The 127,050-nt window shown below is 49.5% G+C and overlaps 1 protein-coding gene across 6 annotated transcripts; it reads left to right on the forward strand.

Annotated features, from left to right (window-relative positions):
- Nucleotides 1–18,077: 18,077 nt before the first annotated feature.
- Nucleotides 18,078–116,011, forward strand: Scn5a (sodium voltage-gated channel alpha subunit 5). Of its 6 annotated transcripts, none has more exons than XM_015489476.2 (28): nucleotides 18,078–18,196; nucleotides 35,099–35,423; nucleotides 37,895–38,013; nucleotides 44,365–44,454; nucleotides 45,859–45,987; nucleotides 52,015–52,106; nucleotides 55,620–55,850; nucleotides 57,321–57,384; nucleotides 58,709–58,850; nucleotides 59,349–59,546; nucleotides 60,620–60,799; nucleotides 61,371–61,742; nucleotides 66,937–67,069; nucleotides 67,470–67,708; nucleotides 77,658–77,831; nucleotides 79,107–79,463; nucleotides 83,870–84,310; nucleotides 85,685–85,846; nucleotides 88,683–88,803; nucleotides 89,702–89,856; nucleotides 98,270–98,443; nucleotides 102,171–102,293; nucleotides 103,884–104,165; nucleotides 106,628–106,681; nucleotides 107,281–107,418; nucleotides 108,077–108,181; nucleotides 109,404–109,674; nucleotides 112,446–116,011. In XM_015489476.2, the coding sequence occupies exons 2-28, from the start codon at nucleotides 35,151–35,153 to the stop codon at nucleotides 113,684–113,686; spliced, it is 6,060 nt and encodes a 2,019-aa protein (XP_015344962.1). In that variant the 5' UTR covers nucleotides 18,078–18,196; nucleotides 35,099–35,150; the 3' UTR covers nucleotides 113,687–116,011. The 6 variants fall into 6 exon arrangements, with proteins under 6 accessions (XP_015344962.1, XP_048650888.1, XP_015344961.1 ...); XM_048794931.1 differs by having other exon boundaries at nucleotides 85,688–85,846; XM_015489475.2 differs by lacking the exon at nucleotides 52,015–52,106 and adding an exon at nucleotides 52,246–52,337.
- The last annotated feature ends 11,039 nt before the right edge of the window (nucleotides 116,012–127,050 follow it).

Below are 127,050 nucleotides of genomic sequence, written 5' to 3' on the forward strand. Positions count from 1 at the left end.
AAAGTTCACATCTACCGTTGACCTTTTAAAGCACCAGTTCTGACAATAGAACTCACAACAACAACAAAACTCAGTCGCTACAATTTACTGTACAGAGATGAAAAATTTGAAGGGTTATACATAAAAAAGACTCTTTTTTTTTCCCCTGACCAGAACTGGGTTCTTTGGTTATTAGAAACGGGGCCACTCCTGCTTCCTGCTTTCAGATTTAATTGCATTATCAGCTATATAAAGGCATGTGTGTGCCTGTTTAGTAATGATGCATCCTGTGGTTGGAACAGGGAGCCCCAGAACCACTGGGAGGCTGAAGATGTCTGCAAACCATCCACACAGAAACACTCAACTCATCCACTAAGCAACGTGGTACTCTGAACCAAGCTCTGGATGAGAGGAAGGAATGACCCAGTTTGATTCCAGGGCTTCTGTTGCTTGTGTCACAACTTCTCTGAGCAACTATCCTTGACTATACAATGGAATCAAGACTCCTGCCCTAATGAAGCCCACCAAGAGGTTTAAAGAGAATATGCCGCAGTCTGGCTGGGCACAATCAGGAGCCACTTGTCAAAAGAAACTAACTTTATTTTTAGAACCACACACGCCAAACAAAACAGCCTCTCAGGAAAAACCCTCAGAGCCTCAACTGCCACCACCGGCTTTCCACAAGCCTCTCTCTCCCACACCAGCTTCTCTCCACCTCCCACAATCCTCCTGCTCTTGAGGCCGATTGGCTGGGTCACATGGGCGGAGCCAAAAAAGTCCCCCAATGAGCAGCTCCGTGGTCTGAAAGGGCAGGGAAACAGCCCAATGAGCATCACCGCAGAGGAGCCAATCAGCTAGATGTTGCTGGGGCCGAGGAGCCAATCAGCTAGATGTTGCTGGGGCCGCTGTGAGCCAATCATCAGCCGGCAGCTGGAAGTTTGCTGGCAGCTGGAAGTTTGCTGGGGCCCCTTCAGCTGTGGCTCTCAACAATTTTAAGATGCTATTACTTACCCTCATACCAAAACCAGACAAAGAAAATACAAAAAAAATAAAAAGAGAGAGAGAGACTACTATCTCTCAGGAGCTTAGACAGAAAAAAGCTTCAACAAAATATTGATAAATGAATCCAGTAATGCTTAAAAATTATTGTATACCATAACTAAACGGGGTTTATTCAAATGGCTTGAAAATGATCGCAACTTTTGAAAATCAACTAATGTGTTATGATATGGATATGAGGTGTCCCCCAAAAAAAAAACATCTCCTGTGTTAATGCAAGAATATTCAGATTAAAATGACTGGATTGTAAGAGCCATAACGTAATCAGCCCTTCTAGTTTGAATGGACTAACTGGGTGGTGACTGTAGGTAGATAGGGTGTGGCTGGAGGAGGTGGGTCACTTTGGGTGGCCTTCCTCTTTCTTTCTCTACTGCCATGGGGTAAGCAGTGCTCTGCCACTGGTCAACCTCACCTTGGGCTCAAAGTGGTAGAACTGGTTGACCACATATTGAACCTCTGAAATCACAAGCCAAAATAATACCTTTCTTCCTGTAAGTTGTTCTCGTGCCGTATTTTGGTCTCAGCAACACGAAGCTGACTAACACAATATCAACTTATTTAGAAAAAGTATTTGTAAAAGTCCAACACCGCTTCATGATAAAACCTCTCAAGAATTTAGGAGGCATAGAAGAGAATTTCTTCAACTTAATTAAGAGTATCTACAAAAACCTACCACTAGCATCATATTTAATGGTGAAGATTGAATACTTTCCCCCTAAAATTGGGAACAAGGGAAGAATGTCTAATCTCAAAACTCTTACTCAACATACTACTGAAAGTCCTAGGTGGTAATGATATGATTGTCTAGTAGAAAATGACAAGGAATCCACAAAATAAACAAACTCCTAGAAGTAATAAATGAGTTAAGCAAGTTTGACACAAAATTCAAATATACTTTTATATTATTATCAACAAGTCTTTGGAAATCAAAATTAAAAATAATACTATTATTGAATTATATATCAAAGAAAAAGAAATATATAAATTTAACAATATATATGATCTATATCCTGAAATTATAAAATATGAATGAATAAAAACAAATATGGATTGGATGATTCATGGATTAAATCTTGGTTTGGAAGTTTCAATAATTAGTTTTCCCTAAATTAACCCAGAGATGTAATGAAATTTCTGCCAAAAACTCACCAACACTTTTTGTAGATATTGGCAAGCCTATTCTAAACATTATGTGGGAAGGCCCAGGATCCAGAATAGATTAAATAATTTTGAAAAAGAAAAAAAAATGGAAAGAATCACTATTCAATATTAAGATTTTACTGCATAGCTGTAATTGAGATAGTGCAGCATTCGTGGAGAAATAAACACATAGGTTGAAAGAATGAAATTAAAAAAAAACAGAAATAGGCCCACACTAATATGTCCACATGATTTTTTTTTCCAATAGTCTTTATTGGTGCATTATAGTTGTATATAATGGTGAGATTTATTGTTACGTACTCGTTCAGGCACACAATATAACAATATAATTTGGCCAAAATCATTCCCCAGTATTTTCCCTTTTACCTCTCTCCTCATGCACCCATCCCTTTCCTCTACTCTAACTGACAATCTGATTTTCATGTGACATACCACACACTTCCCTTCATCCTCTCCATTTTTCACATATGAGAGAAAACATGAAACCTTTGACCTTCGGAGTTTGCCTTATTCTGCGTAACATAGTGGTCTCAAATTCCATCCATTTTCTTGCAAATGATGTAATTTGAGATAGAAGTTGTGGATTAGAATGATGGATTGGCAAGGCAGATGGATCCCCAATGATTATAGAGCCACCAAGCGTGGACTGGACTGCCTATCTTCAAAATTAACTTATGCGAAGGAGAGATCAGCTTCTCTTTCTTAATCTCCTGTTTTGTTGAGTTTCTGTTCAGTCACTGACCTGTGTGCTAGCAGAGTCACGGGTTGAGGAACTTCTGCTCTATTAATAATGTGCTGAGCCACAGGGCCTTCCCCAATCCTTAGGCCAATCTATTGACATCTGCTAACACTTCAATAACCACCTTCACATGCTTTACCCCCAGAAACACCTGCAGTAAACAGCCATAATCCCCTCCTTGAAGTCCAAACTGCAGCTTTTCAGAATCCCTTCTCCAGACTCTTAGCTCTGTACCTCCAGCTCTATCTAGTTACACCAGCCTCCTGCAATTGCTCTAACTATGATACCCTAATGTTCTTTTTTTTTTAACCTCTTTCATTACCTAATTCACAGCTTAATACCTGGCTAACAATTCTTTACATTAAATTATCTCTGTTAAAATAAGTAGTGGAGATTTCCAGCTTCAGCTTAGAAACATAGAGAGGTGGGAAAGCATTGTTCCCACTATATGAGAAATTAATGACTTGTCTTAAATCCCTGAGAGGTCTGAAATCACCGAACAAAGAACTGCCCCAATATCTGAGCAAGACAGGCACCTATGGGGAAAAACAAGTCCAGAGTATTTGCTTACCTGGGTTAGATGCCACTGAATGTCATGCAAGCCAGTGAGGAGATTCAACTAGATATTTTTAATGAATTATAAAGGACACAGTTGGGGTAGCCTGAAAGAGAAAAGCTCCTGGTTAGTGGGAAAGCATATGAATTGGGGAGTCCACAGCCTCCCTTCAGACTATCCTGGCTCTCACAGGGAAGAATCTTGATAAATCTCCCTCCCCAATGCTGGCTGGGGAAGGGGAACAGCAGCCACTGCCCAAACTCAACCAGACCCTGTCCCCACCTTAAAGGAGGCTACATTAATACACAAAGAATCTTTGTATCCCTGCTCTCTACCTCCATGCTTATAAGCATCATGTAAAAATAATTGAAATGCAACTGAGAGAAGAGTAAGAAATCCATTCCCTCAAAAGAGCAGCAAAAAAGGGAAGACCCAAAACCAGGCAGGAAGTGAGCTTCAAACACCATCCAACTGCTGACTATGTTAACCCACACTATAGACCTAGCAGAAGGAAAAATATACTCATTTCCAAGCATAAAAATACTTACCCCTGTCTACTGACCTATACAACACCTCCAACTTTCAACAACAACAACAAAAAAAATCACAAGCCACATAAAATGTCAAGATAAAACAATCTGAAGAGATAAAGCAATATAAAAGCTGAAATCTTATGTGGAACAGAAATTGGAACTATCAGTATTTCAGTCTGTTTTGTATTGCTATAACAAAATACTTGATGCTGGGTAAGGTATAAAGAAAAAGGATTCATTGGGCTCATGATTCTGGTGGCTGGAAAGTATCAACAGCATGGAATCTGTTAGGGTCCTCCGATTGTGTCACAACATGATAGATGGTATCATTTGGCAATAGTGTGTTAGTTCTCACAGTAGTGGATTGATTTAGTGGATTGATATGGTACAACATGAGACAGAAACAGGTTACATGGCGACAGAGGAAGTAAGAGAGCAGGGAGGAGCCTGGCTTGCTCTTTTATAACAACCCAAGATCTCTCAACCCACTACTGTGAGACCCAAAACAATCTCTGAGACCATCATGTATCCCTTCTGAGGACAGTCATGACCCAATTGCCTCCCACTAGGCCCAACTTCTTAAAAGTCCCACCATCTTTAAATACCATTACATTGGGAACCAAGCTTCAGCACATAAACTTTGGGTGGATGAATCATATCCAAACAGACACTCAAGATCCAAACTGTGGCATGGCTGTCCTCTCTTACCAGATATAGTGAGAGCATATTCTATCATTGACCTGGGCTCTCCAACTTCAGTGGGATGATGGAATTTAAAATAAGTATAATATGTTGAATATTGAGACAATCCCTAGATGAAATCTTGGACTGAACTTATGTGTGACCTGCTCATCAGCCTTTTCCAATATATCCCTTAAGACAGTCAAAGGATACTCTCTTCTCTAAGACATTGACAAATATACCAATGAGGAGAGAATCAGCATCTTTGAAAACCTTTCTGTCACTGTAAAGAAACGCCTGAGATAATTAACTAATAAAGAGAAAAAGGGTTATTTTGGCTCACAGTTTTGGAGGTAAGAGTCCGTGATAGATTGGCCCCATTGTTTGAGGCCTGTGGGTAGGCAGCCCGGCACAGAATGGTCAAAGTGTGTGGCAGAGCCCTGCAAGCGAAGAGAGAAAAGGGAAGAGACCAGGGATCCACAATCCACTCTGAGAGGACCTATAAGACCTCCCACAGACCCACCTCCCAAGGGTTCCTCAACCTCCCAAAAGTGCCATTGCAGGAACCAAGCCTTTAACACAGGGCCTTTGGGATGCTCAAGAGCTAAACTACAGCATGGCTGTTTCCTTTTATCCAGGTATAGTGAGGGCATATGCTGTCATTGACCTGGGCTTTCTAACTTCAGTGGGATGATGGAATTCCGGAATAGTCGAGGCCATAAGGCAGGAATAACTACCTTAATTAAAAGAGGAGGTGGGTGCATTTTTAAGATAATGGGAAGTAGGGGAGAAAAGTTAATCACAGTATTTTGAAACATAGGAACATTTGATCAAAAGGCCTTAGGGATGAAATAGATGGGAACCTACTAAAATTCAGTTGATCTATTTAACCAGAAAACTCCAGATCTGGTAGCCAGAAACATAACTTGAGTCACTGCAGTGAGGAGTCACAGCCTCTCACCCATTTCCCACATATAAGCCGGTTCATGGGCAGAGATCTTTTTGACTGAAGGAGAGACAAGTTCCCCTGGGTAAGAGATCCTGCAGAACTTCCTTAAGAACAAACTGTAAATCTTTCACCCAGCTTTTCCCAAAGGGACTTCTCACCATTTACTATAGCAACTGTACACTGGAGAAAAGGAAATGCCTTTCAGGGATTAAAAAACACTGACACTAATTCCTAGGATTCCAAATGCCACTGTGGTCTAAGTGAAAAGTGGAGCTTAATGGAGCTGTGGCCTAAGGTCAAATGTAGTGAAATTAGGAGGTCCCCTGACACACTCCATGGTCATTGGACCTAGAGCTACATTGTTCAATATAGTCACCACTAGCCACTTACAGCTATTTAAATTTTCATTATCTCGTTATCACTCCAAGTTTTATTATATAATATAACACTTGTCTCTATCAAGATTTGGCAAACTATGGCCTAGGTGAATATGGCCTGTAGCCCTTTTTCCTCCCCTTGGCATAACCTGTGTACTAAAGGTGGTTGCTACCTTCTGGAAAGATTGAGAAAAGGCCAGATGTGTTTATGTATTCCAGCTACTCAGGAGACAGAGGCAGAAGGATCATAAGTTCAAGGCCAGCCTCAGAAACATATTGAGACCCTGTTTCAAAATAAAAAATAAAAGAGCTGGGGATGTAACTTAGTGGTAAAATGCCCCTGAGTTCAATCAAACCCCAGTATTTAAAAAAAAAAAAGATTGAGAATGAGGAGGAGAGAGTAGGGTGAGGTAAACAACAACAATGTGGCTCACAAAGCCTAAAACATTTACTATCTGGTCCTATACAAATAAGGTTTGCTAAGGGGGCTGGGGTTGTGGCTCAGTGGTAGAGCGCTCACCTAGCACGTGCAAGACGCTGGGTTTGAGCCTCAGTACCACATAAAAATAAATAGATAGATAGATAGATAAAGGTTTACAAAATATTATTTTAAAAAAAAAAGTTTTGCTGAGCCCTGACAGTTGGAATAGGCCCATTTGGTAACAGACACAATCCCCACATTGGCTTTGTAATACATGGTGCAAGGGCCACCATTGTAGAAAAGGCCAAGTGGAAGTCCCTTGAACTTGCTTCTTTAACAGGAGTGTAAATAAAAAACAATATCACACTCTTAGGAGAATTTAAAAGATTTAAAAGATTAGTAACACCAACAAAGAAGTTAAAGTTGCAAAGGGAGGGATACAAATGATATCCTAAGTAATTTACTAGTCTAGCCCAGGCAGGAAGCAGATGGATCTTAGAGAATGTGGATTATTATACACCCAGTAATGATTATAATTGCTATTTCAGATGTACGTAATTTTTTTGTTGTTGTTGTTTGTTTGCTTGTTTTGATACTGGGGACTGAAACCAGGTACTGAAATGTAGCTCTCCCACTGAGCTACATTTCCAGTTCTTTTTATATTTCATTTCAAGACAGGGTTTGACTAAGTTGCTAAGGCTGACCTTGAACTTGCAATTCTCCTGCCTCAGCCTCCTGAGTCACTGGAATTACAAAAGGGTGCCACCTGTTGCCCACCAGATGTAGTAACTTTCCTAGGACCTATCAATACATCCTCTGGCACTCAGATGTGACCATTAATGGTAAAAATGCTTCTTCCTTCATATCAGTTTACAAAGATCACCAGAAGCATCTTGCTTTTACCTGGTGTGACTAACAATACTCCTGCACAGTTTTGCCTTAGGACTATTTCAACTTGCATATTCTCTGCAATTGTATAGTCTGAAGTAGTCTTCAACATACTGACATTTACATAACAGCTCACTGATCCATGTCATTCTTGATAGTATGATGATTAAGTCTGATGTACAGGAAGTAGCAGAGGTTTTAGATACCTTCAGTAAGAGATATGAATCAGAAAATTAGAGAGGAATCCTATTAAAATAGAAGGGCACATAGCCTCAGCAAAGCTTCTAATGAAGATTCAGTAATTTGGAGCATTTTTATATGTTCATATTTATATCAAGTATTTCAACTTGTATTTTACCCTCCAAGGTGAAATACAAGTTGAAATACTTGATATAAATATAAACATATAATGCCCTACTTGGTATAAATCTCATGAAATGTATACAAGAGATATATGTCAAACCATGTATATTAAACACAGATGTAAGAAATCAAATCAGATCTAAATAGTAATCAATATTTATGAGTTATAAGGCTCAACACTACTAAGCTGTCAATTCTCCCCCAAACTCATCTATAGATTCAATACAGTCTTAGTCAAAATCCCATCAGGATTATTTACAGAAATTGACAACGTGATTCCAAAATTTATATGAAAGGCAGAAAAACTTAAAAAGCCAAAACAGTTTTTTTTTTTAAATTGGGAAATTCTCATTAACTCATTTATTTACTATACATCTTTTTTTTTTCTTTTTACTACTATACATCTTTAGTAATCCAGGTAGCACAAGCATTGGTAAAAGAAGAAACAGAGAGATTAATGGAATGTCATTGATCTTTGACAAAGTCACAAAGGCAATTTAATGGAGAAAGGATGATCTTCTCAAGAAATCGTTCTGGGGCAATTGGACATATACAGCAAAGAAAAAGAATTTCAATTCCTACTTCACAACCCATACAAAAATTAGTTCAAAATGTACCACATGCCTATATAAAACCTAAAATTATAAAACTTCTGGGAGAAGATAGTTATTGATCTTTGATTAGGCAAGTTTTCCTTAGCTACAATACAAAAAGCAATACCCACAAAAAAATGAGAAATTATAGTTCATTGAGTTTTTAAACTGTTCTGCAAAAGGCATCATTAAGAAAATAAAATGACAAGCCACAGACTGGAGGAAAAATATATTTGCAAAACACAGATCTGATAAAAGACTAAGGTCCAGAATATACAAAGAACTCTCAAAACTCAATAATAAGAAAATCACAACCTAATATAAAAAGGGCCAAAAGATTTGAATGAATGCTTCACACACAAAACAAAATGTAAAGATAGCGAACGAGCATGTACAAAAACAACATTCAATGTCATTGGTCATTAGGAAATGCAATTTAAACCACAGTGACACGCTATTACACATATAGCTCAAACTTTAAATGAATGATCAGACCAAGGGTTGGGAAGGATGTGGATCAAGTGGAATTTCCCACTTTGGTAATTTCCTAAAAAGCTAAGCAAAACCTCTACCACATGATTCCACCATTTCACTCCTAGACGTTTACCTAAGAGAAAAGAAAGAATGTGTTCACACCAAGACTTGCAGGTGAATGCTCACAGAAGGCATTCCTACTGTGTGTCATCTGCCTGGGAGGGGCAGCTCCTGGGGCACCTAGGGTTTGCATGAAGGGACTACAGCCCATGTCTGGACCCTGGGGGATGGGTAAGAACTATTCAGTAGTGTCCTCTGCAAGAACAAAAGACCAGCCCAGTGTTCACCTGAACTTCCTCTGGAAAGGTCCGTTGATTAGGGCATGGCCCTGGTGACGGCCCAGGCAGAAGCCAAGCTCCCAGGGAGTGTGACTAACATGACCTGCAGCACTCCCTTCCCAGAAGGGAGCCACGGGGATTCTGTTCTCTGCAGCTGTCAGAAATGATAAGGCTCCTTCCATTCCACACAGCAGTCCAGAGCAGCTCCATACTCCCACAGTGCACAGCTAGGATGCCAGCTCCCCGGGCCCTCCCCCAGGGAGCCCAGCAACAGCTACTGCCACTTCCAGGCCCTGGGCAGGTCACCGCCCATCAGTGGGCCTGTCTCCCATCTCGGAGCAGGGAGGGGGCTGAAGTGATGGCGTCTCCCGCTCTGGCACTGGATGCTCTGTGCCGTGAGAGTGGGAGGCAGCTCCTCTGTTCTCCTGTCAGCGTTCACTTGAGAAGCCTGCACTCCAGCCCCTGCCTCTCATCTCTCACAGGCTGATACACTTGCCGACAAGAGGCAGCTTTTGTCAGTCGCTGCCAGTTCTGAGCATTTTCTGGCCCGAAGCATTGACTTCCAGTGGGGGGGGGGGAAAGTTTTCTGAATTCTCCTGTCAGGTCTGGCACCTTCTTTCACTCACCTCTCTTGGGAGTGTGCAGATGGCATGGGGTAGGCAGGGAAACCCAGGACTTCTTGACAGAGCTTGGATGCAGAGATGAGGCAGATGGCCCTCAGCAGGGGACAAGCTATGGCAGAGGCTGAGTCCTCCTTATGAGATTCCTTCGCTTGTTAAGGTGACATTCTCATTCAATATTAGAAGTGGAGTGGAGTTGCACTGGCACACACCTGTAAATCTCAGTTACTCTGGAGGCTGAGGCAGGAGGATTGCAAGTTGGAGGACAGCCTTAGGAACTTAGCGAGACCCTGTCTCAAAAAACAAAGTAGGCCTGGGGGTGTAGAAAAATAGGAGAGCACCCCTGGGTTCAATCTCAAGTACTGCAAAAAAATAAATACATAAATATTCAAGGTGGAATACCCAACTGGAGGATTTCAGGAAATCAGGGCTTTTCTCTTAGAGATGGAGAGACACTGAGGCCCATAGCAGCCTCTTAGCTCATCTGTAAGCAAGGAACTAAAGTCGGTGACTCTCCTGGCCCACATTCAGTCCAGTTTACATGATGTTTCTGTGTTGAGGAAGCTGTGGATCCTGGGAAGGAAAGAAACTGTAGTGAGGCTTCTAGTGTGGACCGGGCTCCCTCCCTTGTCCCTGCCAGGAAGCATGAGGAGGAGAGGTCTGAGGAAGATAAATAAACAACAACAACAAAGTCTCTTGTGTCAAAGCCCAGTACTCCTGTTTCCAGTCCTGGCACTGAGTCCCTGAGGGTCAGGCCTGCCCCATCCCACTACCCCTCCTGGAGACCCACAGCACCTCCTGGTTCTCATCACCCACATGCCCACACATTCCTGATGGAAGTACCACTTCCATTCAAAAAGGTAAAAAAAAAAAAAAAAAAAAAGCCTTCTTAGATTTTAATTATTTATTTGTATTCTAACTCACACTTGGGCAAATTCCTTTTGGTGTCCAATTCTGTGGGCTTTGACAAATGCAAAGTCATGCAACCACCATCAGAGTCAAGCTGCAGAACAGATCCACCACCCTAGAACATTCCCTCCCTCTCACTGGGCTTCTGTGGACTCATACCTTCCCCAACCCCAAACTCCAACAACCACCAATCTGTTTCCTGTTCCTTTAATGCTTCCTTCTCCAGAATGCCATATAAATGAAATCATATAAATACAAGTAATCTTTTCAGGCTGGCTTCTTTCACCTCGCATAACGCATTTAAGATTCATCCGTGTTGTGTGTATCCAGAAAAATGCTTCTTAAAGATAGAAAAATAAAACTCTGGTGGAAATTCCAACCAGAATTCCTTTCTTTTGAGAAATTCCAGCTCTTCCAGAATTCCAGAATTCCAGCTCTTCCATGATCACCCTCCACTACCTACTCAACACCATTATTGTCCCAGATCTGCTGCTCATAGCAACACACAGCTAGTCCAGAGCCCCAAATTCCCAGCCTTTCTCTGGACACATACCTACTTCTGAACCTAGTTCATGTGGCCCCACTGAGTGCTCAAAGAATCCTCTTGAACATCTTAACCCTAATCCAAGAGAGAAAACCTCAAATGCCTGCAGGGCAGGGTAAGTATTGTTAATATACGTAATACAACCCGGACAATATATGTCCCAGCTGAAGGCAAAGGATGAACAGACTTAAGATGCCTTGACTGTCAAATTCAATCTAGAGCTGGGCGCAGATGCACATTTCTGTAATCCCAGTGGCTCAGGAGGCTGAGGCAGGAGGATCGAGAGTTCAAAGCCAATCTCAGCAAAAGCGAGGTGCTAAGCAACCCAGTGAGACGCTTGTTTCTAAATAAAATACAAAATAGGGCTGGAGATGTGGCTCAGTGGCCAGTGCCCCCGAGTTCAATCCCCAGGACCCACCCCCCAAAAATATCAATCTCCATATGACTACAATTTGACACATTGTACCTGCTCCTCAGCACATAGGGATACATCTGTGAAAAGAATTCAAGCACCAGGACTCAGTCTGCAGTCTCTGACTCTCAACTTGACCCTCTTGCTCAATATACTACTGCACTGATGTGAAATATGTCAGAATACAAGGTGACCAGGCTGTATCATCTTTATAAAGGTGGCCGAATTCAGGGCGACCATATGTTCGCAATGGCTGCCCTAGGTGGGCTTTTGTAAAATGTGCTTCTAGCAAATACAGTTATCAGAGACCAGCTGGGCTGAAGGGAGAGTGCTGGGGAGACGCCCCCACCCCAGCCACCATAGTCTGGTGTTTCTTACCGACAAAGCTCAAACCCAGGAGGAGTCTATAATGTTCTTTTTCTTATACCTTCCCGATGGGATCTACCAAAAACAACACATTCACCTACAAATACAACAGAAGGCAGAGGGCATGCCTTGGGGAGCTGTCCTGAGCCCTCTCAGAACCCAGGTCTGGCATTCTTCCAGCTGCTGGAGGAGGGACTGCTATTGGCTCACAGCTGTGCCCCTTTCTGAGCACTGCTCTGGCCTCATGGGAGCTGCCTTACCCAAGGCAATGACCCCTCCCTAGGAGCAGCCGACTGCCAATGAAGATAGCCCCTCTCCTGCCTAAAAGCAGGACAACACCCAGGGGTCATCCCAGCTTCAGCGCATCCCAAGGCCTTAGCTGAGGCCGTTGCTATAAATGCATCCAACTTCTCCCTTGCTTGGCCCTGCATCCCACCCACCCTTTTGGATGTTGGTCCTCTTCACTCCATAGAAACCTCCTAGGGGTAAATCTCCATCTCTGGAGTCTGGTTTTAGGGAACCCAATTGAAGGCAAACGGTGAACGGTCTTTAGATATTGTGACTGTCAAATTCAATCTGCAAAACATTTGTTCCACTTAAAAAACACTTTCCTGTGTTATTTCATTTGTGCCTGTCAGTAACTCAGTGAAGTGGGTAATTATCCCATTATATATATATGAGTAAAAGAAGGTCCAGAAAGGACCAAGTTCATATGGACTCTAAGTGAGGAATCTAATCTAGGCTTCCGACACTCCACGCCCCGCTCTCTAATTACTACAATGGCCAGAGTTGATGAGTAAGAGACAGCATTTTATAAGGAGGAGATGGGATAAGCAAAGGCAGGAGCAGGCTGCCTTGAACAATTGCACATCACAACTTTGGGTTACCTTGGACTTTCCTGGTCATCTGAGATTATATCTATTTTTCTCTCAAATATCCAGCAGATGGCAGTCAAGTGTCTTGAGGAGGTGGGGGCTCTTCCTCATTTGCAGACTGGGCAGGAGGCGGTTGGCATCTGACTTGGGCTAAGTGTGCTTGTCGGAGACAGGAGATGCTCTCTGACTAGCAGTGGTCCTTCAGATAAGAGCACTAACCTGTCCGTCAACTAGGAGACCAAAGTGCCATCCCCCTTTGGCAGCAGGTCACCTCCTTGCCCTTGACCCTTCTCTTTTTCTCTGCCTTTCCTGAGATAGAGGGTCTCAGTTGCTCAGAAACTGAAAATAAAACAAGAATGCTGACAACCCATGAGGGTAGCCTCTGATTACTACCTAATATTATCTGGAAGAGAAACTGACATGGAGGGTCATTGTTCAAGAGATAGCAGAGTAACTGTACCTCTTGAAACTTCACTGAAATGATAGCGAGCTCTTTTTAATAGATATAAACCCCATGAGACCAAAATGAATGGAAGAGGAGCCATCCACAGATAAAACAACAACTTTTTTGGAAGTTTGAGCAGTAACTTAGCAGAGTAGAAAAGGCTAGATTCCAAGCGCCTGCAGAGGGAGAGATCCCCATTTTCCTGGAAAAAGAAGCATAGGGCACTCATCTCCTGAAATCCTGAAAGTGGGGAGGAGGAGAGAAGCTAAAAAACACAATTGGCAACACAGTCTGTATCCAGAGCAACTGGGCTCCCAGGTATTTCCCCACCCAACACCAGCAGGCTGCAAATGAAAGAAGCCTACAGTTCTCTGCTGAAACAAAGAGTGAAACGAAGCTCTCTGTCATCCCGGCCAAAGCCTCAAAATCTCCCAGCCTCACATTTATGATGCTCTGAGCACCTTGCCATTGCTCAAAGAGGGAAGGAGCCGGGAGAGGGAAGCCAGGAGATCCCGTGGCTCCTGTCCTCTTGTATCAGGAAAGCCAATGTTTTCCCAGAACCACTCTCTTTCTTCCCTGGCTGAGGTGTGCTTATGCCTCTTGGCCATCCTCAAGTTCCATGCCACGCTGGATACAGAGTAACTGAAGAGAGACACCATGCATTACATACAGCCTTCTCAGGAGAGGCAGGCAGGAAAAAGAAGGATGGGGGTGTGGCTTCTTGACAGGTAGCAGCAATGATTGTGGGTGGAGGAGGTATTGGGAGGGGGGGTGTCTCTTTTTCTTGGGCTGGTTGGATTCTCAATGGGAACTTCTCCAACCCCCTGCCTAACAGGAATGTGCTCATGACAGCCAGAGTTCCAACACCCAACAGAAGTAGGGAGCTAGCAGCCTCCTTACTCTTGCCTCTGATGTGTCAGATGCCCCCTCCCAAAGTCAAGAGACTGAACAGGGGAGGACCCCCTGGCTGGGAGACTGGAGAAGACATCTCTTTGTCTGCTGGTCCTTGTGTGGCTTTCCCCCAGCCCACCCTGCATCTCCCTCTGCCTTCTAAGATGCCTCATGGTCCAGTATTTCTGGGTTCTAAGACCCTAATACACTTGCTTATTTGCCCACCTCCACCTCAGGAATTAGCAGAGTGACAAAAATAGAAACAAAACAATTACTACTCTTTTCATCCACCTATCAGCTTCAGTCCCTCACCTCTATGGAGAAGGGATAAATAAAGGGTGGTAGATGCATAACATGGAACATTCTGCAGCTATCAGAAGCAAAGAACTGGCTGCCCACACCACACCATGGATTGAGCTCAAAAGCACAGCATTCAGGGGGAAACATAAGAAAAGAATGAAATCTAGAACAATACCCATTTATATAAATGGAAAGTGCATGCACACAAATGGCCAATAAACCATGCAAAAGTGTTCAATTTCATTAGTCATCAGGGAAATGCCAATTAAAACCACAATGTAAAACCTCTGCACACCCACTCAAGTGACTACAATGAAAATGACAAAAATACCAAGTGCTGGAGAATGTAGATGAACCAGAATTAGTACACATTCACATAACGCATTTTCACTGCTAGTGGAAGGCACAGTGGTAGAACCACTTTGGAAAACTAGCCACGTCCACTACAAGTGAACACTTGCTCTCCAATGACTCAGCAACTGAACACTTGCTCTCTGATGACTCAGCAATTGCACTCCCAGGTATGTACCTGGCAGAAGTGCATATAAATATTCACCCAAATTCATGCGCTAAAATATGCATAGTGCACTGTTCATAGTGAACCCAGGCTAGAAACTACCCAAACAAACCCTCATCATCAGCAAAGTGGACAAATGTCGATAGATTCCCATGATGACATTCTATACAGCAATGAGAACAAATACGCTACAACAAACAGCAATCTTGGGTGAATCTCACAAACACAAATCTGATCCAAAGAATCCAAGCTTAAAAGAGTTGGTGCTTTATGATTCCATTTATTTACTTATTTGGTACCAGAGATTGAAATCTGGGGCACTCAACTACTGAACCACATCCCCACTCCTATTTTGTATTTTATTTAGAGACAGAGTTTCACTGAGTTGCCTAGTGCCTCACCATTGCTGAGGCTGGCTTTGAACTTATGATCCTCCTGCCTCAGCCTCCCGAGCCACTGGGATTACAGGAGTGTGCCACCGCGCCCGACTCACAATTCCATTTTAAATAAACATCAAAACAAGGAAAAACTAGCAGAGAGAATTTGATGATATCACAGTAGTTAATCCTGGGGAAGGGGAATAACAAAAGTGCAGGAAGAGAGAATGAGAGAGAGATGTAGATTGGCTTCCTTGTGCTGATTTTACAGATGGGTTCTACTGGGGGGAAGCCCTACAGCTGAATATTGAGGATGTACACATTTCCAACTGTAGGTTCAACAGAAGCAAAACATATATAGAAAAGCTGAGGACAGGGCAAAAAAAAGTGCATAAACAACACGTATTTTACAAGGGTATGTATTTGCTTAAAGACCTACTTTCATCTATCAGAGAGGATGCCTTGTGTGGGGAGGTAATTAGCAGTCGGGTAACAGTAATGGGAAAGAAATACAGTAATACAAGAGAAGAATCTTGCACAGATCCACGCAACAATACGCTTAATCCAACTCCAGGTCTGAGGTGAGGGGAAGGGTGAAAAATAGGGAATACAGGTTTTAAAAACCCTCTGACCAACTACTAACTGCGTATTCTTCTCACTGCCTTAATTAAATAGGATCTGACACAAAGAGGGGAGCTGTCTAGATCTTGGCATGGGTTACTTGTTTGAGGCACGGACTCCAGGTGCCTTGCCCTTTCCTGCACTCTGCAGCTTCTGTCCGCCCACCAGATGTGTTTTTATGGCTGACTCTTCATGGGGTCACGGCTTTGATTACTTCCCTTCCATGGACTTCTCCCCACCTCCTTTAAATCCTTGGTGAATGCCGATCACTGGTTTAGTCCAACTCTCCTGCAGGCTACATCGAATCCCCAGCCCTAAGGAGGAATGTGGAAAGCCCACCTGTGCCGGCTCTCAGCACTGTCCCCCACCCCCCAGTACTTCTGTTCCAGCCCTCTCATCTCCTTGGTCCAATGCCCATTTGCAAGTTTGAATCTTTATTCTGGGTTCAGACATCGGTGGTGGTGGAAGATCTCGGAAAAGGTGGGAGTTTCCTTCTACTGCACTCTCCTCCCTCCTAGTAGGTCTGAGCTCGGGAAGGCGTGTCCCATGCTCGAAACTGAAAGGTTGACAAGGACCCAGTTTCTCACTCTCACCGCTAGTGGGAGCTGCTGGCTAACCTGAGGCCAGGCAGGGGCTACAGGCAGGCAGGAGATCTGTGGTCCGTCTGTCTGACCGCCAGACATCCCGTCCAACTCAGAGCCAAAGGCCTGTGTCCTGAACTTTCCTGCAGACCGACTTTCTTACTGATCCCTTCTGCAAGCATGCGCAGCCCTTCTGTATACACATAAGGCATCCAGTGACACCGAGAGCCCCGCACCCAGGTCCCAAAGGGATGCTGACACTCTCCCACCCCCACTTCTTCAAAATCCTAATAATAGAAGATCAGGTTCCAGCCTTTGGGCTTCCAAACCCAGCACCTGTTTTGCTCAACAAAACAGAAGCTTCTAGGAGCCTTGAAGATGTCCAGAAAAGTAAAAAAGCTACTAGAAAAATAATAAAGGCTGTGTGTGTGTGCATGTATGTGTACATGGGTGTGTTCCTGTGACGGCACTGGGCAGTGGCCCAGTCCCAGGAAGACATGCACTGTCTCCCTGGGAGACAAAACCTGGTGGCCTATCATTTTAAACAGAAGAGTGCTCCAGCGTATTCTGAGTGTTACCCTGTTGATCTGCCTGGGTGTGTAAATTAATGTTTCTCTGTATGTAAATCTGTGCCCACATGTGAATGACTGTATCTCACATGCCTGTGATAGAGTCCTTGAGTGAGCGACTACACATGTCAGTAAGTGACTCTTTATCTCTGTATGAGCCAAGGAGAAGGCTGTACCTAGCTCAAGAGTGTATGTGTGTGTTTGTGTCGGGGTAGGTGTCTGTGTTTGTTGGTTGCAAGCTTGATTCTGGGTCTGGCTGTGTGTTTGCTTCTGTCAGTACATGTGTGTCACTGTGTCCATGTAGGCATCAACTATTGTGCAGGTTTCTGTACTGTACTGCATGTCTCTAGGAGAGTGTGGTTCTTTGTGTGTGTGTCAGGGCGCCAGTGGATGTACGTCTGAGCCGTGCGGGTGACACCGAGTTTATCAGTGTGTGACTGCCTCAGTGTCAGTGTGTGTCAATGATGTGTCTGTCTAATTCGGTGTGGGTGTCAATGTGTATCTCATCTCTCTCAATGTGCATGTATGTATGTATGTCGGTGCAGGTATGCAGATGTGTGTCTGTCTCAGAATGGATGTGTGTGTCCAGTGGATGGGTGTCTGGCATAGAGGGTCCCCAAGTCAGCGAGGAGATGTGTGTATATACACTCCCGCTTGTGCCAGGGTGCTTGCCGGTGTTTGTCGGTGTGTGCCTGTCCGTGCTTGCGTGGGTGGCTCTCTGTGGCGAAGCGTCCCCAGGTCAGTGTGCGTAAGCCAGCGTGTGTCTGTGTGTCTGTCCGGTGCCCGCGTGGGCGGCTGTCTATGGCAGGGCGTCCCCGGGTCAGCGTGGGGGTGTGCGCCCCGGCGAGTGCCGGCGTGTACACCCTCCTAGCGGGCGGAGCGCCACGTGCGGAGCCCCGGGCGCGTCGCTCTGGGGCGGAGCCAGCCCGGGGCCCCAANGGGACTCCGGCGCCCCCGGGGCCGCTGCGGCTGAGCCCAGCTGGCCCCAAGCCCGTGCCGAGCCGAGTCCGCGCCGAGCCGCAGCCGCCCACCGCGGGGCCGGGCCGGGGGACCAGCAGGTGAGCGAGCGCCCCGGCTCCTGGCAGCCTGGCGGGCCGGAGCCCCCTGCGCCTGCCGCCGCCCAACTTTCCTCCCCGAGGGCCGGAGCTCCAGCCTCTGCGCGTCCCCTCCCCTGCCCAGGGTCCGGCTGGTCGCTCCCTCCCCGATCGGTGCTCCTGAGAGTGGAAACCGGGAAGAAGGGGCACAGGTCGCCCTGGCTGGAGGGGATCCCCCGGGGGCGTCTCTGATAGCCGGGTGCCTCCTTCCCCTTCCCTTTCCTTCCGGGTTTCCCTGTGCGCTGTCGAGGGCCGGGGGAGGGGGAGCTCCGGCCCGGCTTCCCGGCCATCCCTGGCGCAGGCTCGGGGACAGTCTAGGTTTGTGACCCGGATTCCCGAGGCCGGAGACCCCAAGGTCAGAGCGGCGATGAGGCGCGCAATGAATGTGTTTCCAGAGAGCGGGGGTGAGGGGGCTGACAGGATAGTACTGGGGATGGGGGGGAGAAGGCCAAGCACCCTCTTTCCTTGGGCCCAGGGGATCCGTCCGCTGGGGCTATTCTCTCTGTTGGACGAGATCTCTGAGCGTCTTGAAAGGAGATCTCAGTGAGCGCTAATGGGAGAGAGATCTACGTGTGTGCCCCATCTCTGGGCGCTTGGACCACGAAGAGATCTCGGCACCCTCTGACACCCCAAAGTACCCGCATCGCTGTTATCTGATCTCTGCCCTGCGAAAGCAAAGAGATTTCTGGGTGCTGAGATTCGGGAGAGTTCTCTGCCCTCCTAGCTCTGACCCGGACAGATTGACGCTCCCTGACAGGAGGCGGCTCTTGACCTCTGTGCTATTTGATCCTCTTTGGTGGCCCCCTGGGAGAAAGTGGAGGTGCCTAGCCTTGTCTGAGGGGCCAAGGTCTGGTGGGGGCAGAGGTGGGGGTAGGGGTGGCGGCGGCGGTCGTGGTGGTGATGGGGGCAAGGCTGGGGCCAAGGCCTGGCTGTAGGCCTGCCTTGCAGACACCTGTTGGAGGGCAGCGCACAGGCACAGCAGCCGCCATTGCAGAACTCACTCTTCCCTTTCCTGCCTTGAGCCTGGTTGGGCCATGGTATCCTGTTGGGGTCCTGGGATGGCTTTCCGTTCCCCAACTGTTTGCTTACCCCTGAGACTCCAAGCACCTCTCCCGGTGAGCAAGACAGAACCATCCAGACAGACACACCTCATGACCCCCACTATGCCACATCACCACAGCCCTCTCCCAAGTTCCCACCAGGCCTCAGGACCTAGAGGGACCCTGAGCAGCAGAGGTCCAGACTAAGAAGAGTCAGGATCCTTGATTCTGCCCTCCACTCCCATCTCCTTGACCTCATCTCCTCCCAGTGAGAATTAGGCAGGTGTGCATGAGTGGTGGTAATGAGTGGCAAGGTGGAATTAGGATGAGACAGGCTGCTGTCCCAAGAGCACACAGCAGGGGCGGGGTGGAGGGGGTCTAGGGACAGACAGGGTGTGGAGCAGAGATTCATTGCTAGAATGGACAAAGTGCTGAAAAGAGCTTTTTAAAACTTTTCATCGAACCCTATCACCACCACCATATTGTGAAAGTGGGGAAATCAAAACCCTGAGGGAGTCAAGGACTTATCCAAGGTCACAGAGAAAGCATTAGATTGGGGCACCACTCAGGGTGAAGATCCCTTGAAGTCCATTTCCCGGGGGCCAAATGGGCCTAGAACTAACCAATGAGGATCTGAGGAGAGAAAGAACTGGCCCCAAGGTGCCAAGAACCACATTCAGCCCAGTGTGGCATGGGCAGCTGATGCACTCCAGGGCGCCCAGCCTGGCGTTGGGTGGTGATCAAAGCTACTCTGGAAAAATTCCAGGATTGACTCATTCAGCCTGAAGAACAAGTTTGAAGGAATGGTGGGAAGCACCAGAGACAGCTGGGAATGGAGGAGCAGGGGAGGCTGGTACCCAGGCAATCCAAAGAGCAGGGAGTCCTGAGGGCAGCCTAGGACAGTGATAAATAGCAGTTTCGATTTCACAGGGACTAGTTCCTGTTGATCCTTGGGAAGGTTGCTTGAAGGATTTGCAATGATAAAAGTATGTCCCCAGAGCCCACTCAAAGGAGGGGTGATTACCTTTGTTAGAAAGGTGATTACCTTTCTAACAAAAATAAACCTTCCAAGCATGGTCTGGTGGTGCACACCAGTAATCCCAGCCACTTGGGAGGCTGAGGCAGAAGGATTACAAGTTCAAGACCAGTCTCAGCAACTTATCGAGGTCCTAATCAACTTTGCAAGATCCTATCTCAAAAAAGAAAAAAAATAATAACTTTCCACCTGGGTTTTGAAGGGTGAATAGGAGTTTTAAGGCGAGACCAGCACACTTTAGCCATCATAGCCAGTATGTACAAAAGTACTGAGATGTGAAACAGCACAGTTATTAGTTGAGTGATCTGCTGGGTCCTCTGGTGTGAGGGAGAAAAGAGCAAAGTAGAAGCCAAGATCACCATCACAGGGACCCTTATGAGCTATGTTCAAGAATTGGGAATTTATCCTCAGTAATGGTACTAAAAGTAGTAACATTGACTGAGCGCTTTCTCTGGGTCAGGGATGCGCTGCACACTTTACAAGGCTCATCCACTGAATCTCCTGTGCATAAACCCTGGTAGCCAGGACAATAATAATGGCCATTTTGCAGAAGGTGAAACTGGAGGCCCAGAACTTGCTCACTGTCACACATCTACCAAGTGGCAGACCTTGGGTTTGAGCCCCGGTGTCAATGTATCTGCTCTGCAATATGCCAACCTCTCCAGGGCGGAACATAGGTGCCAACCAGAGTCTTTCAGTTGAAGGAGAGGTGACAGGCAAGTTAGCACAGGTGACAGAGCCATCTTCCTTCTCCACTAAGGAATATGATCTCTGCCATCCCTGACTTTGGCGGTTCACCCAGTGAGGTGTACTGTCCCCATATCACCCTGTGAGGCGGGATGGGCAAATGAAATCTGGGTTGACAAACTTGATGAAGAGCAAAGGAAAACTGACCTCTCAGGCTCTGCTTTGAACCTGTCGTACTTCTTGGGAGAGATATTAACATCCAGCAGGGAGTTGGAGGGAAGGATCCAAGAAGGAATTGTGTTCCAGAAGGAGATCTGGGCTGGAGGTAGGAACTTGGAGCGGCCAGCAGAGGCTGGTCATTGGAGCCACAGTGGTGAATTAGATTGCCCAGGGAGAGTGCTTGATTCTCAGTCCTGGTGACATTCACCACACTTGGAAAGCTGTATATAACAGTACTTGTGCTCAGGCTGTTCCCCCAAGCATGCCAGTTCATCTGGTTCTGGAGTGGAGCTTGGGGGCATCCGTAGCTTGAAAGCATCCAAGTGGTTCCAATGGGGTATAGAGAGTGAGAGGAAGGAGAGTGGGGTCAAGAGCCCAGAAGCACTTCAACAATGGAGGCAGAAGTGGGCAGAGGCCGGAAGGAGCAACCAGAGTGGCAGCAGGAAAACCAGGAGTCCCCTGACCTTTCTACCGAGAGGCTTCAGAAAATACCTTCTGGAGGCCAGGCATGGTGGTGGCACACCTGTAATCCCAGCAGCTTGGGAGGCTGAGGCAGGAGGGTCACAAGTTCAAAGCCAGCCTCGGCAACTTGGCAAGGCCCTAAGCAACTCAGCGAGACCCTGTTCTCTAAATAAAAAAATAAAAGGGGACAGGGAATATGGCTCAGTGGTAAAGCACCCCCTGGGTTCAATCCCCAATACCAACAAATAAATAAATTAAATATAATATTTTTTTTAAAAAACTGCCTCTGGGAAGTTCATGGATATATATATATATATATATATAAAAGTATAAGTGATTTAAAAAGAAGTTCCTATTAGGCTGAGCAACAGTGAAGGTGCTGTTGACCTTGGCAGGAGAAATTCCTCTCCCAGTGCCACAGAACGTGGTGCCCCTCACAGACAGTTCTGGTGAATGAATGAATTGGTGGGAAGGGAAGCCAGATGGAGCAGGTTGAGGAGTGAGAAGGAGGTGGAGACAGCATGTGTAGACAGCACTTTCAAGGGGCTTGATGGTTGAAGAGGGAGGAGAAAGATAGAGGGGAGCTGGCCAGAGGTGGGGTCCAGGGAGAGCCTGATGTGGACACTCTAGCAGGTGTGTTCTGCAGCCCACCCGTGGGCAGGCACTCATGGGGAAAAGCCTTTCCCCCAGAGTGAGGGGCCGGATGTCTGCAGCTTAAAACTGCGCACAATGGGTATACAGTTGTCCTTGTTTATTCGTGGAGCCAGTCAGGAAGGCCCAGGTTAAGTGTCTCTTCCTGTGTGGTGGGGCTAGGCAGGGGAGCAGTCCTTGCTCTGGTAAGAGAAGGGTATTCCAGAAAACTGTATTCAGAGACAAGGACACATGATGGGGTTGTCTAGGGCAGGTATCCAGGGTGACAAAACTGGGAATGGAAGAGCTGGGGTAAAAGTCCTGTGGCTGAACCTCAAAGGAGGCAGAGGGAAGAGAAGGCCAGTGAGCTGCCTGTGGGCAGAGGCTGGGCAGCCAGGGGGCAGATCAGCTTACCAGGATAGCAGAGGTGGCAGAGTGAGCCTGGGTTGGATGCCCCTGCCTCCTTGTAGCCCAGGATGGCCTAACCTAGAGTTCAGCCTGGGGTGGTGAGGGAGAGCCTGGAGAGGACATTCAACACCTACTTTGTGCCATGGAAGATTCTAGAAGGTATCCCAAACGGATAAAATAACTGCTCTCATGAGGTTTATTGCATGTTAGTAGAGACAGACTGGATATCACTAAACAAATAAGTACAGAAGATGATTTTGGTGAGTGCTATCAAGGAAATGAAACAGGGGTTGGAGACAATAGGACTGGCTAACCAGGAAATGCCTCTTGAAGTAGGAAACTGATCTGAGACCTGAATCACAAGAAGGAACCAATACTTAAGAGATCTGGGAAAAGAATTTTGAAGAGGAAACTGCCCGTGCAAAGGCCCTGAGGCAGGAACCAGCTAGTGGGCTGGCGGCTGTGGCAGGAGCAGAGGAGATGGGGTGGAGATGAAGAGGTGCTGTGCCTCACTCCTAACCCCCACCCTCTCAGTGGACTGCCCCTTCGGCTACACACAGCTTACACCACTCTCCTCCCTGGCAGCAGTTCCTGGGAATGAGTCTATTTTTAGACACAACTCTCCTCTCCGTGGGCCTAGAACATACCGTGTCTTTTTAAGATGATCAATATGGAATGGCACTATTTATAGAGACCCCACATCAATTCCTGAGGCCTGGGACCCCCCAGATAGGGGAGGAAGTCCGGGGACCAGGCTTTGTGGGGACGGGCACCACAGCTGGCACAACCTTGGGGACATCTGACATAGATTCTTTACAACTTGTGTCACCTTCTCTGCTGGGTCTGCCCTCACCCCTTCCCTGCAGAGTCACCTCTGTGGGCGGGGGGGAGCCAGGTACCAAAGCCTCCTCCAACCATTTCATTTCCTGAAGGAGGATGATATACCCCGTCCCCCCCCCAAAAAAAAATGTAGTTGTGACTGTTAGAGCCACAGTCTGATGTGACAGTTTGTCAGCCTCTTTTGTTCAGTCCCCTCTCTTCCTTCATCTCTGGAGGGGCAGACAAGGATCCCGAGGACCCACAGGTCCTCCCAGGTTTAACCCCGTGGGCCAGAAAGCGATCTGCCCAGGACAGGCAGAATGCAAGGTCGCGCGGTTAGGGGCTTGGGCTCCCCAGTGGGAGTCTGTGGGGTTCAGAGCAGCCTGGAAGGCCTCCTGGAGGAGGTGCGATTGGAGCCCAGCTGTGGAGGAGGCACGAGATTTGGAAAGGGATCGGATGGTGTCTCTGAGGCTGTTGTCTGGAGAGAATGTTTATGATCTGAGGCTGGAGGAGTTCTCTCGCTCCTCTTCAGTTTCTTCTGATTAAATCTCCCAGGGAGGCAGTGGAAAGTCGAGGCCCCACAGGAGTATTAGCAGAGGGGAAGGATGGAGGCGTCGGTGTGCATCCCGGCAGGTCCCTCACCCTCCCGGAGATCCTCTGTCCTCGGTCATCGCGCGGACTTGCAGGCTTTTGCTGCTGGCCTTACACCCCTGGGAGGCTGAGGGCCGGTGCCGCCCACCTCCTAGGCTCAAGGTCACCCGGGGATGCGGGGGGCGGAGCTCAGCCCAGGGCCACGCCCTTTGCCCAGGGAGCCTGAGCTTTCTGGGAATGGATTTTGAACAGTGGAAAGGGCCTTTCTGGCGGGTTATTGATTCCTCGAAGGGAAGGCCTGATGAAGGAAGGGGCTGGCTCAGAGGCAGGTTTCAAAGAGATGGCAGGGCAGGAGAGGTAATCTGACTTCAGACACCAAATCCACTCTCAGGCTACATTAGCCATCCCCCACACCTGGGGCCGGACTGGGACGTGCCAGGATGATCTAAGGGGTGGATCAGACCATGGGAGGGACCAGCCCAGCCAATCAATACTGCCTGCCTGCCCAACCATCAAAGTCCCAGCCTCCTCCTCAACCCAGGCCAAAAGCAGGAAGGGGACCCAGACAGACGAGCCCCTCCGAGCAGAGGTGGCTGCTCAGCTCTGCTGCTCCTGAGTTCATTCCCTGCTGGGCCAGGGCCCCACCCAGGGGACACCAGCTGGGGTGGGGTGGGGGATGCAGGGAGGCTAAGGGACAAAGGCCTGACCACCGAAGTAGAGCTCATCGGAAGATGCACAGGCTCTCAGCCGCAGGCCGATTGCAGCGCCAGCCCCGCCGCCTTGCTGGGTCGGATTCAGCACAGACTGCCAGTTAAATAAAGCCACAGCGAGTTGCCAACAGAACTGGAAACCCAGGGAAAGCCCCCACTCACTGGCTGAGCCCGGGTGCCTATTAGAGGTATAATTGCTGCACTTCCGTTTCAAGAACTGTCTGAGGGAAGGAGAGGGGGGAAAAAAACACTCCCTATGAATCCTTGGGGGCCTACCGTCCTCAGAGATAACTGGACTTTGGGCCTCTTCCGGTCCTCGCTTTTTTTTTTTGATCCAATTAAGAACTTGTCCCCAGAAGAATTCCTTGTGCTCACATTGCATTGCACAGGTATCTTAGCTGGCACTCGCCAAAAAGAAAAAAAAAAATTGTCAAAAACATTATGTGAAGCAAAAGCAACCTGACACAAAAGAGCCCATATGCGTGAAGTTCTAGAACAGGCAAAACTAGTCTGTGGTGCTAGAAATCAGAGCAGGTGTCGGAAAGGGACAGAAGGGGACTTTTAGAGTAAGGGGAGTGTTTACTATCTTAATTGTGGTGGCAGTTAACAGGTATATGTATTCGTCGAAACTCATCCAACTATGTCTAAACTGTGCATTTTCTTGCATTTAAGTTAGACCTTAATTTAAAGCAGTGTTAAGGAAAAGGGGTTGCATATGGAGTTATACTGTGTTGTGGACATTTTTGTGGCAGAGATTTAGTGTCTTGGATTGACTTATCTCCCTCCGGGAGTTGAAAGACCCCAGAGGGTAGACCTCCCAGTTTCCTCTGGGGGTGTGTGTCTTATCTCCCTCAGTGCACACAGTAGGTGCCTCATAAATGCCTCTGTTGCCATGGCGTCCATGCAGTTCCCCAATGAAGGCCTTTTTTCAGCTCAGGAATAAAGAAAAATGAGTTGGGAGGAACTGGGCTAGAGAGAGGATGCTGATTTGCAGTCTCATGGGCACCAGTGTGCAAGAGTGTTCCATGGGGCCTCTCTCCGGTGGGCACCATTCTGCCCTGATTATGTGTGCTGTGTAAGAGTACACACCTGGTTTGGGGGATCTAGGGTGAAAGTGCCCCTGGGTGGCTGGGCTGCCCCTCCCCCGCCCCGTCACTGTGGTTTCAGCCAGTTAGATCCTCCAGGTTTCCATCCTGGACCCTCTGGGTCTGGCAATGATGGGTCCTGGCCACAAATGGGGTGCCATTCAGTGTACTATAGATCCCCGCGGCTGACTGGGAAGACCAGGACCTGGAGGAAGAGGGGGCGGTGTGCCCTGTGGAGGGGTTTCCTGACTACTTGGGGAGTTTGCAGTCCCCTGACCTGGCACACCCAGACACTGTTGGATGTGGTGAATGTGCTGCTATCAAGCCCTGACCCTTGACCCCCATTCTTGCTGTGGGGAAGGGGTGAGGAGGGAAAAGTGGGGCCAGCAGCATTTTAGGAGCACTCAAACCAGTCTGTCCTTTTGAAGTGGACTAAATGCAGGGCTGGGGCTGACAGTGCCAGTTTTCTCCTCAGCTTCCACCCCTCAAGGGGCCTCTGATCTCCAAGACCCCCCTGTTCATCCCTGTAGGGGAATCACTTGGCAGGGCGAAAATGGGCGGGGTTTTCCTGTCTGCTGAATTAGCCAGGGCTTCCCAGAGTGTTGGAATAAATGAGGGGATGCAAATGTGTGTAAATGAGGGCATCCCCAGCTTCTGGGGTGGGCGTGTTCGCCTGGGAGAGGGATGGGGGTGATTCTGCAGGACTTCCCAAGATTGCTGGAGGCTGGATGGGGACCACGGAAGGAAAGCCCCCTTAGACGGCCCCAGCTCCTCAGGGCAGGCTCCAGACTGCACAGGGTTAATGCTTGTGCAGTCTCAAAGGAATAGAGCCTTCAGGGAGCCAGTTAGCTGAGGCCCTTGTGCAAGGATGTGTCAATGTGCCTTTGATCTGGGAGCAAGGACCTGAATACACAGGCCACGAGCACCAGCTGGCACCCCCACGGAGTCTTTGTCCAAGCTGTTACCCCGGAGAGGAGAGCAGGACGTGCAGATAATTGCCTGGGCAGGAAGGATGGTCTGAACACACTGTCGACCCCTCCCCCTTCCACTGCACCACCCCAACCTGTGGCTTGAGCCTCCATAGCCACCCATGGCCACTGCCAGAAACCAGGGTGGCACTTCCTGGTCTGCCTGGACAACTCTCCTTCGACCCATCTCCACCCCTCCGACATCCCCACCCCCACCTCCTCCCCAGAGGCCAGCCTGAGGCATGGCTCCAGAGCAGGTGGCTTTCTATACTGGTTTAAGGTCTGGTAGCCCAAACGCTACATCAGTGGCTTCCAACAGGAATATAACATGAGCCACAAATGCAAGTCACACATGTAATTTTAGATTTTCCTAGCAGCCACATTTAGAAAAGTAAAAAGAAACAGGTGAAATCAATTTGAACATGCTTGATTTAATCCAGTATATTATCAAGTTCAATGGTAGCTTTTTTTTAACTTGTAATCAATATTAAAAATTATTAATGAGCTGGGCGTGGTAGCACACGCCTGTAATCCCAGCAGCTCCAGAGGCTGAAGCAGGAGGATTGCAAGTTCAAAGCCAGCCTCAACAATTTAGCGAGGCCCTAAGCAACTCAGCAAGACCCTGTCTCAAAATAAAAAGTAAAAAAACCAAGGACTGGCAATGTGACTCAGTGTTGAAGTACCCCTGGATTTAATCCCTCATACAAGAAAAAAATATATTAATGAATTAGTTGGTATTCTTTGTCTCCTACTAAACCTTCACAATTAGTATGGGTTCCCAGCAGCACGTCTCTGTCATGCTAGCCATGTTCCAATTGCTTGGTAGCCATACACAGTGAGTGGCTACCCTGTTGGACAGTGTCAGAGCTGGAGAGAAAACTGCTAGGGAATCTTTTCTTTCAGGAAAACTGCTGATTCTGGGCATGGGCAGAAATCGGCCAGGTCTCCCTGGGAGCATCTGCCCAGGCGTGGACATGGGCCAGGCCAGCCTCCGCTGAGGCCAGTAGCTGACTCTTAGTCTTGGAGTGTGTGTGTGAGTGTGTGTGTGTAGGGGGCGGGGAGGGGGTGTCCCAGACCTGCTCAGTCCAAACTGGTGGCCACAAGTAAGCCACACCCTTTCCTCCCAGTTCTGTGCCCTCTGAAGTACAGGCAATGTCGTGCAATAGTTAGACTTCAAACAGACTGAGAGACTGACTTACTCTAAGCATCAGATTTCCCATCTGTAAAAGGAGGATAATGAACACAACCCCCTTCCTAAGATTTTTGTGAGGATGAAATAAAGTAATCCACAACAGTGCTTTGTGCCATGCTGGGCTCATAATGAACATGGGACACTGTTGGGATAGCCCTTTGTCAGTGCTTACTCCAGCTCAGAGTTGGGGAAACTGAGGACCAGAAAGGAGATCAGGGTCACAGTGTGGGTTTGCGTTCATTCCTTCATCCATCAGGCTCTTACAGGCACCTCACTAGGTTGGGCTCCCTTTAGGGGCTCAGTACAAACCCCAAAGGGGGAAAGTATATGTGGAAGCAAACTCCATATGCCATAAAATGCATATGGGAATTCAAGTGTGTCAGGAGCACCGAGAGGAGAAGAGCCAGCCAGGCAGGGAGGGCTGGTGAGGAAGGGAGGCCCTCTGAGCTGGATCTCGTATGAGAATAATAATAGAGCTCTGTGCCACATAACAGTGTCAACAACGGACTACATAAACAGCGGTGGTCCCAGGATTTTGTAATGAAGCTGAAAAATAGCTGTCACCTAGTGGTGTCATAGCCACCGTTGTATTAGCAGTTCCTGGCCTTGAGTGTGCAGAGAGGCTGGAGTGTGCGTACCGGCTGCACCGCCAGGCACATAGAGCACAGCACATATAACTATGTGTAGAGCGTGATACTTGACAACAAAGGGTCACCTTACTGATTTATGTATTTACCATATTTTTATCATTATTTTAGAGTGAACGCTTACTTATAAAATAAAGTTTACCATATAACAGTAGGCCGTGTTATGCCGTACAGATAGATCATGTTTATTTCCTTTCTCTATTGTATCAAGAGGCCATGTTGAGTTCAGTGGCTGAAGGTGTAGCTCAGTGGTATAGCGTGTGCATTAGCATGTTGTGAGGCCCTAGGTTCCATCCCAGCACCAAAGTAAGGGCAGAGGGGAGAGGCTATGTATAATCATTGATAGTCACCATCTAGGTTTGTGTAAATATAGTCTATGGTGTTCACACAATGACGGAAGTGCCTAATGATGCTTTTCTCAGAACCTATCTTCATTGTTAAGTGACACATGATCGTAATGACAGCCGTAACCACCATGATAATAGCAACCGATATATTCAGTGAATATGCGCTGTGTGCCAAGGTTGGGAAAATATCAATACACTTCTGCCTCACAACAGTCCCGGGAAGTGGGTACTATTAGAAACCCCACTTTGCCAATGGGAAAACTAAGCTGGAGAAAATCAATTCCCCAGCCCGAGAATACAGGCAATTAAGGAGCCAGGGCCCAAGTTCATATAGGCAAACTAGCTTCCAAGACACAGCCCTAACCACTTCCTCCTCCCACATAAGGACAGGAAATCTTCAAGAGAGGGAAGTGGGGAGGCCAGAAGGGGAGGCAGAGACAGATACAGGGGCAGGTTCTCTGGCCCAGGTGTCTTCTCATTGCCATTCTCCGAAAGTATGTGTGGAATCTCTGGGGACTTCATTTCCTCATCACCACCTGTTGATTTGGAATCTGTCACCTTGAGAAGAAAAGTATTCTATGAAATCACGCGTAGGAACTTATACACAGATGCTGAGTAAATGTTCCCCTCAACCATTTAGTTAATCCAATGAGCCCGAGTTGAGGTGTTCATTAGCATGTTCTCCTCAAATAAGACAGGAAGTTGCCTGATGTGTGCAAGGGCTACAGATCTTCATGGGATTTCAGGCACTGAGGCCCCAGAGTGAGGAAGGTCCCTAGTTCTCATGTCAGCACTTGGGATCTTGTGGATGACTTGTCAGACTTCCTTCAACCCCATCCTCCTGTTCCTGGTGTAGTCAGTCTAGAAGTGCCTGTCTTCCCAGTGTGTCCCATCAACCTGAGCAGAGGACAGGACCCTGTGCTCACATATGGCATGTGACCAGGGTGTACCCAGGAAACCACTGGTGCCCTGGCCTCCAGCTTGGGTGGTTCGGTACCTGCTCTGGGGTTACCCACACCCTCTCCCTGAACCTCTTCTTTAGGAGCACAGGAAGGCAGAAGAGAAGTGCCCCAGAATGAGGCAAAGTGGTCCTGAGGCAGATGGGATTGTGGGCCCCGGCTGGTAGGTGCCCCAGTCCAAGGTCACCAGACTGCCAGGCAGGAGAGAGGAGCCCAGAGTAGAGGAAGCTAGCAGAGATTTCCTAGGAAGCCCGGGAGCCACTTCCACAGCGCTTTGCATAAATTTACATGGCAAAGAATATTCTTTGCATGCTGGGTTCCAGAGGCTCTGATTCCAAGGCGACCAAAATGCCAGACATGACTCAGGACGCTGGTGTGTGCCTGTCTTGGGGATCTGGGTTTGAAGTGGGCAGGGAGAGGCTGCAAGGAGCTAGAAGACCAGAGCTTGTTCCCAACCATCTTGGTTTGCCCAGAACTGAGAGGTATCCTGGGATGCAGGTATTTTAAGTACTAAAACTGGCAAAGTCCCAGGCAAATCTGGACAAGTTAATCATCCAGCATCAGTCCCCCACCCCAGACAGTGCCCATGGCTGCACTCCAGGCTGCCAGGCTGATGTGTTCCATGTCACAGCCCTGTAAGCACCATCCATAGGTCACTAGCTGCATGCCCACCTCAGCAGGCTGATTGAGAAGACAGTTCAGGAGGCCAGTTCCTGCTGTAAACCGTGTTCTCCCCCCCCCCCACCACCCCCTGCCTCACACACTCCCAACAGCCATCTCTGTCTTGGTGGGAATCCTCATAATGCAATCCAAAGGTTAGAGGAGTTCCCCGCCCTGCCCTAAGAAGAGGTGAGGAGAAGACTAGACAGTGAAGACCGGAGTCATCTCCAGGGACTGTCAGGAAGGGCCAAAGCCTAGGTGTGGAGGAGGCAGAGGGACATGAGTGAGTTGACAGTCAGAGGTGTCTTGCAGCAGGTTAGGTAACAAAGAGCGGGAGATAACTGCAATCACACAGGGCACAGAAAGCGGGAATGTTGGAGTCACAGAGTGAGGTGGAAGGAAAAAGAAAGGTAGGGGTTACCAGGGGCATGGTTGGGTCCAGGCAGGGGTGAGAAGGCCTGGCCCAGGGCAGTGGCTTTGGGGATGGAAGTGACAATAATAGGTGGGACTGGAGGACTTGGGGTCAGAATCAGAAGAAAGGGTGTCAAGAGGAACCAGTTTGAAAAGGAGGATTCACTAATTTTCCAGAGCCAGTGGGACCTAGAGAAAGATGTGCCCAGTAACCAGAGGCAGATGAACATGGGGATAGTGAGGCTGAAAGGACTGGGGAAACTTGCCCAAGCAGAGTGGTCAGATGGAAGCGCTGTCCCATCCTAGAGAGCAACTGTGGAGCTGGTGCAGAGGGAGAAGCTGGCGTGGGCCAGGGGAGCAGCAGGCAGTGCTGGCATCTAGGGGGAGGGTGGCTGTGGTCTTGGAGTCCAATGACCACTGCAGCCTCCCCATTGTGGACCCTTCCTAATCAGCAGGTCTGACCTCCCAGCCTAAGGGGTGTGGCTGAGCATCCTCTGGCGGCCTGGGCCCTTCTCACCCTGACATCACTGGAAACCTTGCAGCAGTGGGGCTCAGCCAGGCGTGGCCAAAGCAGGGCGTGGGCCCGGGGCTGCTGAAGGAAGAACAGGGCCGGAGCCAGGTGCAGGGAACAGGAGAACAAGGCGGAAATGGATCCTGCCACCCACCAGGAGCAGCCAGGGACAAAGAAGGCTCTTGGCAGGTTTACTTTGGAACCTGAAGCTGCCTGGCTGCTGGGGAGCTGGGAACTTCATCTGGAATCTGGTTTCAGCTGCTTTCCCGGGAGGCCCACACCCCTCCCGGGCCAGGGCCCTGAGAGTGTGGATGCTGAGCAGGAGGCCAGCTGAGACAGACCCTTCTTGGGACCCAGGACCCCATTGTCAGGGCTTCCAGTGAAGGGGAACTAAAAAGGGTGAGATAGTGCTTGGGCATGTGAACCTACACACCCCCCCCATAACCTCTGCGCATCCTCCAAGACCTGGTGCCTGCCTCTACCTCTCCCACTGGGGTAATGCAAGCCTCAGAATGGAATTTGTCAGACCCAAGGGGGCGCGGGCTGGGGCCCTCAGGCTAGACTTTCTCCTGGGAGAGCCTTCAGTGCCGTTCTCCAGGGTGGCCGAAAGAAAGGCAGAGGGGGTGGCGGGGTGGTGACAACATCAGAGAATCCCAGGAATGACTTGAGGGTCTCCTCATTCACCTTCCTCAATACACAGATAAGGAAAGTGTGGTGTAGAGGAGGGGACCCAAGGGTCAGCCATTCAGCAGGGACTACTGCAGGTGGGTGAAGCTCAGCTCAGAATCACATTTTTCAAGTCAATAAAATACACAGCATAAAATACACAGGAAACCAATTGTATTGAATGCAACTATCAGAACACTTGAAAACCAATCTTTGTTAATGTGTGTGCTGCTTTATTAATGTCTTAAATAAGATCGAGTTGCTGGTGTAAGTACTATGATTTTAAAGTAGCGGTGAATAATCTTTGATATACGAGCAGCCACTGTGATGGCTCAGAGGAAGCTGCAGTTTCTTTTGGTCACAGATACTGCTAACCCTCTGTTCCGTCGCCTGTGTTCATAAATGAAAGAAATTTGAGTTGAAGGTGAATGAGACGGGGATGTGATTTCTCTCCAGAATCCTTTCCCCATCCCTCCAAGGAATCTGTTACGAACCCCTGAACTACGGAGTCGGGCAAAATTCATCCATACCCTTAGCAGTCAGGAGAGTGGTTGGTTACCCTTGTTGAAGGAGGGTAGTTAGTAACTGGAATGGGACCCAGGAGGGAGGGAGTGGGAACCATTTCTTTCTTTGTCAGGGTTCTGGTTACCAGGTGTGTTCAGTTTGTGGAAATTCATCCACCTGTACACTTAATGGGCACCTATCTGCATGGATCGTTTATTTCAATACAAATTACAAACACATCTTTGCTAGAACAGACGTATATGCAGGTGCAAGCTCCCTTCCCCTCTCCCCCTCTCTCTCCATACACACACACACACACACACATACAACTTTTGCACAGTAGCCTTGCACATCCCCAGGTGTATGTGTCTCCAGAACCCTTGCAGACACATGTACACAGATGGATACAGTCAGACAAAGAGCACTATTTTTAACAAATAATTCCAAGCTTAAGGGGTGGCTTCCCAATTTACAGAACTAGTGATTGCTCACAGTGGTGAGGGTTACCCTGCAAGGGGCTGCTGTCATCCAGTCTGTTGTTGTTGTTTTAATAAAAAGAATAGTGACCTTGTTGTTTTTGCAAGCTCATCATTAACAAAAAGAAGCAATGAAGAAAAGTTTAAAAAAAGTTTAAAATCACCCAAACTTCTCCCCAGCTGAGGAGAAAAAAGAGCCATATTTCCCATTTGGTGACAAGTGTTATAGAAGTCTCTGTGTTCACTCAGAGAAGGAAGGTAGACAGGGAAATGCTTTTATGAAGTGGAAACCCACTCCCTCACCTGCTATTTTTGACGGAGATGCTCCTTTAACTTCATGTGAATGAAACACAAAAAAGATGCAGAGGATGGGATGGCCCCTAAAAGCGTTGGTCCATGACTTCCGCCCTCCTGCCTCCCTCCACACATTCCAGGCTGCACTTCCCTGGGGACAGAGGCACCCTTCTGAGGCCAGGCTGTCTTGTGTTTGCTCCCTGTTTACCTGCCACTTGGCCAAGTGCCTGCAACCCATAGTGCTCAAGGCAGCCCCAGGTCCGGGCCCTTTTTCCGCTCTGTGCGGGCTGGATGCCCCAGCAGCTCATGGGGTCACTGGTGACATGCTTTGCAGGAGTAAGATCAGGGCAAAGCCTTTGGTTGACAGGAAGGGATTCTGTCCTGGCAGAGATCTCCAACAGGTGTCCATCCTGCCCTCTTGAGCTGGTGCCCAGCGTTCCCGGTCTGATGTGGTAATTAGCAGCACAGCCTCCTGGCTTGGTGTCACGGTCAGGAGCCCTCCTGACCACATCCTGTTTTGGTGGGGCAGTAGGGAATGCATTCTTCTGCCTTGCTGTCATTGGCAGAGTGCGTTCACACCAGGTTCTGGATCGTTTGAGGCCACCAGGGGCCACATTCTCCCGGTTTGACGTCACACGCGTGTGCTGGCTGGATGTCCTAGTGGATAGTGGTCACCGTTTTCTGGTTCTGCCGTCCCTTGGGATTGGCATTTATTCATCTGCTTGGGAGGAGGGGAGTAAGAAGCAGCCTGAGGAGCCCTCAGCACTTCCCATGTTTGGCAGCAGGTTCGTTTGGGAGGATGTAGCACCTTGGGGATTCCTTTGAGAGCTTCAGCAGGAGCTCTATCACAGCTGTGTATACCAGGCCGCCAACATCTGGATGAGAGCTCCCAGCTGTTTCTAAAAACCTACAGGATATTCCTGGGTTTCCTATGGCAAATGCAAAAGTCCCATCAGTTGATGCCCCAGGTGAGATCGGCCCACAATGCCCCACAAAGACATGTGATGCTGTGGGGGACCAGACACCATAGCCCTGAAGAGGAGAAGCAGGACTTGGTACCTTCTAATGCCTTAAATGTGTTCTTTGAGTCATTCCCCCATTTGTTCTGGGCCTGCTCTGCCAGGGATATTGGAGTAGAAAGATGACAGACCCCATCCCTGCCTCACAGAGTAACCTTCCTGAGCCCAGGGGTGTGGGCATCAGTGGTGGGAGTGTCTCCAATGAAGACAGCTAAGGGACCAAAGGGAGTGAGCCTTTCCTTCTGGGTTGCATGGGGCAGGATGACAGTGCTACGATGCTCACTTGCACCTAATCTTGTTAGGGTGGGACAGGGAAACTGACCTCCCTGCCAGTACCCCACAGGCTCTGGATTTTCCCACGCTAGTGTCAGCCAGGTTTGCATGTGCTGTGGTTGGTAGCCTGGGGTCTCCAGCCTCTTTGCAAGTCCGGTCCTTTGCTCCACCTGCACAGCCACCCCTCGCAGGTCTGGCCATCCTGCCTTCTGGCCCTGGCATCCCGTCAGGCCCATTATCTGTGTCTTTCAGCTTCCCCCAGGCAGCCTGAGGACAGCCTGTGCCCCAGAAGCAGGATGAGAAGATGGCAAACTTCCTGTTACCTCGGGGCACCAGCAGCTTCCGCAGGTTCACCCGGGAGTCCCTGGCGGCCATCGAGAAACGCATGGCGGAGAAGCAAGCCCGCGGCTCGGCCACCTCGCAGGAGAGCCGGGAGGGGCTGCCCGAGGAAGAGGCTCCTCGGCCCCAGCTGGACCTGCAGGCCTCCAAAAAGTTGCCAGATCTCTATGGCAACCCACCCCGAGAGCTCATTGGGGAGCCCCTGGAGGACCTGGACCCCTTCTATAGCACCCAAAAGGTGACTCCCACCTTCCCCACCCCCTTCCCTTCCAGGCACTTCCCTGCAGTACAGCAGAAGAGAGAGGGCCTTCCCTCCATAAGGACTGTGTGGGGGGCAAGCTCCCCTGGGCTTTGGGGTAATGACTCACTGTCAATCTATATTCCAATCACCTCAGTTTTGGAGTTCTAAAATAAAAGACAGGAATTATGCAGTCCAAGCTGCTGGTCTGGTGCTATGAAGCAAAGATAGAGCAGCTTCTGTTGACATCTTGCCTTCTGGCGGAAGCTTCCTTGGAGAATGACCTGTGGCTGGGTGTTCACCTCCCTCCTTGGGACTCCATGGAGTCCTCCCCATCAGGAGGTGTGCACGTGAATTGGAACCAGTGTCCTGCCCTGGATCCAGTGTGGGCACAACATATGGCCACCTCTCCTAACTAGGGACAGTGCACAGCCCCCACGCCCCACCCCTCAGGCAGCACGAACTAACCAGGCATGGGAGAGTCCCATAGGCAGGGCCATAGCAGCAGCCCCTGAGCCTTGTGGACCTGCAGAGGGGCCATGAAGACCACTGGAAGATCTCAGGGGTGGAGGGAGAAAGGATAGTGATTGCTGGGGGTGTAGTATGGTGGGGTAGTTGTTCTGCCCTTGTCCCTCCTGGGTGTAGGGAGAGGAAGCAGCTTTTGTCCATTAGGGCAGGTGACTCCAGCTTCCACCCAGGAGCTAAATTCCAGTCCAGATCTCCTGCCCTGCACTGCCCTAGCCTTCTCTGTGAGGACCATGTGCGCCACCTTGCACCCAGCCACAGACCACAGACACACAGGATTCCTTAGAGGCTTAGACTCCCACCTGCTGCCCACGCTTCCAGGCCTCACTCTTAGAGGGAAGTGGGTTGGGACCTGGGGAGGACCTTTCCCCAGAAAGTACCAAGGACAATGGCAGGTGCTCACATTTTCTGCAGCCAGCCTTAGGCTAAGGAGGCACTTGAGGGGCAGACAGGGCAAGTGTGGTCAGTGTGCCCGTGTGTGAGCACCTGGCAGGTGTGAGCACACATGCCTATGTCACCGAGTGCCGAGTGTATGCAATGGTGGTTTGAGACTGTTTAAAAGCCTGAGGGTATGTGCACGTGGATGTATATGTGAGTGGATACGCGTGTGAAGGGAGTCCCTTCCCCCAGTCTATATAAACAGGAGGAAAAGGAAACCTTGACCCGGGTCCTGCTCCCAGGCAGGACCAGATAAACTTCCCCTTGGTTCAAGTGACTGAAGTGGGGTGAAGGTTGGGGGATGGGCCTAGCTGGGGTCAGAGTTATTAGGCTGGAAGGTGGGTGAGAGCTGAAAGTAAGAACTGGGTTGGGGTTGGGCCACAGCGGGCCGTGAGTCAAGGTTACGATGGGCAGATGGATGGTGATTAGGTTGGAGTTAGCTGGGGCAGGCAGGAGTCACTGCAGGTGGACTTGAATGAGTTTAGGTTAAGGGTAGGCTTGCAGAGACTGGTGTCAGTTAGCCTGGAAGGAGTTGGGAACACCATCTTTTCTGTCTCTGTGTCTGAGAATGTCTGAATAGAGGCTCCAGCTGTGGTCCTGGCCTTGAACTTCCTGTCTCCCCTCGCTGAGCCCCTGACCACGCTGCCTATAGCCCTGTGGGCTGATGGAGGCACTGCAGCAGAACTTGTGGTTCTAATCTACCTGGTCAACTTGTCTCCCCTGCCCAGATAAGCTAGAACCTTGTGTCACCAGCTTAGCCCTTGGACAAATGAGATCCCAGACCTGTGCCCATCACACATCCAGGCAGGTTGGGAAGACCTCTGTCCTCTGGGCTGCTGGCCCAGATTCCCACCTGCTGTGCTCACAGCTCCACCTCCAGCCCTCATTGCTCCCACACTGCATGCTACGCTGCTCTGTAGGCAGGCATCTTCTAGAAGCCAAGCGATGGGTTTGCCTTGAGCTGCTCGTGATTCCCCTAGAGGGAAATGCTAGGTTGTCATTTGCCCTTGACTTCAAGAGACAGGGTCTTAGGAAAAACCAATGGTTCAGTGTTTTCCCCTTCCCTCCTCCTGAGCCATATGTCCTCCCAGCTTCCCCATCCCCCCAGCCATACCCTTATTCCCAGGGAGCCTGGTGGGGAAGCCTTGCAGGTCCAGGAGAGGTCAGTGGAGGAAGAAGGGGAAGGAGGAGCCATCCCAGGTCTGGGCCACTGCTGTGACAGCAGTTGGACAAGGACCATGGAAAACCCCTACTTCTTGGGGCTATAATCTTGAAACTAAACTAGGTCTCAACCAACCTGACCTTACCCTTAACTAGGCTGCTCCCCACCTCACCCATGAGTGAGGCAATGGGGACGACTAGCCCGCTGGGTATGCTGGCTGTCCTTTCCCGCTCCTCTTTCCCCAGCTAGCCATAGTCCTAGGGCTCTGACAGCTTCCCCCCAAAAGCCCCTGTCCGCAGGGCCTAGGGGTTGCTGCTCCTGACCTCTCATGGCTCTCTGTCCACAGACCTTCATCGTGCTGAATAAGGGCAAGACCATCTTCCGGTTCAGTGCCACCAACGCCTTGTATGTCCTCAGCCCCTTCCACCCTGTCCGCAGAGCAGCAGTGAAGATTCTGGTTCATTCATATCCTTTGCAGTTAATCCCTGCTGTGTGCACCCAGGGGGACTTCACTGGGGCTGTGCCTAGGGTGCTGCCCCCACCCATCCTGTCCTAGTTTAGAGCCAGAAGTGGTGCCGACTCCCCACTGCTCCTAAGACAGACAGCATAGCCACCAAGGAATGGCTGATTGGAAATGTAGAAACTTGACCCCACCCTAGACCTGCCGAGCCAGCATCTGACAAGATCCCCAGGGCATTTCCCGGGCATATGAAAGTTTGAGAAACCCTTCTGATTTCTTCAGGAGAAGAGTATCCCAGAAGTCAAGCTCCTGAGGACCCCAGAATAAATGAGACCCGTTAGCATTTCCTGGCTCCAACATTCCCACCCACCATGACCCCTGGGCCCTCTACCATCCCACCCACATGCAGAGAGGGACCTTCAAGCAGGTTCCCCAGGCTCAGACAAGGAAAAGCCATTTCCCAGTAAAGAGGCCTCCAGTTTAACTCACGTGGGCATCTTTCGAGGGAGGCAACACTTGCTTTTGGACGAGGTGTTGACAAAATGTTTGCAGTTTCAGAGCATCTGAAAGAACTCTGTTTAGCGTTAAATTACATAAACCACAGCCTAAAAAAGCTCCAGCCTGCAGAGAGTAGCCGAGTGGTGCCATGGAATAAGGGCCCCGCACTGGCTTTGGGCCTGAGAGGGGCCTCATCCAGGCAGCACAGAGGATGGGGTGCCAGGCTCTATTCTTGCCTGTTCTCTGAACTTCAGAGAAGGGGCCTCACACACAGGCAGAGCTTCACAGAGAGGGAGAGGCATGGACCAGGGCGAGGGCATGCTGCTTGACTTAGCGGGGTGCCTGCTGGTGGGTCTGGTGGGCTGGCCCTACAGAGCTCTCCAAGGTCCCCCTTGGCTCTCCTCTTTGAATGGGCATTCCCCTTGGGAATTTTACAGTTCCCTAAGAGTGATAGGGCAGCTACACAAATAGCTGTCATTCCTGCCAGACGGTGGTCACAGCGGGGTAAAAATCAAGCAGCCAGAAAGGCAAGCTACTTTTGTGCTCTGAGCCTGTCTCCGGCCTCACTGCAGGGGCGTGGCCTCCCTGAAAGCATCCGCGTCTCTCACCTGGGGCTTCTCCTGCAGGTATCTAACCAACCCAGCACTGTTTGGCAGCCACAGAACCCCCCAGGGATGCAGCGGCAATCCCAGAGCCCCTGCCAGGAGCTGGGCTGGGCCACAGGGCCAATGAAAGGTCAGGGAGACCGATGGGCAGGCAAGGGAGGCAGGGGGCATGGTGGAGTCCCCAGCCTGGCCAGAGGGTCCACTGAGCAGTGACTTTGAGGCTGTGAGGTGCTGATTGCATCTGGCAGGACCCATCCTGAGGGCTCTGAGCCAGCCTGTCTCCCCCAAGGCAGCTGCCCCAGGGAAGTGATCAGCATCCTGGAGGCCCTGTACGGGGCTCCCAGTGGCTGCCTTGGCCCTCCGCTGCCTTGGCCCTCCACTGCCTAGGGATAACACATTGTTGGTCCTCGCCAGCGCCACCTAGTGGGATTTGTGGGCATTGGGGGAAGAAGGGGCCCAAATTTGTGGGGTTTGCCCCTCTGAGGCCTTGAGCCCTGACATCTTGAGCCACACACCTTGAGTGTATGGTGCTGTCCTAATCAGTAGCATCAGCATCACTAGGATTTGGTAGGAACTGCCGAATCAGGCCCCACCCCAAAACCTGTTTTAACAAGGTCCTCACTGTGGTTGCTTCCAAATGCCTGCCTGTGAGGGCCACCTCAGTGTCACCCAGGAGGTTTGTTTAAAAGGGAGATTCTTACGCCTTTCCAGACCAGAACCACCAGTGCCAGGCCTAGGAATCTACGAGCTCTTCCCACATTTCCTTTTTTTTTAACAATTGAGGTATACTTCCTATATCATACAATGTATCTAAAAGCACACAATTTAGTGGTTTTTAATATATTCAGAAGTTTATGCAGCCATCACCTCTACCTTTCATCACCCCCAAAACAACCCCTGTGCCCACTGGCAGCCCCAGCGCATTTCTAATGAACAGTCAGATTTGATGTTTTGAATTGTGGAATTTCACTCTGCTTAAATTTTTATATTCATCCAAACATCTATTGAGTCCCCTGCATGTGCTAAATTCCGTGCCAGGCTCTTTGGAAAGGGCAGGCAGGGCAAAGGCACATTTAGAAGAGGGCAGGAACACAGCCTGGTGAGGAAACCTGCTCCTCTAAAATAACCGAGAGGCCCCCCGAGTGGCACGCTAGCGCTGCACCCTTGTTCCATTTCACTTTGCTCTTTGCTCTGTGCTTGCAACGCGTCCCTGGGAAGTTGCTGAAAAAGTAAATAAGGCACGTAGAATTATTATTTTTTTTTCTTACATATTTTTGTAATAATCCTGCTGAATGTATTCCTGCCGGGATTACATAAAGGAGACCCACTGGTATCCAGATTCCACGGTAGTCACATTCAGAGAGGCCTCGTGTTCACAATGAGAAGCATTTTTGCTTTCCTGGGTGCCCAGGATCTGCTCACAAAACCCTCCCACGTTTCTCTACCAGATTCAAATGGGCAATCAAACTGTGTGTGTGTGTGTGTGTGTGTGTATACATGTTTGTTCAGTAGCACACCCTCATGAAAATACCCCCGTGGTTAATTCCCTTCTCTTTAGAAGTCTTTAGACTCCCTGGGATTTGAAGACTTAAGCAGTCCAAGTTTCAGGCATTCCCCACAACCAGCACTGGCAGTCCTTGCTGGTATTTTAATCATGAGGATGGGAGTGGGTGTTTGGGACAATGACACGACAGGATTGAAGATGTTCAGCTGAGCTCAGGCCTGGAGAGCTGGCCTTTGCCTCTGCCCACACAAAGGACCAGCTTGATCATCGGCCTGAAATTAGCAGGCAGTGCAAACAGGTATGCTTTGGCTGGGCATTCAATTGACTCATCTGTCTGGTATTGGCCGCATGCTGGGCTCCATGGGGGACCTGGGATGCTTTGGGCAGACTCACATGGACTAGGGGCTCAGTCTAGGTAGGAAGAGACCTCGCTCACACCCGCATATGCACACACACACACACACACACACACAGAGGAATGACTGAAAATAGTGTACGTGCTGTCCTCAAGATGGGAAGCCAGGCAAGATTCTGAGCTGTCAAGTGGCAGAGGGACGAGAAGCTGCCTCACTCACTCCAAAGCCATGGGTGTGTTTAGAAAAGACAAAATCCAGGTACTAGGATTTTGGTACTAGGAAGCATGTGGCCTGGGGTTCAATCCCAGCACTATACACACAAAAACCCAGATAGACATCTCCTGTGGTTGCCACCATGAGACCAGCCCACAAACCCAGCTCTCCCCTTAGCCTCCATGTTAGAGTTCTCCCTCCCCTCTGTGTGTCCAGCCAAGTCCTCTGGTCCTGTCCACCCTTCTCTTTGCAGAAGAGCCTTTACTCCTTGCTAAGGAGAGCTGTGAGCAGTCACCTAGAGCTGGGAGGAGCTGGCTGCCCAGGGAAGGTCTGGTTGTCCTCAGTCCCCACTGCTTCCCCAGGGCCAGCTGGGTGACTGATTGATGGAGGAACTGTGGCCAGTCTTGGTGCCTAACTAAGCTTCCTCTAGAAGCTTCCCTGCCCAGCCCAACCAGAGCTGTGTCTAGTTTCTCATAATATCCCATTTGGGGGCTTTTCAGGGGAATGGCTCTGTAGTCTCCCCACACAGGGCCAGGCCCTCATGCTCAGGTGAGGTTTGCTCTTAAAAATGATACTCCATTTCACCCCCTTCTGGCTGTCAGTATCCTCACTCTTAATGGAGCCCTTTACCTCATTTGGTGTTTGTATTTCCTGTGGGTAACATAAACCAGATGAGGAATAGCATACCTGCTTGTCAGGTAAGGGCCTGAAGCCATGTGATTCATGCAGGCCCATCCGTCTGGAGGCAGGAGAGTGGACCAGGTGGCCCTTGGTGTCCTTGTGCAGAGAGGGAGCCCCAGAGGTGAGGCCCAAATGGGAGGAGGGATGAGGCTAAGGACTGGCCCTGCCCCCCATCAGCTTTGCACTGTATACAATAGTCTCCTGTTGCTGCTGGAACAGATAGCCACAAACCCAGTCACTTAAAACAGCACACAGTCTGTAGGTTCTCACTGAGCTAAAATCAAAGATCGGTAGGGCTGAGTTCATTTTTGGTGGCTCTAGGGGAAAAACTGTTTTCTAGGCTTCTCCCCCTCTCTAGAGGCTGTTCACATTCTGTGGATCAGGAATCTTCAAGCCAGCAATGATTAGCTGTGTCTTTCACAAGACTCTGACCCCTGCTCCCCTCTTTTATAAGTACTCTTGTCATTGCATTAGACCCACCTAGAGTATCTAGGATACGCTCTCCACCCTCAAGATACTTAATTTAATCATATTTGCAAAATTGCTTTTGTCATATAAATATGTATTCACACTTTCCAGGAATTCAGAAGTGGTCAACTTTGGGCAGACTGTTATTCTGCCTAGGACAGTAAACTGGAACTTCACCTCTTCACTCAGTTTTCTCATCTCTTAAAATGGAGACAGAGTCCCCACTTCATCGGGTTGTTGAGAGAATCAGATTAGTTAGTGGACTCAGAGAGCAGAGCCTGGCTCCCAGGAAGGGCTCAAGAAGTCTCTGCTCTTGGCACCATGACCTACCTGTTTCAGGAATCATCTGGGATCCTTAGTGGACAGTTTGGCAGTGGATCTGTGGGGATGAATAAAACTGGTTAAGAAGTTTGTTAACCGTCTTTCCAGGGAGGAGAGCTTTGGAATGGGTCCTGGGTGTAGGAACATGTGTAAGGGAGGAGGGTCTCAAGATGAGTGCCTGATCCACCTCTGAAATCTGGAAAAGGAGCTAGGCGTGGCCTTGGAGATCCTTGCAGGCAGAGGGCTGGGAAGATGCCCATTGAGGGAGGAACCCCAGTGTGTCCTTCGGCCAGGGTGAAACCAAGGGCTTCCTTGAGGGCACTAGAGCTGAGCATTCCTGTGGGCCATCCCCGATTGGCTGAGAGAGGTTCTCGGAGCCAGATCACCCCCTCAGCTCCCATGAGAAGTAGGAGAATTTGTTATCAACTGGAGGCTGGGTCTCGGAGGCTGACTTCCTGATTGCCTGGACTCCTAGACGGAGGACTGGAGGTGGGAAGAGCATCGGCCTGGTTAGATTCCATGAGGGGCCACCCTACACTCTCCAGCCAGGGCAATCGGCACTGGCTGCAGAGGTCTCCCCTCCAGATGAGTGGCACTGTGGGAGGGAGGAAAGAGCAGCCCCTGGAGCTCAATTACTGCAGCTCCTGGGCTGCCTGTGGGAATCGCCTTTGGCAGTTGTGTGCTCAGGGCTGAGGCCGGGGCATGGTGGAAAGCACAGCCTCTCCTCTTGGGCTGGGGAGGAGATTTGTGAAGGCAGCACCGTACCCCTGCCCGTGGCCAGGCCCCCTGGGAGTCCCCTAGCCCCATGAGGCCCAGGCTCTGCTCCTTGATTCTCTGCAGGTCTTACAAAAATGAGGAGGGGGTGGAGAAGCTCATGGAGAGTCCTGTCCAGCCTGAAACAGCAGCCAGAGTCAGGGGTTCCACAAGGCCTGGGGCCTTCACTGTAAGGCCAAGAGCCCACAGGGATGTCCAGGACACAGTCCTGGTATTTGAGGAATTCCCCTTGTGGTGGGGAAACAGGGCTTTGTCGTTCCTTGAGCAGCCACACCTAAAAGAGGAGATGGCCAAACGGGAGGTGACTGATGTTCTGGGGGTGCTGAAGCCAAAAAGGGCAGGCTGCTGGGGGCGGGGGGTTTCCTGATGAGAAGGGCTTTTCTAGACAGAGCAGAGGACAAGAGAGAAGAGTGGGTGCAGCAGCAGGAAGCAGCCAGGGAAGCAGCCCTCTGCTCCCCAGGATTGGTGGGACCCCCTGAGGTGAGTAATTTGGCAGCAGAGCATTCCTAGGCAAAAGCCCACCTGGCCTGCTCCCCTAGAAGTGAGGGAGAGAACTTAGGGTCCTGCACACCTGGGCTTTTCCAACCCAAGGAGTAGTTTGTAAATGCCCATCTCCTGCTCACACAACCAGCTAAAAACCTCTAGGGTCTGAGATCTGCCCTTTCTCCTCCCCTTCTTCTATGCTGAACCCTACAGAGTGGTGTCAAGTGTCTGGAACCTACTAGGGGCTGTGGAGCAGGATGGGGGTCCAGCAGCAAGTGCCAGGGAGAGGTCAGAGAGCGACCTCATAGAGAGGCATTGGCATGGACCCGTCACAGAGTCTCTCTTACCCATCTGGCAGCCCTGAGCTGGCAGTGACAGCCCCAGGGACAAGAACCTCGGTGGTGGTGGCGCGGCTGACCCTCTGTCCACAGATTTCCTTGACCCCTGCGCCACGCTCTTCAGCATGCTCATCATGTGCACCATCCTGACCAACTGCGTGTTCATGGCCCAGCACGACCCTCCGCCTTGGACCAAGTATGTCGAGTGAGTATCTTCCGCGCCTGTCCTCCATTTGGCTTCATCCCTTCCTTTTCCACTGCCTGCCATGGTCCCTAAAGTCACTCCAGAAGAGGACTGTGTCCAGAGCCAGAGGCCACCCCCTTCTTCAGGCTTGGACCACCTTCTACCCTCTTTTGCCTTCTCCAGTCCTGCCAAGCACTGGCTGTAAGTCGTGCCCTCAGGGGAAGAAGTTCCCCTGATTGGCAAAGTGGGGAGTTTCTCTTGTCAACCCCTAAAGAGAATTGAGGACATTGGAGAAGGCTCTGAAATAATAAGAGTAATTCATTGAGTACTTAGCGCAGGCCAGGCACTGTGAAAAGAACAACAAACATCATCTCCTTCATCCCTCTGGCAATCCATCAGTGTAAGTGCAGCCCCTGTCCCCATTTGACAGATGAGCAGACTGAGCATTGGAGCAGTAACTGGCCTGACATCATGCAGTGAGGCAGCATGGCAGCAGGAAAAGGCCAGGGCTGTCCCCACTTTGGTACCATATTCTGCAGCCTTTTTCAGGTTTTTTTCTTCTAGAACCATTTGCACAATTTGAGAAAAGTGCTTCTGGCCTTTCTTTCCCAAGTGAGAGGGGGAAAATGTTCCTAAGAAGGTTCTAAGCATTTGACTAAGCACTTTGAGAATTATTGTACCTGGCTCCTGTTTATCAGAGACTGACCGAATGTCCAATGCCCTTCATTACTTGTGACTTGCCAGGTTTCTCTCCATGTTTACAAAGGACCACATCATGCTGGAGGTGCTGGGGCTGAGTCCAGCTGCTCCGAGACCTGGGATGTGGTCCTCTCCCATTCTAGCCTTGTGAGACAGTACCAGCATCCAGACATTGTAGATTCTGCAGGCTTCCCCAAGCAGATTGAGTATCCCTCACTCAGCCTCATGTACTGGAACATCAACACCCTTCAAGTCCAGGGTGGACAGCTGGACCCACCTACTTTATAGGCAATTGAGGATGGACCAGGTTCCCTTTGCTAGCTACTGAAGATCCATACACCTGGGTGAGAGGCAGCAACTCTGCCTGTCCATGGTGTCCCATGGTGCAGACCTGGGACCTAGGCACGTGGACCCCCAGGGCTAGGGTAAGGAGATAGGTAGGGATCTTCTTACACCAAGACAACCAAGAGAGAAAAAGGAGAGTTCATTGGACACAGAGAAGGCACTCAATAAAATAAATGGGAAGATGAATTAGTTAGCCAGATATCTGGAACAGAATTGCAGTCCCCAACTGCAGATCTGCCATGGGATATTATAGAGAGCCTGATATGCTAGCTCCTGGCATGGAGTGTTTGTTGATGCAGCTTGTACCACGAGGAAAACCTGGTGGGACTGGTCTGTGGGCTTCAGCCTCCCTGAGAACCCCGATGGACCTTTCCTTCCCAGGTACACCTTTACTGCCATCTACACCTTTGAGTCTCTGGTCAAGATTCTGGCTCGAGGCTTCTGTCTACACGCGTTCACCTTCCTTCGGGACCCATGGAACTGGCTGGACTTCAGTGTGATTGTCATGGCGTAAGTATCCTGCTTGCTGTGCCAGGCCACACTGCGGGGTCTGCACAACCCCTGCCCAGGCCCCAGGCCTTCCAGGCTTCCCCACTGCAGGCTTCCTGTAGCTCTGAGCTCAGGTTGTAGAGCAACCAGCCTTGGTGCTATGGCAGCAGGAGGATGGGCGAAGGCCCTCAGACCATCCTGGTGGGAAGAAGCAGATCCATGGTAGCTCAGGTGGCCATGGTGGTCAGGCTCCTTGTCTGGGGCCCATGACATTTCCATGCTCAAGGGACATCATTAAGTTTCTGTTTTAGCATCCTCTTCCCTTTCCACTAAGGGAAACCAACATTATAGCCCCAAATCCCAGGCCCACTATGATCAGTGACCTGGATTCCAAGGTGATTAAGAATGAAATTACAGTAAGGGTATCACTTCTCAAGAGAAGTGACTGGATACCCCCAGAAGCTCATGCCATGTGGACCAGGGCAACTGCTGTCTCCATTCAGAGGCCCTGCGTTTGGCACATTGTAAAGCACCTGGTCACTGATCCAATCCAGTGGATCCTCACACTAGCCAGAGACATGGGCTGGAAGAGGCCACTGAGCCTCATTTTACCAATGAGAAAACTAATGCCAAAGATGCACAGGGAGCCCACCAAAAAGTGAATGTGATCCCTGCCTGCCACAGCCCTGGATGAGGCCTCACTTCCTTTCCCAGGACATCTTTGCATAGGGGTCAGTGTTGAGGAGGTACTCTGCCCAGGATGTCTCAGGGATCACATGGGACAACTGATCAGGTGGATGACCCTGCCATGCAGAAGTCCTGATCAGGGGCTCAGCCATTTAACTGTTTCTGCAAGCCGAGGACTCAACATGTGCATCTCAGTAAGGAGAGAACTGAGAAGATTCTCCTCCTACCCTGGCAAGCCCTTGATTTCCCCACATGTGAAAGGACAGCATCATGCTTGTTGGGATCAGAGGCTCAGTTAACTCCTACTTTCTGAGATTCTTGCATTCACTGAATCTACCTATTTGTGACAAAGTCTTTAACTCCAGATGGAAGCAACCCTGAGCTCAGCCATCTGTGGTGGAAGGAGACAGGGACTGGACTCTGCTGATGGGGTACTTTCAAGCTTGGTGGAGACCCTGGTTTTTAGAAGATGCATTAGAACCTGTTTCCAGACAGGCTGTTTGTGAACTCACTCCAGGCCTCCGTTTTACAGTTTGAGAAATTGAGGCAAGGCAATGCTGCTTGACCCTGTGTCGATGAAGGCCCAAGTAGAGCCGAGTGAGCAGGGAAAAGAGTAGTGGGAGATGAAGTTGCAGAATGGTGTGATGAGGGATATGTTATACCATCCTTATAGGTCATGTTAAGAGAAAGGAGTGATGGTGCTACCGGGGGATACAAGCAGGCAGACCTGTGACCTGATTTACATTCTATAGAGTCCACCCCAGCTACTGTGTGGCTGCAGAGTGGATGGAGAAGGAATGGAAGGTTTGGAAAATGTTAAGAAGCATCCAGGATGAAATACTGAGTGGGTAACTGGATATTCCCATCTGGAGTTCAGGAAAGAGGTTCAAGGTGGAGGTAGCTACACAGATGGTATATAAATCCAGGGGACCAGGTGAGGTCATATAGGAGTGAACGTGGCTATGGACTGTGCTGTGGGACACGCCAACATCTTGAGTCAGGAAAGAAGAAGTTCAAGCAAAGAAGACTGGAGAGAGTGATATCCAGAAAGACATCCAAAAAAAAAAGAAAGAAAGAAAAAAGCATGATCCAATTGAAATACATCTGGAGGAGGTTGAGGAAGCAGATGGCTAAGGAGGGACTGTTGGGTTTAGGAAGGTCATTGGAGCCCTTGACAAGAGAGGTCAAAAAGTGTTCAAGAAAGGGGGGAGGGGAAGCATAGACATATAGACATGGTTTTTATGGGGCTTCTATAAAGCAGAACAGAAAATGGTATGGTAGCCAAAAGGAAAAAATAGGTCAAGGGAGGACTTTGAAAGAAGGTAGGCTAATGGAAATGATCCTGTAGCGAGGGGACATTTGATGGTGTAGGCAAGGGGTAGAGATTGCAGGAACAAAGCCCTTGAGCTTCCAGAGGGAGCAGGAATCCAGTGCCTAGGTAGAAGGTGCACTGACCTTCAGCCTAGGGAAGGCAGAATTTCAGGTGGAGATGGAGATGTATTGATGGAGTTGATGATGAGAGAAGGAACTTCTCTTCTGATTGCTTCTATTTTCTCTGTGAAATAAGCAGGATCATCAGTGAGAATGGGGTGCTTGCCTGAGGCTTGAGAAAGGGAGAACCCTGTGTCACAGCCAGAAGGCTGTACCGATTTGGGGACAGAGTATGCTTGCCAGACTGGGAGCTCTGGCTCTAAGGTGCCCTATGGGCCAGGGGCAGTGATCCACAGGGCCCTGAGACCAGGTGACACAGAAGGAAGGAGGCTTCAGGCAGAAGAGAGCCAGTATGTGCCTGAGCCTTTCCTACCTCCCCATCCTGGAGCCTAAGCAAAGCAATGTCACCACAGAGATGCTCCCTACCCAGGCAAAGGAACAGCCTTCCTCACCAAGCACTTCACCAGAACCAGGCACAGCAGCAAAACAAGAACTCAGAGGCTTAGATAGCATCTCGCAGCCGTAACACACTCACTCTCCGTGAGGCTGCCCGGACACATTGGAGTTTCAGCTTTGTGCTCTTGGTGGGACTGGCCCCACAGCTTTGGTTGACAGTGATTCTGCCTGACAAAAGCCAGCTCCTTCCTGCTTCTGAAGAGCATTCTGTAAAATATGGAATGGTTTAATACCTTAGGGTACCTGGGATGATCAAAGGAGTCTTGGATGGCAGAAGTTCAATTCAGTGAAACTTCCCATCCACCCTCCATTGTACAGATGGGGAAACTAAGGCTCAGAGAGAACCTACCATTTGCCCAAAATGAATCAGTAACAGTGCTGGAACCAGGACCAAATGTCCTACCTGCTGGCCAGGGATGGATGGGAGAGGTATCCCATGTCTGGTGTTTCTGGGCAGCTATCAGCCTGATGCCCCACCCCACCCAATTGAGAGGTGATGGCGGGGTTGGGGGAGTGCTTGGAAGCCTTCCAGGCTCAGCTTGCAACCCTCCAGCCAGAGCTCCTCCTGTGGCCCCCCTCTTGGCTGGGCATTACCTGTTAGTTAGCACAGCCTCCCACCTTCTGGGGTTGTTATGGAAACCAAACCTGGAGGGGAAGGAGGGAGGGTAGAGAGGAGGGGTGGCAGTCACCCGCAGTTGCTAGCAGTGTGGGTTTCGCCATCTCAAGACAAGGGTGGAGCAGCATCTGCCCCTCCTCGGCCTTCAAAAAGGCTCCCACGGTGCTGGGGCTGGTGTGCCAGGGTAGAATTCTCAGGCACCAACTCTGCTTTCTCTGAGGCAGGGCCCATAATCTCACCCGACCTGTCTGCCCCTGGCCAGTCGCTTGGCCATAGCAGAGGAGTGGACTGGCTCAGAGGAGGGTTTTGCCACGTCCCATACTACCACCCTTCTCACCTCTGAAACTGGCCCTGTGCCCTGACACATTCAGGGGCCCCAGGAGAGGGCTCAGTGGGGTCTGGGGTCCCAATATGGGAGGCAGCCAGACACCAAGTTCTAGGTAGAGTGCAGCAGCCAGCAGGTCCCCATGTCATAGACATGGTCCCAGACACACTGTGCCCTCACCCAGCCCTGCCTCCTCCTTAGAGACTCCCTCAAACCCACAGCTCCCCTCTCACACAAACACACCACCAGGCCCACTCCCACTCCCAACCACTTGGCCAGCTTTGGAAGCCTGCCAGGAGCACAGATGTGTTCCTCCCTGTTCTGTCACCTGCCTATCCTTGTCACCTGGGGATCCTGGCTTCTCTGTGCTCAGCATCAGCTGCTGAGGAGGCAGATGATTAAGTGGAGAGCAGGTACTATCTGTGCTGAGGACCCTGAAAGTGAGGCAGGTAAGGATAGGCAGGGTCTTCCCTAGAGACACCGGGGAAGCCACCAGGGCTCTCAGGGGTGGGAGGAGAGAAGCAAAGACAGTTGTTCCCTCTCTGACCTGCACAGTGGTCCACTGACTCCCTGTTACCAGAGGAGCAGCCTTGAAGTCAGTGTCCTGAATGAGAGGATGTGCTGTTCCAAGCCACACCCAGTAGACCAGCAGCAGGAGGCCGAGCCCACAGCCTCTGGGGGCTGACCCATGGCTTCCATGACATGACAGCATTGGTGGTATACCAAGCTCAAGCTCACAGTCCCATGGCAACACCATATCTAGACAGAGACTCCAAGAAGAATGTGGGACAGAGGATTTGGGTTCTGAGCCATTGAGGAACATGGAATAACTCTCGAAAGTTGAATTAATGGGCACATATGGGCCAGAACAAGGGAGGTGACTTCTGCTCCCCGGTGAACCATAGGGCTGCATCTGACTGCTGTGGTGGAATTTGCAAGGTGAAGTGAGTCCAGGAATGGACACTCTGCCACAGGAAGGGTCTGGTGTAACCAGAGGCAGAAAAGTTCTGGGGATGTATTTGCAGACTCCCTCTCTCTCTGTAGGGATAGGTGAGTGAGGAGGGAGAAGGCCCATTTACAGAGCCCCATGAAGATGAATGGGCCTCACAACTGGAAGAGGATGTTGGTGTCAGCCTAGTGTCAGGGCTTGACCCAGTGACACCAGGACATTGAGTCTCTTGACAGCCTGTAGATACCCGTGGCCTGAAGAAGAATTCAGAGGCTCTGAGCAGAGTGGAGGGGCCTGGAGGCCCAGGCTGCTTGGCAGAATGAGTGCCCACTGTCAGGCCATTCCTGACACTTGTCCAGTGTTGCAGGGCTGGTGTCCTGGGCCTGACATCATTCAGACACCTGGGTCAGACACTCTTGGTTAAACATCAGACATCCTATGTTCGATGTTCTTTGTTAAACACTGGACACCTCCAGTTAAATGTCAGACACCCTGGATGCGAGGCCTTTGGTTAAATATCACCGGTCATTTGCCATTATCCCAATGGCTTTGATCACACACTGTCCATTTGTCTCTCAGACATCCATCTGATCATGTGGCCTGTCCGCTGCATGTCCTCACATTCTGCTTGTGCAGGTCCCTTCCCCCAAGAAACCAATGCCTCCTATGACTGTGGAGCTTGAGATGAACAGCTGTCCAAGTCCTAGATGGGAGCCCCACAGCCACTCAATCCTGAGGACCGTCACTCAGACCCATGCAGGATAGACCATGAGAACTCTTCATCTCCCAATGTCACTCCTGTGGAGACCCAGGGTCATCCCTGGGCAACACCAAGAGTACAAGGATGACCCTGTGGTGGGGCACTGACATCACCAAGGGGACCCTCATTCAGCACCTTTCTCTTCTTGGGTTGGCCATTGCCTGTGAGTAGTTAAAGAACAGATATTCAGGCAACCTCCTTTCCCTTCTTCAATGTCTCTTTTTTCCAATGAGTACTCAATGCCACCTCCACCTTGTGACTTCAAGGCCTCCTGTCCACTCCTTGAACAGAGAGATTCATAGTTGGAAGGAAGAAGTGGGCAGCCTTGGAGACTCAGCCACCCTACCCTGGTGGTCTCAGCCAGGACTGAAGGGTCTCCTAGATCAGAGCAGCCATGTGTAAGCTGATAACAGCACAAGATGCAGGAAAAATCAGCACCAGACACCCACTTGCTTCCAATATTACCTCCTGGAAAACAATTTCTCTCTTCACTCTGATGTGGCCCAAGCTCAGACCTATCACATGGTTTTGTATCTCAGTCCCTAGTGGCTTAGAGAATGTGTCAGAGTAGTTGCCTCCTGGTGACAGTTGTTCCTGGGAGTACCACAGACAGAGTCACCTGTGAGGCTCGCTGTGTGGACATCCTTGAGTCACCCATGCTGAGTTCTGGTACCAGGAGGGTTAAGATCAAGAAGAAAGCCCAGGGGAGGGCCCAGGCCATCCACAGCTCCCCTGAGGGACAGGGAGAGGGGAGAGGGCTGGTTGGGGAGGGCAGGCTGAGGTTCTGCTTTGTAATTCCCAATAACTGTGGTTTGATTCTGCAGGTATGTATCAGAAAATATAAAGCTAGGCAATTTGTCGGCTCTTCGAACTTTCAGAGTCTTGAGAGCTCTAAAAACTATTTCAGTTATCCCAGGTAAGATGCCCAGGTTTGCCTCTCAGATCTCAGCTACAAGTGACTCTCTCTCTGTCTCCCCCACCCCTCTCCTCCTACGACCGTGTGTCTCTTATTGGCGTGTTGTCACTTTCTCGTGTGTGAATTTCCCTTGTTACAGATATACAACTGAATTTGTGGACCTGGGCAATGTCTCAGCCTTACGCACCTTCCGAGTCCTCCGGGCCCTGAAAACTATATCAGTCATTTCAGGTGAAAATCAGGTTAAACGCCAAGGCTGGAGGGACCTGCCTGGGACTTTCCAACCACCTGGGAGTCAAGGCGACCCTCAGGAAGGCCCTGTGAATGTGCCTGTCACCAGAATACCTTTTCCCAGAGCTCAGAGTGGTGGATGCACCTGTCACCCCCCCCCAGAGTCTCAGAATGGGCTTCAGGCTGCCCACCCGAGCCTAGCTCACTCTCAGACACCAGGGGCCACAGAGTACCCCACTGCAGGGCCTGCATTGAACCCTAACTCTTCCCCAAATGGTGAATTTCTCTTCCAGCTGAACTTAGTTGCTTGCAAAGCTAAAAAGCCTGCGCATACATTGCAAAAGTACCTCGTTTGATGGAATTCACATGCACACCCAGATCAGAACAGGAAAGCCCTGGCACCATCTTTTTTGGCTGAGTGCCCATTCCCAGCCTTGTGCCCCTCTAGTGACAAGTGCACAGCTGAAGCCCCATTTGGTGGAAGGGAGTGTGATCTGTGGACAGGCACCACTGGGCCATGGCGTCTAACAGCCCTCGCTGCATGGTGCGGTAGAGGTTTAGCAAACCGTGCATGGTAGCCTCGGGAAGAAATCCTCCTTGACAGATGTTGGCAACTATGCACCAAAAATATTCTAAGCCCAGAAGGTCTTGCTAGAAACCATTCCACCCATCCATTCAAGAAACCCCAAAGATGGCCAAGTCTTGAGGGCCAAGTTGGTGAGGTGTTAGTGCTGAAGTTTAGTACCACCCAGGCGACTCTTACCCCAAGTCTTTATTCACTCTCCCCAGAGTAACGAGAGCCAGATTCAAAGTTCCGCCTGTTTTGAGGAACTTGCTCTGGAAAGACAGTGCCCAGAGGCTCCTTCCAAACCCTTCTCTAACCAGGTGATCACATCCGCTTCTGATTTGGAATGCTGGTGGTGGTACCCAGGCCTACCACAGTGTTTGGTTACTGCTGCCCCCAGAGGGCCAGAAGGCCTTCTCTGAAGTCCCTGCCCCGAAAGTTCCCTGGGCAGGTTAATTACCTTGTAAGAGGAGCCCCCAACTATTTTGTTTTCAAACTAAGCTTCCAAATGTGCTTCCTGGTCTCTGAACCCACCATGGTACATGAGGGGCCCTTTACCCTCTCTGTCTCTCTGGGCCCATCAGACTGGTTCAGACTACCAAGAGCCAGTAACAAGTTAGGACAGTCACCCTTCTGCCACTCCTGTGAAGCCACCATTAAGACAGGAAAGTCTCAGAGGCCATAAGTGCTCAGAGGCCTCCCAGTCCTCCAAGTTTCCAGGGATAGCCTCACAGGGGACTCCTACCCCAGAGCAGATAACCACTGACCACAGTAGTTATGAAAAGGCACGATCTGATCTATTTTAAAGATTTACAAAGGAAAATATTTTTTGGTCCTAGAGAAAAGGAGAAAGACCACTGACCCCAGCCCAGACCACTGCTCTCTTCAAGGCCACCAGCAGCCCACCAAGGGAGCAGACAGCAGACCCCAGAAGTAGTCATCAGAAGAATGCTGTGGGGGGCATGCAAAAGGACTCCCCAGGGCCACGCCCTCACAGCTGCAGCCCTCTCTGGACCTCAGTCTCCTTTTCTGTAAAACCAGAGTGAAGTCAGAGTGGTAGGTCCCAAGGGCCCTCCCATCTAGCCTCTCACAACTTCCGTGATAGCAGGACTTCCCACCTGACCCCCAGGACTTCCCGCCTGACCCCCAGGACTCCCCTTCCTGGGGCTTTTAAGAAAGAATCCTATGATTCAGATGAAACCATTTATGCCAGAAGTGATAGCCATCATTGATATGAGACAGGTGTAAAGGGATGGGTTAACCTCATCCACTGTCTTCCTAGAACAGAGCAGGGTGCTTTGCTGGCCTCAAACTGGATATTTTTCCAAAATATGTCAGCCTAACAGTTGAGGCAGTTTGGGTTTTACACATAAACCCTCACCTGTTCCCCACAGATATGAGCAGTGTCTCCAGGCTGGGGGAGCAGCCCCAGATACATGTCCCACGGGGGGTCCCAGGGCCTCTACAACTGATAATCTCTGAACTACAAAGGGTTGGTGGATCCTACCACTGCTCTAGCCCCGACTCCTGCCAGATCCACTCACTGTCCCCACAGTTGCCAACATCTGCCAGGACAATTTCCACAGAGTGCTGAGTGCCTGAGCCCTGGGCAGGCAGGAGTGATAGCAGCACCATGGGAAAGCCATCTTCTCCACTCTCCCATGACTGCCCATCACTGCCTCCCCATTTCTGGGCCATGGATACAGTAGCCATAGGTGCTCCTAACACATTAACCGGCTGGACAGTGGATGGATGGAGCTTAATCTGAGATCTGGCCGCTTGGGCGGGGGCGGGGCCCTGCTGTTGGCAGAGGGGCCCTGGCGCCCTGTGCTCGGCTCGCACTGGTCCTAGGACTATAGCTAAGGGTTGGACTGAATGCGTCTACACGTGCTTTTCTGTCACCCCACTGTGTGGTGCTGGCTTGCGCAGGGAGCTGGGCCTGCAACTAACAGACCACAGCCTCTCAGCTTTGGGGAATGGGAGGTCTGGGGAGGGTCTCAGAGGAACAAGCCAGTGGGGAAGATGCAACATAGGTCAACCCTTTCTCCACCCTTGAACCTTCCCCAAATACGGGCCCAAACCAGAGCAGGCCTCTTCGGACACCACCCACCACCATCCTGCCAAACCTGTCCCCTCATGTCCCCAGTGCATACACACTAGCCCAGGACAACCCCCAGACCCTGGGTCTCCTAGTTGCCTCTAAATAATCAAAAACCCCTGTGTCATCAAAGGGAGCCTCCGGCTGGGACAGGAGGACCCTCTACCCAGAGAGCTGTTTCTCTCCCCATCTCAGCATCCAGGCTGAGGTTCCTCTATTGCCCGGACTTGGGTCTCTTCCCATGGGCTACAGTAAAAGGGCCAGGGCCAGGGCCAGGCCTGGCATACCTAGGAACCAGCCAAAGTTATCAAGAAAACTGCACTTTCTACACCATTTCATATATTTGGCTAGTGGAGCGTAAACAGGACCAGGTCCCTCTGAATACAAGGCCAGGCTGGATTCCTGCCTGGGGGCAGTCAGGATAGAATCTCAGCTAAGGAAAGGGGGCTTTGGTCTTAAAGATCTAAAGATACCTCCCTCACTCTGTCCCTACTTCATAGATGCCCTCCCTGACCCCACCCCCCAGCTCTCAGGACCCCAGGGAAGCCTAGCTCCCTCCCAGAGGATTGTGGAGCAGGGCGCCCATGGGTGACCCTGTGCCTGTTCTCGTCTTCGCCAGGCCTGAAGACCATCGTGGGGGCCCTGATCCAGTCCGTGAAGAAGCTGGCTGACGTGATGGTCCTCACGGTCTTCTGCCTCAGCGTCTTTGCCCTCATCGGCCTCCAGCTCTTCATGGGCAACCTGAGGCACAAGTGTGTGCGCAACTTCACGGAGCTCAACGGCACCAACGGCTCCGTGGAGGCCGATGGCCTGGTCTGGGACTCGCTGGACCTCTACCTCAATGATCCAGGTGCAGACTGGCTCTGTGGCCTGCAGACTCTTTGTGAGACACCCAAGGCCGTCCACCTACCACATGGGCTTCACCAGAGGGCAGGCCCCCAGGGCCTTTCAAAAGGAGACTGCCCTTGAAGTTCCCAGGCTAGGCAGAGAGATGATATTTGAAGAATGAGAAGGATGGAGTAAGATGGAGGGGTAATGTTTGGAAGCAGGGCTGACCTGGGAATGGTGAGGAGAACAGCCTACCTGCTGAGGAACATCAATTTAGAGAAAGGGGGCCATGGGGGGCTGGGGTCCTTGGTGAGGCTTCAGGGTAGAGACCCACCCCCTTGGCATGGGGAATTTTCTAGTCACTGTGGGTGTTCCTTACCAAGTGCTGATTCCGCGCACGTGTACCCCAGAACCCTGCGAGAGAATAAGTGGGAGATTGTGGTGCAGCTGTGAGAGCCCCTCAGTTCACTGTCCCGTGGTTTACACTACGATCCTCCAGGCTTGTGTTCAGGGCCTCTCTTGATTCAAGCCATCAATTTAGATCAAAGGTAGACACTGGGGCAAGGCCAGATGCCAGGCCACAAGCACCCAGAGGGCCATTCTGAAGTTAGGGCCACTTACATGTGCGCCAGCACGCCACTCTGGAAAATAGAACCAGACAGAAGATCAATGAGTCAATGTGCCTGTGGTCCAGCTGTGACCTCTAGCAGTGGCTCTAAAACTTCAATGTACACCTGAGTTACCTAGAGGTCTCCAGAAAACACAGACTGCGGGGTCCCAGCCTGAGTCTCTGGATCAGTCGGCCTGGCTGGCACTCTGGGTGCTATCACTAACCAGTTCCCAGATGCTGCTGAGGCTGCTGGTTGGGGACCACACTTTGACAACTGGTACCTTAGACAAAGGCAGGTAAGGAGGAGTGATGGGGACTGACAAGGGCCTCAGTGAGGAGAGGACAGAGCATGTGTCCTGTGCTTCACCTGGTCCCGCCCCAGGCCTGTCTGAACAGACCACCAGTGTTTCCATGGCGATTGTGGCAGGCATCTCTTCCACACTTTTATGCAGTGGAAGAGGGTCCAGAGCTGGGCAGTAGCCTGTCAAGGCCATGCTGTGACTCAGCAAGCCAAGCTGGAACTCTGCCCAGGCCCTTGCCTCCTGGTTCATGGCCTCTCTTGACCCTACTCCCCCTACCCCCAGCAAGTGGCTGGGAGAAGCTCCGAGGAGACCACTGAGGCCCTGCCCAGGCCTTCCCGTGTCTTCTAGAGTGGGAGGGACACTGACAGTGGCATGTCTGTGCAAGAGGAGGATGAAGGCCAGGGAAGCAACTGGAGTTGCCTGAGGCCTGGCCAGGCCGAGGGTAGGAGTCAGAGCAGGGGGCAAAGAAATAGAGAGTAACCACCAACCATGTTTCTACTTCCACGAAGCCCTGGATACAAAGTGGGAACCCCAGGGGGCTGCCCACTGTGCCCCTCACCTTCTGATGTTTCCCTTATAGAAAACTACCTGATCAAGAATGGCACCTCTGACGTGTTACTGTGCGGGAACAGCTCAGACGCCGGGTAGGTGGCACCCCCTGCCCAGGGACACTTCCCCCAGCCGTCTCCTGGTGCTTTCTCAACTAATTGTGCCCTCTGTGTATGCTCCAACCCTAGGGACAGGGAGGTCTTCCCTTGTCTTTCTTTCCTGCCAGGACCCTGACACCTTCCCCGTCCAACTCCCACCACAGAGGAGACAACTGGTGAAGAGAGGTCAGGGACAGGTGGGCAGGGAGGGCCAATAGACCCCTGAAGATGGGGGTAGCCTGGGATGCCCTGCAGGGCCTCCTATCAGCCCAACCTGGACTCCAATTTCCCCAGGGTCCACCTTCCACCCCAGGCTTTACTCCCTCCCTGCTCATCTGCCCCCCAGTGGTGAATGTCCTCCCCCCAAAGCCTGGACTGTCCTCAAGGCCAAGCAGGCCACGATCCTGGCTGCACCTGACTGTGGTCCCAGATACACTTAGAATCCACGTGCAGTTTCCAGGGCTCTGAGCACCCTGGAGTCTGGGGCAGGGTGACTGTGCATGCATTGTTAAGAAAAGGGACACACGCTTCCCTGGTAGGAGAGGGTCTTAGGACATTAGCAAGGCACAGAACCCCTTGTCTGCGTCCTCCCCCTTGCCAAGTGCACCCCTCCCCATCTCTGTCTCTCTCTGTCTCTGTCTGTCTGTCTGTCTGTCTCTCTCTCTCTCTCTCTCTCTCTCTGTCCTCCCTCTCCCCCCACTCTCTCTCACACACACACTCCGACCCAGGAAGGCAGCCAGGGCTCCTTCTCTGGGAGAGAGGTTCCTACCTCCTACCTCCAGCTGCGTGAGCTGAGCATCTGCCTCCCTGGACAAATGTCTGTGTGTGCCATGACGCAAATGGGCACGTTCTACAGACACGGCTAGGCCCAGCCTGTCCTCCCCAGGGTCATTCCTCCACCCCACAGCCCTGCCTTTACCCCAGGCTTAGCCAAGTCTACTGTGCCCCCTCTCTGGGTGCCCATGCTGTGCCTAGCTCCCTGTGGGGTGGGCAGACAGAAGAAAGAACATCAACCAGACCCTTGCACTTCCACTCTGAGGGAAGAAGCAGCTCCGACAGCAGCAGTGTGTCGTGTGGGTGGAGGGGGGCTGTATATAGACCTCAGAGAATACAGACAGGTAGAGAGAAGAGGGAGCTGGTGTCCCAGGTGGAGGCACAGCATGAACAGGCATGGAGGCAGGACCCAGCAGTGTGGTACTAGGGCTGTGAAGCTCAGCCTCACAGAGCACTGGGCTACACAGGGAGACGAGGCAGGCCTAGCAAGGGTCTCATGGGCAGAGGAGCCCTCACAGCATGGGACAGAGTGCATGTCTGACCGCAGGACATGTCCCGAGGGCTACCGGTGCCTAAAGGCAGGCGAGAACCCTGACCACGGCTACACCAGCTTCGACTCCTTCGCCTGGGCCTTCCTTGCGCTCTTCCGCCTGATGACGCAGGACTGCTGGGAGCGCCTCTACCAGCAGGTACAGTGGTTCCCCGGCCCAGCAGGGGGAGGACCGGTATGGGCTCAGGGCCCAGGCTGCATGCGTGACTAGCCAGAAGTGACCCCAACAGCTCCCACAGTGAGAGCCGTGGAGGGGACAGGGGCCAAGGACACTTGCATCTGAGGGAGAGGGGCTCAGCCACAAAGAAACTTTCTTTTGCGGGTGGCCAAGTAACCATCCCTTCCTGCAGGACTCTGTCTTCTCTGTGAGGGGAAACTCCTCCACCTTCCAGGGTGGGATGTTCTCCTGGGTGAGCACTGCACTGCCCCCAGGCAGGTAGAATTCTGTCCTGTGTGTAGGTTATTGTCCTCTGTAGGTTAGCGATGGCCCTCTCTCTGGGTGGGACAAGCTCTGTACCTTCCCCCTCCCCCAGGTTTGGTCCTTTAAAGCCCTGGCACCATCAGACTGGTCACTTGGGAATGTCATAACCCAGAAGGGGCCCCAGTGAGGATGACCTCTTTACCCTTGCTCCTCCAGACCCTGAGGTCCGCAGGGAAGATCTACATGATCTTCTTCATGCTGGTCATCTTCCTGGGCTCCTTCTACCTGGTGAACCTGATTCTGGCCGTGGTCGCCATGGCCTATGAGGAGCAAAACCAAGCCACCATTGCAGAGACCGAGGAGAAGGAAAAGCGCTTCCAGGAGGCCATGGAGATGCTCAAGAAAGAGCATGAGGTAGGTGAGCAGCACAGACAAGGAGCCTCCAGGTCAAGCCCTCACCTGATCAGGGGTACCTGGAGGCGTGGTGCATGCTGGGTAGAGCTGGTTCTTGGAGGCATGGTGCACACTGGGTAAAAAGCAGTGCCTGCTGGGTAAAGAGATTTCCTGTGAGTGTGGTATCTGCTGGGTAAAGTTATTTTCCTGTGGCCATGATGTATTCCAGGTGAAGGTGGTGCCAGCTGGGTAAAAATGGTGCATTCTGGGTAAGGTGGTCCCTGTGAGCACATTACATGCTGGATGAAGAGATCCATGTGTCAGCCGGGCGTGGTGGTGCACACCTGTAATCCCAGCAGCTCGGGAGGCTGAGGCAGGAGGATTGCAAGTTCACCCAGCCTCAACAAAAGCAAGGCCCTAAGCAACTCAGTGAGACCCTGTCTCTAAATAAAATACAACACTAGGGTTGGGGATGTGGCTCAGTGGTCAAGTGCCCCTGAGTTCAATCTCCATTCCCCGCCATGAGAAAAAGAAATCCATGTGTCTATGGACATAGTTTATCCTGGTCAAGTGGTTGGGTAGTAAGGAAGAGCCAAGGTTGAGGACCTGAGTCAACTAAAAAAAAAAAAACAAGACGAGGCAGTACTTCCCTGATTGCCCATAGTCGCCCACATATTGGCTGCAGGAGACTGTTACGGAGCCAGCTATTAGAAGCCAGACCATAGGCATCCACTGGTTCTTCTCACTGCCCCATCTCCAGCACTCTCCTGGCCAGCTGAACTTTCTTGATCCGCTGCCCTTTAGTTCTGCTACTTCCTCTCCTCATCAACATCCCCTTCCACCTGCCCCACACTCTCAGCTCTTCCAAGAGCTGCCCACTTTAGCCATTCCTTTCTTCCTTCAAGGATCTTGATTGTCCTGAGAACACTCTGACTTGGCCTGAGACTATCTCCATAATGCCCCCTGTTTGGGGTTAAGTGTGCGAGTCCACTTACTGATGGGGCGGACCAAACTGCCAAGAGTTGCTTGGCCTACCTAAGCCTGAGGTTGCACAGAGTCTCTCAATGACTGAGATGTCCTCCACTCTCTTCCAGGCCCTCACCATCAGGGGTGTGGACACTGTGTCCCGTAGCTCCTTGGAGATGTCCCCTTTGGCCCCAGTAACCAACCACGAGAGAAGGAGCAAGAGGAGAAAACGAATGTCTTCAGGGACGGAGGAGTGTGGGGATGACAGATTCCCCAAATCTGACTCGGAAGATGGCCCCAGAGCAATGGTAATCCCCAGCGCGTGGTCACAGCCTTTGCAGGGTAGATCGGGCCACAGATGGCTATATTGCTAGGGCTCTGGTAGACGCATCCCTGGGCACCCTTCCAGCTGTTCTTATTTCCCAGGGGCATTCTTGGTATGGAGGAGCCCTGGGCAGAGGGACAAGGTAGATTTGGGTGTTATAATAGCCTCAAACTGGGTCTAGTCCTCCATCATGGGGACTAGGGATGGGTCCTCACATAGTATAGGGTGGTAGGTGCCCAAGAATATGCCCATGTGACAGGCTGGCCTGTCTACACCAGGAGGCTACTGCCTCCTCCTCCCTTTTCTCAGCCTCAGCCCCACCTTCAGGCCCTGATGAACTTCAGGGTCAAAGCTCCAGAAGCATCGACTTGAGGTGAGGAAAGGAGCCGGAGAGGCCTCTTCTGAGTACCCCCGGGCTCAGCCCACCCAGTTCCTGTGTGACTGGCAAAAGTCCCCAGTGCTCCAAGAGGTTGAGCTGGGCCCAGTGCCACGGGAATTAGGCTGTGATCACGTGAAGGGCGTCTTGGTCATGTCACCGCTCCCTGTGTCCTCAGAATCGCCTCAGCCTCACCCATGGCCTCAGCAGGACTTCTGTGAAGCCTCGCTCCAGCCGTGGGAGCATCTTCACCTTTCGCCGGCGAGATTTGGGCTCCGAGACGGATTTTGCAGATGATGAAAACAGCACAGCAGGGGACAGCGAGAGCCACCGCACGTCACTACTGGTGCCCTGGCCCCTGCGCAGGCCCAGTGCCCAGGGACAGCCCAGCCCTGGGGCTGCAGCTCCTGGCCATGTCCTCAATGGCAAAAGAAACAGCACTGTGGACTGCAACGGGGTGGTCTCCCTGCTGGGGGCAGGTGACCCAGAGGCCACATCGCCAGGGAGCCGCCTGCTTCGCCCTATGATGCTGGAGCGCCCCCCAGACACGGTGAGCCAGCCCCACAATGCAGGCACCAGGGAAGATGTGATCTCCCAAACTGCCCTGGTGCCAGGGGCCAAAATACTGGCCACGTGTTGATTGAGCACCTATTGAGTGCTGTCCTACCAAGAAATCTCTGCCTGCTTAGCGCTTCCATATCAGTAAGGGCAGACTGACGAAAATCAAAGAAAGAAGAAGAGTGGTGTGTGTGTGAATGTCTCTGAGGTGTGTAATGGTGATAAACGAGGATGACGCTGAGATATTTCACTGGTAAGGTTTAGGCGCCGAGGTGGCACGATAGTGCATGATAGTGTCCTGGAGGCCCTGACTGTGCCATGTAATCACCCTTTAAATTGTAGGGTCAGGGAAAAGCCATCCCGGGGGTCCTCCGAGAAGGGTTGGAGAGGCAAGGGAACACTGAAGGGATTCTGGGTAACGATCATTCACCAGGTTGGAAATAAGCAGTACTTTACCAAGTGGCAAATCAACATCAGTCCAAGCAATAAGTGCCGTGGGGGTCAGAGCAGGAAAAAGGGGGAGAGGGAACCCCATACTCATTTGGAGGCTTTTGAACAAAGACTGGGAGAAGACCAGGAGCTATGCTGCTTTCTGAAACTAGGAGAGTATAGTAGAAACTAGGGTGATGTCGTAGAGTGGTTAGCACCCTGGCTCTGAAGACACCCTGGATTTGGATCCCAACTCATAGCTGACCACCTGGATGGCTGTGGACAACCTACTTTATTTCTCTGTAACTCAAGTGTCTTCATCTATAAAATGGGTGAAAAAATACCCATCTCAGGAAAGCTGTAAGGATGCCATGAGCTAATATGGCAAGGCCCTGCAGACTATGAACATTCTGATATTAGAACACGATAGTGACATGGTCACTACCGTCATCTGGGGAAGTGTGCTCCAGACATAAAGAATAGCAGGTGCAAGGGCCCTGAGGCAGAAGCATGCCGAGGCCGTTGAGTCATGAGGCCAGCGAGGCTAGAAGAGAGGCTGGAGTCACTGTCAGAGGGGTTGGGGAGGGGCCATCCAGGTCATGAAAGGCCACTCAGAGCTTCCGTCACTCAGTCAACAGATCCAGAGACAGACTGGTGACTGCCAATCAGCTGTCCCAGTGTCCTTGTGACCTCTATCCGCCATCACAGCGCCAAAACAGCACACCCAGGAATAAACTGAATGTGTGGCTCAGACCCCGAGGCCAGCAGGGGACAAAGGCAGGCCAGCTTTCTGAGGGGAACATGACTGGACTGGCAGGAAGACGTGGTCAGGATGGTGGAGGTGGGGCTGAGGAGGGAGGACCCTGCCACATGGCCCCACGTGCTCCTGCTCGGACTTGCCCTAGCTGTGGGGCTTGGTACAGGTTAACCTTCTTGTGCCTCCATTACCTCAGCTGGAAAGTGGAAATAAAATTCATAATGTTGAGGCTGGGGCTGGGGCTTAGTGGTAGAGCACTTGCCTAGCACGTGGGAGGCACTGGGTTCAATTCTCAGCACCGCATTAAAAAATAAAATAAAAAGGTCTCTAAAAAATTAACAATGTCATCAGGTTGTGGTGAGGACCAGGAGAGTTAAAACAGAGCGGCGCTTTGGCTAGTTTTTGCCTCCTATTCATTAGTATCTGCCATTAGTATCATTGAATAAAGCCTCCTGGGGTGCCTTGCAGGGCACCTGGGTGGGGCAGATGTATGAATGGGAGGAACTGAGCAGAACAGCTTCTGGACCCCATCACCTGGAGGGTGGGTGTCTGGCTTCCAGGAACATGCAGCAGGCCGGTCCAGTCCTGGAGCCTCGGCCTCGGGGAAGCAGGTTGGAGCGCTAATAGAATTTCCTAATCTCATTAGGGAGCAAATCATCTCATTGTGCAGCACATGTCGGGAGGAATCTAAGTTCAAACACTTCATTACCGGGAACTCTGACTTCACCCCTTCTCACTTCTGTAGGGCCCATTTGTATCCTTAAAGGGATTAGCAGGCCAAGACGGGGTCATTTGCAAAGTTAAAGGAATTATCGACCAAGATGGAGACATTTGAAAAGTCAAAGAGATTAGCAGGCAGCGGGCCCTTGGGAATTCCTTCTCCACTTCCACTGGGTCCCCAGTGAGTGGCTTCTGCCCAGTTCTGGTCTGAAAACACAGCACAGGGTTAGGCCCTGTGGTGCCTGGTCAGGGTGAGACGCAGGAGGAAGGGCCGGGCCACTGAGGACCCACGTTCAGTTTATCCACACTGCAGGGAAAGGGTGACGATTCACTTTGTCCCCATCGGTATGAGTGTTCCTGTCCGGAGAGCCAGACGGAGTCAGGAGAAGCCCACTGAATAGCCTTGCAGTCCAGTGTCCTTGTGACCTCTACCCGCCATCGCATATGTTAGAACTTCTTCCTCCGTATGTTAGAATTTCATCTTCATTTCCCTTGCATCTAGCAAGTTAGGGACAGAGCCGGACTTCTCACCAGCGCCTCCTGGTTCCCAACTGATTTTTCCATCCACCCACTATTTATCTAGTGCCATCCAGCTGTGTTGAGTGCCAGGTGGCATGGGGGCTCCTGTTTTCATAGCCATGAATAGAATAAGCCTGACCTCTGTGCTCATGGAGTTCACCTGGAGTCAGGAAAACCGACAGAGAAATGATAAATATGTTCAGGTCACAGTAGAAAGTTGCTGGGGAGGGTTGGGGATGGGGGCTATAGGTTAGACCACTCAGGGAAGGACTTTTCAAAAAGGAGATATTCAAACTGACAGGCACATGATTTTAGGGAGCCCAGACATAAAGATGCAGAGGAAACAGGACCAAAGGCTCTGGGGAAAGAATGGGCTTGTCATGTTGAAGGGACGAGAGGGCCTGGTAGGGCCAGGTGTGAAGGAAACATCAGAAAGGAACAAGAAATGAGTTTGGAGAGTTAGGATTTGAAGCACGCAGGGCCTTGTAAATCATAGAAAAGTTTGGATCTACTCTGAGAAAGATGGGGAGCAGAGGGGGGAGTTGGACAAAGCAATGGTGTTATCCAGTTTATTTTTGGGGGGAATTCTTTTCTGCTAGGTAGAGAAGAGAGAGGAGATGAGGCCAGTTAATAGGTTATTGCAGTAGTTGTAGCAAAGAGATCATGATGGCTTACGCCAAGATGGTTTATCAGTCAGCTGTTGCCACGATAACGCTGTGTAACAAACCATCCCAAAAGTCAATGGACAACAATAAGCCTCAATTATCATGCTCCTTATCTGCACATTGGCCATGATTTGGCCTGTCTAGGTTGGGCCTGGCTGGGCAACTCTGCTTTAGGATACCTCTTGCTCACACTGTGGGTTAGGTTGGGGCTGTTCCACTTGTCTTTATTCTGAGGCCTGGGCTGGAAGGGTGAATTCCTGGATTCACGGAAGTTTCCTGGAGCACAAGGGAGGGCAAATAGCACTGGTATACTTTAGGCTTCTGTTCACATTATATCTACTTATATGCTCCTGGCCAAAGTAGATCTGCTTCAGGGGGCAGGAAAGTCTCCTTCACCCACCGTGGAAAGGGAAAGAGAATATTTGCTTGATGCTAACTCAAACCATCCTAGATGGTAACAAAGTAGCAGAGAAGTTGGGAGGACTTAAATGTGCTTATGAGTTAAAATGGCTAAATTTATAACTGGGGGTAGTGGCACCTGCCTGTCATCTCAGTGACTCAGAAGGATCACAGGCTTGAGGCAGCTTAGTGAGACCCTGTCTCAAAATAAAAAGGACTGCGGAGCTCAGTGGTAAAGCACCCCTGGGTTCAATCCCCCGTACCACCACCCCCAAATGGTTGTGGAACCTATGGTATTATTATTGTGCCAGCGACCTCAGCCCTTTCCAGAACCTCCACTTGAATGCGTCTATGACTGGGAGCTCATTTCACAGAGCTCTTAACCATTTGCAAAGATTGACCTTAACTTGAGCCCAGGTCTCTTTGGTACCCACCCCACACCCTGGCTCTGCCACACTGGGTGGCCCTCACCCGTCTCCCTCTCTGCCCTGCACAGATTGTAGAGCTCCACTAGTGCACGCTGAGCAACCTGGTTCCCTCCACAGCTCCAGCCCATGGGCTGTGGTTGTGCACGGCCCTGCTCCCATGAAGTTCTTGTGAGCCTCCTTGGTTCTGGGGAGCTCTGTGGAAGCCTGAAGACCACCTGCCAGCCAGCTCCATCTACCAGGCATCTCTGTTTTTAGGCCTGGTTTTTTTTTTGTTTTTTTTTTTTTTTTTACTTATAAAAATGACGTGTGCATGTTGGAAACAAGTCCAGCTGTGCAGAGCTGCCCACAGCGAACAGGGAACTTCTGCCCCTCCCTGCCCCCAATCCAGTTCCCCAGAGAGCTCCACTCTAACAACCAGTATTTGTCTTCCAGACCTTGGTCTTGTTTTTTTTCCTCCAACTGTTTGTCTTGGAGATGCTCCTATGGGATCATATGCAGAACCACCTCATTCTCATTATTGTCTGTATCAGAATCCAGAGTCGGGTTGTATCTATAATTGATTTTAATATTCTTCCTATTGATTGGTTGTTTTGTTTTTATGGTATTCAGAACAGTGCCGCCATGAACATCATTTATGTATATTTTGGGTGCGTGTGTATAATTATTTATGAAGTTTACTAGACGAGGAATTGTAGGGCCAATTTAAAATTTTCTTGGTAGATACAAACCTGCCTCCACCGAATATGTGGCCCCCTACCAGCCACATCTAAGCAGGATTGCTTTATGCTTCTACTGAGGTCATCTTAGAGCACGTTAGATTTCTTTTTTTCCAGGCTCTTTTGTGCTCTTGACTCCGGGGAGCTTGTGGTCAATTAAGACTCCCAGATCATTTTTGCATGTACTAATGTATATGACAACATTTGGCACACAAAGGACTTGTGCTGTACTTGTGTTTTCCTAACCACACTCAAGAATCACTGCCAATGAGAGGTGGTGGAGAATTTTTTTAAAAAAAAAAAAAAAAGAAAAATGAAGGTAATAATGATTGGCAGGAGGCATGGGAGCAGGGCAATTATTAGCTGGGAGGGAGTTGGACTTAGCTTTTCTAAGCCCAATATCTAATATCCCATCAAGACCTCTATCCTGTCCCCTGTAAAGTCCCCAGCCTGAGTCTAGACTGGTCACCCCAGGCCCAGCAGGACCTATAGCTGGGAGCAGGACCCCCCCACACCCAAACCAGATTGACACATATCTTCTGATTGCACCCAGACCACACCATCGGAGGACCCAGGTGGACCCCAGATGCTGACTCCCCAGGCTCCGTGTGTTGATGGCTTTGAGGAGCCAGGAGCACGGCAGCGGGCCCTCAGCGCTGTCAGTATCCTCACCAGCGCACTGGAAGGTCAGTCCCCTGTGTTGTGCAAGCACTCCACACTTCCGCTCTAGGGACCCTCGCCTCCACCCCAGCCTGCACGGGCCTCCTCCATCTGACCGCATTGCACTCAGACTTTTCTATCCTCCGTAGCCTCAAATGTGTTTGCCTGGCCTCCAGTGTCTTGTTCTTTCCTAGGCATTCCCATGTCTGTGTATCTTCCCAACATGCCCACATCTGTCCTGGCATGTCCCAAGCTCTTATCCGTCGCATCCCTGCCTCTCCCAAGCATCCCCAGGCTCCTTAGAATCATCCTACCCCAAGCAGCCCTTCCCGTTTCAGCCCAGCCATTCCCACACTCCTGGCATCCCAGGAAGACACGTGTGACCCAGTCCACAAAACCCAGCTAACTCCCTGGCTGTCCCCCCAGAGTTGGAGGAGTCTCACCGCAAGTGTCCACCATGCTGGAACCGCTTTGCCCAGCGCTACCTGATCTGGGAGTGCTGCCCGCTGTGGATGTCCATCAAGCAGAAAGTGAAGTTCGTGGTCATGGACCCGTTCGCCGACCTCACCATCACCATGTGCATCGTGCTCAACACGCTCTTCATGGCTCTGGAGCACTACAACATGACCACCGAATTTGAGGAGATGCTGCAGGTCGGAAACCTGGTAAGAGCCACCTGTCACCGGTTCTCCAACAGGCGTCCCCAAGCGAAGGGTAGCGAGGAAGGGATCCTGAACACAAAGGGTCTTCTGAGGGCAGGCGGCATCCTGGAAGACCTCTGGGAAGAGGGAGTCTCAGGGTCAGCTTTTAAGGACTGGAGAGATATAGATTTGGAGTGGATTTGGAGAGAGATTAGGACAGCAAGATGGTCAGCTAGATGGATGGCTAGATAGCTAGGCACAGCGAGAACATCAGGCAGAGCCAGATTTGAATTCTGACTCAGCTCTTACTGACTATGAGACCTCAAGCAAATCATTTAGTCTTGGTAATTGGCACAATAAGTATTTGTCAAATTTAATAAATATAAAATTAGTATGACAATATCAACCTCATAGGAAGCTAATGAGGATTGAATCAGATAATGTGTATTATGTGCTGGGCTCAGAGTCTGATAAACAATAAGCATTCAAAATAAATGATAGTTGTGGTTATTCTCGTTATTGTTGTAATTATGGAGACTGACCCTGGAAGTCAGAATGTCTGAGTTCTAATTCTGATTTTTTTTTCCCCCTTGAGACAAAATTAAGTCTGGCCTCTTCACCGTACCAACAGGAAAAACTGAGACCCAGAGATAGGAGGATGTGACTTAGTCAAGGTAGAGTCAGGCATGGAGTAACTGTCTCCTGACCCACATGCATGGGCTATTTTGGCTCTGGCCAGGCACACAGCCAGACCTTCTCTAGGGGATCATGGGGCAGGGTTGACCTCAGGAAGTAGCATGATCCTGGGATCCGTCACTGAGGCTGGTGGGATAGGCCCTCCAGCCTATGGGTCTCAGCTTTTCTCTCTTACAGCAGAACTTAGCCCTGTCTCAGATCCAGCTGCTCAGGTGGCCCCCAGAGGCAGGTAGATCTCCCACACTGTGGAGCATGAAAATTTTCTTCTTGTATTACTTTCCAAACCCGGGACTCTAGATAGTTCTCCGCAGGGTGTATTCCAATTCTTTCACTAATTTGAGCCCGTCTGGCTGTAATTTTACTTTTCTTCTTCTCTTTGCAAACAAAAGTAAAAGCTACATCTCAGTCTGTCAGAGTCTCCTGGCATTGCTGGGGTGTTGGGTGGTTAAGCAGGGTTTGGGTTGATGTGGTTTTATGGGAATGTGACCCCTGGGTTGGACTGAGTCACTTGTGATGCAGAGCCCTGGAAGCTTCCCTGGACCACCAAGCTGTGGTTGAGTGGCAGTTGTATGAAACTCGGTTATTGGCAGCAAGAGATACAGTTGGGTTATAGCTATATTTTGTTCTGTTTGAATAGCTTTATTGTTAATATGTAAGATTTTGGTTTTCTTGCATTTAATATAGTGTAAATGGTTTAAATATGAAATGTAAAGACACAAAACCACAAAAATAAACATGGGTAAATAATCTTGATATTGGAAAATAACTTTCCAAGCTTGTCTCTAAAGACAAATTTTATAAAAAATAAGATTGATAGATTTGAGTCATTTTTTTTTTGACCCATCATATAAAGAAAGGTAGAAGGCAACTGAAACTTCTGTCCTCAACAACATTATGGACAGAAAAACCCTGAAAAGTCTATGATGAAACAACTTAAATGTAACTAAATACATGGAAAGTAACAGAATCTCCAAGTGCCTAGAGCAAAGAGGGGCTCAGAGGCCACACACAGTATTAAACCCATGAAATGGTTCTGCAGTTGCCCTGGGGATGGGCGCTGGGTAGAGAGCTCTGGAGGCTTGGCATGTCATGGCCAAGTAGACGAGACACAGTCTGGCAAGCGTGGGCAGGGGTTGGGCTGCTATAGTCCGTCTTCCAGAATTTTCTTGGTTTTTTTTTGGGGGGGGCGCCTCATAGATCTTGAGGCCGAGAAGTCCAAGACTGAGGGGCTGCATCTGATGAGGGCCTGCATTCTGTATCCTCACATGGAAGAAGGCACCACATGGCAGGAGAGCAAGAAAGACGGACGAAGGAAAAGGAGGCCAAACTCTCCCCTTTTATAATTAATCCACCCTCCTAATAATGCTCTCTTCTATTCATGAGGGCTGTGCCCCTATGGCCCAGTCCTCTCTCGAGGGTCCGACCTCTTCATACCAACACAACAGCACTTAAACTTGAACATGACTTTTGGAAGGGACCTTCAAACCATAGTAGTGACCATATGTACATTCAGTAAAATGGCAAACCTCTAGCTGAGGCTAGAGAGGGGGAAAGTCACCCCTGGAAGCTTGTGAGCATGGATTTGGTCTTAAAGAAAGTCAGGGTTCATATTTATACCGGATTGCTCCTGGAGCCCATACCTGAGAAGATTAACATATAAAATAACCCGGGATGATCTGTGGAAGACCCTGAAAGAGGCAAACAGAAATTACCTGGAAAGACATGTCTTCAAGCCAGGTCAGACTAAATTCCCCGAATTATAAACCGCTTAAGGAAATATCCCACTGTGAGCAAGAGTCACAAACACACACACACACACACACACACACACACACACACACATATACAGGCTTAACCCCTTAAAATGTCATAAAGCAGAACTCTTGGATAGAGATAATAAAAACAAGAATATTCATAATAACTAAAGATGTGAGAGAAGGAAATTAAAACATGAAAATAAAATGATTTTGAAGAAGTACCAAACAAGATCTCTAGAAATGAAAAATATAGCCATTGAGATTAAAATCTTAGCGTTCAAATCCAATGGCACATTAATGCAGCCGAGAAGACCAATGAATATAAATTTATATGTAAGGAAGCTGCTCAGGATATAGTGCAGAGAGATGAACAGAAACAGATAGAAAGAAAGGAAAACAGACCTGACATCATTTTCCAGCGTATGCTGTTGTCTACATAGGTGACCCAAGGAAATCCACAGGGAGGTCTTCAACTCTAGGAAGAGAGTTCAGCAACGTTGTTGGTTACAAGCTCAATATCACAAAGCGTACACCTCGTCACCATTGACAATCGATTGGAAAACATAACTTTAAGACAGTTAACACATACCAGGCACAGTGGTGCACACCTGTAATCCCAGCCACTCAGAAAGCCGAGGTAGGAGGATCACAAATTCAAGGCCTTCTTCAACAACTCAGTGAGATCCTGTCACAAAATAAAAAATAAAAAGGAGGACTGGGGTTGTGGTTCTGTGGTAGAGCGCTGGCCTAGCACGTGTGAGGCCCTGGGTTCGATTCTCAGCACCACATATAAATACATAAAATAAATGTATTGTGTCCACCTACAACAAAAAAAATAAATATAATAAATAATAAATAAATAAATAAATAAAAAGGACTATGGATGTAGTTCAGTGGTTAAGTGACCCTGGGATTAATCCCCAATACCGCCCCCCCCCCACCAAAAAAAAAAAACCTTAACACACATATATAACACAGTTTATATGAGAAGATTATGAGACTACAGGAAAACATAAGAAGACTTAAAATTGGAATTATATGCCATTTCTATAGATGAAAGTCTGACTATTGTAGAGATATTAATTTTTTTCCAAATTAACCTATAAATTCAGTATAATTCCAATCAAAATCTCATACAAAGTAATCCCAAAACTTATATAGAAAAGTAAAGCTTATCAAGACAAATTAAGGAATAAGGTAAAGAATTTACTACTATATATTAAGATATATTATAAAGCTAAAAACATTATAGTATTGGAATAGACGTAGAAAAAAAAATGGACCAGTGCTATGATAAGTCCTCAGAAATAGAACAATTCATATTTGGAGACTCAATGAATAACAGAAATGCATTATAAGAGGGTAGGAAAAGAATGAACTATTCCTTAAACAATTCTGGAAAGAATAGTTAATCTTAAGAAAGAAAATAAATTGAGACCCCCTACTCACATCATACTCATGAATTAGATGCTGAGTAATTTGATTTAGCACATAAATACAATAAAGAAAAACTTAAAAGCTCTTAGAATAAAATTAAGAGAAAATGATTTAATTACTTGAAAAGTTTATACTATGAAAGAAAAGATTGCTGAATTTACCTGTGTTCACATTTATAATATCAGCACAACAAAAGATACCAAAAGCTAAGTGAAATCACTTTTCCACAAACTAGAAGTTGACCTTAGGAAAAGCATTTGATTGGACAGACATGGAAACTCATGAAATTCAGACAATATTGAAGACTTATACATCAATAAGGAAAAAAGAGACAATTTAATGGTCAAAACACAACATAACGGTGAACAAACAAAATGCCAAGCAAATCAGGTGGTTATAAACGCATGAAGTAAGACACAGAGGAAGGAAAACTAGAGGGACATAATATAGTAGTTCTTACCTATAAGAGGGTACAAAATAAACTCCTGTGGTTGGCAAGAATGTGGTACTGTGGGAACTCTGTGTAAGAGTGAGGATTTGGTACACCCATCACGGGGAACAATTTACAGTATCTGCTTCATAACAGACATCCATACTCTACAACTCAGGAATTTATATTCTTAATAAACTCTGAGACTTCTCTGTACAGGGAAACAGAAATTTCTTTACAGGGTTATTAGCCATAGGGAAATTTGAATCAATATAAATTTCCTCCATCCTTAAAAAAATAAAGAAATAAAATGCAGTGTATTCATAAAATGAAATACTGTACACAATTTAAAATGAATACATATACATGTATCAATATTAGCTAAATCTCATAAACATGATGTTAAGAATAAAAGGAAATGGGGTAGTTTTCCTAATTTCTCTTTCAGTAGATTCATCATTGATGTATAGGAATACATTCAATTTATGGGTGTCGATTTTATATCCTGCTACTTTGCTGAATTCATTTATAAGTTCTGGAAGTTTTCTGGTGGAATTTTTTGGATCTTCTAAATTTAGAATCATGTCATCTGCAAATAGTGACAGTTTGAGTTCTTCTTTTCCTATTCATTTCCCTTTAATTTCTTTCTCTTGTCTAATTGCTCTGGCTAAAGTTTCAAGGATGATGTTGAATAGAAGTGGTGAAAAAAGGCATCCTTGTCTTGTTCCAATTTTTAGAGGGAAAGCTTTCAATTTTGCTCCATTTAGAATGATGTTGGTCTTGGGCTTAGCATAGATAACATTTGCAGTGTTGAGGTATGTTCCTATTATGCCTAGTTTTTCTAGTGTTTTGAACATGAAGGGGTGCTGCATTTTGTCAAATGTGTTTCTGTATCTATTGCGATGATCATCTGGTTCTTGTTTTTTAAAATCTATTGATGTGATGAATTACGTTTATTGATTTCTATGTGCTGAACCAACCCTGCATCCCTGGGATGAATCCCACTTGATTGTGGTGCACTATCTTTTGAATAGGTTTTTGTATGTGATTTGCCAGAATTTTATAGAGAATTTTTGCATCTATGTTCATCAGGGATTTTTTTTTTTTTTTGGTCTGAAGTTTTCTTTCCTCGATGTGTCTTTGTCTGATTTGGGGATCAGGATGATATCAGCCTCATAGAATGAGTTGGGGAGGGCTCCCTCCTTTTCTATTTCATGGAATAATTTGGGGAGTATTGGTGTTAATTCTTCTTTGAAGGTCTTGAACACATGAGCATAGTCCATTTAATAATAATCGAATAAATTATTATGTGCATTTAAAATGTAAAAACATGTATGGGAATGATCACCATCAGACTTGGGATGGTGACTGCCTTGGAGTGAATGCAGGGGACTTCAGTTTTATCTGTGGTGGCACATGGTGGGTCAGAACATGGTGGAAGCCATCGTTGACCTTAGGTCCTTGTTTTAAAGTATATATGTAAATGGCTAAACTTTTCTGTATCTCAGTTTCCCTAGCTAATAATAAATATGGCATATCTCACAGGTTTATCATGAGAATTACATGGTTTAATATGTGTGAAACACTCGAACAATGCCTGCCATAGGGCAAATGCTGTTTAAGTCTTTATTATTATTATTTTGTGAGGACAAATAAAACAGGATTTGAAACAAATGTGGCAACATGTTAATATTTGGCAGAGTTTGTGGCGAGTATAAAGGTATCCACTACGTTATTCTATCTATACTTAAAATATACATTCTTATTTTATAATTTAAAACATATGGTAAAGATAAGCAACAAATCAGGAAAATCATGGCAATGCATAGAGAAGATAGAATGGTAATACCCTTAATATATAAAGTATATTGATAAATAATTTTTAAAGCAAACATCCTAGTGGAACAATAAGCAATGTATATGAACAACAAGTGAAGGCAATTTTACCAAAAAAAAAAAATCAAAGAAATAGCAAATAAAATAGCCTTGTCCTGTTGAATTAGAAAAGGTAATAAGAATAGGATACCCAATACTAGCAGAGAGGCAGCTACTCACACATAGCTCATGGAACTGGTGAAAACCTGCCCCTGAGGATCATTTAGCAATGTGTTGGAAACACTAAAAATGATTATTGACTACACAATTCAATTTCCAGAAATCTGCCCCATGGAAAGAATTGGGAAAGTTGTTTTAAAGTATATATGTAAACGGATACTTATTTGTTTGTGTTTAAGAGGGGAAAAAAGAATGCTCATCACAGGGAAATAGTTAAACTGGTTATGGCACTCTACAGTGCAATAGGCCACAAAAAAAAGAAAGAAAGCAATGCTGTAGAGTGCATAATTGGCACAGAAGGGAGTGCACAGGGTATTCTGTGTTAAGGGCAGGTTTACAGCATGTAGAGTGTGATCCCATTTAAGACATGCCAAGGTCAAGAAGAGTTTGGGGTTCCCCAGAAGTCCTTCCATTTGCTGGGACTCCACCATGAGCACTGATGGTGGGCTTCCTGCCAAGAGTCAGAGGAAGTGGGTCCCCACACTCAGAGCCATCTGCCAGATCCCAGTGAGCCTATCAAATATTCAGAGTTGTTTCCATCTGAAGCAGCCCCTGCCCACTCTCAGCAGTCATAATAAATGCCTCTGATGGTCATAACAATCGCCCTCTCATAAAGTGTCCACTTTACATCCATTAGCTCTAACTCTTAGAAACCTTCTATGGAGTTATTATTATCCCCATTTTACATATGGGCACTCTCAAGGCTCAGAGAGAGATGGAGAAACTGGCCCAAGATCACACAGGGCAGACCCTACTTTATACTGCAGGTCTGACTGCCATCCTCTGCACATCTTAAACCATCAAGCTGTGATCACAATGGCCTTAGAACACCTGATCCTGTGACAGGAACAGGTACCAGTCTTCCGGTACTTCTCAAGCTTGACTGTGCATTAGAGTCACCTGGGAAGGTTTTTTTGTTTTTTTTTAATTCCTGTAACTGGAGTCATTTGGATGGGATCCAGGCCTTGGCATTTTCAAAGCTCCCAAGGTGATTCCGGTTCTCAGGTCAGAGAATCTGTGCATTCCAAACAACACTGCCCCAACTTCCAGTAGCCTAGGAATCAGCACCAATGAGGATTCTGATTCAGCAGGTCTGGGATCATCTGAGATTCTGCTTTTCTAAAGAGCTCCCAGATGATGCTATTGGTACCCAAAGAATTTTTCATGTATCACTGCCCAAAAGGCATTCCTAAGTGCAGGGCCTTTCCTGAGCTCCAGTCCCCAGAAATAAGAATTAGTTCTCATGGATCTAACAGTCCTTAAGAACACACCCTCCCTCGTGTGCCCAGGCAGGTGCTGGGGAGGGTCACAGATGGGACTCAGAGAAAGGGACAACAAGACCTCACCACTGGGGACTCTCTGGGAAGCCTGGGGCAGGAGCACTGCTGCCTGAGGGCTCTGAGCACAGGTGCATGAGACATCAGCTGGGTGGGGAAAGGTCCCTGAAGTCAGGAAAGCGGACCCAGCTGGTGCCAGATTGAGGGACCATGGTGCCTGCAGGTCAAAGGCCCAGCCCTTATTTATTTAACAAATACTGGTGGGCCACCTATGCACTGGGCATTATCCTAGGTCTAGTAAGACAGAAAAGTCCTTTCTATCAAGAAGCTTACATTCTGAACAGAGGGGACTTGATGAACATGCAGCTGTCAGATGGTGGTATGTGAGAAAGAGAGAAAGCAAGGAAGGGGACAAGGAGTGGGATGGAGGGCACATGATTTCAAGCATCAGGAGGCCCCATGGGTTGAGTGGCTTTTGTTCAGAGACCTGAAGGGAGGGAGCCCTGTGGATGAAGGAGAAGATGCTCTAGAGAGAGGGAGCTGTGAGTGCAAAGGCCCTGGGAAGAGAACAGCAAGGAGATGGGGCCCAAGGGATGGAGAAACTATGGAAATAGGCCTGGGTCCTGGGAAAGAAGCAGAGCCCAAGGATGCTTTCTGGGGCCACCCAATAATTTGGGTGGAGGCTGAAATATTTCAAGTCATTCCCCCTACACACACACACACACACACTGCCAAGAACTTGGCTGGTGGAGGAATGAACATTTCCTTCTGGGTCCATGAGGGCCATGCCTCCCCAAGCCTACTTCTAGGGGGGCCTCTTCTGAACAGAAGGGACAGGCAGATGCTGTGGCCACTGACAGATGCCTCTCTCTCTCTCCTTTTAGCTCAGAGACCCCTCAGGTGCCAAGGCCAGAGTGACCTTCCCTTTTGATTGTTGACCCCAGGGAGCTGGCTCAGCCATGCCTGTCACCAACTCCCATGTCCTCACTGTTGCTGCAGACCCAGCACTGTTCCCAGAGGCTCCCCAGTCCTCTGCCCACAGCATTCCCTCCCCTCCAGAATGCCCTGAGTGCCTCCTCGCCTCCCTTAGGATAGCTCACAGCTCCTCAACAAGACCAAGGAGGCTCATGTACAGGCCTCTGACTTCCCTTCACACCAGACATCCCCCACTCTTGGAACCATGCCCCTGTTATAGCAATTGGCAGCCTTCAGGACAGCTGGCTATGGTCATGGCAGCCTGGCCCACCACAGTATGAGTTCCTGAACCACAGGCTCCAATGGCCAAGGTCAGGCAGCTTGGGATTCATGAGTCAACAAACCAGGTGAAGCTCAGCCTCCACCCACTCAGGAAGGTCTGCTGGAGAGAAGGGAAGCTCAAAAGCTTGGAGGAAAGAGCTCTGGGTTATTCTCCTGGCTCCTGAACTTGATAGCTTTATGACCCCAAGGATCCTGACTTCAGGAGCCTTCCCTGCCCAGCCTACGCCTCATGCACCTGTGCTCAGAGACCTCAGGCAGAGGCGCCCCTGCCCCATGCTTCCCAGAGAGTTCTTAATGGTGAGGCCTGGGTTGTCCCTTCCTCTGAGTCCCTGGGCACAACAAGGGAGGGTGTGTTCTTAAGGACTGTTAGATCTATGAGTACTAATACTTATTTCTGGAGCCTGGAACTCAGGGAAGGACTTGCACTTAGGAATGCCTTTGGGGGTAGTGATATGTGAAAAATTCTCAGTGCCTCAGTTTCCTTTCCTGTAAATGGGGTCAAGGATGTTTTCCTCGTGGGGTTGTTGAACGGATTAAAAGAAGCAATACATGCAGAGTATTCTAGTATTGCACCTGGCACATCACCAGTGATCCAGAAATGGCAGGTGGCTAACATTACAGTGGGAAGAGCTCACAGGTGGACAAGGATTGAGGGCATTCTGAGCAACAGGAACAGCATGGGCTAGTGCTCCCTGGGGAGCACTCCTTGGTCATTCCACCAGGAGTGCTCCCCAGGGAGAAGCATGCTGGAAGGAGTCTGGGGCTGGGTCACCACCACCCTCCTCTGCCTCCCCCACACCAGGGGCCTCTTAGACTGAAGTCTGTAGAGTCCCAGTGGGCCCAGGCTGGTGTCGTGCTTGATGAGCAGCTGAGAGGGCTGGGACACCAGGCTGGAGAAGAGAGCCAGCACAGAGTGAGCAGCACTGGGAGCCCAGGACAAGTCAGAGCTGCCAGCCAAGAGGAAGACCCTGCCAGAGCCAGAGTCAGGAAGTGAAGTGCCCTTGCTGGCCAGAGGGTCTTCCCACCCGAACCTCAGAAGCCCCTGATTCCTGCTTCCTCTTCAGGTCTTCACTGGAATCTTCACAGCAGAGATGACCTTCAAGATCATTGCCCTTGACCCCTACTACTACTTCCAGCAGGGCTGGAACATCTTCGACAGCATCATCGTCATCCTTAGCCTCATGGAGCTGGGCTTGAGCCGCATGGGCAACCTGTCGGTGCTGCGCTCCTTTCGCCTGGTACCCAGCTGGACCCACTGCAGGGGGGCGGGTGGGTGGCTGGGAATACCCCTTCTCTGGGTCACCTCTCAAATGCCCCTGCTTTGATATGTTATGCCTTCAGCCCCAAATCATTCGCTCAGTGCCCCTAGCACCTAGGAGTGGAGGTGGATGAGACAGAAGGAGACATCTCTTTACAAGAGAGCAATCGGGGTGACATCTGAATGATTTGCAAAGCCCTTCATGGTCCACAGTGTCCCTGTTGGTCCTCATAGGACCCAGGAGTAAGGCTGGTATTGCCACCTCCCCCATTTCACAGATGAGGAGATTGAGACTCAGAGAAATTAAATGAATTTCCCAAAGCCACAGGGCAAGTAACAGGGGGAGCCAGATCGGCTGGCCACTCATCCAGGCAGCATTTTTAATGTACACACAAATCACCAGGGAATCTTGTTAAAATGCAGAGACTGATTCAGTAGTTCTCAGGTGATGCCAAAGGTGCACATCTGTGAACCACACTTGGAGCTCAAAAACGCCTGTAAGATCCAGATGTGGGGCTGGAGTTGTGGTCATGGAAGGCTTCCTAGAGACAGCTCCTGAGCTCTGCGGGTGGCTCCTCTGGGGGATATAGGAAGGTAGAGTGGTGGGGTAAGTAAAGAAAGCCTGGGATGTGGGTTACAATCCTGATTCCATTGCCATGAGCCAAGGAATTTACAAGTTACTCCACCTGTAAGGATTGGTTTCTTCATCTGTCAAATAAGGTAGTAATAGTGCCAGCCTCATGCGGTTATTGGGAGTTCTGAATGAAGCAAACCATCCTAAGCACAGGCATGGCACAGGCATTACACATTAGCATATGCCCCTTTCTCTGTGGTAACTGAGAGGAGAGAGAGAGATGGAGGTCATTGGATGAGTCAGAGATGGTTTGAGATGGCCCGAAGGATAGCTGATGAGGACAGATCTGAAAGAGGAAAGATGTTCTAGGTTGGGAGAATCTATTGGGAAGTTCCTGGATGTGAGACCAAGGAAGGGAGGAAGCTGGTATGGGACAAAGAGGTGATAAGTTGAGGGGCAAGCGCTGGAGCTGTTGACCTGACTCCCAGAGCAGAGTCCAGCCAGGTTGCTCTCAGAAATGGGTGCGAGTGTATGCTCTTGGAGAAATGGGGATAGGTGGGTGTCAGCGACCTCCAAGGCTTCCCTGAGCTTTCAAGCAGGAGCTGGGGGAGGGGAAGGGTGTTCATGGGAAGTGAGAGCCAAAGTCCCTCACATGGACCTCTCCTCTTCTTCCCTCCCCAGCTGCGGGTCTTCAAGCTGGCCAAATCATGGCCCACCCTGAACACGCTCATCAAGATCATTGGGAACTCAGTGGGGGCGCTGGGGAACCTGACGTTGGTGCTGGCCATCATTGTGTTCATTTTTGCCGTGGTGGGCATGCAGCTCTTTGGCAAGAACTACTCAGAGCTGAGGCACCGCATCAGTGACTCCGGCCTGCTGCCCCGCTGGCATATGATGGACTTCTTCCACGCCTTCCTTATTATCTTCCGCATCCTCTGTGGCGAGTGGATTGAAACTATGTGGGACTGCATGGAGGTGTCTGGGCAGTCATTGTGCTTGCTGGTCTTCTTGCTTGTTATGGTCATTGGCAACCTTGTGGTAAGTCGGCCAGGGGTGTCGCACATGCATACCCACCCAACCAACCAACATTTCATCCTGCCAGGTACCCCAAACCCAGCCATCCACTTATCCATTTGCTTACATTTCCTCCTCTCTACCCACTCATCCAGCCATCTGTCAGACCACCCACCCCTCAATCTCTCATCCATCCACCTACCCATCCGTTCATCCATCTACTTGTTTACCCGTCCTTCCCTCTATTCACCTATCAACTCATCCACCCACCTATGCCCCCACTCACCCATCCATCTATGCGCTTATTTTCAACCCATATATTCACTTACCCATTCATTCTTTTATCTACCTACTTGTTAATACATTCACCTCCACAGCCATCTATCCACTTACCAATCACACTCCCACCATGTGCCTTTCTTATCCGTCTGCCTACTCACTTACCAATCTCCTGTCCATATTCACCCATTCAGTCATCCTTCAACCCCATGTCCTCATCCACTCATCCATCCATCCACTCATTCATCACCCATCTATTCATTTGTCCCTCAACCATCCATTCATGAACCATTTACACAAACACACACACACACACACACACCCTTCACCCTTCCATATATCCACCATTTATCCATCCATTCATCTATTACCTATCTGTTCTCTCACCCATCTGTTCCTTAATTCATTCATCCCACTCATCCATCCATCAACCTACCTTTCTATTCACTTATTTACCAGTCCCATCCATTCAGCTAGCTACTCACTCCTTACTCATTGACTCATCTATCCATCCACCTATTTATTTATTTATTTATTTATTTTTGTGCCAGGAATTGAACCCAGGGCACTTTACCACTGAGCCATACTCCCCACTCCCCCTTTTGAGACAGGGTCTCACTAAGTTGCTTAGGGCCTCACTAAGTTGCTCAGGCTGATTTTGCACTTGTGATCCTCCTGCCTCAGCCTCCTGAGTTGCTGGGATTACAGACATGTGCCACCACGTCCACCTATCACTCACTCTTAATTGAATTTTGCTCATTCGTTCATTCACCCACTTATTTACCCATCTCATTAATTTATTTATTGACTCATCTATGCATTCTTTTATGGTCACTACAATGAATCACCAGATGATTTTCAGTTGAGCTTAGCATATGTTCACTGAGCCCCTACTGCATGTAAATGTTCCAAACACCAGTAAAGCAGACTGAAGCAAAAGGAGCCTAGCCCCAGCCTTGACACTGCTCACTCACCTGAGAGAATTGGGAGGTGGGGAGTTCAGACAGGTCTGAAATAATTCAGACTGGTCAAGTGACCAGAGCACCATGGAGGAGCCCATGGGTATGTTCCCCTCCAGCTAGGGGAATCAAAGAGGGCTTCCTGGAGGAGGGTTTGAAGCTGTCCTGATAACCAGGTAATGCGGAAGAGGTTGACCATTAGGTATAAACAGGTGGTAATCCAGGTGGGTCCAGTAGGAGCTTTTTAAGCTACCTGATTGTGGTGGGAGTTCCTGCTGTCCCATAAAGAGGAGCCAGGCCTTTGTTCCTATGGCCCCCTCTCTGTCCTAGGATCTTGCCTTGTGTCCCTAAACTGTGCAGAAGTTCAGATTTAAGAGAGATCAAGGTCTAAATGCCAGAGGATAGAACTTAGGAAGAAACAAGGTTGAGGCGAGTCTTTGGTTCAGAATCAAGTCAGCATCCACTGTGGTCATGGAGCCACCTTCCTGGGCGCTCAGGTGGCCCACTCATGCTCCAACATCACCGCTGCATGGTCTGGCTCTGCTGCTGCTGCTGCTGTGTCTCTGTCGAGGGCAGCACAGGGTCACATCTGCACATAGAGAGGTTTTAGATCCACTTTTCCAGGCTGCTGTGGGATGACAACTTTGGGCTGTAGATTTCAGAGCCTTTCCCCACACCTGCCTGCTTTTACTTCCATGTGCTTTAACCAGGATAGGATAGGACAAGACTAGTTGTGGTCAAACCTCCACCGGGCAGAGCTCACAGCCCAAAGAGGAGCCAGGGTATCCGTGCCCAAAGAACCCAGCTCTTTTTGCTGCCCCTTGGGTGAGAGCCTCACTTAGCTCCTGACCCAGCCCCAGGGGCTGCCAGACCCTGTCTGTTCTAAGAAGAATGCAAGTGTGCTGAGCAGGGAGCCCCCGGCCAGGCTGAGCCGCCCCTCACACACAGAGCCCTGCCATTTCCGAGCGGATCTGCCTGGGGATGAGAAGATTAGAGGCTGCTGGAGGAGGGAAGTTAGCGCCGGCCCACGCAACCCCCTCCCTGGCCGCCTCAGGAATTGGGCCGCTGCCGGGCTGGCGTGGGTGGAAGCAAGATTGCCATTGAAATGGGAAGTGAGGATCAGGCAGGGGCTGGGGAGCAGCGGCATGATTGACTGGGAAGCCCTGGAAGAAGCCAAACTTTGGAAGCCGTAGACAAGGGAGGACTCAGGTCCTGTGTGGGTGGACAAGGCTTCTAGGTGCCCTCCTACCCTGCCCCCAGCCTGGGCCCAGGACTCTTGGGATCAGAAGATGGGGGGCCACATATGCAGTGAGGGCTGGAGTAGGGGACCGCAGAGGTCAGCAGGAACAGAGGCAGGCTGTGCCTGGGCCAGGCCAGCACCTCTGATTCACATCACATGCCTTGCCCTCAGATGACGACATTAAAAGGGCTGCCATCTGTCAGTGAGATGGCAGGGGAGAGGCTTACTCCTTACCCTTTCCATACCGTTTACATGAATACATGTTACCTGCTGCGTGAATACAGAGGCCTGGCCTCGCCTCACTACCACTTTCACCAGAATCTCCTTCACAGCTTTCTGACAAGTGTGGCATCCCTGGATGGGGTGTGTGGCATCTCTTAGGGGCTTACAAGAAGTCAGAGCAGGAGCTCCGAATGGATCTCTAATAAGCACTGTACACCCACCTTTACCAGCCACCTGCTGCAAGGGCCCTGTTCAACTGCAGTCCCTCCTGAGGGGCTGGGAGGAGCAGACATCAAGCCCTCAGTGGGGACATTATGTCCCTGGGCTGTGCACCTGGTGATGCTCTTAGACCAGTCCAACCCATGTATGTGATAAGCCCACCGCCATCTTCCTTTACCCTCCACGAGACTGGGAAATAGACTCAAACCCAGTCCCTTGTCATGCAGCAAACATCCTCATTCCTAGCAAAAAAACAAAACTTCACATTTTCGGGATGTTTTAACAACAAGCAATTATCCAGAACCATCCAAAGGCTGAGGGGTTATGCAAACTCTCCTTAAGGAGTCTCTCATCCCTAACCCCTAAGAAACAACTTCAGTAAAGTACTGTGCCTTCTGGAATCTCTTGGATGCAAACCCTTCCTCTCACCCCTGGCAGCAGAATGGGCCTTAGAACCACAGCTGACCCTGGCACCAGTCCCAGGTCCCCCACCCTATCCCAGTTATGTGGTCCCACTCACAGCACCCATTGGGTGCCCTTACAAGCTAGACACAGCCACCTCTGTGGGGCCAGACCCCACAGTGATTCTGAAAGGCCCGAGACCTTCTCATGGCTTTCTGGCTTCTTTTCCTATCATTACCCTCTATTCTGCTCAATCCCCTGCGTCCTTCACCTGGAAAACACAGACCTAGAACACAGGGAGAATAGGCTTCCATAACAGCAGCTGCAGGTCTTAGAGCAGAGAGCCTGCTTCTGGCGGGAGCTCACGCAGACCACTCTCCTCCTTCAGCATCAGACACACCAGCTCCTTTCTCAAGAAAGTCCTGAGAATTTGGGTTGCTTCTGGGTGGAAATCTGTCTTGTTCCTAGACACCCATTTCCCAGGAAGGAACCTCATGCCCATCCTGACCCCATTCCCAATGCTGCAGAAAGAGGTGAGAGAAGAGAAAAAAAGGCCTATGTCTAGAAGTATCTGGAACAGGGATGAGGCTCTGCCCAGCCTCCTGTGTGACCTTAAGCAAGCCCCTCTTTGGAGTTCATTTCCATCTGTAGTCTTTGATATGGTTCTCCCACTGAACCTGAATTTAGACTGCATGGTGAGCACTTGGGAGGAGGAATTTGAATTCCTTTTTCTTTTTTTTTTTTTTGTTGGGTGGGGGGTACTGGGGATTGAACTCAGGGCCACTCGACCACTGAGCCACATCTCCAGCCATATTTTATATTTTTTTCAGAGACAGGGTCTCACTGAGTTGCTTAGCGCCTTGCTTTTGCTGAGGCTGGCTTTGAACTTGTGACCCTCCTACCTTGGCCTTCCAAGCCGCTGGGATTATAGGCGTGCACCACTGTACCCAGCAAATTTATTTTTCTTTTACAGACAAACCTTCCACATTCAAGAGAATGGAGGTGGGGGCTAGAATACGGGCCCCGACCCCGAGTTTTCCCATGAGCTGAAGCTCAGTGTCCATGGCATGGTTCAGCACCCAGGTGAGCCTGACCTGTCGCCCCAACAGGTCCTGAACCTCTTCCTGGCCTTGCTGCTCAGCTCCTTCAGTGCAGACAACCTCACGGCCCCGGATGAGGATGGGGAGATGAACAACCTCCAGCTGGCCCTGGCCCGCATCCAGCGGGGCCTGCGCTTTGTCAAGAGGACCACCTGGGACTTCTGCTGCGGACTCCTACGGCGGCGACCTAAGAAGCCTGCAGCTCTTGCCTCGCAGGGCCAGCTGCCCAGCTGCATTGCCAACCCCAGCTCCCCACCACCCCCAGAGACCGACAAGGCACCTCCAGCCCGCAAGGAAACAAGGTTTGAGGAAGACAAGCGTCCAGGCCAGGGCACCCCTGGGGATCCAGAGCCGGTGTGTGTGCCCATTGCCGTGGCTGAGTCAGACACAGATGACCAGGACGAGGATGAGGAGAACAGCCAGGGAACGGAGGAAGAATCCAGCAAGCAGGTGAGTCCCTGCCTTACATGTTTGCAGCACCTTCTTCTTCAGGGCCCAAGCACCGCTGTCTGGAAGAACCAGCCTCGCTTAGAGCCCCTGCCTCAGTAGTGGAGTGGGTGGGGTAGAAGAGAGGCCCTCTGCCCAACAGCTGATCTCTCAGAGGGGTTCCAAGATCAGCTACTGTTCATTCATGCCCTGGCTGGTCATAGGCCACTAAGTGTTCAGACAGGGAAACTGAGGCATGGCAAGATACAGATTGCTGGGAATTCCTCATGTGTCTAAGGCAGAGCCAGAGCCCTGGCCCCACAACCCCACCCTGACCTGGCCATTGTCCGTCTCCAGGACTAGCCAGGTGGCAGGTCTTGGCAAAGGAGGGGTGCCGTTTCCTGACCTCCTGACTGCCCCCTTTCCTCCTCCCATGCCCAGGGCTAATTCTGAGATTTAAAAATAAGCATCCCTAAGACGGAGGTGTCAGAGACAGCACTATCTTATCGCCCAACCTGTTATTTTTAACACTTGGGACCAGGGTCTGGACAAGAGAGACAGTCCCCTCCCCCTCCATTTTCCCTTGGCCTGAGCCAGGCACCAGTGGCTCCTCCTAGGTCTGTAGGCCAAGCAGCCATCGGTGGTTCTCTCCATTTAGCTGGGTTCATTCTGAACGCTTCCTCTGGCCATCACGGAGGGCACTTGGCCTAGAGAGCAATGCTCCCCATGCAGGGAACTTGCTCTGAGGCCCTGGGCTTGGTTTTGTCTCCTCCTATCTCCCTGTGGTCCCAGAGGCTAGCCTGAGCCCATTGAATCAGGCTGTGGGACCGTGGCAGTGACAGTTGGGGGACAGGGGGAGTAGGGTTGCCAGGACTTCAGCTTCCAATTGTCTCCGGTACAGAAGAAGAATTGCACCTATCCGTCTTTTCCTCTCCTTTCCTTTTCTTGAGCCTGTGGGCTCTGGCTTCCTGGGGCCAGCATGGAAGCATGCATGTATACGTGTGTGTGTGTGTGTGTGTGTGTGTGGGTGTGCGTGGGTGTGAGGGTGTGAGCGTGAGGGAGAGAGAACAAGCAAGCAAGCCAGGGGGCTTGGGTGTAGCTGGGCTATGATGCCCATCAAATTAGTGCTGTTTGGTGGGCATCATAGCCCAGCCACACCCTTCCAGGGAGTTGGGAGTGGAGGATATTTATAGATCTTTTACCTGGACTTTTATGGGAGCTTCCCACCCACCTGGTTAGGGCCCCTGGGGAGGGTCTTCAGTGAGATGGAGGCTCTAAGAAGAGGGCAGAAGGCAGGGCCCTTGTTGAGTGGGCAGGGCTGGAAGCCCACAAAGTTAAGACTCTGGAGACCCTCTGGTAGGGTGTATAGGCTCAACTCACGGGCTGGGGTCTCTTCAGCAGGAATCCCAGCCTGTGTCCAGTGGCCCAGAGTCCCACCCAGAGCCCAGGGCCTGGAGCCAGGTGTCCGAGACAGCCTCCTCCGAGGCTGAGGCCAGCGCATCTCAGGCAGACTGGCGGCAACAGCAGAAAGCGGAGCCCCGGGCCCCAGGGTGCAATGAGGTAATGCACGCCTTTGTCCCTGAAGTTGGCGGGGCGCTGCTGCTTGGGCTGGACCCAGGCTGGGAGAGGTCCCTGCACCAGCACGTGCCTGCATTTGCTGGTGGAAGACCCATCTGCAGAGAGCAGACTGGGCAATGTGTTCTGACAAGAGAGGGGTGCACAGGGCCATCGGGAAGTGGCCAGCCCAGGACCCTGCTGCCGACTAACCCAACGCCTCTGTGTGTTCACCCTCTCCTCACTCCATGTTCCTATGTTCTTGTCCTATTTGGCAACCTGTCCTGTGAATCTCCCATCCAAAGAGACCTTCAGGGAGCTCTGAGAACTGTTTTTGGCACTTTATCACCAGCTGCTTGTCACCTACACTAAAGCAGAGGCCACACATGGGAGGCCCTCCCAGCCTGCCATAAGAATTTGTTCTGGCCACACACAAAAAAAAGTTTTACTTTCAGCCAGTAGTGGTGGCGCATGCCTATAATCCCAGTGGCTCCAGAGGCTGAGGCAGGAGGATCGTGAGTTCAAAGCCAGCCTCAGCATAAGCAAGGCCCTAAGCAACTCAGTGAGACCCGTCTCTAAATAAAAACAATAAAGGTCTGGGGATGTTGTTTGGTGGTTAAGTGCCCGTGAGTTCAATCCTCAGTACCACACACACATACACACACACACACAAAAAAAAAAAAAAGTTTTACTTTGATTAGCTACCACCCCTTCAAATTTGGGAACTTTTATAAAAATCTGCATTTCTGGCTTCTTCTGAAAAACTAGAACTGCTGAAGAAAAGTGGTCACTGTGTCCCAGACTCAGGCTGGAGCTCCCTGACTTACTACAGAGCCACCTGCCTGACTGACGGTTACCTGCCTGGCCCCCATAGTCATTCGAGTTTGTGGCCCCTGAGCTAAGGGATCATGGCATGGCTAACTATACTGCCCAACTTCGCTCACGTTAAGTGAAATGTAGAGGTCACGTGTGCAGAGAGAGCTCAGTGCTATTGTCCTTCCACCTGACCTTGCTCCTCAGCCCAGCATTGTGACTTACCCTGCTGAGAGACAGACCTGGGGAAGGATTTATGGTCACGGTTAGTTTGAAGTATGAGGGTCTAGTGGAGTCATCCTTCCCGCTGGGCAGGTCACAGTCCTCTCCCTGAATGGTCTTAACCTTGAAGGGGTGTGGGAGCAGGAATATAGAAGACAGACAGTCACCGGAGAGCATGTGGACCTTGGAGTATCGTCATTTCTTCCTTTCTTCAAATCACTTCATGATGGGCCCTGTAAAAGGGAGAGAGAAAGAGAGAAAAAGAGGGAGGGGGAGGGGGAGAGAAAGAGATGCTAGGGTCTTCCCCAGGAAAGGACTTCCATGTCTCACCTGCAGGAAGATCCTGAAAATGTGTCCTCCAAGTGACAGCCCCATGTATTTTCGGCATTTTAGGTCTGGACCTTCTTGGCCTACCCCTTTCATAGCCCAGCTGAGCTGGGAAGAGAGAGGAGGGAGCCTTCAAAGTCACAGAGATCACAAAAAATAGAGCCTCACCCCTCGGGCCACCCAGAGCAACTGCTTTCCCCTGGAACTCGTCAGCCCTTTCCCATCACAAACCTCAGACGTGCACAAGATGTGGAGATAGCAGCAGAGTGATTTTCAGAGGAAGGGACAAACAAGGCAGCCTGGAGGGTCAAAGCCGTTTCCACATCTAAGCAGAGTGGCAGCCGCGTGGGCCTGGGCTGATGTGACACAGAGTCAGCTGAGGCGGGGGTTGACCTGGTGGGAGGCCGATGAGGGATTTCCTTTCTTCACAGAAACCCCTGATGACATCTGTCTTTAGCTTGGACTCCCTAGCTGCAGAACCTGAGCTGGGATGGCTGCGTGTGAAGGGAGGGATCCATGAGGAAGTAGGAGACGCAGCCGAGGTGCAGGAGGGAGCTGTGAAAGTCCTATTCGCTGAGTCCCCTTCATCGTCCTGTCCGCGGGGAAGCTCAGGAGTATGAAGTGCGCCACAGGCAGGGGCTGCACTTCCCCAGTCTTGTAGTCAGCCTCTGGGTGTTGGCCACCCAGGGGGTAACCACTGAGACACTTCCCAGGATGGCAGCTCCCTGGCTAATAGGAGTTTTCTGGAGGAGAGGTCAGCCAAGCCACCAGTCTTCACAGCAACCAGGAATGGGTGCTCTGGCCTAGTCGAGGGGAACTGGGCAGAGCACCAGCAGTGGCCACTGCGACACCTTCATATGCCCACAAGAGACACACAGACACAAGGGCCCACCCACATGCACGCACCATCAAGTTATCAGGCCCGGGCAGCAATTCCCTGCATGGCCGGTAGAAGGTTGTGGCATGTTCTCAGTCTTACCCCAGGCTCTGCACATCACATCACCATCCATATGGATGGGTCGAGAAGCATGGGCTGGGTTGCTGGCCTGTTCTCTGCATGTCTGACTTGCTGCTGTGTGTGCCTGCGGCCCTGTTCTGACTGTTCTGAATGTGCGTCTGCGTTCCCAATGTGTGTCCCCTGTGCCCTCCTGGGTCTGTTTTGTTCCTGACTAGATACATTACCCATCCCAGTGTGCTCCCAGAGCCCTTTCTTGTACCACCTCCCGGGTCTAAACCCCAGAAGACCAGAACCACAGACCCAGGAGCTCTGAGGTCCAGCCTTGGCTCAGGCCTGACTGGCCCTAAGTGTCTCTGCAGTGGGTACCCCCCTACCCTCCCCCACCTCAGATTCCCAGAGTATGCAATGGAGGGTAACTGAGGCTCCTCCCCTGAGAGAGCCAAAAGCTTCTCCCAGACTCTCGGCTCGGGGCTGGAGGCTGCTTCTCAGCCCACTCATGCCCTTGCCCTCCCCTGCCCACAGACCCATGAGGACAGTTACTCTGAGGGGAGCACAGCAGACATGACCAACACTGCTGACCTCCTAGAGCAGATCCCAGACTTGGGTGAGGACGTCAAGGATCCGGAAGACTGCTTCACTGAAGGTACTGCTCTGGGAAGCCCTTTGCCCCAGCCTCAACCCCTCCCAGAGGGGACAGACAGAAGGACCAGCAACTCTAGCATCCAGGGCCATGTCACACCCACACGCTGACCTGGAACCACTCTCCTTCCCCATTCCTCTGTGACCCTGGGAGTTCTTCCATCTGCCACTGACATGAGTCATGGCACGTCTGCCCGAGTGTGCAGGGCTGGGCAGCTATGGTACAGCAGCACCAAGGCCTGGTGACACTGTGTGGTGTGGTAGCCCAACTGTAGATGCCCCTACTGCAGCAGGGACTGGGCCTAACTCACCCTGGTGCCCCAGGCCCTGGCACATAGTAGGCCCTTGGTAAATACTTAAGGTAGGTGTGGCATGTGGCCGTGTTAGTAATTGACATCTGTAGTTCTCCTGAATTGGTAGCTGGGGACAAAATGAGTTTTCCCTGCATGTGACATTTCAGTAGAGGCTGTCATGGAGAGGTCTACTGTTCCCCAAACTCTGGAAACTGCAAAGAAGGAGAAGGACTGGGGACAGAGTACCCCAGGAGTTTCTGAGCATTTCTCCGGGGGGGGGGGGCGGGTTCCCAAATGAGCAGAGAATAAGTTGAAACCCATGCCAACCCCAGTCTTGCTCCTGCCCAGACTCACCAGGCTGTTCACCCACTCTCTGAATGCTTAGTTCATTCAGCCTCTCCACAGAGTACCTGCTGAGTGTGTGTGGCCCCTGCGGGGAATATCGACAGTCCTCCCCCACCATGGGCCCACCCGCCATGTTGCCCTGTTTACTACCCCATTATTGCAACCTCTTTCTCTCAGTCATTCCCTCAACTCCACAGCCTTCTGCCATCAGACATGGGCATTGACAGGCCCTGAGCTAGGCCTATCTGTCACCCTCTCCCATAGGCTGCGTCCGGCGCTGTCCCTGCTGTGCAGTGGACACCACACAGGCCCCAGGCAAGGTCTGGTGGCGACTGCGCAAGACCTGCTACCGCATTGTGGAGCACAGCTGGTTCGAGACATTCATCATCTTCATGATCCTGCTCAGCAGTGGAGCTCTGGTACTCTCCCCGGGATGCAGAGTTGGGGCAGGGAGGGCTGGAGAAGGAGGGGAGGGCAGGAAAATGAGGTCTCCAGCTGGAAAGCCAGGTCAGAAACTGGGGCAGAACCTCTGCTGAAAATGTGCTCCCCGGGCTCCTGGAGCAGAGTACCGCTCACAAACTCCATGCCCACAGCATGCGTGGAGGCCAGACCAGGAAGGGATTGCAGAGGCCATGTGTCCAGCCCCCTTCCTTGTTCCACAAAAGAGAAATGGGATGCCCCAGATCACCAACCTCCCACACCGGAGCTCTGGTGACTCACCTGCCTGCGTAGAGAGAGCATCAGGCATTCTTTCAGGCCATTATAATAAAGTTAAAACTGAGGGTACAGTAGTAGCTCCACTCAGTTCCTCTTCTAGGGAGGCAGGCCACGTAGTTCACACATTTTCATTAATGCCTACAACAAATCTTTGCGGCAACATTAAGTAATATGTCCAAATTCCCACCAGTCAGGAGCCACAGATCTGGCATGTGAACCCAGGCAGTCAGATTCCACAGCCCTTTGTCTCGACCTTCCATTTATTTGTTCAATAGATTTTTTTTCCTATACTCTCCTTGTATCTTTCACAGTGAGCTGTGGGGGAACGACAGGAAAAGGAGCCCTCAGCCCTGGCGTCAGGGGCTTCTAGTCTAGTTGGGGAAACCAGATTCAGGAAGTTTGATTCAGCACTGAGCCAGGGGAACTGGAGCAATTAGGGGAGACTTCCCAGAGGCAGCAGGTGGAGCTGAACGGTGGAAGTAGGGAGGTTTATTGAGGCCAGGAGGAGGAGTGAAGCCCTGCAGAGATGCTGTATCTGGCTTTCAAGCACCCTGCTCTGATCTCTCAGGAGAGCCCTGGAGAGGTTTCTGGTAGGTACTAGTGAACAGGGAGAGGGCTTCCAAAGAAATGGAAACGTTCCTGGTCCAGGGGAAACAAGCACCTGTATTATTGGGGAGGTGAGAGCCCCACACAGATGAACAACTAACAGGAAGTACATTGGGCCACAGAATGGGAGGAAGGGCACTTTAATCCAAAGCTATCTGTGGGGAGGCACTGTGACTGTCACATCTCAACCTCTGGTCCTACTATCCGCCCCAAACACTGCCCCTCCCTTATTTCAGAGTGGGCCTAAAGCCATGGTTTTCAGTCTGCCTGCTGTTTTACCATTGGCAACCAGAGCCAAATCTCTGTGGGTTTCAGAGAAGGATGATTTGACAATATGTTAACAAGTTTTGTTTTTAAACAGCCACAAGCAAGGGCAGCCAGAGCCATTTAGTCTGGGCTGTGGAGGAAAATCTCAGCCTGGCGTAAATGAGGAGGAGTTTTGGCAAGCATCTGGTGAATCTGATCAGGGGAGACAGCCAAGCACTGTTGTTTAAAAAAAAAAAAAAAAAGCACCATGTCAGTGATAGATTGGGAAAAAGAAGTCTTCAGTGTTTTATCTAAAGTTACAAACTTGTTCAACAGAAAGCAAACTATATCCCTTCCAAATTGCTGAGGGAACTTTTTTAAAAAGCAAACAAATTTTACAACCAAAAAAAGAAAGAAAGAAAAGAAGTAATAATAAAGCATAAAATTGGAAAAGAGAATAGCAGAGGCAAGATCAAACATGTTTTAATATTAAATATAAGTGGGTAAAATTCATCTTTTAAAAAGAAAAGGACTCTGAATAGATTTTAAAAACACACACCCCAGCTATGTGCTCTCAAATGACAAACCTGAAACAAGGAGTCTCAGAAATATTAAACATAAAATAAAAGTTTTACAGGTTCAATATCCCTTATTTGAAATACTTGGAACCAGAAGTGTTTCAGATTTTGAATATTTTTCAATTTGGCAACATTTGCATAGACATTACCAGTTGAGCATCCCTAACCCAAAATCTGAAATGGTCCAAAACCCAAAACTTTGAAAGTTATGTCAGCAACCAGAAGTTTAGGGAGCATTTTGGATTTTGCATTTGGGGATGCTCAACCTGTATCAAGCAAATGCAAACAATGACAACAAAAAACAGAGGTATTGTTTGTTAATATTAAATGAGGCTTAATTTAAATTAAAAACCTTGAGATGAGACAGTGAAGGTCCAATCTACAATAAAAGTATAACTGTAATGAACAGCTTAGGATGGCATAGCACTGAAATATATAAAACAAAAACCACCGGGGGAAAAAAAAAACAGGAAAAAATGACACAGTGAAACAGTACTGAGAGATTTACCACACTTCTGTTAGTTTTAGACAAATCAAGTATAAAGAACAAGACAATGAGATATATATGTCTGTGTCTATATATCTATATATATGTAATTTTATCTAATAAATTAACACCTAAATAGCATTATGTGCCAGAGATTATTCTAAGCATTTTATGAACATTCATTCATTTAATTCTCACAATAAGCCTATAAGATAAGTACGATTACTAAGACAATTTTACAGATAAGGAAATTGCTAGACATGCCAAAAATAGGGGCTAGGGATGTAGCTCAGTATTAGAGCACTTGCCTAGCATATATGAGGCCCCTGGGTTCAATCCCCAGCACCACACATAAAATAAATGAATAAATAAAAGATGAAAAACAAACACTTAAAATATAAAAGTCATTCTTAACTAGACCTTGAATAAAACAGAAAATACATTGGTGCTAGGTTCATAAATGCTCAATAAATAAGTAAATGAATAAATAAGTAAAATAAAGAGGATCATTTATGGACCAGTGATGACAGTGTGTAGTGAATCAAAGATTATTATTCCACCAACTTTGCTACATGAAAACTAGGAAAATAAGAAAAGAAAAATAAAGATTGAGGAAAAAACCAATGGGGCCACCTGGAATATAACATATTGAAAATACTGCATGTAGGATGCAGCCAAAGCTGTAATAAGAGGAAAATTCTTAGAGGAACACTTTTATCATTAAATAAAAAGAAAGTAAATAAGAAACATAACAAAATTAGAGAAATTAGAAACATATAAAAAAATCTTAAAGAAATCATGAGAAATAATTACTGAATTAGAAAATAATCAATATAAAATTTCAAACCTTAAAAATTAAAATAATAAGGGCTGGGGTTGTAGCTCAGTGGTAGAGTGCTTGCCTAGCATGCACAAGGCACTGGGTTCAATCCTCAGCACCACATAATTGTAAAATAAAGATATTGTGTCCACCTTTAAAAAACCTTAAGAATAAATATTTTTAAAAATTAAAATAATAAAATAAGCCACTAACTAATCCCTCACATCTCCAAAGGTGAATATCTTCACATTTCCAAGGAAGAAAATAGTTCCAACCTACTTAAAATATTCTAGAACATTAAAAGAGGTGGAAAGTCTACCGATTATTTTTATGAAAACTAAAGAATGCTGGTTTTTAAAATTTCAGTATACCAAAAAGGAAGCAATAGACCACTTTTTCATAGTTCATACGCTGTACTTACAAATAGTAATGCAAAAATCTTGAAAAAAAACACATGCAAATATAATCCAGTAACATATTTAAAAGATAAAATATATCATAGTTATATTCTAAAATGTTAGTATGGTGCATATTAGGAAATCTATTTATATGAATAGGACAAAGATTAAAAAAACATATTTCAATGAATGCCTATTTCAAACTCTGGTGAAAATATAAAGCATACTTTTTAAAATATAATGAAAAACTCTCCAATTCTATCATCATCATTAGTAGTAAAGCCCTTGAACATTCTCATTAAGGTTAAGAATACAAGAAGGATCATTTAACTACTTCTTAGCTATTGCTCATTATTAAATAACAGTCTTAAGTACCTGCCAGTGTGATTAATCAAGAAAATTAAACACACAGTGTAAAAGTTGGAAAATGGAAGAAAGTGAAGTCAATACAATCAGTTGAGCATAAAAGCAAGAATTAAAAATAATAGAAATTGGGGGCTGGGGATGTGGCTCAAGCGGTAGCACGCTCGCCTGGCATACGTGCGGCCCAGGTTCGATCCTCAGCACCACATACAAACAAAGATGTTGTGTCTGCCAAAAACTAAAAAATAAATATTAAAAAGAAAAAAAATAATAGAAATTGGGGCTAAGGATGTAGCTTGGTGGTAGAGCATTTGCCCAGCAATCCTTAACACCACAAAATAAAAAGGATTTAAAAATAATAGAAATATATCATGGTTTGTGGATAATATGGTCACCTAGAACAATTTAAAAACCTTTCAAAAATGTTATATGTCTATTTATAAAGTAACAAAGAATTGTTGCTGTTGTTATTATTTTACACTAACAGAAACCACTTAGTCACAAATAATATTTCTCAAATATTCCTTACCTGCCAGACACTGTAAGCATAATAACTGGGAATAAATATAAGAGCTGGGCACGATGATGCATACCTGTAATCCTAGCAACTCAGGTGGCTGAGGCAGGAGGAATCTCAAGTTTAAAGCCAGCCTCAGTGATTTAGCAAGGCCCTAACAACTCAGTGAAATCCTGTCTCTAAAGAAAACATATAAGCCAGGCATGGTGGCACATGCCTGCAATCCCAGCAGCTCGAGAAGTTGAGGCAGAAGGATCCTGAGTTCAAAGCTAGCCTCAGCAACAGTGAGGCACTAAGCAACTCAGTGAGACCCTGCCTCTAAATAAAATTCAAAAAAGGGCTGGGGATGTGGCTTAGTGGTTAAATGCTGCTGGGTTCAATCCCTGGAACAAAAAAAAAAAAAAAAGAAAGAAAGAAAGAAAGAAAACCAAATATATATATATATATATATATAAAACTTTGCTAAGAAGCATTTTAAAAAACAGATAGAATTCATACTCCAATCTCAGATAGGAAGACTCTGTATTAGTTTCTAAAGCATTTAATAGATTCCATGTGATAGCAGTAAATTTTATCCCTTTTTAAGTGAACTTGACAAACAAAGCTGAAGTTTATCTTGAAAATTACAAAAAAGGTCCTAGGAAATTCATGTGATATTAATGAGGGGAAGACATCATCAGACCACACAGAGGAGCTTAGCTCAGTGGAAGAGCACTTCCCTAGCATGCATGGGATCCTAGATTCCATCCCCAACATCACAAACAAAACAAAAACACAGAGGGCTGAAATAGATTTAATTAAAAAAAATGTAGCATATGATAAAATTGACTTCTAAACAGTAGTTTTGTTTTTAGTATTAAACCCAGGGGTACTCCACTGCTGAGCCACACCCCCAGCCTTTTTTTTTTTTTTTTTTTTTGAGACAGGGTCTCACTGTGTTGTTGAGGCTGGCCTCAAACGTAAGATCCTCCTTCTTCAGCCTGCTGAGTCACAGGGATTATAGGTGTGCGCCAAAGCACTCAGGTCTAATGAATGGATTTTAAGTGGATCACTTAATAAAGTGTTGAGACAGTTGTCAAATCACTTTTAAAATTTGTTAAAATAGATATTTACTCTTTACCAAAACGTATTGATCTTTAAAATTGGAATACCAAACAATCAAACCACAAAACATTTTAAAAAGTGGGGGACCCATTGGGTGCATTGGCACATGCCTATGATCCCAGCAACTCAGGAGGCTGAGACAGGAAGATCCTAAGTTTGAGACCAACCTCACCAACTGGCCCAAGCAACTTAGTAAAACCCTGTCTCAAAATAAAAAATAAGGAGTACTGGGGATGTGACTCAGTGGTAAAGCACCCCTGGATTCAATCCCCATTACCAAAAAAAAGGAAAGAAGGATTTTGTAGTCTTGGAACAAACAAGGGCTTTCTTGGTACACCAAAGATTTTATTAAGTGAAAATTATAACAAATTCTATAACCATATTAAATAATATACTCATAAATGATACTGACGTGGGGTAAACAAGATTTAAAGGCACACAACAAAGTCAGATGAAGTATATCAAACAGAGTTAATGTGCCCAAATACACAGTACACTTAAAAATAGGCAAAGGATATGAACAGGCAGTTCACAAAAGGAAAACTGCAGATACCCAAGGAAAAATGTCAGCATTACTGGTAGTAAAATAAATTAGAATGTAATGAAATACAGTTTTCATTCATTAGTCTGGGAAAAGCAAAAGAAGAAAAAATAACACCTGTGTTGGTGGAGCAGTTGGGGAAGCAGCCACCTCTGTGCTCTGTAGATGGAGTGTAAATTGCTGTCCTCTGGGAACTTGTTTCCCAGTCTATACAAAAACCACACCTTTGACCTGGCCCCTCTATTCTAGAAATTTATCCTTGACAGGTAATCTGACACATTGTTCACCTCAGTGTTGTTTCCGCTAAGGATAAACTGAAATGTGCACCCATAAGGGTGTTAGCTCAATAAATAGTAGAATATGCAGATATTAAAATATATAGCCCTTTAAAAGATTGATAACTATTATATGAGGCATTCACATTATTGAGTGAATAAAGTTTCACCTAATAGACTGTTGGAAAATAATTTCAAAGCAAATAGTTAGTGTATCTTATAAAAATAATAGTGTATAAATTCTGTGTGTATTGCATATGGGTGTGTGTGTGTGTGTGTGCGTGCATACATATGCACACTTACACATCAATAGTGTCAAAAAGAGTGTTCACCTAAATGTTAGCCATGGTTGCTTTAGAGTCATGACATTGGAAATGTCCATTTTTATGATTTCTCTGTTATTTAAATTTTATAAGAAGCACACATTTTATTTCAGAATATATGTATTCTGAAATTAAGATATGTGTGCATACATGTATTAAGATATACATACGTATCTAAACACACGCCATTATATATATATGCCTGCTTTTTATCTTGAACAACTTCCAAAGTCCATTTGGGGACCTGAATTATACCCTTGTGCTATCTACATGGACCCAATTAGCCATATATATGCCTCAGCAGTGCACCTCCAGGCATTGTGAACAGCACTGATCCGCAGTTCAGTGTAGCACACAGAGGCCCTATAGTCAGGTGGGGAGGGCCAATAGTGGCAGGAGGAGGGTGCTCCCCAAGGCCCTCAGTGACGCGTTCAGTTGCCTGGATGGGGAGCCTCAGAGTGCGCTCTGGATGGCGAAGTAACTGGAGAAGAGCAGGTACTTATTGGAAGGCTGGAGGTGGAAGAAGGCAGCTGGCAGCCACGGGAGCACCCCTGTAGGCTGAGGCCCTTGGGTGGTGGCAAGAATGAGGAAGTGGGAAAAGGCCAACCACCTCAGCATTCTGGAAACTTTGCCTCCTCAATCCTGAGGATAATAGGCGATGTGACTTCATCTAGTCCTACGCCTCCTAAACTTCATATCCAAGATCACTCTTACAAACATATATTAAAAATTCTGCTTTAGACCAACTCTCGGTGGGTTGTTTTTTTTTTTAATATATTGTTTTCATTGTCGATTGACACCATATCTTTATTTTATTTATTTATTTTTATGTGGTGCTGAGGATCGAACCCAGGGCCTCACGCGTGTGCGGCAAATGCTCTACCACTGAGCTATAATCCCAGCCCCAGGGTTTGTTTTTATTTACATATATTAATTGTCAAAGCAAACTTGATCACTATTACAATTGGAAGCCAATATTACTCCCTATGAATATTAGGGAGCTGTACAAAATAAATGGAATGAATACCTTTCCAAAATTAGAACAAAAATTGTGCTCCATTTGAGTCCTATGCACTGATATGCATTCTGCTGTCATGGATAACAAATTGGAACAAATAAATTAATTAATTTCTTTAAAAATGAGTTATGAATATTAGACCATTAAAAAAACAAAAAAAAATAAATAAGTAGAATGAGTACAAAATTAAATAAGTAGAATGAATACAAAACCAGTTTTAGGGGCTTGGGCTGTAGCTTAGTGGTAGTGCACTTGCCTGGCATGTGTGAGGCACTGGGTTCGATTCTCAGCACCATGTATAAATAAATAAAATAAAGGTCTATCAACAACTAAAAAAAAACACAGTTTTACCTTTTGTCTGGCAGAAAGCTATAAAAGCTTTCCATGATAAAATTGTTTTGGCAGTGCTGGGGTTGTGGCTCAGTGGTAGAGCACTTGCCTCACATGCATGAGGCCTTGGGTTCAAGCCTCAGCATCACATAAAAAAAACAAACAAATAAATAAAAAAATAAAGATATTGTGTCCATCTACAACGAAAATAATATTTTTTAAAATCCTTTTGGACAGGTTAATCCTAAACACACCCTAGACCAGAACTGACACCTGCTCCTTTGTTGTCCACCACTGTAGGACTATTTTCTGTTCCACCATTGGCCCAACCCCACCTTGGAGTGGAATCTAGCCCAGCATTGAAGGGAGGAATCACCCCTCAGCCCCCCTCCTCTGTCCCTCACCTCTGTCCCCGCCCACCTGGCAGCAGCCATTGTGAGCAACGGTGCCTCCTGCAGGATGGAGTTGGTAGTGGTCAGGACACTACACCCACCTGTCCTTACCCACAGGCCTTTGAGGACATCTACCTGGAGGAGCGGAAGACCATCAAGGTTCTGCTGGAGTATGCCGACAAGATGTTCACCTACGTGTTCGTGCTGGAGATGCTGCTCAAGTGGGTGGCCTACGGCTTCAAGAAGTACTTCACCAACGCCTGGTGCTGGCTGGACTTCCTCATAGTGGATGTGAGTGTGGCCACAGGTGGGGAACAGAGGAGGGGGTGGCTCATTGCCCAGAGAGGGATGGAGGAACTGGGCCCGTAAGAGTCAGCAGCCGGAAGTGGAGGTGCTCAGCTGTGCAGTGGAGCAGGCAAAAAGGAAGGAGGCTATGAGTCTGAGAGACCCAGGACTTGACCTCAGGGTCCTTGCCATTAAAACCCCCCATTTGGAACAGGAGCAGGAGAGGACCTAGGTCCCTGCTTCTTGGAGTGACAGTTGACTAGCAGTTTAGGCATCAGCCAGGGAAGAATGGGGGACTCACCCTCTTGTGGTGGCCAAAAGAAGAGGATGAGCAGACACACCTGATCTAAAAAGTCCTCCCCATATGGACTAACGAGTGTCTCAGGCCCGCCAGACAGCCAGCAGTGCAGAGCCTCCCAGCCCATGCAGGGGATGGAGGGAGGTCAGGTAATGGATGCTCCAGGTACCACCAGGGAGGATAGACCAGGGTGGAGTTGCCTATGAGGAGGAGGGCTGAGGGTGGCTGCCTGGATGGCCAGGAAGCTGGGAGGACTTGCCTGTCTGTGAAGTTGCCCTTTCTTCTGAGCACCTAGTTGGAGCACCCAATCTGAGTAGACGGCGTGGGAAGCCCCTGCCCTGTAGCTTCCCTGGCCCCAGGACACTTGCCAGAATGACTCAGGGACCCTGAGCAAGCTCCAGGCTCAGCCCGTGGAAAAGCCCTGTCTGCTCTCCCAGAGGGTGAAGACAAGTGGCTCAGAGGGCTCAGGGTGGGTACCATAGAGCAGAGTCGGGTCAGGATTTACAGACTGCACAGGGCTTTCCAGAAGGTTCCAGGTCTGCCAGTGGCTCCTGGGCTTGGCATTGGGCTTTTCACACCAGCCCAGACTTTCTGTGGTTACGGAAGTGGCTATGGCCTGGGCTCAGTCCCTGTACACGACTCAGAGGCCAGAGGGAGGGGCTCAGCACTAGTAGTGGAGCCTGACCAGGCCTAGCCAACCAAGCCCATGCGGGAGGCTTTGGCAGGGGAGACTCCATGGGCTGGAGAATATGCACAGAGACACAAACCCAGGTTCTTGTGCCTCCAGTCCTAGCCTCTTTCTGTCACCCTAAGAGGCCAAGAGGATGCCATTGCTAGGCTGAGCAGTGCTGGGGGACCAGGGACAGAGTTCTAGATGCCCCAAGCACCCTGGTCCAGCCCTCAGAGCCCTACAAGTGGAAGAAGGCCCTTGGGAGAGCCTGGAGTCCTGACAACTCAGCCCTGAGGCCTGCTGTTGCTGCAGCTTCTTGGGAAGTTAGGTCTGCTGAGGAACTCCCCAGGGGCAGGCTCAGAGAGGCTGCAAAGACTTCTGGGGAAGCCCACCCACCAGCCACAGGCCACCCACCACTGCCACCGCCACCATGGGGAACTCAGAGCTGAGGCAGAGAGGATAAAGGGAGCTGAAGGCCTGCCTGGCTCAGGCCAAGGCAGGAGGATGAGCTGGGAGCAGGCACCTCAGGTAACGGCAAGGTGGGGCCTTGCCTATAGTAGGGCAGAGGAAGCAAATGCCGGAATATGGCTTTCTTTCTTCCTTTCTTTTTTTAAGGTGCTGGGGATTGAACCCAGGTGTGCTTTACCACTGAGCTACATCCCCAACCCTTTTTATTTTTAATTTTGAGACAAGGTCTCATTTAAGTTGCTCAGGGCCTCACTAAATTGCTGAGTTGGGGCCTTGAATTTGTGATCCTCCTGCCTCAGTCTCCCAAGTTGCTGGAATTACAGGACTACACCACCATGCCCAGTTGGAATCTGGCTTTCTTGGCACTGGCCATGCTGTCCAGGAAAGGTGGTCTCCGGCTCAGGATGTTTCCAGGACCTATTCATGCACGTTTTCAGTAAATGCTATTGAACATCTACTATGTGCAAACACTATTGTGAGCCCGGGGAATAAAACAGACAAAACTCCTTCCCACGTGGAGGAAGGGTGACAACCAACAATAAGCAGACGAAATAAGTCCATTTTATTTCATGTCAGAATGTGAGATGTAGCATGGAAAAAAAGGGGGAGGGAAGATTAGGAGTCCCAGGACCAGAGCCAGGCTGGAAGGGAAGGTGCCTTCCCTTTAAATAGTCTGTCAGGAGCTGACCCACAGAGACAGCATTTGAGCAGATTTAAAAGAGGTTGAGGTTAGCCAGGCAGATGTCTTGCAGAATGTTCCCAGCAGAGGTTGGAATAGCAGTGCAAAGGCCCGGTGGCTGGAGAATGCCTGGGCATGTTTGAGGAACTGCCAGAAAGCCAGAGTGGCTGGAGCAGAGGGAAGGCAGGAGATGAGGCACAGGAACAAATGGAGAGGGAAAAACATGGACTTTTATTTAGAATGAAATGCAGAGGCATCCGAGGGCTTTGAACCGAAGAGGGACATGGACCAGCTTTCATTCTTAAAGGATCGCTCTGTCCTGGGAGGGGTGGGGAGCACAGGTGGGAGCAGGCAGAAGAGTTAGAGGCTCTGGCAGTCACCCAGGGAGAGATGACGTGGCCTGGTCAGGAGGGCGTCAGTCGACATGGTGATAAATGTTTAGAGGTCTGGAGTATTCTGAAGGCCGAGCCAACAGGAAATCCTGATGGGTTAGACGCAGGGTGTCAGAAACTGAGAGGAGGAAGGGACATGGCCAAGGCTTGTGGCTTGAGCAGCTGGAAGGATGGAGCTATCGTCAACTGAGATGAGGGGTGGACGCTAGGGATGGAGCAAGGGGGGCAAGCCTTGGAAAGAACACAGGTGACCAGATGGCATTTAGGAAGAGGACAGGCAGACTGGCCAGGCTTGGTGCCCTGGAGGCTCTGCCCTCAGGAGGAGGTCCCTGAGAATGTCCCTCTGCCTCTCCAGGACCGAGGACCCAGAGGCCAACATCCTCAAGGGGTGGGTAGAGGCAGCAAAGAACTTAATCCCAGGGTCTTCTTCCTCCAAGCCCCGTTTACCAGCCACCTGCCACCTGGTACTTCAAACCTGGGAGGAGGCTGTGTACTCAGGCCCCTGTCCACGCACCTACTACCCCAGGATCCCCTGAGCACCAGGGTGGAGTTAAGGGAGAACAGACAAGAGCCATTTCCAGCCCATGAGCACAGGCCAGCAGTGCAGTAGGAAGGGAGAGGATGACCATGGAGCTTTAGAGAGATAAAATCCACATGGTGGGGATGCTCTGCTAGGGCAGAGGGAACAGATTTCTGAGGCTCCTGTTGCCACCTACTCTGTCCTCCTCGGAAGACGCTGGCAAGTTGCAAAGTCCAGCTTTGGGGGAGTGCCCCCTGGGCTATTTGTTCACGCTCCACCCAGGACTGCCCTTTCTTCTCCACAAGAGGCGTCTTAGAATTTGACTTGAAGGAAAGCATTTGGGAACTCAATGCCTGGGTTTTGTGTCCCTGCTCTGCCCCAGCAGCAGGGTGGCTTCGGAACTCGGTTTTCTGACTTGGGGAGTAGGGGTGACCAAGCCAACACCAGGGAGCTAAAGGAGCAATTCAGAGTATGTGTGGCATGCAAATAGTGGGATCTCAGAAGGGCCTAAAGCCAGGACACCCTGGGGTTCTCCCCAAGCCTCTCAGGCTCCAGGACACCGCGCCCAGTGCATAGTAGGCCTGCGAAGCTTGGGAGTAATGAAGATTGGACATGAGGAAGGCCCAGCCTGCCTGAGGTGGGCCCAGAGCACTGCCCTCTGTGTCTTCAGCCACCCCCATCCCCTCACCTCCACTTTCCTCCGCAGGTCTCACTGGTCAGCCTGGTGGCCAATACCCTGGGCTTTGCCGAGATGGGCCCCATCAAGTCACTGCGGACGTTGCGTGCACTCCGTCCCCTGAGAGCCCTGTCACGATTTGAAGGCATGAGGGTAAGAGGACCTGCTAGAGGCAGTCACGCTGAGGGAGCAACAGGCTCAGCTAGGGACCCAGCTGAAGCTGGGACAGTGGCCTCAGTGACTTGGCAGGAGCATGATTCAGAATCTCTGGGGGAGGTGTAGCTGGGTTGTGGGGGGAGAAACAGGGGACAGAGAGCTAGGCGAGACCACCCCCAGCCTTGCAGCCTTGTGGGGTCCAGTGAGGGCCAGGGACACTGGACAAGGGAGAAGAGGCAACAGCTCTCTGGGGCCCAGGAGCCTTGGTGACACCACGGCCCCACTGGCACCCGGGCCCCTCCACTTCTGCTCTGCTGCAGGGTCCCTTCTCCATGTACCCACTGCTTGTAGCCTGCACCCCCTGCCTCCTGGCAAACACAGGCAGCCTTCCTTCTGTGACGGGAACAGGGGAGAGGAGGTGGCACGAAGCCTGCTACACTCTCACATCAGGTGCCAGTTTGCAGAGTGCGAGAGTCACGTGCATGTTAACACCTTTGCGCTGTGTTCCTGGTGCAGCTGCCCAGGCATTTCTGGTAATCACATGTCGCCAAAGAATGTGAGCATGGAAGGCAAATGAGCATTAGCTGTGATACACAGCAAGAAAACAAACGTGTGTTGGTGTGTGCACTTTTTTAAACAAATGTACACAATTTTGGGTGACTTCAGAAAACATTTCTATTGTCTTTCTGACCCAGCAGGCACCATCACACAGTTTTTCATTTGGTTGGTGGCTTTGAACCTTGGCCACATCTCCCGTTCATGGAGAAATACATCACTTATACCCATTCACAAGTGAATAATCAGACTAGAGTTAAATGTCTCTTTGGAAGCAAGGACATTTGATTCCAGAGGGACACAGGGAGATGGTAGATTCCAGAAATGCCCATTGGCCACTGGCCTCAGAAGCCAACCAAAGGCTCCTACCCTCTCCCCAGGAAGCTTGGTGCCCTTCAGAGCTGGGTCAGGGGACATCGTCTCTGCTAGGGAGCAGCATTTCCTACCTGGCTTCTGGACCTTCTTGAGCACACCATGGAGTCCCACACCAGCTTCACCTCCAGTGCTGTTCTTACCAGAACTTGGAGACAAACACAGGCCCCTCCAGACATGTACCTGGGAGTCTTTTGGGTGGACTTTAGGGAAAAACATCCATCCATCCATTCCAGTGGCAGCAACTCTAAAATATACTAAAATTTTAGCTTAGAGGCTGTAAGGACCAGTGAGATTCCTAGGAGGCCCAAAGTCTTGGGGACATGTGCATGGCATCCTCAACTACCAGAGACCCTGCTTATATGAAAGTCAAGTTGTGAAGGTCATGGATGCAAGAAAGGCAGGGCCAAGAAGAGAAAGATGTGTATTCTGGAGTTTTAGCAGACTTTAGGGTGCAAAGGAAAAGTGTGTTCTCTCTCACATCCCTTACTCCCCACTAAGGCTCCTAGCCATGGAATTGGCCTCTCCCATGTTTGGAGGATTTGCAACCCCCACCCCCTCAGCACCTGTAGCCAGGGGAGTTCAGTCCACAAGGGATCTTGAAAAGGGCCTATGTTCCAGGCACCCCCAAGAACTGAGTCTCCTCTCTGTCCACTTGAGGTGGTGGTCAATGCCCTGGTGGGCGCCATCCCATCCATCATGAATGTCCTCCTGGTCTGCCTCATCTTCTGGCTCATCTTCAGCATCATGGGCGTGAACCTCTTTGCGGGGAAGTTTGGGAGGTGCATCAATCAGACTGAGGGGGACCTGCCTTTGAACTACACCATTGTGAACAACAAGAGCGAGTGTGAGTCCTTCAACGTGACTGGCGAACTGTACTGGACCAAGGTGAAAGTCAACTTTGACAACGTGGGGGCCGGATACCTGGCCCTTCTGCAGGTGGTAAGTCCTGGCGAGAAGGAACTTCCTTCCTCCCACTGGCCCTCCAGCAGCACAGGCTTTCACCCCCGTGAGTGGGAGCAGAGGTGGTGAGGCTCTGTGGGATCCTCACCATACAGTCATAGGGTCCAAAGGAAGCTAAGGATTTCCCAGGGAAATTCCCTTGGTACCTTGGCAGGTCTGCAGATTTTCGGTTCTAGAGTAGAGACCATCTTCTCCAAGATGTATGGCATGTGGGCCAGCCAATAATAATAATAATAACAATAATAATAATAATAATAATAATTAATAATAATAATAAAAAGACTCCCCCAGGTACTGAACTATTTGCAAAATTGTGATTCTGACCACCTCTGTTATGGAAGGTAGTGACACCTCTTGAGTTGTTTAAAAGAAAATGTTTGCTTTCATCTTCAATGTGCAAGACATGTGATGTTTAAACAGCATCCTTCGAGAGTTTCCATTGATATTTTGAACACAGTAGCTTCAGTGACTATAACATACCCCATAAAATTAACCTACTCTTAACTCTGACAACAGAAATGCAAACAGAACCATAGTGTGTGAAGCTGCAGTTCTCTTGCCTTGCTACCCAATCAGAAATCCAGTCACCCGTTGCTAGTCCCCAAAGTAGAGGAAAACTCAGCAGAGTATCACCTACAAATTTTGTACCGCCACTCACACCTTCATGTACCCCATAAGTTGCACTAGTAGCCCAGAAAGAGTCCCCTGTGGCTCCCGGGGAGAATGGGATTAGGGCCAAATCTTGAGAGCTGTCCATCCCTGTCACTATCCCTCTGAATGTTAGAACTCTGGAAGGAAAACCCCTTTGTAGAACAATAACTGCTCACCTTTGCAGCCAGAACCATTCTGTGGCTGGGAAGAATTCGGTCACAAGCACCTCATAACCTTGGGAAGTCCCCAGCAGTTTCCAAAGCACTCCCCAGCCTCTCTTTACAGGTGGGGACTCATGGCATAGAGAGATGACATAACTTGCCCATCTGCCCTGTTGTACTACCAGTCAGCTCTCTGTTAATTGAACAAATACCTGAGATAATGGACTTATAGGCCCCCTTTACCTTTGGGCCTGTGGCAAGGCAGCTCATCATGGCAGAGCTAGGTGGTGGAGCAAGCTGCTCACCTCCTGGGCAGGAAGCAAAAGAAAGGAAGAAGGGGCTGGAGTTCTACTAGCCCCCGCAAGGGGATGCCCTCAGTGACCTGAAAGTCTCCTACTAGGCCCCACCAGTTAAATATTCCTCCTCCCCACCAATTGCACGTTGCTGGGTATAGAACTTTAACATGTGGACCTGGGGGGCATTCTAGACCCAAACCATAGCACCTGCCTGTCTCAGGAGGACCTCTAGACACAGTACATTTGCATAGCTGGGCTTATATGCCATGAAAGGAGGCTCAGAGAGGAGATTTTGCCAAGACCACAAGTGAGATCCACTGGGCAGTCAGTCTCACCATCAAGCATGTCTCTTGGGCTCTTTCTGAATCTTCATAGCAGCCAGCATGGGGCCAACCATGTCCCACACTAGGGCCCCATCTCCATCATTCAGTCTCCCTCCCTCCTTACTCCCTTGGTGTGGAGTGCTGGGGCCAGCCCGTGGCAGCCCACAAGAGCCGATTGGGACATTTGCAGAAATTTTGCAAGCTGGTGGTTAAACACAGCCATTATAAAAAATTAAATATTATAAACATATAATTAACTAAATGATGTTCAAACAAAGATAATAAATACTCAGATCTCAGCATTACTTTGCATTATCATCTGTGCTGTTGAAGTTATTTTCATTGCTTCTGTCTGAACAGTAGGAAACGCTGTAATACTGTTCTCCTGTGTATCTTTTCCTGACTTTGGGTTCAGTCACAACACTCTGGCAACTTGAAATCAGCCATGGTGAGAATATTTAAGTCAGAAAAATTGGTAAACAGACAGTGAGGAACTTCTTTTTTCCTTCTTGAAATCCATTTGTTAGCCACTTAACAGCACACCATTAGCAAAAGGAACCCCTTAATTATGAGGCAAGGTTGGGATTCTTCAGGGGCTTCTTCATGGTTCTCTGAGGTGCCTAAACAGGGCAGCACTGAACTGTGAACTGGAACAGAGTTCAAGGCCCACCTCTCCATCCCTCACTCCCACTGTAGGAACTCTGTGTTGGGTTAGAATCCAAGCTGTGCACATCTGAAGGGCAGACTCTTGGCCTCAATCATGAAGCTTATTTCACACTGCATGACCTCCTTAGGGTGTCTGCTCAGCTGCTTCCCACCCAATCCCCCTAGCCCTAAACAAGATCTTTCCCTGGACTGCCCGGCCTTTTGGACACTACTGAATGGGTGAGTGGGGCTCACTTGCTTCTTATAGGAGAAGCCCAGCCTCATTGGTCCAGACAAGGGCTCTACCTAACTCAAGCAAGATGCAAAAGCTAAATAATTTTCTTAATCTTCTCTTTTTCTTCCAGGCAACATTTAAAGGCTGGATGGACATTATGTATGCGGCTGTGGATTCCAGAGGGGTAGGTTGTCACACTGACCTCTCCCACCAAATTAGGCACCTGAAACTCCAGCCTGTTTAGCTACCCGGGAATCTGTGTCCACATCTAAAAGCTCAGGGCAAGATCTTCAAGGACAATATCTAGTGTGTCAACCTGGGCTTCAGCATCCCTGGACATAGCCCTGAGGCAAAGTTGGGTGATCTCCCAAGAAGTTCTCCAAACTCAATATAGTGTACTCAGAATGGGCTGGAAGCAATAGAGATGGAAATGAAGTTTCTTCTTTGTCCTTTCACCCTATCCAATCACACTGACAGTTCATTAATGAGAGACCCAAATATACTCCAACCTCCCAATGGCCCACAGGCTGAAGCCACATACTGACACAGTGCCAGGCCCTGAGCCCAGCATGCCTGATGTCCTGCCTGCCACCATCCACCCCCTTCACTCTGTCCTACCTACCTTGGTCTCCACTGTTCTCAGACACAGCCACACACACCTGCACACATCTTCCTCTGGACAAACCCTGTCCCCCAGAATGGCTCTCTGCCACACCCCCTGCCTGCCTGCCTGATCCCTGAGGCCTCAGCCTGTCTGACCTCCCCGTCTGATTTCTCCCTTAGTATGAGGAGCAGCCGCAGTGGGAGTACAACCTCTACATGTACATCTACTTTGTCGTCTTCATCATCTTTGGGTCTTTCTTCACCCTGAACCTTTTCATCGGTGTCATCATCGACAACTTCAACCAGCAGAAGAAAAAGATACGTAGAGCACTGGCTCCACCCGGGCTGGGCAGGGAAAGGCGGGGTGCTGGGGACTGAGGAGCCATTCTGGCTCCAGGGCCCATCTTGCCCTCCCCCTTAAGGATGGTCCTTTTTCTGCTCCTGTTGGAATCCGGTGGGGGGTACTTCCATGAATATAGCTATGCCTCGGCCTGTAAGAATATGACAAGGGGCTTTGGTGAGAGGCCTGCCCTAGTCTACCTGAGACAAGGCTCTTGAGAAAGCAGGGGTAAGAGCTGGGGGCTATTCACCTGGTCGATGATTAGGGGTCCTGGGGGGAGAAATGCAGAGGCTCAAGGTCTTCCTGGAGCTCCATCAGAGGGGCCACAATTGGGTTGCAGGTAAACCAGGTGGGTAGAAAGAACCCCAGGGCAGACTGAGCCAAGAAGAGGGAAAGGTCATAGGGAGAATTGGATTTGCAACTAAGAAAGCCAGCAAGAACTCCAGATGAATGAGGACAGGGATCCTGGGGAAGAATTTCTGGTGCAGAAATGTTAGGGACATACTTCCTGCACCATGAGAAGAAGTGAGGAGGTAGCCGACCCTGGCACCCTCATCAAGGAAGCAAGACCCCCTATGCCCTCCATGCTGGGCCTCTGAGAACCCCAAAATGAGTCTGGTCCCTGTCTCTCTGCACTTAGGGGGCCAGGACATCTTCATGACAGAGGAACAGAAGAAATACTACAATGCCATGAAGAAGCTGGGCTCCAAGAAGCCCCAGAAGCCCATCCCACGGCCTGTGGTAAGCCAGGTTTCTTAGCAGAGTGCGGAGGGTATTCTGGGGGAACCCTGGCATCCCTAACACATAGCAAGCCATTGGGGTCTCCTCACCATCTTTCAGCCCAGCTGAGAGATACTGTCTCAGCCCCACACAGGTGGGGGCAAAAGCACAAGAAGGCTGTGGCCTCCAGGGGACACTACATATCCACTGGAACACGTCTGCTTCCCATGAGCCTCCTCCTAACACCAAGGGGTAGAGGTTTTCCCCGAGGAGAGCAGGTAGCTTTTGCAGCCCCACCTCCATTCATAGCCTCATCCTTGGAGCCCCCTGAGCAGGCAAGGGGGTGTAATCAAGTCCCCTGGTGAATGGAGCCAGGAGGGGCTGCTGAGTCCTCTCCTAGGCTGACTCCCTTGGCCCCATCAAGTCATTCCCTGCAAAGGTGGGGGAAGGGTGGGAAGAAATACTCAAAAGAATTAGGTGATGTAACCTACATCACTACCTCATTAGTGGCAGACCCATTTTTTAAGATCTCATTCATCATTTCATCTGTTTACTCTGCTTTGTTATAGGTTAGTTCGGTGTATCTGTATATGCTTAATTAATTATAATATTATTTCTCCCCCCCAAATAATCTGGATTGACTTATACTTAAAGATACACATAGGACTGGGGTTGTGGCTCAGTGGTAGAATGCTTGCCTAGCATGTGTGAGGCACTGGGTTCGATTCTCAGCACCTCATATAAATAAATGAGTAAAATAAAGGTCCATCAACAACTAAAAATAAATATATTTTTAAAAGATGCATATAAATAGAAAATAGTTTTATTTGGCAGAATAAATAAAATCAATTCCATAAAAGAGTAGAGTATATTAATCTGAGGTCTCATATAATTATTAGGATTGAAGTTTTCATTTGACCTTCAGACTGTGGGAACGAAAAGAAGCACAATGAACAGTAAGCTAAGGAAACTCAGGATGGGAAAAATCTCTCCCTGAGGATCCATCAGGGAAGGCCTCATGGAGGGAAGGAGCTTTGCTCAAAGCCCAGAGAGTGTGTAGGCAGGAGAACCAGCTGTTTCCATCTCTGCAACTTCCTCCTCAGCACTCATCACGATGGGATGGTGGGGGCTTTGGCCTCACCCGAGGATGGAGTAGGAGGAGGGGTAGCCTGGGTGAGGGGCAGCAATGGGAGCAGTGTGCTAGCCCATCTGGGAAGCTTATCCCACTCCCTCCTCCTTTCAGAACAAGTACCAGGGCTTCATATTCGACATTGTGACCAAGCAGGCCTTTGACGTCACCATCATGTTTCTCATCTGCTTGAACATGGTGACCATGATGGTGGAGACAGATGACCAAAGCCCTGAGAAGGTCAACATCTTGGCCAAGATCAACCTGCTCTTCGTGGCCATCTTCACAGGCGAGTGTATTGTCAAGATGGCTGCCCTGCGCCACTATTACTTCACCAACAGCTGGAACATCTTCGACTTCGTGGTTGTCATCCTCTCCATCGTGGGTGGGTATGCAAGTCAGCCGGACAGAGAAGCCAGCCCCAGGTCAGGCCTCTCCTCCAGCCCTTTGGTCTCTCCTTAATGACAACACTAGGCTCCTTCCTTCTTTTTTCTCTGCATTCTTCACCCCTCTACACACACACACACACACACAAACTCACACACCCCTTCCAGAGAGTACTTGTCTGGAAGGGCCCACTTAATCCAAAGGAGCCAAGATGGCAGAAAACTCAGTACTCTCTCCTGATCCCACCCTCCAGGGCACCCTGGTTGTTCAGAGAGCTTCAAGGATAAGTCTAGGAGAGGGAGTAGGCACTGTGGAGGTTCTTCTGACCACCAAAGGAAAGTCCCCACCTTAGGTTGAAGACTCATGTAGGGTGAGGTGAGTTCCCCCCTGGATGGGAAGTAGGTGACCTGCTAGGGTAGAAGTAATACCTGGAAATGGAGAATTCAGAAGTCCACCAAGATGTGTGCCAGCTTCCTTCAGACATCACCTGCCTCATGCAACTCACCTTGTAGGGTCAGCCCTGAGGGAGGAACATCATACAACTAGGGAGCAGCACAGATAGAATCTTCAGCATGTCTGTTTGGACTCAGATTCCAAGTTATTTATGTAATAGCTTTATTGAGATATAATTCATAAACCATAAAATTCACAGAAAGTTAATTTATAAAATTCAGTTGATAGTATACAATTGGTGTGTTAACAATTTAATAACAGGGAAATATTCTGTGTCATTAGTCAATTCATCACTGAGTGACCATCAGAATATACTTAATGCAAACCAAGATGGCTACAGCATCCCGACACAACATAGGACCACTTTCACATATGTGGTCCTGTCATTGACTAAAATGTTATGTGATGCATGAGTGGATATTCACAGAGCTGTGCAACCATTACCACTAATTTTAGAATATTTTCCTCACCCCCAAGAGAAACTACCCATTTAGTAGCTGTCCATATTTTCTATCCCTCCACTCCTGGCAATCACTAATCTATAATTCAGAGGGACTGCCAAACCTTTTCCTAAGTGGCTGTGTCATTTTACATTCCTACCGTTGATGTATAAGGATTCCTGTTATTCTACCTCATCACCAGTATGTGTTACTGTATTTTTGAAATTATAACCATCCTGGTGGGTATGAAACACTATCTCACTGAGGTTTTGGTTTATATTTCCCTGGTGACTACTGATGCTGAATATTTTTTCACGTGCTTATCAGTCATTTATATATCTTCCTTAGGGAAATCTCTTTGCACAAATATGCTTTGCACATTAAAAGTTAGGCTATTTATCTTTTTTATTATGGAGTTATAAGAGTCCTTTCTGTGTTCTGTATAATAATCCCTTATCAGATACATGACTTGCAAATATTTTTCCCAGTCTGTGTATGGGAGGTAGTATCTACTGAAGCATGAATTTTTTTTTAACTTTTATGAAGTCTAATTTAACATTTTTCTTTTGTCATTTGTGCTCAGAGCCCAAACTCTTGACCCCACTCCTGTTGGAATCTCTGCCTTTAGGGTGACTCTGACCTTTGTCTTTCTGCCATATGCATCCTTCTCTCTCTGGTGAACCTAAACAGTAATGCATGCACTGCTGTTGCTACAGTAATAGGCAGGTGGTTAAAGCATAAAGCAAGGTCAGGAATGCCCTTTGGTTCCAGATGGGGGTGTGGATGACAGTGTGCCTTGTGAGGCTGGAGAGAAGCTTTAGAGAATGTAAAACATCAGAAGCAGGAAGGAACCATTGAAGAATGGCTTCCAGGGGTGCAGCATGTACTTCAGGATCACCTGCTGGTTTCAGAGGTTGGGCCCTACAGAGAGGCATGAGTAAGAGGTCAACTTGGAGCCAGAGTGTCTGGGTCAAATCCTAGCTTCTCACTTAGGTGTCAACTTGAGTAAGTTACCTCGCCTCTCAGTTTCCTCTTCTGGAAAGGGAAGAGGATTATGTCAGCTCACTTTCTTGGGGTGATGAGAAGGACTAAATGAAATGGTGGCTATAAAGTGCTCGGCCAGTGCCCTATTGACGTGTTGGCCAGCAACATTATTATTATATGAGGAGTCCGGAATTGTCACTTGGACCAATAGGAGGCAAGTTTATTTTATTCTTTCTTCTACAATTTATATCTATGTTCCTTAAAATTCCAAATCCGTGTAGTCACTAGAGACATGGGGATGGGAAACCCTGGAGGAAGGCAGAGTTGGGAGGTGACAGGAACCATCACAGAGAGGCTGAGAGAAGACAGGCTTGGAGTGGTGACAGGAGCACTGATTCAAGGCCACTGTTTCTTGTCCTTCATGCACAAAAATTATCTGGGCTTATTAAAAAGAAATCAGCTGGGGGTGGAGCTGAGATTTTGCATTTCCAATAAGCACCTAGGAGCTACCACAGCTGCTGGTCCTCAGACCACACTTTGTGTAGTGAGGAGCTGAAAAGCCTGAGTTCTTGTCCAAGCTGGGCTGCCAAGATGCTAAGTAAGTCCCCTCTGGCCTCAGAACCTATGATGTAGAAGATGGGCCTGGTTCAGCTCTGTTGTGCAGGTATACCCTGAAGAGTAAGGAATAAAGGGACCAAGAAGGCATTTTGTAAAGGATATAGGTCCTCCTTCCCTGGATCATAGAGAGGTGAGAGGAGGCAGGGTCCCAGCACTTGATCCAACCTTCCTGGAAGAGCCTTTTCTCCCTGGCTCCTCACTGTACACAGTAATTCTGGCCTGAAAGCAGGACAGAGGTGCCATCAGTGGCCACAGTCTCTTTTGTTTCCCGCAGGTACCGTGCTCTCAGACATCATCCAGAAGTACTTCTTCTCCCCCACGCTCTTCCGCGTCATCCGCCTGGCCCGAATCGGCCGCATCCTCAGACTGATTCGAGGGGCCAAGGGGATCCGCACACTGCTCTTTGCCCTCATGATGTCCCTGCCTGCCCTCTTCAACATCGGGCTGCTGCTCTTCCTCGTCATGTTCATCTACTCCATCTTCGGCATGGCCAACTTCGCTTACGTCAAGTGGGAGGCCGGGATCGATGACATGTTCAACTTCCAGACCTTCGCCAACAGCATGCTGTGCCTCTTCCAGATCACGACGTCAGCCGGCTGGGATGGCCTCCTCAGCCCCATCCTCAACACAGGGCCCCCCTACTGCGACCCCAATCTGCCCAACAGCAATGGCTCCCGGGGGAACTGTGGGAGCCCAGCGGTGGGCATCCTCTTCTTCACCACCTACATCATCATCTCCTTCCTCATCGTGGTCAACATGTACATCGCCATCATCCTGGAGAACTTCAGCGTGGCCACAGAGGAGAGCACAGAGCCCCTGAGTGAGGACGATTTTGACATGTTCTATGAGATCTGGGAGAAATTCGACCCCGAGGCCACCCAGTTCATTGAGTATTCAGCCCTGCCCGACTTTGCCGATGCCCTCTCTGAGCCGCTCCGAATCGCCAAGCCCAACCAGATAAGCCTCATCAACATGGACCTGCCCATGGTGAGCGGGGACCGGATCCACTGCATGGACATCCTCTTTGCCTTCACCAAGAGGGTCCTGGGAGAGTCTGGGGAGATGGATGCCCTGAAGATCCAGATGGAGGAGAAGTTCATGGCGGCCAACCCATCTAAGATCTCCTATGAGCCCATCACCACCACACTCCGGCGCAAGCACGAGGAGGTGTCGGCCACGGTCATCCAGCGGGCCTTCCGGAGGCACTTGCTGCAGCGCTCTGTGAAGCACGCCTCCTTCCTCTTCCGCCAGCGAGTGGGCAGCAGTGGTCTCTCCGAAGAGGATGCCCCTGAGCGAGAGGGTCTCATCGCCTACATGATGAACGAGAATTTCTCCCAGCGTGGTGGCCCACCCTCCAGCTCCTCCATCTCCTCCACGTCCTTCCCACCCTCCTATGACAGTGTCACCAGGGCCACTAGCGATAACCTCCAGCTGCGGGTGTCTGACTACAGCCGCAGCGAAGATCTCGCAGACTTCCCCCCATCCCCGGACAGGGACCGCGAGTCAATAGTGTGAGCCTGGCCCCAGCTGGTCAGGACACACCCTGTTGTATCAGGACACACCTGAATACGGTCAAAATCAGCATCTGCTGGGGCCTTCCTGGCTTTGAGCTTTGGGGGTGAGCAGCGGGTCTCAGCCCCGTGGATCCACAAGGCAGAGTTCTGTGGCAACTGTGTTGACAGTTGGAGGAGCCCGCCACCTTGGGAGGCCTGTCCCTGGAGGCTCTACACAGCAGTGGCCTCTCTGGTGAGGCAGCACCCTGGGACTCTGAAAAGCAACTTCATCCCAGCTGCTGAGGCGAAATATCAAACAGACTGTATATGTTGTGAATGGGCTTTCATAAATTTATTATATTTGATATTTTTTTACTTGAGCAAAGAACTAACATTTTTTTTTCCATGGGTGAAGGCAGCAATTCCTGCTGCCTCTTCTCAACCCTGAACAAGAGTGTCTATAGAGCTGCCAGAACTCTGTCCTCAAAGCAAAAGTGGAATCCAGTGCGGCTCCCGCAGGCCTTCTCTGCCCAGGGGAGGTTTGGAGTTCCCCTGCTGCTGGGCTGAGGTGCCAGGAAGGCCAAAGTCCCTCACCCACTCACGCATGTGCACACACTCCTCACATACACAGAGGCCAGACGCCGGCCACAGGGGCCCAGGCTCCCCTCAGGCCAATGTCAGACAGCCACCTGTATCCCTGGCCCAAGGAAGAAAGGCCTTTCCTTCTGGCTCCATGGATGGGGTTCTTGTCAGTGGAGCACTCTCTGGCCTTTCATTGTCTCCAAGGTCCCATGCCCCAACTCCCTGCCTTTTTATGCAGGTCACAATGGGGTCAATCCTACAAAAATGAAAAGCTTCCAGAAGGGAGTGGCCTTGGTCCCAGAGCTGAACTTAGTCAGTGACACCCTTTCTTCCCTCCAGTAAGAGTATTAATGTTAAAGCCCAAGGGCACAGGGGAGCCAGCCATTCATGGCCGGCCCCACAGCTTGTCCCTCCTCCTAGAACCTAGCAGGCCCTGCCCAGTAGGCCAAGGGAAGAGAGGCCGAGTCATACGGGTTTAGAGCTAGGTGTAACCGTGCCCAGATGTGGGAGCCTCTCAGCCCACGTGAAGAAAGGAACCTATTGCCATCTCCCAGGCTCTCCTCCCAGTCTTTCTCCTCTAACCATGCGAGGAAGGGACTCCTGTGTGTGCCCCAGTTTGTCTCCAGGCAGAGGGGCATGGAAGTGGAGAGGGTAGCTTGGCCCTGTGCAGGGAAGGGACCTTTGGCCGGTCAGGCTCCTCTGGGAAAGGGAGCATTGTGGCTCAGGGCCAGCTTCTCTGGCTCAGCCCAGGCACTGGGGGCACTCATATACAGGACCTCCTGGGGGCAGGGTCCTGTGACCCTTGTGAGAAGGCTTTTTCAGGGAAAACTACCTTTACTAGTCCAATCACCCCAGGACCTCTTCAGCTGCTGACAATCCTATTTAGCATATGCAAATCTTTTAACTTAACGTAGGGAACTGTTGCCCTGGTGACAGGGTCAGCTGGCAGAGCCTGAGCAGGCAGGGCCCCCCCCCCACCACTGCCCAATTCCAGCTCTCCAGCAGAGCCACCCTCTGCCGGGGGGCATCCAGCTCACAGGCCACCTCAGTCTCACCTGTACTCTGGGCTGGCTGCTCCTAACCTACCTCGCCGAGCTGTCGGAGGGCTGGAGGTTCCCAACGCTCATGGCACACGCTCGAGGCGGTGCCGAAGGGGGCACTGCTGTCGAGTAAAGTATTATGTTTCTTCTCGTCACCCCAGCTCCCTTGGTGGCAGCCCCAGCCCCCACCCCAAACACCCCCAGAGACTTCTCCCATTTTCCCTTTGAGTCCAGTGTGGGACTTGGTTTTAACTGTCCCCGTGACACTTCTCTGAGTGGAGATTTATTTTTGTAGCTCTCTGTGCTTTGCTCTCAAGGCTTGCAGAGGTGAATGCCCCTCCCTGGCACTCACTGCCCGCTGCCCATGCAGGAATGTGGCTGGGCGGCAGGCTGGGCTGCCAGCCCAGCTGGCCGGAAAGAGACTGTGGTTTTTGTGCGTATGGACAGCCCTGGGAGCCTGGCGACAGGTGTCCGGGGCTGGCTGCAGGCACTGCGCCTGAGGGCAGGGACAAGGTAGACCTGACTTCGTAGCACAGCATGGCTCTCATTTTTTTCCCCCAGAACTACACAATGACCAGCAGGAGGGAAGAAGAGAGTAGGAAATAGGAGAGAGGGACACGCATCAAGTGCCAGATGTTGTCTGAACTAATTGAGCACTTCTCACCAAACTTCGTGTATAAATAAAATACATATTTTTAAAACAAACCAATAAATGGCTTACATGACCTGGTCTAGGCTCTGTTCTTGTGCTGAGAGTGGTGGCAGAGGCTCAGGCAGGCTGTGAGGAGGCCTTGGTCTGAGAAAGTCTGGAGAGCAATTGTGTTGGGGTGGGGGAAGGGAGATTCCAAAGACCAAGAGTGTGGGTCCTTTTCCTTGGAAAATAGCCAGAAGCATGGGCCAGACCAGCACAAGTGGGGTGCAGGCAGAGCAGTGGGTAACCCAGGGGAGGACACCCAGGCTCTGCTTTCCAAGACTCGCAGTCTGGGGCTTTGAGTGGGGCTGGTGGACTGTACCCATGTGACACCTGGCAGTGGCTTCTCCCCCTCGCACCTCAGCCCACTGTGGCTCCCAGCTGTCTTCCCAACCAGACACCAAAAGGATACCAGCTGCAGGACCTCTGTCCCACTGGATGCAGTGCTGCTGCCTCCGTCCTCATCTGCATCTCTCTGCCACATTTTACTCCGTGGACAGCAGCCCCCTGGGGAAGAGCCTCCTTTCCCCTGCATTTCCCGTGCCCCCATGGCCACTATCCACTCCAGCATTTCCACCTGCTTTCTTTTCTTTCCCAAAATTTTAAATTTGTGGTAAAATACACACAGCATAAAATTCACCATCCTTCCCATTATTATTAAGTGTGATATTAAACACATCCACATCATTGGGCCACCATCACCATCATGCATCTCCAGGACTCTCTTCATCTTGTAAAATAGGAACACTGTACCCATTAAACACTAATTCCTCAGTCCTCCCTGCCTCCAGCCACTAGCAATGCTGTTTCTGTGTACCAGGGATTGAACCCAACAGGGTGCTTAGCCACTGAGCCACACCACCAGCGCTTTTTATTTTTTGAGACAGGGTCTCACTAAGTTGCTGAGGCTGGCCTCAATCTTGCAATCTTCCTGCCTCAGCCTCCCAAGTTATTGGAATTACAGGTGTGTGCTATCACATCCAGCTTGTATCTAGGATTTTTGACTACTATAAGTGCCTCAAAAACGTGGGCTCACCCAGTATTTGTCTTATTCTGACTAGTCATTTTGCATAATGTTCTCAGAGTATGTCCATAACAGCAGGTGTGAGAATGTCCTTCCTTTTTAAATGCCAAATAATATTCCATTGTATGGATATACCACATTTTGTGTATCTGTGTATCTATTCACCCCTTGGTGGACACTTGTGTTGCTTCCATGTGCTAGCTAGCAATTGTGAATGCTGCTGCTATGAAAATGGTATACAAGTATCTCTTGGAGACCCTACTTTCAACCCTTTGGGTCATATGCCCAGAAGGGAAATTATTGGAGCATGTGATAATTTCGTTTCATCTTTTGGGGAACAGCCATATTATTTTCCACAGAGGCTGTACTATTTTACATTCCTACCTGCAGTGCACAAGGAGTCCAATTTCTCCACGTCCTCACAACACTTGTTATTTTCTGTTTGTTGGTTGGTTGGTAGTAGTCATTCTAATGTGTATAAGATTGTATCTCATTATAATTTTTTAAAATTTGTTCTAATTAGTTACACATGACAGTAGAATGCATTTTGACACATTGTACACAAATGGAGCATAACCTCCTTCCTCTGGCTGTACATGATGCAAAGTCACATCAGTAATGGACTCATACATGTACATAGGGTAATAATGTCTCTTTCATTCCACTGTCCTTCCCATCCCACAGCCCCACCCCTCCCCTCATTCCCCTCTGCACAATCCAAAGTTCCTTCATTCTTCCCTTATCCCCCGCCCCATATGGATCAGCATCTGCTTCTTGGAGAAAACATTTGGCCTTTGGTTTTGGGGGTTTGGCTTATTTTGCTTATTTGATGACACTTCCCTAACCATTATCGATGCTGAACGTATTTTATACACTTATTGGCCATTTTTATAACTTCTTGGAAGAGATTTCTATGTAAGGCCTTGGACCATTTTTAAATTAGGCTCTTTAGGTTTTTTGTTTTAGAAGTTCTTTATTCCCAGCTATATCATTTGCAAATATTTCCTCCTCACCAGTGGGTTGCCTTTTTGCTCAATTGATGGTCTTCAGAGTCACAAAATTCCCATTTTCATGAAATCCAGTCTGTCGATTTAATCCTTGTTGCCTATGCTTCCTCTTGTCCGTTTGATTGTCTTTTCGGCTTGTTCAGGAGCACATCTTCTAGGTCTGACTAAATACGCAAGCTCTCTGGGCCCCAGGCCCTTTCCTAGGAAAAGTGAAAAATATTTAAAACATGGGTTTGAAGACAATGTGAATCTCCCTACCCTACTCCCGGCTCCAGTACTGGGATGAAGTCCAGGACCTCATGCATGCTAGGCAAGCCCTCCACCATCGAGCCACATCCCCAACCCAAGAGTCCCAAATCTTTACCTTGAGCCCTGGCTGCTCCACCACGCCCCAGGCCAGCATATCCGGCTGCCGACTTTGGGCATCTGCAAAGCTTTCAAGGCCAAAGTGTCCAACACTGAGTTCCTCTATCTTACCCTCCAGCCTGGCTGTGAAGACACCCTCGGATGCCATCGTCCTGCTGCTCTCCCTCAGCCACTCACCTGTCCAACCAACCCCTGTTGGTTCCACCATCATGGCGTCTTTCAAATCCCACCACATGGTTCCATTCTGTTGCCCCTTCCTTTTTGAGGCCCGTGTCTTGCCCCACGGAGACCACCAGGGCAATTTCTTCCTCCAACTTTATCCATTCCAAACTCTTTACTCAGCTGCCAGAGTGATATTTTAATCCAAGATAATGACCCCCTGGATAAAACCGCCCGGTGGCTTCCTGTGGCCTCAGGATCAAGGCGACCCTCCAAGGCCTCAGCCCTGCCAACCTCTGTAACGGCCTCTCTCCAACCCCTCAATGGCTCCAGGATCCTCCTCCAGCCTCTCCAGCTGCTGCTCCCTCCACCTAGAACAGTATTCTCCTTCCTGCTCAGCCTCAGGTCTCACCTGAATGTTCCCTCCTCTGGGAACCTTCCCTGACACTGCCCAGCCCCTTCCCCATTTCTCACCATACCTCTGAACCCTGGCACCACAGCACCCAATGTCCCTCCTTACAAATGCCTGCAGAGAGTATGCGAACACAGAGGACCCCTGATGTGAGAGATGTCATTTCTTATTTCTGTCCCTTTCAGCTTAATTCCGTGGAGAGCATCCTCCTGGCTCTGGATGAGACCCAGGCGGATGGATCCCATAGCTTTAGTCTTGGATAACAGAATAGCAGCCAACAGTCATTTTTCTTGTAAATATAGTCTCAGCCTGGCTCAGAGTGTCAGCACCATGAGGAGACAGAGTGACCAGATGGCTTCTCCTCCCCAGGCCAGGCAGACCATCGGAGGGATTCTCACGCAGGTATTTCTGTGGGTTTTCTTAGCAACAACCTATTGAACCTTGTCTCTGAAAGCAAGTGCATCTCTCTTCCAGGGGCATCTTCTCTTGCCTATAGACTCCCATGGTTCCCTCTTCCTGCCCAGACCCCTGATCCCCCCAGGCAGCCATACCGTGGTGGCACACACTGGTTCTCTCTCTGCCTGCCCACCTCTGTTCCATGGGAAACACTAGGAGCACTTGTTCCCATGCCCTGACAGCAAAACACTCTGCAGCACCTCCAGCCCCCAGAACAGCTGACCCCAGACCCTCATTCAAAGTTGCCAGGGCCAGAGTCAAACCACAGTCATGCATCCACCTGAGCTTTCTCAAGCCCAGAGAGGTCCAGACCTCCATGTCTATCATATCTCAAACATGCCTCCCTGAGAAGCCCATTGAAGCTCTCTTACCAGGCCTGGGTTTAGAAGGTGGCGATGTCCCCAACAGATCCCCTGCCAAGAGAAGGCTGCAGGGTCCTAGTGAAAACACAGGACAGCTCTCTCCAAAGAAAACCCACTTGCAGGTTCCTTCTGCCCTAATGTGCTTTCTCAGAACCCTTTTTAAAACCTAAAGTGACTAAGTTTCTTTTGCTATTTCCCTTGTAAACAATCTGCCTATGAAAAACACATGGTGTGAAACCGTGGAACCCTTGACATTGGTCCCTTGGTCAAAACCAAGGCAGGAAAAGTCCATTCTAAAAAGTCCATTTGTGAAACTGCTCTTTCTGATAGATATAAAACTTGGGGGCATGCCTGAATGTATACCTTGGTGAGTTATGGCAAATAAATTTCTTACTAGAAACCCCAGAGGACAGAATGTAAAAGAAACACAAGGTCAGGCCCATGTCTGTTTTCCTTAATTGCATGCCGGGATCTCACCCAGAGACTGGCTTATGCTAGGAACTCAATCATGGTCTCCTGAATGTACTGCAGGGGTTGGTGTATGAGATGCAGCACCCACCATGAGCCTGAGAGGGATTGGGGTCTCACTGTAGTGAGAGAAGAGACCCAACTAACTACCCACCTCTATCCAAGGCTTGGAGTCTGGGGTTCTCGGGCCCTCTGTGGGATCTTCCCCAGAAGCTCGAAGTGGGCCTTTGCTGCCCTTGGATGTGGGCAGGTTCACCTGGACACAGGTATGAGTGTGGTCAGGGACAAGGTCAGAAGGGGAGGCCTGTGATTGCAGCAATGCTGCAGCTGTCTCCGGGCCACGCTGGGGTGAGGCTGGGGTCCAGGCCGGTGGCTCTGTGAGTGACAGATGCCGGCTCCCACGTCAGAGGGAAGGCATGCAGCTCGAGGATCTCAGCCCTTGGCAGGGAGAGATGCTCCTGGACAGACGTCAGCTCTCACCCTGGGGCCAGGGCTTTGGCAGCTCCCCTACCCCCATACCAGCAGCTCCTCCACCACCAGCCATGACAGCAGCTCCTCCACCACCAGCCATGACAGCCACGAGACTCAGTGCCCGGGAGACTGGGAGGAGCTGGGAGACAGAGGCCCAGGCACTCTTACAGGTGGAGGCAACACACGAAGGCAGCGACCCAGAGCAAAGGAAGATCATGGCAGCTGACCCCCAGTGGGCTCAGGGAAGCCTCAAGGACTGGTGTCTTCTGACCCCAGCTGCTTCTTAGGGTCTGCCTGTGCTGACATACTGCCTCTGCACCTGCCACCCCCTAGCTCCAGTGCTCTGAGCACACCAGTCCTGTGCCACTCACTGGGGCTAAAGAGGGCCAGGCTGTTCACAGCTCAGACTCCAGTCCCCACCACAGTGCCTGGAACAGATGAGGTATCAGGAATGTTTGCAAAGGACACAGACCTGTCACTCCATCAACCCACTCTGCCAGATTCACCTGGATTCTCCTCTCCATTTGAATCCTTTCTGTCCTCTGAGGTCTCCTGGAGACCAGCAGTCCCACTTTCTACTGTGCGTTTTTCTGGAAGGAAGCCAGATGCAGGGCCATTTGAGATTCTTACCCAGATGGCGAGACACATATGGACTCACACACGGGCTCACACACCGGCTAGGCCCAGTGGGTAATCAGGGTCCATGTCGGGCAGGGAGTTGGGGGCATAGGGAGATGTCCAAAGTCCTGGGAATAAACCTCAGGCTTCCTGTCCCAAACCCTCTTGGGCTAGGGACTCAGGACATTTCCAGGGACAGAGGCAGGCAGGCATGCCAAAGGGCCATCAGAGGGGGTAGCGAGGGAATTTGTTCAGAAGTGACACTCAACCCCTGCCAAGCTGTCTAGGGGGAACCCAGAGTGCCCCTGGGACCCAGTGGGAGGCCACCCTCCTGTGGGTATCCCAAGTCAGCCTGATCCACAGGGGTCTAGCCAGAGCCATCCTGAGCCAGGCACGTGTAATGACCACCCTGACAAGCACTTCCTCCCATGCCAGCTCACGGGCCTGGCATCCCCGGGCAGCTGCCAGGCACCTGCTGCTGGAGAGAAAAGTCCCATCATCCCAGCCTTTGTGGAGAGACAGGCCGGCTCAGATTCCAGAAAGGCGTGTGTGGTCGTAGCAGAGCCCCCTTTCCCGGATGTGGGTTGACCAGCAGTATGTCCTGTCCTGCCTGCCCTGCCCTGTGGCCACCTCTATGTGGGCTGGAATGTTAAGTACAACTATCAGGGGGCTGAGATTGCCTTCCACTATTTGTCTTTAAAGCCATCTCTCCTGCCGGGGCAGCCATTTTTCTGGAAGGCCAAAGCCAGGCTGCTTCTGTGACAAGGCTGTAGGAGCCACTGCAAGGGTGAGGGAGGCTGGGGAGGGCTGGTCCAAGAGGAGAGGTCAGTTGAACAGAGATAATTGGGCCTCCTGTATCCTGTGTCAATCTATCACATTTATAGCCTTCACTCCAGACAGGAGACAACGAGGAAATGACAAAAGCCAATAAGGCCAATAAATAAAGGGTAATGGAATAACCAGAATGTGCAGCCCGTTCCCTGAGCCCCAGAGCTGGGAGCAGGCCCAGCTGCCCCTCCCTCCTGTCTCCGTCTTGACTTCTCCCAGGCCCCAGGAGACGGTTAAAACCACTCAACAGTGCCCACGGGGGGTGCCCGGCTGGATTTCCAGCTGCTCAAGCCAAAAACCTTGACGTCACCCTTGCCTCCTCTTTGTCTCACACCCCACATCCCATCCGGCAGGAAATCCTGTTGGCTCTGCCTTCAGAATATATCCCAAGTCCAACCACTCTCAACACCTCCACTGCCACCACACTGTCCGAGCTCCATCATCTCCCCTGGATCTTCACAACAGCCTCCTAATGGGGCCTTGCTCCCCACTCTTCTCGGCATGTCCGCCAGTGGGACTGTTAAAATCAAGTCATCTCACACCACCCCTTTGCTTTGAACCTTCTCTCTGCCTGGCGTGCTCTTCCCCAGGGAGGAGCTGGCCACCCCCCTCCTCCTCCAAGACTTTTCACAGATGTCACTTTTGCAATGAGGCCGACCATGACCATTCTATCTTCTAATTTTACTGGTCCACCGTTTGTATTTGTTTTTTATGGATTTATTTATTTATTTAGGAACCCAGGATGGAACTCAGAGGTGCTTAACCACTGAGCCACATCCCCAGTCTTTTTTTTAATATTTTATTTAGAAACAGGGTCTCAATGAGTCGCTTAGGGCCTCTCTAAGTTGCTGAGGCTGGCTCTGAACTCATGATCCTCCTGTCTCAGCCTCCCGAGCCGCAGGGATTACAGACGTGCACCATAGTGCCTAGTGTTTTTATTTTTAAATCAGATTTAGTGAGGTATCATTTACATATAATACGGCATTTGCCCTTTTTAAATGCACAGTTTGTTAAGTTTTGACAAATTAATAAGCAGGATAACCACTACCATAAATAAGAAAACAAACATCTCCATGCATAAGAAGGTCTCTCACCTCATTCGAGTTTACAATTTTCCCACTCCCAGCTCCTAGTAACCACTACTCTGCTTTCTGTTCTTCTAGATTTGCATTTTCTGGAGAGTTCACATAAATGAAATAATGTCATATTTAGCCTTTTGTGCCTGTCTCCATAATGCATTTGCCATCATCAATGCTGTCACCTGCGTTGGTTTGTTCCTTTTTACAAAAGAACAAGTGGAATTCCATTTCATGGATGTACCACAGTTTGCTTTCCATTCTATAGTTGATGGATATTTCAGTAGCTCAAATTATTTTGCTATGATGAATGAAGCTACCATGAACATTTGTCTGCGGATGTTTGTGTGGTTATGTTTTTAATCTCTTGAGTAAAACCCTAGGAAATGAATTTTAAAGTTATAAGTGTAAGTGTATATTAAACTTTTGAAGAAAAATATGTTTTCCAAAGTGTATGCTTTTCCTTCAGCAATGAGAGTTCTAGTTGCTCCATATCCAAGCCAACATTTGGTATTATCAGTCTTTTTAAATTTTTCTTTTAACATTAACCATTCCAGAAAGTCCATTTCCTAATTTATTTTGCATTTCCATGATGACTAATGTTGCTGAGTGTATTTTCATGTTTACTGGATATTTTATATCTTCTTTGGTGAAATGTCTGCCACTGTTTCTAAAAATACGCTTATATACTTAGTTCACTGTTCCCAAGGAGCAAGACCATGCCATGGACTTACTGTATAATCTGGGCAAACTGACCTCACTGTTCTACTCTCTGTCTCTTCATCTGTGAAATGGGGATAACAACAACACTTACTTCCCAGGGTAATGTGAGGATTGTGGAAGTTAAGACATGAATAATTTACAATAATCCCTGGTACACAGTAAGTACTTGATAAATGTTCAGCACAATGATGATGATGATGATTACTAATCCCTATGTGACTTGTTCATCTCAATCCAATTTCCCTCTTCAGACCCTGTTTTCATCTATAAATGACTGCAGGGGTGTGGGGATGCTGCGATCTCTAAATCTCATCCACTGAGTCCTGGAATTACTCTGTTTCTTGACACACTGTTCAGGTTCCTTCCTGGCCCCATGGGCCACCCCAGCAGCCACCTGCAAGTGGAGCACTGGAGTTACACACATCAGGCAGCAGGAAGCTCATTCCTGTTGACTCAAGGAATGGCCTAGGGCTCAGCTTCCAATGGAAAGGACCACAGATACTGTAAGGACCAGGGAGATGGAGGAGATGGAAGAGTTGGGAAGGGCAGTGACACCAGGGAAGACCAAGAGACACTGGGAGGCTGGGGAAAGCAGTGTGAGGTCCCATCCTGCCCCACAGTGGCTCAGCATGCTCTCCTCACCTGCCCACCCCCCATGACCTCTCCCAGGCAGCTCCACAGCTCCGTGGGGCCCAGACCTCCATCATCTCCACCCTCATCCCCCCTGACCTCTGTGGGAAAGCTGGACCCATGAGCAAAGCGTCTCAAGTCCCTGAGCCCCTCCCTCAGGGGCAGTGGGGTAGGGAGGAGGGCGGGCGTGTTGGGCAATCAGCACACACAGATCTGGGGCTGGCGCCAGGGTGCCACAGGGAGCGAGGAGGAGGTGATGAGAGAAGGGCACAGCCGCTCAGTAGGGCCCAGGCCACCGGCAGGGCAAGAGTCGGGTGGGGGTTTGAGTGGGGAAGCAGAGGGGCTGGGAGGGCTGAGGGGTTCAGGGACAGGAGGTTCCAGAGCTCTCGAAGACCAGATCAGGGAGAAGCAGAGGCACCAAGAGACCAGAGAGCATGAGGGTGGGGAAGATGAGAGGCAAGGAGCAGGGGCGAGGTCAGGGGGAGACCAACCTCTGCCCTCCCCATCCTCCCAGCCCTTCAAGTCCACTAAACATGCTCTTGACACTCATTGTCACCTCCTCAATTGTGGGCAGCCCTGCCCAGCCACCACCCCTCGCCAAAAGCCTCTTGGCACCATGGCCCCTCCTTGTCTTCCTCTCCCTGGGCCAGTCACCACCTGAGTGCCACTAGCACCACCCACTGCCTCTAGGCCTCAGCCACAAAGCCCCTCAAAGCCAATCTGTCTGTCCCTGCACCCCATCTGAAGACTAGGCAGCCTCAAGGATAGCCTCACTGTGCGGCCATGAGTCTTCCCACGGCCAGCCCTACCTGCCACTTGACCAGACTCCTTCTTTCCTGACGTTTGGAGGATAAATGTGTGCCAAGCAGCAGAGCCAAAGCCCAGACAGCTGGGCTGACACCAGTGGCCACCTCTAAAGAGAGTGACAGGAGGATCCAGAGCCAGAGGGGGTCTCCTCCCTCCTTCACTGTCACCAAATAAGGTCAGCCAAGGAGGACCAGCTGGGGAAACTGAGCCCATTCCTCACTGAGCAAACACGAATAGAGCTTCTTGTAGATTCTGGAGTTCTAATGAGCAAAAGAAACTCTGACCTCATGTAGCTCACAGTTAGGGAGACACAGTAACCTCAAACTCTGTACAAAGAACCCTATGTCTGCAGTTACAAAGTTCCTGGAAAGGGAAGAGAAAGTGCAATGAGTAAGAGTATCCAGGGGACAAGGTCACGGAAGACCACTCTTGAAGACATGGCACTGGAGTTGACCTGAAGGGGGACACAATCATGTGCACAGATCCCACGAAGAGCCATTGGAAGAGGTTTAGTTTATTGTTAACACACCCATTTTTTTTTTAATTTGGAGCAAGGGGTGCAACTGCTAATCACACTTGTGCTTTAGAAAGATCCCACCTCCTGCTCTGAGGGAAAGGTTTGAAGGAGACAAAAAATGAATGAGAAGAAACCAGCCAGGTGGCCTCTATGGGGAGAGATGAGTGGCTTAGACCAGGGTAGAGACCATGGAGAATGAGAAAAGTGGGAGCTCTTGCAGATGCAAGAAAGGCAGTGCACTGGGCAGTGGGAAAGGAGGCTCCTGGGGGCTCTGGCTAAGACAGCAAGGAGGTGCCACTAAAGGTCACCTCAGATCACCTCCAGGCAGGCCCTCAGGCCTCCTTCCCATCTGCCCACTGAGCTTTGGCAATGGGTGAATGGGTGACCCCCTGGGGGCTTATTCCATCTAAGAATATGCTCAGGGTCCCCATTCTGCCTCCCAGGGCAGGAACTCTAAAAAGAGCAAGTTCCCAAGTCGTGTTGCTGGCGGTGAAGGCACAACTGCTAGGGATGGGCACAGCACTGGGCTCCTCTGGTGCCTGTGGATGCAGCTGTGTGAACTGTCCCTTGAGCACAAAGCTCAAAAGGTGGCCTCCACCCACTTCTAATTTCTTCTGCTAACCAATTAAGAATTTACATGACATGCAGTCCCTCCTTTGAGGGACTTTCACCTTCTGCTTGAACTAAGTAAAAAAAAAAGGGGGGGGGGGATTGGGATCTAACCAGCACAGCTGCGCCACTGGAGAAGACACCACATCCTCAGCGGGTCCAGCCCAGGCTACCAGAAGCTAGACCCACTCCTGAAAGTCCAGGGGACCCAGGGCTCCCAGTTGGACCCATCTCTAGGTGACACTCCTGTGGATAACCACAATCCCAGGCCAAGAGCACAGGTACAATCTTAGCATGGCAGAGTCTGCGGGACTCTGAACAATGTCCTCGCCCTACTTGTTAACCTCAGCAACTAGACTCTTTTCATCCTTGAGTCTTTTTTTTTTTTTCAGAAGCCCCCTGGACCAAAGCCTTTAGTGTGCCTTCCCAACTCCATGCCAAAAGGTCTTCTGCTCTTCAATTCTAGGAAGCAGCGGTTGGGTGGTGCTTTCTTCCCTCCCAGAGACTCTGAGGTCCTTACAGAAACTGCTGCACTTGCTC

Source organism: Marmota marmota, unplaced genomic scaffold, assembly GCF_001458135.2.
Source record: "Marmota marmota marmota unplaced genomic scaffold, marMar, whole genome shotgun sequence".
In the NCBI taxonomy this organism is placed as follows: Eukaryota; Metazoa; Chordata; class Mammalia; order Rodentia; family Sciuridae; genus Marmota; species Marmota marmota.

What these genes read in the sequence shown, in the direction of transcription:
- Scn5a (XM_015489476.2), top strand. Translation starts at nt 35,151, where the DNA reads ATGGCAAACTTCCTGTTACCTCGGGGCACCAGCAGCTTCCGCAGGTTC. An exon ending in CCTTGGACCAAGTATGTCGA is followed by an intron (nt 44,455 to 45,858) that starts GTGAGTATCTTC and finishes TTTCCTTCCCAG; the next exon opens with GTACACCTTTACTGCCATCT. An exon ending in TGCTCAAGAAAGAGCATGAG is followed by an intron (nt 59,547 to 60,619) that starts GTAGGTGAGCAG and finishes ACTCTCTTCCAG; the next exon opens with GCCCTCACCATCAGGGGTGT.